The sequence below is a fragment of the Pelecanus crispus genome, chromosome 3, assembly GCF_030463565.1.
Source record: "Pelecanus crispus isolate bPelCri1 chromosome 3, bPelCri1.pri, whole genome shotgun sequence".
NCBI lineage: Eukaryota > Metazoa > Chordata > Aves > Pelecaniformes > Pelecanidae > Pelecanus > Pelecanus crispus.
The window spans coordinates 35,693,073-35,837,251 of NC_134645.1; the positions used below are offsets into that span (position 1 = coordinate 35,693,073).

Genomic DNA, 144,179 nt, shown 5'->3' on the forward strand with positions numbered 1-144,179 from the left:
GAGTGAAAAACAGTCTGGGCAGATAAAGGCAGAAGACGTTGCTTGTTCCAGCATCTTTCGATAACAGAAGTGCCATTCATCTTTGTGTCTTTGAAGAGATGCGATGGTAACTCTGGACTGTAGTTTCTGTGGAACTCATGCACACATATAAAATGCTATTAGCATTGATCATCAACAGGGTGGAGAGAAAAAAAGGTATATGGCTGATCTAAGCCAAGAGCTTCTCAAGGACTGGGATCCAAAGTCACGGCTACTTAATGTTTTCAATAACAGCTATCTCTTCTGCTGCACAGTGCGGTGTCAAGCCATTCATGTAAATGCTGTCCGTCTTTGTTAGAGCTGGCAAGATGTCCTTCTCACTGGTGAGATGGTTGACTGACAGGGTTCTCTTGCAGGGAGTCAGGTCTTGATTGTGGTTGATGGCGAGTTCTGCGGAGAGCTTCCTTTTGATAGAGGTAGCCCGCTGGAACTTGTCATAGATCTCCACGCTCAGGCGCCTTCGAGTTTCTTTGAACTCTGCGGTGACGTTGGCTGTCCACTCCGCAGCATGGGCTCTGAATTCCCCTACCTGCGGCAAAAATGAGGAAAAAAAGGAAGCATTATGGGGCCGAGGACTTCAGACACTGTTTAGGCTCAAGAGCAATGTGGTTTTGGACTGGCAAAGAGCTGCTGCTGGCCCAGGTTCCTCATACTGTGGACTCACTCTTTTATTGATAGCAACTAAACAAGAAGAAATGTTGCACTAGGTAAGAGTTAACAATGATTCTAAAAAAACACTAAAAATCTTTTCTGCTAAATTTTCTTTAATCATAGGCAGTCAACAATTGGGAAAGCTGCAGAGCCCTGACAGCTGCACAGTACCCAGCTGGTCAGGGGATGCTGAAATCCCAGCAATCCCGGCTGTGTTGTGTATTGTTACTAGGGTGCAGGGTTATTTATGAGCACTTTTACTGTCTCTGGAAAGATCCCTGGGAGACTTGGCAAAGAATTTTCTAAATTTAGACAGAAAAGCTTTTTTAAAAGAAAACGTCAGCTGCTTGTATTCTCTCTTTTTCGTGCTTGCTCAAACATAGCGCCAATACAGCAGCAGTTTCAGTCATGTCAGCAACATGTCTGCTTACCACCCTGCCTCCACCGAAGTGACATACTAAAAAGCAACATGAAGACAACAGCAGAGTGGCACTCCGGGAGCTGTTACCAATCACACCCAAAGGAAGTGCAGCCTGCCAGTTGCCGCACACAGCTACTGTACGATTACCATACAGCTGGAGGGGGGGTATTTCCCCTGCTATGCCCAGATCTCCAGTCAGGTTGGCTGCAAGGTGCTGGTTTGTACCATCACCACCATTTCACGAACGTATGTATATCCCCTGCTACCCACTCAGTTCCTGTGCTCTAACTCTATATGTCTTTATATTGACAGCCTTGGCAAAGGCTGATCCACTTCCACTAAAAATTACCAGAATTTTTACCCCTTCAAATTTCTTTCCAGCATTTCAGTGTTTCAGTACTAGGAAAGCTGGAGCATCCCATGAGCCCAAGCTCTGAGGACAGGGCTGAGGAGGGGGGAGGAAGGCAGCTGCTGGCACAGAATCCCAAGTTATCCTTATTTTTCCTCAGATATGGCACGAGGTAGACTGAGAAGCTCACCCAGATAATAGCCTGAGGTGAACTATGGGCTTGTAATTTATATGCTATTTATATTTTTGCTCTTGTATTTCAACCAAACCACTGTTACAATATTAAATAAGTTATATAGGTAATTAAAGAAGGCACTTTTGAGGAGTTATCTCACTATAACTGCAAAGGAAATAGATTGTTTCTCTTTAAATCTCTGCTTTGTAGGCAGTTTAATAGTTGGAAGGTATAGTACAGGGAAGATGGGCTGCTAATAAATATAACTCAAAAAAATTTCAGAAGAATTAACCCACTTAAATAATCTAATTGGTACTGCTCAGTCCTGAATGTCAATCACTGGCAAGCAAGCTCAGACTCGGTGAGCATAGAAATTAAAAAAAAAAAAAAAAAAAAAAAAAAAACTAACACAGAGAAATATGGGAGGTAAACCATCAGAGACAAGTGGCCACAGGCTTATTTGTGCTTTGCAGTACAGTGGAAAACAGGAATATAACAAAAGTAAAAATAATCAGCTCACCCAGGAGTGACAGGGTTTCAGGAAAACTTTCCCCCTCCAGAAACAAAACAAAAAGATCTCTTTACCCAGGGGTCATTTTATTACATTTGTCTCAGCTTCAGTGAATTACACAGATGACTAATGTGGACCCATTATGTATATTTTCTAAAACAAGGATTATTATCTGTAATACACAGAGGACTCAACCAGCTGAATGATTATTAGTATTTAAATTGTGCAATTAGGATTAGACACACTGCACTTCAGATCTGAAAATAATGAAATCTGTAATGCTGAAATATTTCAGCTGCTACAATATTTTTATTTGTAGTAAACAAGTAATAAAAATATGATAAGCAGTATCAGTACAAACCCTGGGGCAGCTTTGTCCTTCTCCAAAGTTTTCCTAGAGACAGGCTGCTCAGATTCTGGAGCATGCTTCTGTCCAAGGGAGCAAAGAGCCAGTATACAGGTTCCTATTTTACCCTACACATTTGTACCCCTCAGCAGCTGCGTAAGCATTCACCAGAACAGTTATTTTTCTCAGGCACACAACTCTGGCATCACATATGGTCACACTTAAGGGTTGTTACCAGACTGGTAGCTTTACAATTGTGTCTTGGCAACCTACTGAAAGCTACGAGCATCTTGAACTGTCTCCCCATATGCTTTTTAACCTTCCTTTTGCCAGCAGTTTCAGTTCCCACTTCTCTCATGTTTTCCCAGCAAAGTGAAAACAGCTGGCCACGCTTCTGACGAAGGCAAGACTGTGTAACCCCTAGGATAGCCTCAGAATTCCCTCAGCAGCCCACCTCACCACATGCTGGTGATAGACCTGTCTTGCACAGGGCAAGCTGCTTTATTTTAACTCTTCTGCATGTAAGTCATTCAGGAGAATCTTAAAATTGTAGTTGTTAGGATATCTAATTACTAAATTCTAATTACATTTCTTTTGGGAAGCAAGTTTACACAGCCAGCTGAAGAACATCATTAAATATGCCTTTGGAGATGGGCTAATGTTCCAATTAAGGTCATGTGGAACACAAACATGGTAGACTCAATCCTGTCTGGAGCACAGGCCTTATGAGGAGCGGCTGAGGGAACTGGGGTTGTTTAGCCTGGAAAAGAGGAGGCTGAGGGGAGACCTTATCGCTCTCTACAACTACCTGAAAGGAGGTTGTAGTGAGGTGGGTGTTGGTCTCTTCTCCCAAGTAGCTAGCGATAGGACAAGAGGAAATGGGCTTAAGCTGCGCCAGGGGAGGTTTAGACTGGAAATTAGGAAAAATTTCTTTACGGAAAGGGTGGTCAGGCATTGGAACAGGCTGCCCAGAGAGGTGGTGGAGTCCCCATCCCTGGAGGCGTTTAAAAAAACGGGTAGATGTGGCACTTCGGGATATGGTTTAGTCTGGTCTACCCTTGATTAGTCTAGAGTGGGCTTGGTAGTGTAGGTTAATGGTTGGACTGGATGATCTTAAAGGTCTTTTCCAACCTAGATGATTCTATGATTCTATGATTCTATTTTCCCATGGACCAGAGCTATGATGCTGCTTGGCACAATTTCAGTTTTATATTAAAATCATAGAAAAGAAGTGAAAAATGTAGTGCTATTGCTAAGCAGAATTGAAATACATTAGTAGTAAAACAGAGGTAATTGGCACAGCATGAGAAACTAGAAGTTCAGTGCTGTATGAACTATGCGTGCCCCAGTTTACTGCTTTCAGCTCCGGGCTTTTGTGTGAACTGAAATACACTCAAAAATGTTATCTCTTCAGAATAAAACTCTTAATTCCATAGCACTTATGGACTCAAGCACAAAAGATTATAGGAAAAGAAACATGCAGTTTTTAACTGCCAGTGCACATAAGCAACTTGTTTTTATAATTTGATCCCTCCTTTATCCATAGGGACATTTCTGTATATGTTCATGTTCTTTCTGTCCTTAGGGTATGACATTTTATCATACTGCATTACAGCTGACAGCCACAAAACATCTTGTGCAAAGTGATTGAAATGCCAGTTGCCTATGCTGCTCAAAAAAAAAAAAAAATCTTTGCATGCCTACCTACTGTAACAATTGTTTACTTTTCTCCAATTCTCTTGCTTCATTACAGCACACAGCTCTGTAGACTGCAGCTGTCATAGTTGGGGGCAATGTGACATGAGGACAAGGCCTCTTAGTCACAGAAATTATTGACAACTAAGTACTTTATATAAGGCTGAATGACACAAAATATTTCAAAAGTAATAGGAAAAACATGTCACAGTGATAGCACCTGACTCAGCCATACAATAAGCAGCACTAATCTGGTGATGCTGCTCACTCCTAACCTTCAGGGAATAGATGCCACCAGTAAGGGGGACACAGTCCCAAGCCCAGTTCCAGGATTTACTTCCTCCATATCAAAATCCAAATTAGACTACAAGGTGTTAGACATATTTCACAAGGAGTATCAACTCTAACCTATTAACATTGAACATCAACAGCTAGTAACTTTATTATTTATGAAGCAATACCCTACTGCCTTATGAGTCCACGGAAGACGGGTCTCAATGACAAATTCTCAAGAAATATGGTAATGGTAACACAACTAAATATTCCACACAGCACACTTCACTACAAAAAACTAGATACTTTTCTACCAAATAAACAGCCAATTCCTTACCCAGCACAGGCTGCCTGGCCTCCAGCTACCACCACAGATTGGCCTGGATATCCCATGCATTCTGCATCATATCTGACAGCCCCATGGGGATATCTCAAATACCATGGGTCATCTCTAGTAGCATCTCTAAATGTCTATGTTAAGGTGTCTCTATCTACCTGTGGTGGAAATGTCACGTTTACTCTACTAGGATATAATGAGGAATAGCCTCTGAACAATTTTGAAGTGTGGCTACTTATTCCTGTTAAAGTCACTTGATTTTGGGGGGGGTTTGTCTGTTTGTTTTTAACTATACATCAAAAACATACCACATGAATTTCCTGAATGACCAAACAGTTCCGAGGCTGTGCACTTACGTTATCACCAATATCATTTAAAGACAGACATACTGAATTTGACAGAACTAGGAAAAGACATGGACATTAAGCAACCATTCCTTCATCTATTCCTACCAAAACCCAGCTACATTAATAATGACCTAAAACTGGCTCTTGGCCAATATCACTGGTGAGACCAAAACTCTCTATTCATTTTCATCGCCACCATGTTTTAGTTTTCTCACTGTCTAGCTGAGGTCCGCGCTTGGATAGAGGCCAACAGCATTATCCAGAATGTAATGTAAGATGTCCAAGGGGATGCTACTGTGAAAAGAAAAAAACCCAAAACACCAAAGAAGAACAACAACAAAAGACCCCTACCAAACACTTGAAGATACTGAAGCACCTGCTTCACTCTTCAGTACATTTACTCTAATTCCTTATACTTGTCAGGAGTTTGGGGATCTTTCTGGACACTCCGCTCACAACAAATACCCAAATAATTATACAAACAAAACTGCCCACCATGCAGAAAGACCACTCATCCTATTAAGTGTGGTCTGGACAGCACAAGCCATGTAGCCATAACCTTTAAGTGAGTAATTTGTACTTTAAATTAAGCCACATCTGTGGTCTAACAGAAAAAAACCCCCACAAGCCTAATTAAGGACATCCTTAAATAGACCAAAATTAATACACACTTGTCTAACTTAACTTTACCTTAGTTTTCCTCCTCTCTCTCAAGGAGATTCTTGAAAAAACCCAACATTGCAGTATAACCAGTTAATCTACTTCTACTTACAGAGTAGAAGAAAGATATTGTGCTTGGATGGAACCGATATATGACATGAAAATTATGATATACTTGGGAGGAGCTAAACCACGAAGTACCAAATAAGAAAAAATTAACGTTATATATGCTATGCAAGAAAATGAAAGTATATCTTTCTAAATAATGTGCGTAGGTTTCTCTTTCATAGCTGTACTTTATGTTGTTTCTTTTGGCATATAGGGCTTATACATTTTACAATGGCCATGTCAGTGCAAGCCAAAAAAATGAATTAAAGAGCAAGTAGATGAGCTGGAGATATCCATCTGACTGCATTTTAGGTGAAAAAAGAAGTATCCTTCCTTACAGATATTCTTAACACTCTAGATGTTCCTCAGTATATAATTTCTACCATTTATCCCTAATGCATTACCCAAAGTTTTGCAGCTTCATTTTTCCACTCCAGTGTACTACTTCTGTTACTTAAAAATAACACATCCAATTAACCTCTCCATGATATGCTACTCACAGACAAAACTAGAAGGAGCATGTACATGTCACATTATCCAGGCAGCAGAGTAGAGTACATAACATTTTGTCTTAGCTTTCAAGAAACTCATCCAGCATTCACAGAAATTGTTCTCAAAGTCCCATTTAAAAATCAAAATTAAAAACAAATGTAGGTGCAGAGAGGGTTGATGGGTTTAACAATGCAGCTGCTGGGTGGCTTGATTCCCTGCGTGGGTAGGAGGATTTGTCTATCTGCCATCTCACTTTCCTGCAGTTCTGGGCAAGCATACACCACCTCTTCCCACCTGAGCTACGGCTGGCCGCAAATTTGTGTTCACTATGTCAGCTGTCTACAGGCTAGAGAAGACTGGAGGGCAGAAGAGAGAAAGACAAGTTTCACAGACATTTTTATTGAAGCTTGTGCATTTCCTGTACATTAAGGGAATCTCATCTATAGTCCAACTAAATAAATTCCCATCCCAATGATCTGGCTTTTAGTATTTCTGTAATTATAGCATCATTAATAAGTACCCAAACCCCATTGTGCTGTAATCTGTAGACAGGTATTTAGAGAAGACTGTGCTCTACTTGTCTTCAAAGGTAAACAGTAACAAAATGCAACATAGAAATACCACAGGCACTAATGAGATACCTGTGCTGAGCTTTCCCAGGTGTCTAACTATCTTCTATTCCTTCATTCCGTCAGAACCTCAGCTCTGTAGCAGAGAACTCTTCTACACGAGGTCTTTAAGCTACTAGACTTTAATTTCAAAGTGAATGGCACAAATGAAGCAGTGATGTCTTTTTTTGTTCCCCTAGCTAGTATACATGTCCCTCTTTTTCAGGCAAATATTAGAGGGGAAAAGATTTTATTTTGTGAAATTGCCATCTTCTGGAGTAACATTTAAATTACATAGGCAGTTGTATTTTTGTAGCCATGGTGGTCAAAAATGTTTTGGAAACAATGCTCGCCCACTGGAAACTGGATTATTCAGTCCTGTAATAAGTAATGTTTGTGAGTTCATTCTGGTGAGCAATGATTGTTTGGTTTCACCCACATAACTTCCATGAGCACATCTGATGCCTTGGATGAAATAAACCACATTCTCCAATGGGAATGCAGAGAGCCCATGAATTTAGGGCAGGTTTTTTTGGAGGAACATCTATGGTGGCAGCTGTGGGAATAAGTTTTGTGGAGATGTGACAGATGGCAGATGCAGAAATGGCCCTTTTGCTCTATCATGGTCTGATTCAACACAATAAAAGCAGGTATGCTACAAAAGAAAAAAAAAAAATCATGTCTACAAAACCAGAACCAGATATACTAGCAGCCACCACATTTGTTTTGTTTTACCGCTTTTTCCCCAGAAATATGAACACTCCTATGTTAGGTACCTCCTTAGAAATATTATTGAATATTGCCCATCAAACACCTCTTTGCATAGAGCTGCATGTGTGCCTCAATACTGTACACAAGTTATTGGCTTGATTATCTCAGTCCCTGATGTTCTGCTTTATTAGCAACTTCCAAAGATTAAAAAAAGATGCTGACATTTTCCTATCAATATCAGCTGTTCTATTTAGTTGTTTCATCTACCTCAGAGAGCCATCCAACCCCTCTTTCAACTTGATGAGAGTGAATGAAATCCACCTGTATTAACCACAAGAAACTATTTCGGTTTACATAAAGCTCTACCAGCTGAGCCTAAGGTGATTCAGGAGAACAGAATGTATTCTCTGTCTGCACTATACAGCCAATGACTTTGCTGCGTCCAGTAATAGCAAACATTTTAAGAATTATACTAGAAGCATAATGAAACCCAAGCCACAGGCAGTTGAAAGACTGTCTCAACTTTCTCTCAAAGAAGAGAGACGACTGTTTCATAAACTCATTCAAATTTTTTAGCTTACAAAATATGCTAAAGAAAACATAAAAAAAAAGACTTTTAAATTTTGACTTGGTACTGAGTAAGGAATGGCTACTGTAACTACATAGTCAAGTCCCAGTAAAAACTATTTATTTTTTAACTTTCTAATGTCAATATCTGGAGTGATACTTGTGTGAAATATTAAAGCTCCACTTCAGTTGTTCAACACTAGGTATTACAACTGCACTCATCCCTAGTAAAGTATTGCATGGTTTCTTCAGTCCTTTCTATCCATGACTGTAAAGCAGTTTCCTCACTGTCAACACAACTTCTTGAAGATGCAGGGGTATTCTGCTGAACTGGCTTTGTCTGGGGACTTGTCCACAAGACAGCTATCAAATGTATACACAGTACTACTAATAAGTTTTGGCATCTTTTCTTAACAATATCCAAGCGCTGAGATTAGCTTAGAAGAGTAAAGTTTTCAGGAATGTTAATCATGAAGATGTGGGCTGAACAGATTCCAGTTTAAATATCACTCTGTCAATAGAGTTAAATCACAGATATATTGGCCACAGTAACCTAAAGGATTGATTACATCTTGTCTCCAAAAATCAAGATTTCCTAATATAAACCATGATAATGTACATCAGGGAGTCTTCAAGGGTAATTAACTCCAAGAAATGCCAGTGCTATAACTAAGCCCTCTTTAATCAATTTCTCTTATTATGAAGTATAAGCCACTTGCTCCAGTTTTATTTTTGCAAATTCAGTAGGTCTCGCCATCACTACCTGGTTGCATGCAGCCCATGCTGGAGGCATTTCCATCTCTGCCGAACCATCCAGTCAGCACGGTGAGGCAAGGGGGAGCTTTGTGGGAGAGGAGGGCCAGGCGCATGGGCTGGCAGGCGAGGCACAGACAGTGCCCCCCTGCCCTCGGCAGGCACAGCATGCCCTGCTGCTCATGGAAGTATATTTAGGCAGCACATCTCTTGTAATTAGTACCACATCAGCATCACTTTGGGACCTGGTACTTAATATGAAATAAAAAAACCAGTCATCTCTAAAGGGCTTTAATATGCCCAGCTAAGAGGAGTGATATAAATATAAACCACACCCAAAATTATAACAGCATGGATGTTACTTTTGTGTGTGTGTGTGTGTGTTGAATCTGAGGTTAAGCAAGCATCACATGTCTAAAGTACACAAAGCTATGAGGAAAGACATCTCAAAAAAAGTGTCAAAAACCATCAGCAGATTAGTTTTCCTGGGGTTCTTAGAACAAGATGTTCTTTCATATTCATTATTGCACATAGTGCTAAGTGCACTTGTAAAAGAGTGATCAATACAAAAGCACAGTATTACATACTGTTACTAGGGCAGGACCGAGAACACCACCAGGATGACTTAGAATCTCTTGAGAAGGGAAGAGATCAAATTGCATTCAAAACCAGGTCAGTCATTTCTACCTTCTCCTTACAGCAATACCACTTTTTATACATCTCCGAGACTCAGAGATGTTATGGAGGGACTGTACTCCCATCCTTCATTTTTGGGGTGTTTTGTTTTTTTTTTTTTTTTTGTCCTGCCACTAGTCAAATTTGACCAGAGACCTACAGCTGTATTTACTGTAGAAAGACTTTATATTTTTCCCCCTCTCATAGAAATTATTAGCAACAATCACCTTTTTGAATGTGGCTATTCTTTCTCAAATACGCTCTTCTGTACATCTTGGATGGACTGGAAAAAACTCTTAATGCTAGGTAGACTTCTCTTCAGACAATTCTTTTGCCATTTCTGTAGTGCTCTACATTCTTTCTGGAGTTTAGACCACAGATCTAGGGACTGTTTTCTGGTAATATACCTTTTAATAACATCTGCAACAGTAACACCACTTTCCTACAGAAATTCAATGATCTCCTGCTTGTGCATCCTAGAATTTTGTCACCCCTATTAATCATTGCCTTGCAAAACAACTTCACATGCAATTCCTTTCACACCATGGCTGTCTCCCACAAGTATTTCTGATTCAGTGCTTTCTAGGAACAGACGTCCATCAAGTCAGTCTGACCTACCCATTGAGCACAATTCCTAAAACTACTGCAACTGGGTTTTTTTAATTTTTTTTTTTTTTTGTAAGAAAGGAAGTCCAAACAATTGTTTTCTTCAACAGAAGCTGATCTGTCTTGCTTAAAACAATGCACAATATCAGCAATTGGCTCACGCCTTTATAAAAAGCCTCTGATCACCAGGCTGAAGATTTATTCTTATCACCTTCATTTCTAAGTGAACAGATTTTGTTTCTTCAAACAGCAAGAGACAGTTTAAGACCTCACTGCCACTGCAAGAACTTCTCCTTTCTCCTCCTTTGTCACACACCATCACTGAACAGCCTCTGAGGCCTATCTGTTTGCCTGGTATGAGAGTTCAACTCACTAAAACCTTGCAAAACTGTTTCTCACTTGAGTCCACTCATTTTTTCATCTTTTCATGCATACAGCCTACATTTAGGGTCCCTCCTTGGGCAATATGAGAGATGGGTTCAAGTTCTCTTTAGGCTGGAACCCTTATGCTGGGTGAGCACCTTTAGCCTTGAAGCTAGTAAAATGAAAAGACAACAAATACTATAGGGAATGCGATAATCTCCACGGCATCGTCATGATAAGCCTAATTCTGTTTTGACAGACATGAGTGACAGCTCTGCCACTGGTGCCAAGAAGATTAAGCTGAATGATGATTCAGGTGAGTCAAAGTTGTTTAATTTGTTTATAAATACCAAAGATAACAATTGCCTCGAATTTCCACAAGAAGTGTATGTGCTATTTCTCACTGAATTTCAGGCTTCATCTTTAAAGCTCGATCCATATTGTTCAATTCAAAAGAAAGACACCCAGTATGAAAAATCACTTGTCCAAACTGAGACGATGTTTAATGTGAGCCAGTCACCTGGACTCATGATACGCAGTGAAGAGAACAGGCTCTTTCCAGGATGCAATTCATGTCATACAGTAGATGCCTTAAAAAATTCAAGCGTATCATGCTAGAAACACTCATTTCCTTCCACTGACTATAAAGGGAATGTAGATGACTAGGTCAGATGTTGATATCTACCCTGGAGATGAATCCCATCTTCATTGACTTGAATAGAGTCTGGGCTAGAGCTTAACAAAGAGAACATCATGAGGCCAAGGGACATAAACACTTAATTTTAAAAACAGACATTTGAAATCTATAGCCCAAATTACTAAGATTCTTGGTTGGGTAGGCATTTTTGCCAGAAATGCTGAAATTCAGAAGCTGCTGCATACTGAAGTAAAAGAAAAATATGACAAGGAAAAGAATCCTGCTGAAATTTTACCTTTCAAAGAGACTAAAATCAGAAGACTTTAAAAGTGCTCTGAGTAATCAGAGTATAGAGAATAATGAAGACGAGGGAGTTTAAGGCAAGCTAGTACAGCTGAAGCTGAACTTCAGAGACAGATCGCCTACTTAAGATTACAGCACACAGCATGTTCCAGTGACTTTCTGACACTTCATCTATCTTACTGTATGAACTCCTTCCAGCAGCAGATCTATCCTTCTAAAACTCCCACTTCTGTCTCTACTTGTCTTTCACTTCCCTCCCCATTTGATGCCTTCAAAACTCTCAAGAGTATTTCAGGAGGCAAAAGCCACCTGAGCAAATGACAGGCATTCTGGTTATCTGGATTTTAATATCAAAATACAGCATTATTGTGGATCAGTGCATATCTGATCAGATTTTTTTGTCTCCGTTCTACTTGTGTATGGCAAACTTTCCCGGTAGTATCCTGAAAAAAAATAGATGTTTTCACTGTTTTGTTGAAACAGTGAAATGCATTATTAATGCGAAGTCTCATGTAAACTGCTTTTAAGAACAATGCAACTGCATTAAGAAAAATGTCAACAGGACTACAGATATTAGGTGATACTCATTATCAGCATGCCCACTTCCTGGAATATGGAGGTTCCTTTCACAATATACACTCTAAATAGGCTATGATAATCTATTTTTTACTTTAGACTACAGGAAAAGACAAAAAAGGAGATTATTATGGCTGCCTATCAAAAGAGATATCAAATACCTTGACTGATATATAGTTTTAGTTGTTGAGGGGAAGTAAAGAGAGGGGCTTTTCAACACTTGCAACCCCTCTGCCTTCATCCTGGACTCTGGTACAATTCACTAAATTTGGCTGCTATCAGCCCTCGGTCTTAAATCGCTGAAACAAACACAACTAATCACTATTGAATGCTCTGCTCCCTCCTTCATCTAAAACATGGTAGGCTACTGCTATTTTTTTCATGAAAGTTATGATACAAATCCTACACAAAATTTTGTTTACTTGTAGGTGTTGATACCCATAGTGAGTAAGATTCGTGAAGGCTAGGAAATATATTAAACTGTTTCAGTTTTCCGAGTGCATTAATCATGGACCTGTAGATTTTATCATAGTCTCTGTCTCTCAGTAGATTTCAGTGTATAACGGTTTCTAATTTCAAAGTCTACCTTTAGGTATAATGAGCTATTTCCCCAAGGACTGACAGAATGTTTCCTTAAAAGACAGTTAAAAAACATACTTAGAAATAGGATTTTCCATTGCAGTCATTTCTACTATTTGAACTCTAGATAGGTTCCTCTGCTATAATCTGCATCCGTAGAAGCTGGAACAAACCATCATAAATTTAGGTTTAACTGAAAAAACAGACAATGCAAGAAATTCAGAGTCTCCTCTGGCTTCTGCTGGCATAGAGGAAACTTGATGACTACATTTCCACTAAACTCCCTCAGTTTCCTCACTCAAGTTTTCCTAGGCAGATAGTAAGGATTAGCTAAGAACAGCAGTTTTTGTCATAAAATGCTATCTTTACAGTGAATATTTGTACAACACTTCTGTTCAAACACAGCCAATCTTATAAAAAAATGTAATACATTTATGTAACTTTCTTCCCACAAAGTATCATTAGGATAGAATACAGAAATAATTTTTTTGTATTTTCTAACTAGCACACAACTTGTGCTATGCCATAATTCAATTCTCAAACTGGTCTCTCATTTTTAAAACTGTAGCTTTTTTTTAAACTGCTAAAACATTTCCTTTCTGTTACAAATTCTCAGACATGCCCGAGCAATGGGTTAAGAAGGGGGAGGGGGGAGATTTCTGAACATCAGAGATATGATTAATTGAACAAATGGTACCAATTATGTTATGTCTGTCTTTAATCAAACCTAACACACGAGACACTTGTATACAGCAAAATCCTGAATACCTGCATCGGCCAAGAGAATTTGGATATATCTGAAGAATGAGGCTTTCCTTTCTGTAGACAAAATGAATATGCTTGTTTAGGCTACAAAGGTGAGAAGGAATGGAAAGACGAAATAGGGCATACATTCCTGGTGCCTGAGAAAAGAAAGTTTGGCATAGCACTGTGCTGCATAACCTGGCAAATGGAGTTTTACTTGATAAAAATAGGAATGTATTTAATGTGTTAAAGGAATCCATGAGTTGGTTCAATTCATGTTTCTTTAAATCTTTTTCAAAGTCAGTCTATATTGAAATAGCTTCAGTATAAAATAAAAACAAGATATTATAAAATTCAAACATTCTTAGTATATAATCATCATTATAATAATATGGATAAGGAGACACTCTAAACAAGATTAAACCCTCAGTGTGCTATGTATAACTATATATTCAAGACAGCATCTTATCCAGAGATCTTACTGTCTGGATAAGAGAGAAGAGTATGAGAAAAGTGAGGTTAAAGACCTGATTAATTCTAGGAAGTAGTGTGAAGAACTAAACTATGTCACCAGTGTCTGAGGAAATGCGGCAAAACCAAGCTTGAACAAGGTATTTTTGCATAGTCCCAAATCATAGTGCCTCTGTCATATCACATTTTTTCAAGAATCCAGAAACAAGTAACCCAGGGAAATTAAATGCAGTTCAGGAAACGCCCCACGCTAAGAACAGTTAGACACTAGGAGAGTGCACAGGGGAAACACCACATGTGCTTGCCCAGCTCTTACTTCTTCCTAGTGCAGAGGGAAAAATGGGCTAGATCAACCTAATTCTGAAGTTCAAAATAATGAAGAAAAAACATGCAGGTTAATGGCATTTGAAGTGATCTATTGGTTTCCTTGCAGCCAGTGTAAATTGTGCAGGTTGGGTGTTAAAGACGCCCTCAGTGCTTTTCCAGAAAACCAAATGGTGATCCTGCAAACTGTTGAACTTGCAGATGGGAACACTTGCATGATACCTGCTGCCCCGTATCTGTGAAGGAACACTAGGAAAGCTCGTTGTGTAAGGAAAGTTATAAATATCCTTTCAGATTTACAGCACAGGGGCAGAAGGTGATACTCTGTAAATGAAACTGATCAAATAAATACTGTCCTCTGCTTCAGAGCTAAGTGTTTATGAAATGCCTGGTAGAAGTGTACTTACAACAGACCTGCCACATGCAATGCTGTCTCCAACTAAAAAGAGCTATGAGCATAGCAAGGGCAATGAAAGAGGGCTGCCCATCCCACATGCCTCACAAAGCGAGGCTTAATCTTGCCCAAGCGCCCAGCTCACATCCTCCTGCCTGCTGTCACCATCACTGCTGCCCTTTGGTCAGAAAGCAGCGGGGACCCTGAGGGTCTGTAATGAGAGAAGGTGTATAGGGGTAAGCTACCCTCTATAGCAAGGTCTTTGGGAACTCAAGGATTGCCAGAATTACATCTGGGCATTGATGCCGGGCCCTACAGCTAGGAAAACAATCTGAAACAATCTAAATAGTAGGCCACTGCACAGTAACCTACATGTTCATTCCATCAAAAAGAAATTAGAGTTTTTATATTTGAGTAACACAAATGAACTGATGCATACAGATGAACTTAAGTTAAATCAGAGGGAAATAATATGTTGCTTAAAAGAAAATTAATTTATTTCTCAAACTTCTGGTAAAACCTGAACTGTGCTAGCTGCAATCAAAGGAAATTTTATTTATCCTCTAACATTTGCAAAACCAGGACATTTTCTTATATGACAAAGTTTAAAGTAAATTGTTGTAGCATCATTGGAATGATAAATACATGTTTACAAGTAAAAATATATTTGAACTGAAAGCAAGGCACCTGACTACAAATAACTAGGCATGCCGCTGAAGATATTGTGGTAAAATAGACCCAGGCATATTTAAATAATTCATTCCAATATCTTGCATGATATAAAACATTAATGATGAATGAAACTTAATTAATGAATGATTAATGAAACTTAATGATGAAAAGTATCTTGAATACAACTATTTTGTGATTTAGTATTTTTCTTTACATACCTGCATCCCATATAGAAACAATCAAAGCAGAATGATTTTTGCCTCAAAAATTAAGGACTACATTCTGCTGTCTAGAATAATCCTTTTAGAGAATTTTTTCCTGTAAGTCAGTTGTAATTGTGCATACACAGTTAATTTAACAATGCATTTAATCAAATTTTATATGCAGCCATGTAAAAATCACTATATGTTTGACTAGACTGCTACAAAGTTTGCTGCAGTTTGAGCTGCACCACATACTTCATACATAAACAGCTTTGACCTATGCCCTAAGAGCAAAAGCAACTATAAGCTCACCTGATTTCTAATCAAAGTTTTTAAAAAAGCAGTATTTCTTCCCCTTTCAAAATGTTCTTACCTCTTCCTTTGTCTTTTTTGATATGACTCTTAGCCAGTCTCCAATCATGCTGAGGACAGCTGCAAAGTAAGCGAGCCCAACAAGGATCCAGAACCACACCACTGGCTTATAAAAATCTAGGTACTCAATATCTGATCCCCCTGAAAAACAACACAGTTAAAATTAAAGACTTAATAGTTATAGGTGCAAAACTGTTTTTAAATTAAGTCTTTTCCTAAAAAAAACCCAGTTATATGTCTTACAACTTCTTCTATTTTCTTACCCATGCAAAAATTCATAGCAAAACATTTTGTTGAATTTGAATAAACAATGATCTAAATTCATCCACTCTTGAAAACACAATTTGGAGTATGCAAACTTCAGATAATGATTGCTAATCATTCATAGTAACTAAAAAATGAACACAGATAAATAATGATATATCAGAAGCCGATTCAGTTTAAGGCAGAGGGCATTGATGACAGCTGGAATGAAAGGACTTCTCACCTGCTCCAAATAAGAACGCTGTACCAAATTTTAAGTATTGCTCTGGAATACATAATGTGCTCATATCTTGAGAAATCTGATTTTGCAAGGACTTTAAAAACACATCTCAATACTTACATGAACCCTTTAGCCTCAGAGTAAAGAAGAATAGCACCTGTATTAACAAGTGTCCCTGCTGGGTAGGCAAACATTATCATCTCCATTTTGCAGAGGAGGTAACCAGGGTGCAGGGACTTGAGCTGAACTGATAATACTCAAAAAGAGGTGGATAAAATAGATGCCACATGAAGGCAGCTTTTTTGAATCCCACTGCCATAAGCACCAGTCATTTCCTTCCTTCCAGTGTTAAAGTAAAAAAGGATAAATTTCAGAGACGTCTGTAGTGGAGCTTTCAGGTACAATACAGCCATAGAGAACAGATGCCTTATTTACACACCCACACACACACAAAAAAGTTATGTTCATCCAGAGCTCTTGACAACACAAAATAACTCACATTTCACATCTTGCAGTATAATAAAACAGAAGCCTTAAACTTGCAATTCAGCTGTGTTATGACATATAAAATCAGGCTTCTAGTTTGGGTAGCTGCAAGTAGAAGTGTGATGTGCGTATCTGCCCACAATTGAAAAGACTCTACAGTAAAACCTTTTCAGGCACATTAAAGTAGTCTGTATGGGTACATAATATGTTGCTTTATGTGTCTGCATCCTGTACTGAAACAGTCAAAGGAAAATTGGCCCCAAAATATCAAGCACCTTGTTACAGTAACAAGATTAACTCTCACAAAGAGTAATGTTTTTTTACTAGCTGTTACTATCTAATCATCACAGAGATTACATGCAAATAACAAAGAATTTTACTAATGGTTATCTTTGTATGGAAGCCCTCATAGACAGCAATTCTGTTATTCTCATGTCAATAAGCCTTTTCATTAATAAAATCCATTGAGCTATAGTGGTTTACTCAACTATCCAAGAGATGAATCCACATAGCAAAAGTGGATATACTTTGACACCAGCACAGTCACAAGTGAGGTAGAAGACAGGGCTCTGTCTAGAAGAGAAGATAGCCAACCACCAAAAGGTTGAGATTGTCACAGCCCAAGAAAAAAAAAAAAAAAATCAGAAATGAAGTGATTTGTTAACATCATCCAGGTCATGTCAATCCAGTAAAACAGGATTTTAGGGATGATTCACCCAAAATTTGTTTTCATTCAAAAAATGGTTGATTACCACCATGCCTTTGCTCTATCAGGAGCTAGTAATGAACCATACTCAGTGGTTCGCCTTCTTCTCCAGCTCTTCATACAATGCACAAGAAAGTATCACATAAAGCACCCACTCAGCTAGTTTCTAATTTTTGGTGTGTTAAGTTTATAAACTGCAACCTAACCCTGCCAGTCTGCAGGGAGCATTTCCTTCACAGTTTATACCTAATTTGTTTACAGTAATGTTAATTACCAGGGCAGGAGTTAGGACACATTCATATTCAATCAAGAGTTTTCTTTACTGTCTGGCCAGGAGATGGCTCCATCTAACCATGCCCAAAGGAGTTCAGCTTTCCCAAAGTTAGAAAGGGACAGTTAACAACCCTCTAGGAAAAGGCTTAACAGCTAAAATCTTTATTAGCTATTGAGTTTCTGAATTTCAAGGACTCTTCAGGTGAGGTCTCAAATTTAATGGAATATCAGGGAGAGAGAGACATACCTAAAGATGTTTGTCCTGAGATAACTACTGTCTCCTGTGATGCTTAAACATCAGAGTGCTATAATGCAGTTACCTGGGAATACCATTAAATAGGGTTTCACTAGTAGGAAAACATTATCAAAAGTCAACTGTACTGAATTTAAAGTAAATGGAATTCATTAACTACTGATTTACAACTCACATAAACAGGTATGAATGTATTTGGGTATGAATATGTATAGGTAAATGCATTTGTACTGAAGTGTATGAGAATTCATTTAATCATTTTACTGGTAACATTGTAGAAAAGCATATCAACATGACACACATGCATGGATTTTTCATAGCATAATTTTTACTCAATAACACTATCATCTTTCTTTTGCAAAGCAGATTATTTTATACAGCCCTTTAGGAAGCAAAATGCTGAGAAGGCAGAAGCTGAATTTTGTTGTTTGTTTGGCAAAACCAATTTTGTAGGCCAAGGGATGAAACTTTTTTCCAACTTTGTTTGACCTCTACCTGAAATAGGTGACAACTACAATGAAGAAGAAATATATCTCCCAAGTGGAGGGTGCTTACTCTTTAACTAGAAGTCTCACTGCCATAATCTTTTACCAAGAGCAGCCACAGTTTATTGCCAAGATGTTTCTTGGCAAAGATTTGATCCAAAGTCCCTTGAAATCTATGAGAAATCAAAGAGTTTTTCCATCCATCTTCATCACAGGCTATTGTACTGCTGCTGCCACCATTCTTACATCTGTCAAACAACTTCTAAATCATTTGCGATTTTCAACACTTTGGAAGGCATAGGTTGTTTTATGGCCCAAACACATATTCTTTACTCAGGTGAAAAGCTCTGTGTTTTAGTGAAGGATGGCATCAGAGATTTCAGGGGTGCATTAGGACAGATTCTGGTTCTCAGGTAAGGGATCAGGCTTTCAAGTATTTTATTTTTTATTTCTTTCTTTATGTAAAACAATTACATTAAGTAAATAATTTTCTTCATTGTTGCCACTCTTTTCCCCATTCTTTCTACAGCTGACTCAAAGTAGAAGCACAAAATTGTTTCTGTAAAGTTGTCTAGTTTTGTTTGCATTTTTGCTTCAAAAGTAGAAGCAGAGAATAGAAAGTGTTATTTGCGTTGAGTATCTTAATTCCATACCAGCACAAATTTCTGAGTTATTCAAAAGTCAGCCCTTCAAACCAGGAACTGTCTTTACTATTTTTTGTCAGCAGTACAAATTATTCTGGGTATAGAAACGCGATTAAATCCAAACACAGTTTTAATTGCAGAATAACGAGTAGCTGTCCATCATCCCCGTTGTGACAAACCTGGCCAACAGGCTTACTCTAGAAATGTCATTTGTCCCACTCCAAAGAAATACGGAGGTTCAGCCCTGCAGCTTGAAAAGAACTACCCCCGAGGACTGCAAAAAGGGACAGAGAAAGGCTAGCTTACGCAGAGATGTGGAAAAGCAGCATGTTTGGGACAAGATAACACTGTCTGCAAGACAGAATGTAAGCAGGCCATATGAGTTACCTTATGCCACTCAGTGGAAAATGGAGAGCTACTTCAGAATACAAAGCACAGCTATAAAACACTCCTTATGTGCTGTCCTATACAGAAATTGAGCAAGACACGACACGCTGTCTTAAGCTTAAAGCAGGCTGCATGGTTTACCCCAGACAGCCCCTAGTATGGATGTGAAGTCCTGAGGTGGCAAAGAGCACTTCCAAATGCCAAAAAAAGACACAAATCCAGTAGGAGAACACACAGCTCTTATGGGATGCTTGACACACACCCCATTGCTTGGCACAACAGCCATTTCCTTCGGTTGAGGTCTTTCTGCCAGGTAAGTAATATCACATAGTGAGAGCAGACCAACTGGGCTGCTATGACCACCAGGTGAAGCGTTCTAGTTCAGTGATGTTAAATGAGACTAAAATATCTCAGTACTCTACAAACTGGGTCTCAGGCCAAGCAATACAGTGCAGCCCCAGATATCTGTATTACAGTGGCAATACTCCAAATTCAATTACAGACCAAAACAGTAAAGAAGAAAGAAGCTCAAAATCAGAGCTCAAACAATGAAAAAAAAAAAAAAAAAGACAAAAGGAGTTAGAATGCATTTGCCTTTTTAAAGTGAGACTTGTAAAATTCTGTGATCTGTTGTACTGATTGCAGTGTAACCTTATATCATCATTACGCCCCACTGTGAAACAGACTACTGATGTGTTATTTATATTTCTGACCTCTACTTAATTCAGTCAAGTTTTGGACATCTCATCTAATTTAGATTTGAAACCTGTTAGATTAACTCCCTTAGAAATATTTGACTATACCTTCCAATCTGCACTGCAGTTAAAGGATTTATCTGCACATATGAACTCTATATTGTCATGTTATACAGATATATATACACACACGTACCTCAGTGATAACTTTAGTACCCAAATAATATCTTTCATTATACTAAAAAATGACATATTTGACATGAAAAGATCTTTCTTTTCTCTTTCACAGAATATTCATAATATTAGCTGGCTTCTCTTCTGTCATATTAAAGTTAATGGTTTCTCTTGAAAACAAGAAAAAAAAAAAAAGATCAGTCTTTTATATTTGCCTTAAGGCTTCTCTTGCTGGTGGAAACTGCAGCCGAAATTTCCATAGGCTCCAAATATCAACCTAGATTCTGAGTACAAAAGGGGATGTTTTGGCATTCTAGTTTCTGGGAACAGAGTACCTGGTCTCCAGTACAAATGAGAAGAAACTTGTAGAAAAGTTCTGGAGAACTCTACAAGAATTTCTAATATGACAACCTGCCCTACAGCCTTTAGCACTATTACATTCCGAAATCCCAAGTTCTTCTGTTGGCTCCCTTTTGGAACAGCTATTCAGAAACACTGTCTCCTTTAGAAGTTCTTCAGGGTTTCTCTTCAGCTCTTACCTGCAGTGGTGCCAGAAAGCAGCAAGTTCCATGTCAGTGAAAAATGACAGAAATGTTTCTTTTAACCCCAACACATGTTATCACAACCATGATATTTGTATATAGGGTTTGCAAAACTTATGGTTTTTTCCTCTGGTATGACAGTTCCCAGAAAAAAAATTACCAGAATATTTGGAAGTTTTCAGATATGTAGGAATTTTTGACTTTTGAGGGAACTTTGAGCCAAAACTGACATATAATCATGAAATAACCCATCAACTGCCAATATGCTACAAGAATTGCCAATTTTATTTTTATTGCTAAAAGACTTCACTGTAATTGCAAATTGGAGTATCACTGCCCACCTCTCTGCTTTAGGTTTGACTATCATTCTGAGTGGAAGAAGGTAATTTTCACTCTAAGTATTATTTACTAATAATGCTAAACCACGACACATGCCTTTCTGGCCAGGAAAAATGAATCAGAAAAAGGAATAAATTAATGCCAGCGTGAGTTTTTTCCAAATGCATTGCCCTTCAGGCATTAAGTGGACTGAAGCATCATTCTGCCTGCTGCATGCCTCACACCGTGACAAACCAGAACCAAGAACGCCATGCTCTAGAGCCACAATTTCAGATGCAATACCCGTAGCCTATCATGACAGCCTCCCCTACAGCCTTATACAGTATTACATGCCTTAACTCTACATGCTTGTTTTGCCTCTGTTTATGGCACTCAGTTTTTCTAAACTTCAAGGAAAGAGTGTTCTAGATGAATCTTACCACAAAAATATCAATGGCCCTTAGTGTCTGCATGGTAGTTATGACCTACCTATAAGAAAAATGAGCAAACAAAAAAAAAAATCATAAAGACAACTTACTAATTTGTTAGCGTGCAAAAGATTCCGCGTATGTCCTCAAAATTAATAAGGAAGCCTAGCACTTAAGGCAAATTTTATCAGCATTGTTGAGAACTTGAAATGACAGTTTTCTTCAAATAGCTTAGTATTTATGCACGGCAAGGACTGTAAATTTCCACAATGCAAAGCACAGTCAATGAATACCTTACCTATTTTTCAGAATTTTTATTTAACTAGACAATTATGTACTGGAATGACAACAAAACAAATGGACTTTTTTGAAAAATCCTTCAAGTCATCTGCCATAAACTATGTTAGTCCACACACAGATGATAATATTGTCAACTTCATCTCTGACAAAATACAGTCCAGTGGCAACGTTAACCTCCCAGTTATGATGGAGATAGTCATCTAACCCTGTTCTCTTGAGCAGCATCTCTGCAAGTACAAATCCAATTACCACACACTGAAACTTTAAGTCAAGAATATATTACAGTACAAATCCAAGTCTTGTGCATGTTACTCTAAAAGAAAATAGAAAACATTCATGACATTGACATCATGCATTTACAGTGGAACTTTAAAATAAAAAAAAAAAATATATTAAGTGCATCATAAAAGGCCATAAGCTGTAGAACAATATAATTCAAGGACATTCAGTAGAAAGAAAAAGTGTTTCCTGGTAAAATAAAAAAATGACATGATGTAGGAACAAATTATGATATCAAGTGGTCTACAAATAGAAAAATCCGTGGAAATTTATAATGAGAGTAATGATGAATGTACTCAGTGTTCTAGTTAGAACTAAGTGGGCCATTTCCCATAATGCTTTACAGTAAATATAACCAGGCCTTTATACACTATGATTTTTATTCCCTGACATACATGTACCCCTCAGGAATGAAAGTCTAAAACACCCAGACTCTTGGCTTGGAAACAGCATAAATTTTGTATTTGGTGCTAGTTAGAATCTGACCAGAATCACAAATTCCTGAAGACAAAAGGGAAATAAGAAAAACGATATGAGAAAGGAAAAGGGAAAAGAAATCCGTGAGACAAATTCAAAGAAATATAGAAACATCAAAAAACAAAATGTGAGCATCCAAATAAATTTAATTTGCCATTTTACAGCCCAGTTCTATAATTTATAAGAATCTTTGGCAGCTTCCCATGTGGTCTTTTGTTTTTAAACAGCTTGCATAACTTAGGATCTTCAACACTAACTAAGTTTCTCCCGATTTTACCCAGACCATTTATGAATATGCCAAACAGTTCAGACACTTCAGAGGTCTCTGTGGGACTTCACCAACCCGAAAAACTTTTGCCAGCAACAAGACCAGTCACATTCCTGCCATCAAGGCAAACTTCAGGCAGGCCAGCAAGTCACTAGGAGGAGCTACCCAACCTGAGACCCTCACCTTGGTGCACTATGACTCGTGCAACAGCCGTGACCACACATGGGACACGGGAGGAGCCCACGACACATGGATGTCTGCTAGAAACACTTCCCTTCAGCAGGGTGGCTCAGTGACAGCAGCCCAGCACTACTGTCCTTCTCCGCCACCTTTCTCAGCTACCTCTGCCTTGCACAGAGTTCAGGAGTGGGAGAGAGGCATCTCATGAAAGACGGACATGATGGTGCTGCATCAGGAAAAGCATGAGATCAGGCTGAAGGAAGCAAGTCTCGGACTCAGAGCACAAAGCTCGGAATTTCTAATCCTCACCTCAACACATCACTGACTCAGACCAACACACTTCCTCAACACAGACAAGATATAATTACTCAATCCTATTCTGAGAAGTGGTCTAACACCTTTTCAAGAAAGTAGTTGATGCAAAGAACTGGCCCAAGCTTTTTTCTAGCTCAGTTTGTCAAAGTTATTCACAACCAATTCAATCTGGGTTAACAGAACCCTAAAGGTTGGGAAGCGTTACCTATGGGTTGTGCTAAATCTTCTCCTTACATTACAAAACACACATGGACAAATGCATACATAGCAAACCAGAGAAATAAAGCACAGAAGCAGCATCCAACAGCAACAGAGGCATCTCAATGGCAGAAACAGAGCTCTGGAGCAACACTTTGAAAGTAAGAGAAGCACACAAAAACTGTCATATAACTTCACAGGGTGAGACATTTTAAGCAACTCCAGCTAAAAAAAAAAAAAAAGACAACATATTCATTAGACTAAAATACCTTATTAATTCTTGCACTTCCCTCAATCTGTAAGAACAAAAAAATCTACCTAAAAATTAAGAAAAGCATCTTTTAACAGTACAGGAGAAGAAAAAATGGAGTATGCAGGGACAGGCACCATGCATTTCACTGTCCCACCTCCTGTCTCTAGCCTGCCACATGATCCAAGATGAGGGCAGGCCCCCTCATGTGCACTGACACAAGAATGACAAAGAGTAAAACTACGAAAGAGGCACCACAGAGATGTGTCTGTCCCAAAATAATACAGAAACGCAGAACATATATCACTGTGCAAAATATTATAAGATAAAGAGTTAGGAGAAAAATCTTACCTGCAACATAGTCACCAAATCCAATGGTAGTTAAAGTGATAACCACAAAGTAAATTGCATCTAGTGTGCTCCAGCCTTCTATGTGCTTGAATATAACTGCAGGAAGAGCAACAAACAGCACGCAGCCAAACAGTATGAATATTATTGTTGAAATTATGCGAATCTTTGTCTGACTCACATTCCATTTCTGGAAAGGGAAGGGGAAAGAGAGGAAACCCATCGTTAATAAAACTGCACCACACATAAGTACCTATCACCCACAGTGAGCCCTAAGCTGCTCAAGGAGACAGTGCATTATAATTCTCAAACAGGAAAATCAAAGCAGGGTTTTATTTTGAAAGGCTTTTCAAAGCAAACATGACTACCCTAGGAAACATTTCCTAGCAGGAAATGCAAAGCAGGGCTGGACTCTTCATTGTGGCCAGGTTTGTGATCTCGGCGAGTGGCATGTGTAGCATTCATTAATATTAACAGCTGATCATGCTAGAATTTTGAGTGGGGACTGCATATCTGAGCAAGCTTCAAGTAGTGCTTGCACCTGCAATGTCTCTACTTTTGTGCATCCACAAATAACTGAATAAAAAAGGTGAATTTTAACCATACAGTTCTCTCTAATCAAGTAACTAGCTAAACAGAACCACAGAAAATAGAGCTGGAAGGGAGATGCCACCTCTTCCAAACCTGCCCCAAGACAAAAACAACCCAACTAAGGCACTGCAGATATACTACTGGCCAGGCAATATGTGATCATGCTTAACTGTTCTTGTCATCAGAAAGTTTTCTTAATGCTTAACTTGCATCTCATCTCCTTCAGTTTAAGTTTATTATTTATGGTCTTATTCAAGGCAAACAAAGAAATTGCTACTTTGCTCTCTCCAGCAAACTTTTACAGGTATTTTCTTTCAGTCATATATTCTTTAGACCAAATAAATTCATTTATTTCAGTCTTTCTTCACCCGTTGGCTCCAACCAACTAACCCACGTTTCATTAGGTGTTGTACTCAAAACTAGGTATAAAAAAATACAACAAAATGGAGTGGAAGGATCCTTTCTTATGCTTTATTGATCTATTTACACTGCTATTTATACTTCTAACTATGATGTATGCTTTTTCATAGCAGGATGACATTAACCCATGTTATCTTATGAGCCCCTGGAGTCCTCAGAATATTTCTGCACCTAGACAACTGTTTCCTGACATGTAATTGCATATTTTATTATTCCTTCAAAGAGTACTTTGAATTTGTCCTTCCTGAATTGAATCCTATATGCTGATTCTTAAAATTCCCTATCCTTTTGAATCCTATATATTCAGACTGATTCTCAAAATTTTCAAGATCATTTTGAATTCTAATTCTGTCCTCCAGCTTTTAGTTCTCCCCATCTTGAGATAATCTGTAGATTTAACGAACAAAGTCCTTTATCTGTTGTGTAAACTATTAATGAAATTTAACAGTACCAAAGCTAGAACAGACCACTGCAGAGTCGTATTTGACATGCCCTGCCAGTTTGACAATTTTCCTCTCAGTACAGTTTTCCATCCATCTGAAGAATTTGGTTCAACTTAAAATTAGCAAGGGATTGCACAAAACTGAAAACTTTCACAAAAGGAGACCAAAAATGAAGTCAGACTGTTCACAATACGTGTTTTCTTGTATTTAAGTTTAGTGCCAATGGAAACTATGTTTTACCGTCAGTACAACCAAGGTCCAGCTTTTGTAACGCAAATCTCAATAGTAGCTTTGGTTATGGCAACAAGAAATTCCCTGCTCTGGTCCGTCAGTGTCTCCCAGTTCTTCTTTTGGAGAAGTAGTAAACAGAACAAGGGAGTGTTCCAGACTACAATGTATAGATCAGTGTTTTCATTCAGAGATTGACAAAAGAGGGCAAGATGCTGTTTTTTATGCTGGGGCATTCTTGTTGTAGGGATACAACCATTACAAAAAAAGGAAAACCATTATTCCTATGAGCAACAGGCTGAGACACACACAATTTGGTCTGAAATCTTCTGTACTTTTTCAGTGATAAAACCCACAAAGTATAAAAACAAAATGTTCTTTTGGAGTGTTCTTGCCTTTTATTAGGCAAATCTCAATAGAAATCGGTGTTATTCACCAGTAACTTGTCTGGACTTGAGCTGATGTTTCAAAGTCAAAAATACCTGCCGTCTCTTAAAAATCTTTCAAGCTTGTATTTATGTAGTACAATAGGACTACTAAGCACAGCCCCAGTTTGCTTTGCTTCAAAAATAAAGCCATCACAGACCCTTCCTATAGAGAAAAGATTAGGGCTTGTTGCAGAAAAACAATCCTTCTAACACTTGCAGTGCTAATGCAAACAGCTACAAAGTCAGACTGCATACTAAGTATTCACTGGATACGACATATTCTACATATCAAAAGACAAATAGCATTTCATACATGTTTTGAACATTAGGTAATAGTTAAACCTACAACATTATTAAAGGTTAGTAAAACACCTAAATAATTTTATTAAGTTTCATTATGCTATTTATTCTATGCTTAAAAAAAAATCTCAGTAAATACATTTTTAATAACTGCATTAGTAAAATACAACCTTAATAAGCTTGTCTGTGTGTGAAACAGCGAGTAAGTTCAGTAAATTAAGTTCCTCTGCTAGAATTCAAAGCATTTGATTGTTAAGGACTGGCTATGGCTGAACTTTATCAACATCTGCACAAGCTTCTGGTCTGTTTGACAGGTGTCTTCCTCTATTGAAGCTGTACCACTTTGCATGAATAATTAAAGATCAGTAGGGAAAGAAAATGAAGGGCACGAACCTCTAGGCTGTGCTAAGCAGTTCAGCAGAAGAGGCTGAAAATACCTTAAACAGTAGAACATCCTACAGCCTAGTGAGGAGACCACAAAGAGGAAATCAATGTCAGGGAAGCACCAACAGGCTCTGTACCATTTAGGTTGTCCTGCTTTTGTGAATGCCCAAAGCTCTAGTGACCTACAGACCCATAAACCTGGAAATGTAGATGCCTACAGACTGTAAGCATTTCCTCTGGTATGATGGCATCTGAGTAGAGATTTTATTAAGGCTTGTGATTTTAGCCTCAGACACCAAAGGTCTTCCGTGAACAAAAACAAAGCAGCAGCAATAATTTCCACATATTAGCCCTATAGCTCCACTCTTCCACATCTGAGTCAGTGATTTCCTACCACAATCTATATGACAACCTTTAAAGGTAAACATCACAGCAAGCTTAGGAGTATAAGGGCAAAGCAGAAATAAAATGGTTTGGATCTTGTTCTTCTTCCCAAGCATAATTACTGTAGAAAACGTTGGGCTTCATCCAATTCTCAATTAACAATGTTCAGTAACATGTTCAGACTTTGCAAAGTTCTTCCTACCTTTTGCTAGACATCTGGTTACAATGATGAGCTATACCCTGTTTTTCAGAGTTTTCATTTCACTTGTTAACTTCAGAACAATGAGCAGCATGAAGAACAAATGAGGTAGTCAGCATACTCACAACAAAGGTATCTTCTACTTTGGCAATTCCTTTTCCAAAGATTGTCCCTAGTTGATCTCCAACACCAGCCAACAGAAAACCAAACAGTGGAATTCCCAATAAGGCATAGATGATACAGAATATCTTTCCACCTTGTGTGCGTGGGGAGATGTTTCCAAAGCCTAAATTACAAACAACTTGAGATGTTTAAGAAGTTACATATATTACATTACACATTTTAAAAGGACAGTTTGCAAACGGGTCCTGCTAGGTTAACCATATGACACAGCAAACATTGTGAAAAATCAAATGGAAGTGTAGGTCATATAATCCTCTTTGAGCTAAAATTAAACTGCTGCACAGTGGACCAATTTTTTTTTTTTTTTTTTATATTGTATATATACTGTGGAGAAGAAAAACTCTCCCATTAGAGAATTTTTTTTATTATTATTATTTAAATAAACAACAGCTTTTCTCATCTACTACATGCAGTTAATACCAACTGGTTAATATATGCCTTAGCCTCTGCTACCTGGAAATGTCTATTACTGGATTTGTAATTGGCAGGCTGCAGTGCTTGTTTACACGATACAATTTTCCTTCAGATGTGCTGTGTTTCAAAGTGAAGCAGCCTGAAAAAAAGCCACTTGGATGAGCAAAACATGGATTTCTAGAATAAATGGGACTGCTTAGAGTCTTCATTATTAAAGGCCTTGGTTCTTTCAGTGTTGCAAACAAAGCTTAGAGAAACAGTTTACAGTTCATGGCTCTGTCCATTTGAAGGTGGAAATCATTTTATCTTCAAAGGCTTGTGTAAAAGAGCACCCTGACATGCCTGTGATAGTTTGATTGCTGCCGGTCCACTTAGAATGGAGAAACTGGAATACAAAAAGCACGGGCCTCAGCATCTGCAAAACGCCCTCAGATGCATCTTCCAGGATTGGTATTTTAATGATTTGCCCAAGGTCAGCAGAACCCTACAGACAAGTTTCATGAGCATCAGTCGTCAGTTTTAATTCAAAAGTTTTTCTCCTCCAAAGGATCACTCAGTGTTTTGAGGAAGCAGTGAGGCAGTTGCAGTAACACCCCAGCATTTGTGACATTATTTCACTTTCCAGTGCACTTTGAAGAAAAAAGACTTATTTTTGGCGGCGGGGGGGGGGGGGGGGGGGGGGGGGGGGGTAAGTGTCCAGAAAAAGGCTTATTTTCCATGGAGAAATTAAAAACAGCCTTTCAAAAAAGTTACCTTTTTTTGTAGGAAAGTAACTTGTAAGTAAAAAGCAAAATATATTAGCAAGTAGTTGAGAAACTTTTTTCTCAGCGTCCTAAATATTAAAAGAGATCTTTTCCATATACACAAAAATCATTCAATGAAAATCCAATTTTCATGTGAAAAAGCTGATGGACAAATTTTATCAGCTCTATTGAGAACTTGCAATGTCAGCTTTCTTTTTTAAAATAGCTTAGTATTTATGCACAATGACTGTAAGATTCCACAGTGCAAAGCACATTTAATGAAAAGCTTACCTATTTATCAGAATTTTTATTTAACTATTTTGAGCATGTTGTTTTAACATAAATATAGATTTTCTTTGTGAAACCTATTGTCTTAATTTTTGATTCTGCTCTCATGTAGGTAAGCTACACCAAAGCTGTGTCAAAGCTACTTTTTCCTTTCAGTACACAGGAGACAAAGCTGCCCCTCACTCAACCTCATTTAAAAAAAATGTAAATCACATTGGGAATATATTTTACTCCTAGATATTTTGTCCTAATATCTGTTACCAGATAGCAACTGTGCGAACAATAAATGTAATGTTGATAAAGTTCACTTAGATAAAAAAAAGTTGAAAGTTCATATTTTCCCCAAATCATGACTAAGAAACCCCATCAAACTAAATATTAAGGAAAAAATTACAGGAAACATCATCAATTACAGGTCACGGAGTCCTCCAACTTTCTAAGTTTTCACTGCACTAATATAAGAAAAAAGTCTGTCTCAGGGAAGTGGAGTAAAGTCACAGTTCCTTTAGTCCAACCTAGCATCCTTCCCTAACCCAGAGCTAGGGCTAAAAATACTGATTATTATAATTCAGGAAATTTCAGCTCCACTGAGTTCACTCTGTCCCTTCGTGCACCAAGCGGAAAAGCCCCTTGAGTTTTAAAATAAAATTAGCTCATCACCAACCAAAAAGGGACAAACAGATCCAAGCTACTCTGTTTTCGGTAAGTGTGCCTGTTTATGCATCAACAGGAGCTTGAATAGTTGCCAGGGTGTAACCCCTGAGGGGTCTTAATGCAATTCCGAATCGGGGTCTGGATACACCAGATATATAAAACTTGTACTGAGGGCTTTGGATATCAGTCTCTCTTTTTTGGTTTAAGAACTGTATTCACTTGCTCTGCAAAAGTGGCATCTCATAATGGTGACAAAATACCAGCCCAGTGAAGCACATGCCAAGCAGGCAGTTTTACTCTGTTAGCTTCATAAAGCAAACTGGCATTTTCTGTGCATCCCACAGCTATTACAGAGACATTTGCTGCTGCGGCATACTTCTCATCTGCTGCTAATCAGCGTGAGGACAAGAAGTTCATGTTCAGCTCTATCTATTCTCCTCCCTAAATCAGAGTCACGTTTTGCTCAAGAAAAGGATGGTACCTCACTTCTGCACTCACAAATTCTTGCTTTTCATCCTGAAAAATGACAAATGCTTTTCTTCCATAAACAAAGAAGGTCTTATATTATTGATTGTACTTGAAAAAAATCTCACACATTACTGGATAAAATAATATTCTGACAGGAAGTAGTTTATCTCTGTATAGGTGCTCACTGCACATCATACAAACCATGGAGCTCTCATGATAGGACATATACTTTAGTGAACTGATCTACCAAGGGGCATCCATCACACATTAATGATATTTCCTACAGTATCATGTTTCATAACAGTCTGCTGTTGTACACCACAGCCTACTTGCAAGTTACACAAATTGTCCTTACATCCTACTCTCAGTTTCTCCAGTGAAAAGCTAATCCATCATTTATGCAATGGGAGAGAAAATGTATCTGTATTTCACATGGTTGACGTAATTCCTGAGGGTTTTGTCTCAGAAAAGTATTATTCCTTTCTTTAAAGGGGGAAAGTTAAAAAAAAAAAAAAATCAGAAGAATCCTGCTGTTAGGTAAAACCAAAGGAAAACTTCATTTCGGGCACTGTGGTTGGAGAGGAGCACACAGCCACAGGAATGCCACTACATATCCCTGCACACCACACGGCTGTTGTCCACACGCAGGGCAGGAACGCCCGGCACCACTGCAGCAGCTCCCTGGCATGGGGTTGTCGCTTCAGAGTTTCCACTTCTGCTCCAGAGGCTGGCATAAAGTCTGTTTACAACTGCCTTGCTCACTGAGAAACCTCGGGGAATCAGCCATACCACACCACGCTCTCCGCTGCCTCCTCCCTCCCCCTCCGAGCTGCTTGCCTAGAGGAGATGGGGGACAGCACATGCTGTAATCATACGGGTGGCCTCGCTACCTCGGTTACCCTTCACATCTTCAGTCCCATGCAGTTTTTCCTCTTCCTCTGGGTATACTAAATGGATAGTTCCTAGAACCAGTTGGTTCCCCCATTACAACCGATACACTTGGTTTTGAACATGGAAAATAGCTAAGCACTTGATTTAAAGTTGATAAATTTATTGGAAAGTTTCCCTCAAAGTTTTTAACCAACATTGCAATGAACAGTAGAAAGTACAAAATTTAACTTGCAGAATGGGATCAGTTTCACCCATGACAATGTCAGTACCATTTTCAGACTGTCCTTCCCCAATGCACTCCCTCACTTTACTTTCAAAACCAGGAGCACGATTTGCCTCCTAGTTTCACCAAATCCCTTTCATGTCCTGCTAAATGCTTAGCACGCCTTTAATGCCCGAAGGACTTTGTGCATTTACAATATGTTGTCTCTGACAAGCAGCTGTGGACAAGAAATGCATTTTAGAAGGAGCTTCCAGTAACCCCTGAGTAAATAAAGAATAAAAGGCTGTTGTAAATAGATTGTAACTAATTGCTCCATTCAACAAAATAGCATATTCCATGGTTTCAGCTCCAAAGCCCTTACAGCCTCCAAGATTCAAATCGGATTCAAGGGGAACCTCAGTCCCTTTGGTTGGCTATAGAGACAGAAGCAAGAGTACACTAAATGAAACAAAAAAACCCAAGCGATTTTATAGGAATTATTTTTTATTTTCATGGCCCCTTTTTTGGACATATTTCTTTGAGGATGAAAGTGTCTAACTTTTCCATCTGCAATAGATTTGCTATTAAGTAGAAATTAGTAACTTTGATAACTACAACTATATTACTGCTTTTGAACACAACAATGTTTGAAGTTTCAAGTTCTAGTTGGGTTTTTGGTTTTGGGTTTGGTTTTTTTTTTTTTTCCACACAATGACAAACAATAGGTTATATTGCAAATATGGAAAAGTTTGAAATGCTAGAAATTCTCATACAATTGACAAGACACTTTTGTGCAGATGAGACACAGAGACTGTCTTTGCATTCAAACCTTCATAAAAAGGAAGATTGGCAGCTAATTAAAAAAAAAACCAACTAATTTCTGTTTTAAGTAGAGAAAGAGATCCCTTTGCTCTCTAGTTAACCGATATCTCAGTCTTTCAGAAAGCTTTTTTAGATCCACATTTTCAAAGTGGAGTTAGAAGAATAGAGACTCCAAATGAATATATTTTCACAGAAAATTCCTAGACAAAGCAGGGCATCTACTGAAACTAGCTGGCTGCAATTAAGGATTTCTCATGTGAGAGATTATAGGTGCTTTTGAGAGTTCTAGGACTAGATTTTACTTGCAAAATTGACTGGAAAAGAGTGTCACCACTTGTGATTCATTTATATCAAATAGCTCAAGTGGGATTGAAAGGTCTGGGGAAGGTTTGAAACATTTTCTTTCCAAACAAGAACATGTAAATTCAAATACCAGTAAATGTTTTCTCACTGTTTTTGACATACCTCAGATTACACAAGACATCATTCGTCGGGTAGCAAACAAAGTGAAAATTATACTGAAATAATGTCATATATTTTGAGATATGAGAAACTACTCTCAGCTGTAGGTTTGGATATGTGGGAAATGGATGAAACAGTTCAATACTGAAAGATAAACGACGTGGTGAACACACACACACCCTTAATTACACAAAAATGGATTACAGAAACTTGATACTGAGAAGATTGCATAGACTCAGAGGAAAGGCTGAGATCCTTGCTGCTGAATCCCACGAGGCCAGAGCCAGGTGAGCCAGCTGCCGTGCCCTCACTTTCAGCCACCAGCCGCTGCGTGCAACCATCGGCGGTATTGCCGTAGGTTCACATCCACCCTGACTACGCAGCTCAATTGCAGTGATTACCTTTTTCAAAGGGCATATGTGTGTTTTGATACTGAATGTCAAATTGATTTTAAGAGATCAAAAGATGCTTTTTTCCAGGCCCTGAGGAGCTATCTGACGAAATCTTTATGAAAGGTACCTCGCTGGATCTCTAGTAGCTAAAATGCTTTTTCGCCTTTGGATTGCCATTTCGGCTCAGGAGATTAGCATTTAAATACATGCCTGCCCATCAGTACCACGGCAAAGATATGCACTGATTCATAGATAAATTAGATATCCCTTTTAGCATAAATAATGGTCTGGACATAATCATTAAACAAAAAGGCAGTATAGGTACCCATACTGGCTGTGTGGAAATCTCTGCATACGCTGCAGAAATACTAAAACTTGCATGTTCGTGTTCACTATGTGAAAACAGCTGCATTTTTACACTGATTCCCTTTCATTTCCTCTTAACTCTGTCCTACACTCCTAAGTTTTATATACTTGTGTACACTCATGTCATATACATATATATTTACAAATAAATACTTCATGGGGTTTTATGCTTTGGTTAGTAATAGTATAAGGGCATTTTCAGTCTTCCATGTGACTCTCCTCCCAACATTGTCAAGTAGGTAGAAAATTCCTATTCCCCTTCTTACAAATACATAACTGAAGCACAGAGGGAAGGAAAGTCCAAAATTGTCTATATCCTTTAGGTCCATAACTCACAACAAATCTGTGGCTGAGGACTATGCAATCACATTACATTAACCCTTAACTAGGGAAAGTTTGGTGTCTAAAGGCCTCAAAGAGCCTGAGTCAATCTTCTTCGAAGCCACACAGAAATCTGCTGTGAATACTTACAAAAAAAAAAAATCTATAGACTCCCCTTCTGTCAGGGCACACACACATGAATATGCGCATGCACATATATTCCTGAACACAGTGCAAGAAAATTTGAAGGCTGGGTAAGGACAAAGACTATTTGCAAATCCAAATACTTGGATGAATTGACTATGAATACCCTTGCAATGAAAGCACAATATTTCTGTGTTACATATACACAGGAATTCTTTCACACATGCACATACTGTATCTTATAGCCGTTGCTCACAAGCTGTTGCCTGTGGATCCCATTATGGGCATGCAATTAATGCTCCTCCTCCAAGTCAATTCTTCAATTTAAAGTCAAGTACTTCTCTGTATATGCGATTGATGAAATAGCTGCATGAATCTTGCTGAAGTGCCCTGTGCAATGACAAAGACATGAAGGTACCTCTGCTTTAAACTGCGCTCTCCTATGAAACTGAAACTCTCTGCTTTACAGAGGTTAGGCATAATTTCTCTACTAGTCACTATAGTTTCCAGAAACCAATTCTCTTTCTAGTTTTAGTCATTGATTTGGGAATGATGTTGTCAAAGTACTGCTATTTACTTAATATCATTGCTCAGCACAGCACTCCCTTTGCTACTATCTAGATTCCAACCTACAAAATTCTGATTTTTAGCACTAATCCATAATTCTGTGTCACAGAAATGTCAATTTATTATTTTGAAGGTTATAATGTCTGGCTCAAGCCTGAAAAAAAGACATTTTATTAAAAAACCTCTCAATTACCATAAGGTATAACTTCTCTTTTTCAACTATGAATAATATCAGGAAAACCTCGACTGACATTAATAAAATGTGTAATATTCAGGAATTGACAAGACAGAGGCTGATCTCCTTTCAGTGGTTTCTTTTCTTCTCTCTTCTGTGGGAGCAGTAATCAAATCAATAAAACTTTTTTTAAAAGAACAGGTTATAAATATTCATAGAAAAGAAGTTTCCTTCAAGTCAAAGTGCTGTGCTGGAGAGGTGAAGGAGCATTGTAAGAAGTCTCTGTATGGATACAGAAGCTGTTGCAGTATTCAATAACTCACATTCAGTTGCTAAGGCAATTTCTCAAGGAACTGCGTAATAATTGTTAAAAAGCTTTTAAAAGCTTAAACATCAATTCAGATAGCTCTGCCTCCCAGTACAGGTTCTTCATTTCATTCAGCTGTCACTTTGCCCACTGAAGACTATCTGCTTCTCATCAGTAGTAGGACTTCTGTCCCTTTTTCAGTTAGTTCTTTTTTTGTTATTGCTTGCATTCATTTTCCCTCTAATTCTTATTCTAGCAAAATTGAATCAGCTCCAAAACCCAAAAATTCCCACTTGCTTTTTTCCTTTAAGTGAGATTGCTCCATGGGAGCAAGATGCCTGGCTAACACAGCTAGCAAAAACATAATGTACTGTAAAATAAAAAGTTAATAGTTCACAACATAATGAAGCTTTTACTACCCACATATTCCTATCAAGTGTAAACACCTATCAGATATGACAAAGTGACACTCGTTCTGCACCAAAGTCACGAACAATATCAATGTGTAGATAAAATACATTGATACAGGTGATCCACAGAAAAACAAGAATTGTTAATTTTAGACGTACTGACGAAAACAATCTATGCACAATTTTTCTGCTACTAAGACTTTAATGGACATTTGAAATAATTTTTTTTCTAGACTTTGGGGGCTTTCTTTTAATACCTTTCCTTTTTGTTTCCTATAAGTAATTGAAGAAACAGGTTTGGGTGACTGTTTACAAATAAAGCAATTCTTGGTGCTGGGTAAAGCAAGCTCTTGCTGGCCTCTCCATTCCAACTACAAAGCAACCCGCATGCTTTCCAGGTGAGTTAAACCACACCCTGCCTGTACACTTTTCTGTCTGTCCTACAAGTAATAAAATATAGCAAAAGTGTTTGCAAATTAAGGACTATGCAACACTTACAGCAACAAATGAGACATGAACAGCTAAAATACATCAAGTCTCTAGCGCTTGCCCTTTCTCTCTAGGAGCTCTGCTATTCCCAGAGGCGAGGATATCCAGTTTCTCTTGTGAAACGTGTTCTGTGCCAGCACAGGAATTCTGTAAACATGCTCTGGTTTCAGTAAAGTCACAGATTTAAAACAAGATCTAAAAATCCCATAATCCTACAATCAGCCTCAGACCTCGGACCCTGTTAAGCCGATACAACTGGCCAAAATGAGTGCAGATACTTTGACCTATTAGGTAAGCTACAATTTTCTTTGTGGCTTTAAACTTCTCCTCATGCACCCTACTTCACCTTAAGAGACCTTTCACCAGGGCAGTGTTCAAAAATGCAAATATTTTGCCTCATCAGTTTTTTCTGCGTCCTGTATCTATTCTTGATAAGCTACATGTGCACAGCCTATATATCCAGATTATTTACCCTGAATCAAGAGATAAGCAGAGAAATTCTGGGGAAGAGAGAGCAGTCCAGGGGAGATGGGAGGCAAGGAGACTGCCCAGAAAGAAAACCTCCTTCTTTGCACGTATTTATCTAACTACACAATTGCTTAATCTTAGTAAGGCAGGTAGGAAGGAGGGCTCTGCAAGAGAATATACATACACACACACGTGTTATTTTGCACATAAAGTAAAATACTTAGCTATTTGATTACTAAAAAATGCCTCAACACATTGCCTCTAGTCCTAACATATACCAGCATATTAAGAAACACAATTTCCTCAAAAGAGTTAAGGTTAAAAAAAGAAGGAACACTACCAAGTTTCTGAAGGAAAAAGCTCTAAAGATTTTTATTCATAGTATTATCTTCTTTAAAAAGAAAACGCGAGAATGTTTTGTCAGTGAGGCTCACCATCAAGTATCTGAAAGCTTGAGGTCATTCTCCTATTTCTCATTTTTCTTTTTTTTTTCCTGGAGAAAATTTTTACAATTCAGACTGACAGGGAAACTTAAACAGAAAAAATGAACCACCATGCATAAATAACTTCTGACTTCACATTTTGATTCTAGCCACTTACGTGTTATATCCCTGATTCAGCAAAGCAAACTTTAAAGATGTTTAAATTTATCTCTATTCAGGTAACATTTAAATACCTGAAAACATACTCATTCTGTCAGTATATACACCTGCAAAGATGAACAAACATATATACTTTGTCAAATGAAATTCTTAATAGATTTGCAATTGATTTTCTACACTATCGTGGTGTGGCAGGAGTCAATCCTGGAAATCATGCTGTTGCCAGCTCTTTAATTTCCCAGATTTCACACTATATATCAAAAAATCTTTTGTTATAATGTCATTATTCAAGCAACTGAAGAAAGTGCAATTACAAGACTGCAAAAATATTTAAAATGCTTCAAAGGAGCAAGAATTAATTTCTGCTTCCACAGTTTTCAATTTTTAGTGACTTAAAACTATGCAGGTGTGTGGGTTTTTCCTCTACAGTGAGGGTGCTTGTGAAGGCAGCAGTGGAAGATGAGCTCTCTGTGGCTCACCAGCGTCCTACCAACCCTCAGTACAATTCCATGTCTTCACTCAAGCCACTTGGTGAGCTATCACACTGGAGAATCTCACTTGATGCTTTGGCAAAGAGAGCAGTCTAAAGATGGGGATCTATAGAAAAGAATAAAGATAAGTTTCTCAGAGTTTGTGAATCTAACCAAAAGTTCCTAACAGAGCAGTAAGTGAATATAGAATTGTCCCTATGCATGCTGTAAAGCCATTAAAAAGATTATTGTCAGGCAGTGCAAAATAAATTTCAAAGTTTGTTCTTTAAGTACACTGAAATATTTTGGGTTTACATGCCCAGCTTGCTTTTGAAAGAAGCCAGTGTGATTCACAGTGGATAGGAATTTCAGCAAGTAGCAAAATCAGGAGCAATCATTTCCTTCACACCTTACTTTTAAATACATAGGCTGTGATTTTTCTTTTACAAAGAGGATATTTCAGAAATCTCTAATCACCTCACCTGCACATAGGAAAATAATTCAAAATGGGACAGAACACTTCAAGACAGTTAATAAAGCTTTCAGCTAAAGGTCTTAAATTTACATAATCTTGCATTTCAGTTCGGGGGGGGGGGGGGGGAGGGGGAATTCCAAAATAAACACATATAAAAATTAACCATGTGTAAAGTTACTTCTCAAACATTATTTCACTTCTTCACCTACCCTCCAAAGCCCTGAGCTGGAATATGAATAGCTAAGTTAGTGCAGACTAAGCCATCTGACTCTACAAACACACCTCTGAGTCTTGCTTGGACTACGGGATATGTATAGTCTCTTGAAATCAGGTGAGAAATACAGTCTCGGTTAGACCAAGCACACCAACTAAGAGTAAAAAATTGTTTCTTTCTTAAAGGGAAAATCAAAAGGAAAAACTTGAGAATTTGACATCTAAAAGCTCAGATCATCAGCTTAAACATTTAGTGTTCCTTTCCATCATCGCTGTGAGGCACAAGGCATGACCTGTCTCTTCCCTGGCCTTCCCAAAAGGCCTCCAGGTATTCCCCAATCTTGGATCCTTGTGGAGACTATCAGCCTGCTGTCCCATTTAAATCTAAACTACTTGACGGCATTTCACTCCCTTTGGTTTCTCCATCCTTTGGTGTCTGACAGCCCACACCAAAGCAAACAATAACTCAGGAAAGATACCAGAAGCGAACTAAGTCCTGGGTTGCATTAGCACTGCCAAACAGCAAAATGGAGTCGGAAAAGAAAAGAGCATCACCTTTGGGGAGGGCATATTGGTGTCTTTTAATATAAATATGGGCTCAAGCTGCGCCAGGGGAGGTTTAGGCTGGAAATTAGGAAAAATTTCTTTACGGAAAGGGTGGTCAAGCATTGGAACAGGCTGCCCAGAGAGGTGGTGGAGTCACCATCCCTGGAAGTGTTCAAAAAACAGGTAGATGTGGCACTTCGGGATATGGTTTAGTCTAGTCTACCCTTGATTGGTTTAGGTGGGCTTGGTAGTGTAGGTTAATGGTTGGACTGGACGATCTTAAAGGTCTTTTCCAACCTAGACGATTCTATGATTCTATAAATAGAAGTTTTAGGTTTAATGGATTCAGATTTGATCTAGTTCCTACTTTGAACAAACATCTTCACCCATATGCCAGTTTTAAAACACAGAAGCATCAATTCACTTTTTTCTCTGTCTCTCCTTTAAGTGTCAGTACACCTTGTAAAAGCAACAGCTCTCTTTTCATCAAAAGCACAATATCTCTTTGTACTGACAAACAAGGAAAACCTTTTCCTGAATAAAGTAATATTGTTTCTCTTCCCATAAAACACAAAAGCATATAGAGATATGGACAGCACAGCAGTTATGCAAGCTAAGGACTATTCCTGGTATGAGAAGAGGACAATTACATTAATTAAAGTATACCCCATGCCCTTATTCAACCTTAAAAACTAAAAGAGCAAGATGGAGGTAAGAAGAGTAATATTCTTAATAGTATTTTAGCAGGGAGCATATATGCATATTAATTTTTCTATTTTTATTATAGCATTGCAAAAGAGAACATGTCTTAATTAACCTCACTAAAGGTCACTACTACTCCTTTACTACCAGAAATAAGCAAATAGTAGTTCAGACTCATCCTTAATTATAGGGAAAGTTTCATCAATGTTTTAGCTCCTGTGGATTCCATGTTAGTCACGCCAGTTTTGACATAGCAAATATGCATGGAATTTAAAATTCCCTAGGCTACATTTCAGGAAAAAATCCTGTCTAAAGAAATAAATCTGCACTTACTTTCTTAAAATGTATTTTGCCCTTTCAAACAGAAAATAATATTTGCCAGAAAATATTTAGACATTTTTTTTACAAATATTCTGCAGCAGTGTTCATAAACTGTCTTTGAAGATCTGAGCTGGTGTTAAGTTTAAGCATGTTTCTATTCCATTGGGCTTTTAAGACACTTATGACATTTACCTATATAGCTTTTGTTCACACAAATATTTACTAAGTTGTTGTTTGTAAGCATTTCCATCCTGAACAGATATTTGTGCTTATTTCGCATACCATCCTGATGGGACAACATGACAATCCAGACATTAAGAGTCTAGGTTACTACAAGAGTATTATTCATCATACTTTTGTCTACCCCCTCTAAAGGTTTCCATTTTTATTTAGGAATGTGATCCTGAAAAATCACATGAACATAACCAAGACCATCTATGTTGAAGGGTTTATAAGAAGCCAAATGCTGCAAATTAGTTTCTTCAAATTTTCTGGCAAATAACACCACCTAATTTTGCAGAAGCCTGCATAAAAATCACAAACAGAAAACAATGAAAAAATGCATACTTCCCCCAATCCATATTACTTTCTTTACATTCAGCTTGAACAAGGAAATTAGTTCGTTTGTGTCCAGATATGTAAACAAAATACATTGTCTTCTGTTTCATTTATATAGAATTATCACAGAAGATTGCTACTTAAAACATTTTGTAACTCCAGCTGCTTTTCCTTCCAAGACCTCATTTTCCTCAAGAAACCAGAATTGAACCTAACTGGGAAAACAGTGAATGTTTTAACAAAATCCCACTCATAAAGCCTAAATTAATTTGTTTACACTACAATTGTCCGATTCTACTGGACACTATTCATTCAAGAGAACACCATAATCCTCTGATTATAACAACTAATTTTGCAGCAAGTAATTAAGCTATCATAAACTGAAGCCTAGCGATTTTTATCTTGCTTTAACCAGGACTTCTTTTCTGGGACCAAAAATATTTGTAAGAGCAATCTGTGTCAGTTTTGCACAGCTTCATCTGTCAACAGAAAAATGGGAAACAAATTGTTTGTTGCCATTTTGTTTTTTCAGCATAGCTCTGACTCTTGGTACAAAGAGAACACTGAATGAATTCTTTATGTTTACACACAAACAGACGAAAGGTAAATCATCATATGTCTATTCATATGCCCAAAGACTCAGTGGAATTCATTACTGTAGGTCTTTTAATTCCTTTAAGTGATCATGTACAAACATTATGATCATAGAATCATAGAATTGTTTAGGTTGGAAAAGGCCTTTAAGATCATCCAGTCCAACCATTAGCCTAACATTACCAAGTCCACACTACACCAATCAAGGGTAGACTAGACTAAACCATGTCCCGAAGTGCCACATCTACCCGTTTTTTGAACACTTCCAGGGATGGTGACTCCACCACCTCTCTGGGCAGCCTGTTCCAATGCTTGACCACCCTTTCCATGAAGAAATTTTTCCTAATTTCCAACATAAACCTCCCCTAGCACAGCTTGAGCCCATTTCCTCTTGTCCTATCACTAACTACATGGGAGAAGAGACCAACACCCACCTCACTACAACCTCCTTTCAGGTAGTTGTAGAGAGCGATAAGGTCACCCCTCAGCCTCCTCTTCTCCAGACTAAAGAACCCCAGTTCCCTCAGCCGCTCCTCATAAGGCCTGTGCTCCAGACCCTTCACCAGCTTTGTTGCCCTTCTCTGGACACGCTCCAGCACCTCAATGTCTTTCTTGTACTGAGGGGCCCAAAACTGGACACAGTATTCCAGGTGCGGCCTCACCAGCACCGAGTACGGGGGAACAATCACCTCCCTGCTCCTGCTGGCCACACTATTCCTGACACAAGCCAGGATGCTGTTGGCCTTCTTGGCCACCTGGGCACACTGCTGGCTCCTGTTCAGCCACCTGTCAACCAGCACCCCCAGATCCTTTTCAGCCAGGCAGCTTTCCAGCCACTCTTCCCCAAGCCTCTAGCGTTGCATGGGGTTGTTGTGACCGAAGTGCAGGACCCGGCACTTGGCCTTGTTAAACCTCATACAGTTGGCCTCAGCCCATCGATCCAGCCTGTCCAGGTCCCTCTGCAGGGCCATCCTACCCTCGAGCAGATCAACACTCCCACCCAGCTTGGTGTCATCTGCAAACTTACTGAGGGTGCACTGAATCCCCTCATGCAGATCATTGATAAAGATATTAAACAAGGCCGGCCCCAAAATGGAGCCCTGGGGAACACCACTCATGACCAGCTGCCAACTGGACTCCATTCACCACTACTCTCTGGGCTCGGCCACCCAACCAGTTTTTTTACCCAGCGAAGACTACGCCCGTCCAAGCCATGAGCTGCCAGCTTCCCAAGGAGAATGTTATGGGAGACTGTGTCAAAGGCTTTGCCAAAGTCCAGGTAAATGATGTCCACAGCCTTTCCTTCTTCCACCAGGCGGGTCACCAGGTCATAAAAGGAGATCAGGTTGGTCAAGCAGGACCTGCCTTTCATGAACCCATGCTGGCTGGGCCTGATCCCCTGGTTGATCTGCACTTGCCTGTTGAGTTCACTCAATATGAACCGCTCCATAATCATCTTTATCATCTGGCATTTTAAATTTTTCCACACCAAAAAAAAAAAATCTTTAGGATCTCAACTGGTGACTAAGACACTAATGAAATCTTTACTGCATCCCAGGTGTTAAAGTTGAAGTCAAAAGAACTTATGCACCACATTTTTTTTTCCCCCCAAATACAGCCACAAAGTTAACTGCATGTGTTTCTGTGGTCCAATATAAACCAGCTCCAATCAAAAGGATGAAACTCTGAGACCTAAGGGTTTTCTATACTATATATAGTTCCTGAAATCAATCTAAAGTAGTACTTTAGTACTCGGAGCATAACAAAAGTGTATTGCCACCACACAAAAAAGGGGAACATCCCATACAGCAAGAATTATAAGTGAATGAATGGCAATAACACTTTTTCCAGATGGGACCGTTCACAATTTAGGTTACTTGGTAGCTAAATACTACAGCACTACATAGATTAAAATAACGAATAAGCAGACGAGAAATATTTTTTCTAAACAATTCTGTGTAAATACAATTTACACTTAGTTCTACAGTTCGAAACAGTCAAAATAGATAAAAAGTTTTGAACAGAAATAAATGCTTAATGAAATGCCTACAGATGAAACATTCTCAAAAGAAATACTGTTCCCAAATGTATTTTTCTACTAGAATAAAATGGTTATATATGCCTTCTAGAGGAAGCCACGGAAGTAGAGCTGAATGATCCAAAGCGGTCTCTAATTGGTATAGCCATTATGAAAATAAGTAGACATAGGACTTGCATGCAGCCACACTCAGGAAACACAGAGAATATACAGATCCTACATAATAGTGTCCTATTCCTTCCATGTCTTCAATTATATTCATGTAGCATACACACACAAAAAAGATTAATTGGGTGCAACAGATGTGCGTTTCCTTCTTGTTCCTCACTTCAAGAAAGTTGCTCCAGACATTAGCTCATACTAAATCAAAGTGCTCCAAAAATACAGTAACAGTTATTTTTATGAATGCATATTGGTGTGTTTATTGAAGTAAAGAAGAAATGCCCTTCCAAAAAGATATTAAGACTAAGCTTTGAACACTTCTGCCTTCAGATTCCACACATACAAGTTAGAAATACATGCAGACAATAATGAAAATAGATCAAATCATGAGTTTGCATACAAAGAGCCAGTCTCATACCTCTTGAAGTAAAAAAGAGGAATGAAGTTTTAAAAATCAGAATCCTCAACATGGATACATAGCAACCCTCAAAAAAACATGTGCCAGACACAGAGTTTTGGAAGTGAAATTTCAGGTTATCTACTCTGACGAGATGCTTGAGTACTTGGACATCATACAATGTTGATCATTAAACACATGAATGACCTTCCTTACCTTGAGAAGATTTTTACCAACTAAAAATGCAAATCAACTACAACAATAGTATAACCATTTTCCACAGATATCTCTAGAAAAATAATCTACCTTTGAGATTAAGTACATTTTCAGATGTGTATTCACAAAAAAGGAAGGTTAGAACCATTTTAACTATACATTTAATGATCTCAAAATAGGTAATTCCCCTCCCAGTTCTCCAGGCAAAGAAAATACTGTGAACTGGAAATATGTGTATTCAATACTACAGAGTAACTGGCTCTACATACCACAATTCTTTCCTTGCACATCTTAAAAAAATCTACTGCATATGACTAAGCCACTTGATACTACCTCTTCTATCCTGAACAATAGCCTCCAGATGCTCATTTTCATATATCAGTAGAACTGGAAAAAAAATTACAAATCTGATGTCTGCAGTGGAGAAATATAATCTGTGTTTAACAGAAGCTGGCATAGAGCTTTTCAGTGCAGCCCTCTTCAGCTGAAAACGACATTGTGTGCCTCAGCTGTGTCGTACAACCCTGTACTCATAAACTCTTGGTAAACACTGCAGAGTCCTAATAAACATCTAGTGCACAACCAGTCTTTCCTAAAGCACTGTTATCATAATTTTGATGAACTGAGAAACAGAAGCACCATGCAAACTGAACATTTAGTTCAACAATTTAGGCTAGGAAACACAGGATACCACATAAAAATATCCTCAAAACCAGAAGTTTTCTCCAGTCAGTATATCATCTTTGCACATGGCAACATTTAGCCAACAAAAAAATAAATTTTTTTCTTACTTGGCATCAGTATTTTAGGATGCAGGCCTGCCTGTAACAATGGTGGAAGACTAGGAGAAACTGAGCAAGTGATATGAGTGAAAAGTTCAAATCAAATTTTTAGGACTGGACAAAAACCATTGCACATTTCTGAAAGTGGCTACTGTTTCCCTTTTACTATCTCACTCATTTTAATCCCTACCACTCTCAAGCTGATTTGAGAATAAATATTTCCTTGCAAAATTGTCATACATATGACAAATTCAGAGCTCAAATCTGGATATATACCCTGGCCTTTGGACAGTCATGTAATAAAATTAATTAAGAATATAATTTATGATGTAACTTCTTTCTGTAAGAGCTCCCTGATGAGCAAAATCAGCTATTTAAAATTCCTCCATGTTGTTCATGCACAAAAAGAAAGCCAGACACACTGCTAACTCCATTCCTCTTCTTCAGGGAAGCCACATGGGTGTGCCTTTTTTTTCCCCACTGTATTTCTAAGCAGGTCACTCGCCGTCCCCTGATTTTACTATCCACATAACTGTTTCTGACTTCAGCTACCACTACCCCCATGTTGCTTGTTATCTTCTGATGAAGGAGGAAACCACAGCTTTTAGCCAAGTGACATGGGATGTCCTGGCTGAGGAGGCTCAAAACAAGGGAGAACATGAACAGCAGAAAGAAAGAAGGCAGAAGGATTTTTTCACCCACAGTTACTGAATTAGCTTTCTTTTATTTGCTCCCACACTCCTTTCATAACACTCCCTTCAGAGAAGGTTGACAAACTCTTAAGGCCCCCAGAATTTAGCTCCGTTAAAACCTCTCTGACAAAAAATGAGACCATGATCCAGAGCTCAGCCAGAGACTCTGACCACAGTACCAATCCTCTGCAAAGTTCCTAAGAGAGTATCTTATAAAAGCTGGATATATTTACTTTTTCCACCAGAGATTAGACCTGCATAAGCTAGAATCCTGCTCAGGGCTCCAGAAATTCCTGAGAAATCCCTTAGAGATGTTACATGCACTATTCTCAAAAGGACTGATAATACACATCCAAGATCGCTCCCTGCTATCGCTCAAACCAAAAGTCTCCCCAGACAGTCAAGCTTACTTGTCAGTCAAGAGCTTCACAAAGAACAAAACTGCAGAGCACAAGGTGCTGCAGACCCCCTCCCACCAGGCAGGGAAGTTTCAGGGCAAAGAGAGGCCCAAAGGTGTCACCACATCGACACTGGGTCACACAGCCTTGGTACAGCCATTTGGCTCTGAAACCACCTGTTACCCCAGTTCAGACTGGAACTGCAGACACCAGAGGTTTTAAATCAGTGTCTACTTATACACTGGTTGAGGTGATCATCTGTATATTTGCATCCCAAAGACAAATACATTCAATAGACATTATACAGCAATTAACAAGGTATATCAGCTACATGTGAAGTTAATACTCAAAACACCAACCAGAAGGAGATCTTAGGTACACAATTTATAGATGAGAGATCTGATTTCTCACAGCTGCTCAGCCTCTCTCCTCTTTGCATTAATTTGAAGAGAAATCTCTGGATGGACAGCAAATTGTTAACATGTACTTATTTGTCTGGAGGTGGGAAAAATAAGTGACTATTAAAAGGTAAAGCCATATACTGCTTGTAGAGATGCCAACATATATATATTTAAAAGACCTTGATGCAACTATGTATATGTAAACATATGTTCATACCTTTAAACGTAAATTATTTGTGCAGTTGGAGAGTGAAGAAGTTTATTGTACAAACTGTTATACCGTTCTTCCTACTGTAGCCAAATACCAGGAAATCTTCATATTCTCACATACCACAAGATATATCCTTTCACTATTCCAGTTACTTTAACCCCCATTAGCTCTGAGCAAGCTGAGGTAAGTTATGGGAACACCTGTGGCTGCCCTACAACACAGCTACCAGGAACTAAATTGCTCCACTGTTAGAACAGGTAGGAGAAAATGTCCACAACGTCCCAGTGCAGAAGTACCTTACTAGGTTGGACTTAAAACCCTTCTGCATTGTCAGCTGAGACTATATGCAGCACTCAAAGCAGCACAAAGGTCTGAACTCAGCATCTGCACACCAAGTCACCAGTTTTGAGTGGGACTTCAGTGGAAAGTGTCCAAAATACAGGAAAGCATGGGTAGCAACTGAGCCATCCGTGAAGTACACAATAGCTGACTGCTGAACTTACATGTTTGAAGGAGACTGAAAGCCAGTGAGTTGACAGAAAAACACATTCTCTATGAAAAACAGAATTTTGATATGTATATGAAAGGACAAGAATTGGCAGAGAAGATTTAGCAGTATCAAAATAAACTCAACAGAATCTAATGTGTGAAAGAAAAAACTAGAATGACATTGATTTGAAGAAATATTAAAGAATATATATCCAAGTAACCTAGAGGTAGTTTCAGTAAAACTACCTTTACACTGGACCCTGGTGGTATTCCCCAGATTGAAGGAAAATTTTTTTTAATACTATTTTTTTCCAGTGTATTTAAATTAATTTGTATTAATATTACCAAAGAGTGCCTCACAGGAAGCACAAAATGTCTTGACTACAGAAAGACTTCAGAAGCATATGCCTCTACCACAGATCGAAAACAGAAGAGTAGAAAATTCTGGGGTTAGACATCACTGAACTTGCAAATACTGAATCCAGCTGTAACACCAAGTCATGTCTTGTCTTCTCCTAGCCTCAAAATCACCCCTTTTCTGCAAGTGTTCTCCAAGCTCCTGACCCACAGAGAACCTCCTCATGCTCCTCAAGTCAGGCATGTGACAGGTGTTTGTAGGCTCAGGACCTAGCATTTTAACTATACCACGACACATATACATTATTTTTAAATGTTCACAGTTGGATACGATTCCATCTGACTCATGTATAGATTTACTAGCTGTAGGCATCAATACTGTCAAATGCTGTCAAACCTGCTTTTCTCTCTGGAATCTTCAGATTTTAATTTCCCTAGAAATTTCTTTGTGATTGAACATTTAGCTATAGTGTTAATGATAGTGCCATATGCAATATATTATGTGACAGATTTATTACTAGGGGTTCACAACTGGACTAGCCAAAAAAGCGAAGTTCTTAAAATGCTTCATGATAAAAATAAGTAGCCCCAAACAGTGACATTTGCTGTCTCAAAGCCCTTTCCTCATTCAGATGCAGGCTGCAGCCTTCCCTAATGAGGCGTTCTGTTAGTTCTGCAGTTATTTTTCCAGGTGAGTTCAGAGCAAGGACAGATGGAAAAGGAGACAAGAAAGGTGGGTGTAGATGAACCTGAGATGAAAAGAATGTTAGAAAAAGACAGGGAGAGACGGAAAGTGTGCTGGAGAAAGCAGCCAGCACAGGATGAAGAACGCCCACTTGGACTTCCAGACAATTCAGAGGAACATCCCAGCTTTGATGCTTATGGTAGGCATCTCCTTTTTACAATTTCTCCAAAGGCCATACACCAGGGAGAGGCATAACATCTCCAGAGCCAGAACACACTTTGCACTATTCTGTGTCCAGCGGTCCCTCATCAATAAAGCATTCACCATCCCAGGTGCTTTTTCAGCTTCTTCTGCTATGATTTTTTTTGTGTGTGTTAGTTAATAAGCAGATCTCTGTGGGAACATTTTCACAGAGGACTGCAGTTGAAGTTCCATCCTCTCTCTGCGTGACTACTTAGCAACACGCTGTTCCAACAAGCATCTGGTAATCTTTCACGTCTTCCAACAGCTTTCAATACTTCATTCCTCTATCCCATCATTAGAGATAGGTGCTTTAAGTAGAACACAAAAATTTATCTTTTGAAAAATCCTGAACTTTCTTTATGAGAATGGAGTAGTTCTATCTATACACCTAGCACATAAACCGTCTTACAATTGCAGGAGTGCATGGCCAGCCAGCGGCAAACTGCCATGACATATTTATTGCCCTTCTGATACACATCAACAGCACGTATCCTCAGCAAAGCCATACTGCTCACTGTTGCATGCATCCTGGCTTGCAGGGAACTCACACATGCCCAAGACTGGCAGGCTACTTTCATGATGGATAACATTATATATTCAATATATATATGCACATGCATTCACACATCTGTCAAACATACGGTTCACAAAGCACTATGGTGTAAAGCTACCCACTCAAACATGATGGGTTGGTTTCTCTCAAAGTCGAATACAAAATTTCTTGATGCTAATGAGAGCTGAATATGGGTCCCATCCTATTGTCAACCTCTTTTATTGCTAGTTTTAGGGGCAAGTCCTCATGTTTGTTTCTTTGATTCCTGCCTCTATTTCCCTGTCGTGGCTGCAGAGCACAGGACAGGACTTCTTCAGCCAGCCAGGACCTGGAGAAGGGATGTCTCTAATGTGGAAGCCAATGTATCACAAATTATTTTCTTGATTGACAAATAATTTTGACTGCTTCATTATGTTTTATGAATCATGTCTCTAAATTAATTTATTCTAAATCTGATCTCTTATTTTCGGCATATTATTGAAAGACTGATTGTTTCTAATTAGTCCCTACAAGTTACCACTCACAGAGAAATATTAGACAACCACTAAGGTTGAGGTGCTCTAACTATCAGACATAAAACATGGCGGGGGCGGCAGGGGGAGGGAGATAAATGAGTAGCACAGATGCGTCTTTACACTTCCACTGTCAGTGCTGTACTTGATATTTGTATGACGATCCAGCAGCATATCATTATGGAAATCTCATTTTAAAAATTGGGAACAATAAACATTTTAAAATGTTTTACTATAAGAGTGAAGACATCAGTCTCTCAATATCTGCAAGATGGTTCAAACATTTCATAGAGAGGCCTAATAATAGGGGTTTTTTTATAATCAGGAGATGGTAGAAGAACATAAGTGGGATAAAATGATAGAAAAGCAAAATGTCTTTGAGTATCTGACACAATTAGAAAAACAACAGTATTTTGGGTAAATGAGGCCTTCCTCAGCTATGCCCAAAAAGCTTATCTGTTCTTCCAGCTCTTTTGAGTGGCTGTAGTAAAAGACAGTTCCTTTCCCTACAAATCATACCTCTTCTTACAAAGAAGTAATCACCCATTATTGAATTCTAGTCACGTTACAGTCATTTTTCTCCACCATAAAATGCTGGAATTTAAAATGTGGTTTTACCAATATGTAGTAAGACTTGCTTTTAAAAGAAGAAATCGCTACAAAACACATTCTTCCAAACTCTTAATAGATCACAAGAAAGTGTGATCATACCCTACTACAGTCTACTCCTTCATACAGCCATTTCCAGGTTTATAAACTGCCTTCACTAGACTTATCTGAGAATTATTTTAAAGTTAATTTAAAATTTAATTTAAATTAATCTTTAAAATTTCCAATTTGTTTCCTATCTCTTTTTCCCTATTGTTGTTATCTATCACCAAGAGTGTTTAACTTTGTAAATCTCTCCAGTCTACAGGATCGAATATTTGCCATACCACATTATCATGTAGGTTCATCAAGCTCACTACCACTGGGGGCAATTGCCAGGGCTGTTACTTCAAGGGATGACAGAACATGGCATAACATAACACACCTCTCCTACTGTGCTTGGAGGAACTATACTCCTGCCTTCTCTATGCATCATTAATTCAATGAAACAAAAAAGCTGAACTTAAGTTATCAAATGATCATTTCTGTTATAAGCTCTAGTACATCAAGCTCCAAGACTAAGTACCTGCCCTCTGCAGTTCCTGCAATTCCACCCTTTAAAATGGAGCATGATCCTCGGTCTCTGCAACACACTCATGTTCCTTCATACCAAAAAATCTACTGCACAAAGTCCCAGACAAATTCATACTGTACACTTGGACATGCAATTCAGGTTTTTCACCCCACCAGTGAAGCACTCCATGCAAACATTTGTCTCTCCTGCAAATAATCAAAATAAAAAGAAAGAAGGAAATGTTGGTATCTTACCCCATACACTAAACCAAAGTCAACCAGTTTAGCAGAAGAATACAATTTTTTTTTTCCTTTTTATGCCAGACCTACCAAAACCACTCTATTGGTAATACAGCAGCTTCAGAGGCACCTATGAATCTATATATTTAACAAGACATCTAGCAATGAAATCTTTAATTCTTGCATTTCAGTATCTTCACTCTTATCAGATTAATATTCTACTGGTAGCAATTGCTCAGTTATAATGTGTATGCATTTCTGATGGCATTGACTCATTTCTTCTCTAATTATTGCTGCAGAAACACAATATTTACTGCTCCTTTCACCCAATCATAAGAAAAGCACAACTTGAAGATTGCAAGATAAAAAACCAGAGCAAAGAGTACAGAATAATGACTTCTCCAAGGCTTCACTGACCTACAGTGGACAAAAGGGATGATCAGTTTAGTTGAACAATCAAATCCATATTTCATATTTGTCTGTAGACATGAAAATTCTGAACAATTTAACAGCAATGACTAATTAGCAGTCAAAAGTTTAGACAAGACCATGCAGTGCTTTCAAGTACAGATTTAAAAGCTATTTACTAGGATGAAAAATATATTAAAAATCTGTCATAAGTCATTACAAATTTATAATGTCTCTTCTCACAGATGACCTACAAACCATCTCACAGCAAAATAAGGTATTTCAGGCAAATGGAAACCTAAATTACATTTTTATGTAGCCTAAGAAATACCACTTCAGGGTTCAGCTGAAGCTCAATAAATCCCATAAAGAGACACAGAAAAATTAAAAATTTCTCAGTCTTGATGATCTATAATGGAGCAGTGAATCAGATAATGGATTCTTGTTCTGGTAAGCACACCTTCTCTAGCCAGTTCTGAACCAGACAGTAGACAGACACATGGTCAGAGAAGTTCTCCTTTCTCAGGCTGTTGAATTACATTTTCCGATTACACTGTCCAAAATGTGGAGCAAGGTTTACAGCCCCTAATATATCTCCTTTCACATCCACCATCCTTTCTTATATCAGAGAAAGAATTGAGCAAGCCAGAGAGCAAAAGTTTCTTTGCCTTCACCAGGAGCACTGTGATGCAGTGCCCTAATACTTCCCAAATTCTAGCAAATATATTTTCCTGCACCCATTTCCCCAAGCAGCGATCATGGTTGTTTATCAAAAGCCCAAATCCTGAGGTTTTTTTGCAAATGATCTCTGCTTTTCTGATCAGAGTGAAGTTTATCAATCTGTGGTGCAATAAAAGCATGAATTGGTATCTCCAGGTCAGTTTGAAGAGGAGTAAAGGTTTAACCCAGCAACAATGCTGGCAGATTTCTAAAAGCATTTGGTGACATCAAATGTGTTTCAGCGTATTTATGTCCAAATCTAAGACTACGTTCACACTGCCAACATGACTTTGGAGTTGCTGCCAACAATATATAATAAAAGCCATTAATTTTATATTTATATAATTTATATATGATATATATATAATTTATATATAAGATATAATTTTAAGCTGTTAAAATTACCAAAGTTATTTCCTATGGAGAATGTTACCTACTTAAAAGCCAAAGTTAGAGGCTCTAATAGCCTCTGACATTATTTTATTTAACTAGAAGATTGTAGAGTAAGATTAAAAGATCCACCACTACACTGAAAAAAGTTTCAGTCTTTTTAAGTTAGTCTGTTGAGTTTGGGGTTTTTTTAACAGTATTCAAATATCACATAAAATTAGATTATGTAAATTAGAAGTAGTACAGATCCTTAATCCGAGAGAACTTTGATGCAGGAATTTTTCTTGATTGCAGAGCTAGGAAATAAAAATTGGCAATTTTAACTGTATATTCTAAGATATCTAAGAAAAAGTCACTGTTAGCTATCAACGTCATCAGTTAAACTGAACAATACAGACATTTGATCATACTGTTACTATTATGACCCAAAATACTTGCTTCAAAGAGTTTGTGATCTAAACAGTCTAAAGACTCTAAAGATCTCTAAAGAGATCAGAACAGTGGATGGCAAGCACCACACTGGTTCCACAATCATTTGTTTGCTGTGGTGCATCACACTGCAAAAAGCCTCAGAGACCTGTGAACCAAGGTCATCCATCCATGTTTTCCCCAATAACTGTTTTGTGCCACACTACCCAAAGAATGCAAGTAAACTGAGCAAGTCATTACTAACACATGATCCAATGATATAATTTCATAATGAAAGTCTGCAAAAATTACAGGTGAACAAATAATCCTCACTATGGCTAACCCTGGGGGTTGAAGAGGAAAAAAGACAACTAAAACATTCTGAATTTGGACAAGAAACAGCATCTGTAGACAAGAGGAGGGAATTTCCTTCCTATGTAGTCTCTTCAGATGGTGAAAGTTTTTACAGTTTAACAAAATGCTAACATGTAATAAAAGCCATCTGATCCTTCAAGTATTTATCTTTACCAAAAAGAAAACTTTCCTGAACTAAAAGAAGTTGTACAACTAACCCCAGTGACAGAAAAGAGTTTATTTGTTAGCCCCACAAGTACAAGAGCATTATTAATCTATTCTAGAGAAGTATTTAATTCAGATTATATGCCTGGAGAAAGAAAGCAGGATGAAAAAAATCTATACAGCAAAAGGTGATGACAGCAAGGAAGCAATTATTCAGAAGTTACAGTTGGAACCTGGCTATCCAAAACAAGAGAGGACCCAAGAGTGATGTAACCAAGTCTTTCATTTGGTTACAATTTCAGGCATCCTCATCTGTCAGATAAGAAACACCACCACCATCTTCAAATAATGGTCATCCTTAACCATATATAGTCTTAACACTGAATACAAGTTAAACATATGTTTTATAAAAAAGAATAACAAGTTCTGTGGAATGAAAAAAAAAAGTGTGTTGCATTCAAAACATTGAAAAATCACTTTTGCCTTGATGGATTTTGTAAAGTATTTGAATTCTCAAGATTGGAATTCTTTTCCCTACTCAGATTGCTTGATACTTTCCACCTATTCATCTAAATATTAAATTAATACTTCCATACCCACAGTATCTGAGCATACTAAATTACTGATTTCAGAGGGACAACTGGTTTTGAGTAAGGATCCCTGCAGGTAAGGGAGACCAACTGGGACCATGATTACTATCAAATTCCTGTCCAACAAGTCAGGCTTGCATTTACACTCCTTGCATCGTTGCTATGAAACATTCACAGTAAAGATGTCCAAATGAAATAATGTCTTTTCTTTAATTATACTTGGCTTTCTCTAGGCTCTGGTTACTACTCCAGCAAAACACATCAGAATCCCACACAAGTGTAGAAAAGGAAGAAAAGCACATCTCTAGTAAAGCCACAACAGTAAAACTATCTGCAGATTTGTCCCCACAGAATCAAAAAGCCAAAAACTTAGATGCTAATTTCTTATTAACATCAAAGGGTATTTCTAACTGCTTCTCTTAAAAAAAACCAAAACAACCCACAACCAACCAAACAAAAAACTCAAACAATCCAAGACTGTCTTAGCTAGAACAGGATGGCTTTCAGAAAGTAAATTAACTAAAAGGAAAAAGGTGCGATTTTTCCTCATGCTGCTGTACAAATCCAGACTAAATTTTCTACCCTTAGTACTCAATATAAGAACCCCTTGAGAAAGACAGCAACTCATCATATGTTTTACAGGCTAATAGTTGTCCTACCACACATTTATTTGCTTTTAGCTAGTATGTAGCAGATAATTGTCCCTCCTCCAGCTTACATCCCATTTTTTTCACACCTGGAAAAGCATCTATTCATTGGTGAAACCCAGCATGACCAGGACAGGGTAGATAATGCATACATAGGGCTTTTCTGCCCTGTCACCTAAAATTTGCATCCTGTGAGTCCTTTTTACCACCTATGTTACTATTAACTTGCAAGAAACAGGTGTCTTCTGTAAATGTCTGCTCCTCCCAAATGAAAACCTGAAGAATATAACTTTTGTACTCAACGATTACACTTGCATTAGCAGTTCAAATCAGTTTTTATCCTCTTTATCTTAAGCATTGCATATGCAGATTATATGCATGTCACTGTAGAAATAAACTTGTACTCCTGAAAAATATGGATTTCTAACCCACACTGAGATGTGAGCTAGAACTTTGCTTGCAGTCATACTTGCTGATGCAGATCTTGCAAAAAAGGATGACACCGGAGGGTGAGATTTTCCAAAGCACCTGAGGATTCAATACAGCAAACGACTCACTGAAAAAAAGCTAATGGATTTTGTTAATTTCCCCTTTGCCTGTATTTCTACCCAGATTCCCTTTTGGTTTTTCAGTTTTTTAAATGGAACCAAGCGGCTGGCAATAATGAGAAATCTATAAAATACAGAGAGCTCTCAGCATATTAAAAAAACACCCACTTTTAAAAAATGCTAATGGATATTCTCATGCACTGTAGTGATACTTTAATGCTATTTTACTCCATAATGCTGGTGGCACAGCCCATCAGATTTTATACTACTGACAGTTCACTTTTTTCAAGAAATCTTTAAGCCCTTCTAGGCTATCAGTATAGCTTCCTTTTCACATTTGGGGCAGGGGGGCGGGGGGCAGGGAATAGTTACCTTTCAACTATGATCAAAATAGAATCCATCAGTTTTTTTAATTCCAGCTGTCAGGAATAGTACAGCCCAGTTTACATACAAACATTTGAGCAAATAGGGGGCTAAGAGTCTATCCAGGCCAACCAAGCCTTTTCTTCAGCAGATCTTAGATCTCCATTTCAGTACACAACTGTAATATCCAGGCCCAGCTATTCGCCATGAGCAGTAGCCCCTGCCCTGCTCCAACGAGCCAGAGTGTCAAGGAGTATTCCTGGGACTTCTCAGCAGATATACGGCTGATGTGTACATTGAGCAAAGCCTCAATACAACACAAGCTATCTTCTTCAGATCTTAGTTTCCAGGAAGAAAAACCACTTCATCCTACATTCAGGTCAACATGATAGGCAAACAGAGTGGGACTTACATTAGGCAGGTTCTCACCGGGTATACAGCAATATGCTATTTGGCCAGATTTGTCAAACTGTTCAACAAGAGATCTTCAAGTCTTCAGAACCCAGAACTTGTGCTAAAGGCACCTAAAAAATGCCTTAGTTTCTAAAGGGGTCAGTAGGCAAAAACTCCAACAGAGACAGTCAGCTTCACTTTCAAAAGAGGTTACAGCCCAACACACCACTCCTATTGCTAGTCTCAAAAAAACCCAACCAACCAACAACAGCAACAGCAAAAACACAACAACAAGAAAAATACAACCAACAAAAAAAAAAAAAGAAAACAAACACCTGGTATTGATTATGGCTGCCATTCCCTTTTTAAAAGCTGGTTCTGTTTAGCAGCTCAACTAAACAGTAAGTGCAAACAGCTGTGAATAAAGCAGCACATAATGGTAAACAGCTTAACCTGGTCAAAGGGGAACTTATCAACAGATCATCCTGATGGGATATACACGCTACATACAGGTGCTTTTATTTTGACCTCTAAACCCTACACACTCGGTGACTCCAATTTTGTTATTGCTTGTTTAGTAGAAACAAAGCACAAAACATTCACTTTTTTCTGTATTTTCCAAAATCCTGTGCTTCTGTTTGCTCATAGGATTTGAAGTTCTCATGGTTGGTTGCACCGCTTCTGATGCAATTACAAAAACAAACAAAAAGGGAAGCAGGAGATAATTTCATTCATCCTAGCATTCTGCAAACAGTGTAACCATATTTAGCAATTCTTCCTGGCAGCCTTTATTGATAACAACAAGCTTTCGTAAGCTGGAAATTAAAATGGACATGATCGGGAGGCTTAGAAACCCTATACTGATGAGCTGGTGATGAGAAATCTGAATAAAGAAAACAAAATCCAGTTCCATTAGCACAGTAGCATTAACAGAGTAAGCTATGAAAATTTCAGTGCTCATTTCCAGTGTAAATTGGGGACTGTGTCACAATTGACAAATTGACCTTTTCGCTCCCCAGCAAGACCTCAAGCACAACTGCGTTAAGTGTAGTCTGTTGTTTAGGAAATTACAGAAGGTACAAAAGAGTGATGGAAAGCTGCATACCTGGCAATTTGTTTTAATGCAACTTTTTGCTGGTTTTGAGGAAAAGGAAGATTAAAAGGTCAGAATGTACAAGCACGTCAAAACTGCAAAAATGGTACGTCCTCCTCCTTGCTTTGCAAGATCCAGCAATAAATAGACACCACACCAAAATAAAACCATCCGTGCTGCCTAGCAGGAAGCTTATCAATGAAATTAAAAAGGCTTTTTTGACAAAACCAATTTTTAATGAAATCACATCAATGTTGAAAAACATTCCAGGTGGTCAGAAAAAATATTCCAGAATATAAAAATAGTTGGAAACTCAGTGCTACAAGTAAGTAGTTGGCAGTGCTCTGAATCAGGATTAAAAGGCCAAAAATGTGTAGAAAAAGATCAGTGCAAAAAAGATATGAAAAGTGATATGAAATGTCACCGATGCCACCACCTTCCCTAAAGAGACAGCACCCATTTATACCATCCGTTGCAAAGTTTCTTGTCCAGAATTGAGAACTTACTAGGTCAAGAAAAACTCCCTTGTACTGAGAGGCTACATCACCCTAAGCTTTTCTAATATAGCTAATAATTTAAAGTATCAATATCACCAGAAATATCAGATCCTTTCTGTTATGAGTATGGCCCACACAACATGCAGTTGCTTGCAATTTACCATATACTTGCATGTCAGATACTTGTGTATCAAAACAGGGCTGGTAGAAAAAATAGCACTTCTCTGTGCAATTAAAGCTGTGTATCATCCCATAAACTTGCACTTCTTCAATTTCAGAGCCACCTGTAGCATTGTTGAGTATTCTAGCATGTGCAGGAAAAAAGTGGTCCTCTCCTCTTAGTCTCAGTCATTTTGGTCAGTGAGGCTCAATTTCTTTTCTCTGATTTGCTCTCAATTTAATTCAATTTTTCTGATATACAAGCCCTCAATGTCTCTAACTCAGCTTTTCATCTAATATAATTTCCTTTCAGCTCTTCACCATGGTCCTTCCTCTGCCACTGTTCCAGGTTCCCTAGCTCCCAGCAGTCTTATCCTAATTATTACTTCTGAACCTTGTACAGTCCAAGTGTTATTTCCTCAGTGTCCGTGTCAGATAAGCCCTCTTTCTCGCTGCCTGAACAAATGCAGGAGAAAATTGAGGGCATAGTGGTAATACACTCTCTACTCACTGTTCCTGGGAGAAATAATTACAGAGGAAATCTTGTTTAGTCGCTGCTGTCCTGGGAGAGAGTATGCTCAGTTCAGATGAAATATTTGGAGAACTTCGTTGCCAAATTCCTAACAGGTCTCTCCAGAACACGAGTGAACCACTATTTGTCAACAGCCAATAACTGGGTCAAATTCAGGCACTTTTTCACAGGAGCAACAAAAGAAGCAAAGGACATAAATCAGAATGGAACAAATAGAGAATAAAAAGCTATTTTAGCTCTAACATCTTCTATTAAGAACAGCAGCACAGGGATGGGAAGGTAAGCACAACACTAACCTAGAGGAAAGATTGAATTCTGAAGACATCTCACGGGGATTTGTTTTAAACAAAATAGTTCTTTCTGTTGACATTTTATCAGATGAGATACACATATTTAACACTTTGAGAGTCGATATGAAATCACAGTAAGACAGCAGGAGTATTCAGTGGAGTCCTCTGCAGAGTGAGAGAGAGAAGGAGCATTTCCACCTCATTCCCCACCGACCTCTTCAGCATGTCTCTCACTACCACGTTTTCACAGACCATAAATCTTAACCACTTTTTTTCTGCATTGCTCTGCAGCTGGTCTTATCAACCGGTTATACTCAGCTTTGCCACACACATACCCCTGCTAGAAGCTATATGAAATCTGGACACATGCATCCAGGCCACTAGTGGACGATAAGATCCATGACCTTGCCTTAATGAAACTTAACCTGTTGCTTTGCAAAGGGAACCAAAGAAGATTATTTCAAGTTGAGGAGCCTTGAAAGAAACAGGTCCTCAGAAGCCATATACTCCAATGTCCACCAGGTAGTCAAGTTCATTCAAGTCATAGTCCCAAACGCAGATTTGAATACTGATATGATGGAGAAAATCACATATCAGAATATTTTTCAGGCAAATGTGTTTTATGTTTTTTTACTTTTAGGAGTTTTTCACCAACCCCCTCCTCAATCACCTCAGCATTTGCACTTCCCTCTCTTCTGCTTGCTTCTTCTCTCTTCCCTTTCAAATACACAAACAGAAATCCCAGCAGTTATATTCTGATAAGCAACTTGGAGTAATATTTTCAAATGAAATTTTCATGCTCATCCTCGATAGCTCTGTTTCTTCTTTGGTGGCACAGACAAAAAAAAAAAATAAACCGTTCTAACATAAGTATGTGATGCTTCTTACTTTTCTGAACGAAGGAAACAAATTTTTCAACATAATTTGCAATTTTTTATCTTTATGATTATCTGACATATTGACAAATCTAACATAGTTGATTATCAATAATATTTGTCTTTTTATAACATCAAACATATTTTGTATATTTTAGTTATCAACACATTATTCTGTTCCTTTGTATTTAAAAAATGCAGTGAAATGGTGCCAGAAGGGACAGATCTAGCAGCACAATTTTCTTATTGTTTCAAATCAATAAGCAATGTAATGAGACTTTTTAAAATACCCTGCCTTCACAAGAAAAGCTTGTGTCCAGGCAGTGGGAAAATGACAGAAAGAAGTATTCCTTACAATGAAATTGCATTTGAAGCTACATAACTAATTGCAACTCTAGAAGTGACAAATCAAGTTCAGATTTCTAGTCAAAAATATTAAACTTTTTTCAGCATCTTAGCTGCTTGCTATTCACAACTGTTCCCTAAAACATAAATATTTACAATTTGTTTCTTTTTCTTTAAAAAAAAAAAGATTCACATTCCTTTGCACTATTTAATAATGGTTGCTAGGCTTTTGGACCCAAAAACCAATAACCGTATTACCATAGCTAGCTGCATGAAGCTAAGTTAAAGACTTTAGTCATAAGTGAACTTCTCCAGAGGTTCAGTTTCCAGTGCATATGAGAAGTTTGAGTTCAAAAATCAAGGGCTGGTGAAAAAAAGTGGAAAAGGACAAAAAGAAATTGTGTGTTCTTCCTTTTTTGATTTGTAGACACAGTTATTAGCAACTATTGGATTTGGACATCAATATGGCTGCAAAGTATCCTTAAGTGCTAAGGTATTAATGGAGCTCTGTGAGCTCACCGCCGGGTAGACATGGCTCTGTTTGAAAGGATGCGCTGTGGCAAACCACAGCTACCAGTGAGGTTGCTGGCACTGCTGACATGCTCACAACTGCTGTTCAAAGTACTCCATCTTCCAGGAGTCTGAATAAGTGCCCTTTCCACTATATGTCTACTTGCAATGCTTGAAAAAGGCATTACAGACTGGCTAGAATAACAGCAGATCTCATACAGCTATTTTAGATGAAGACCCATAGGAGCCTAGTAGAGGTTCTCATGATATGGTTTCTGGTATTACAGTTGACGCTACTTTTTTTATGTAGTGAGACAGCAGTCATTTGGGAAAACAACTGCTAAGCTCAAAGCCTTGGCATGTCTACTGGGTTTTTTTCATTTTTCTAGAGACAGGTCTCAAATTTGCAGTAAAAGAGGTCTCCTTTCCTACCCTGCTGTCAATATAAAACTTTCTCGGGCCCTAAAATTTAAGTTGTTTGGGGGGAAGCAGGGTGTACACAGGTTGTGTCTGTATGCCCATTTCTGAGTTAAGCCACCTATTGAAGGAAATGATCTAGAGGATAAAAAATCACGCACAGCGCCAACAATGACCTCTCAGAATAAAAAGAGGTGACATAAAGATTATTTTCCCCTCTTTCTCAGCACTACCTCCAGCTTTATGATTGAGTTACCATTTTTTCTTGCTTTTCTTCTCAAGTCTCTTTTTCCTTTTCTTTGGACATGTGGTCTTAGAACAGGACTGACTGGCTAATAACATTTTCAGGTAGGAAAAAAGAGTTGTGCTTTGCAGCATGCACAGTATCCCAGGGAACAATGCAACAGTATTTTTCATAGACAATTTTTGCATTCCCATTTCTCCCTGTTACCCTTTTCCCTCTTAGGGGCTGTGTGAAACTGCTCCATACACATAGAATAATCACGTAGTTTCACATTTCTTTGTTGAGGTGTATTTGTTCTAGAAACATATCCACAAGTGAGAATACCTAACTAAGCAGGAGAAACCTATAACCAGTGAGGTCCCTCCCTGAAACAAGTTTTATGCTGTTGCACAGTAGTAAATGCAAAGCCAAAACCAACCCACTCAGACGTGGGGAAAAAAAGCTACAAAGGATCTTTTCTAAATAAAGCCTTGTGAAATTGTTTGACCCTGACCTCTCAACTAAATCCACTTCTTAGGAAAGATCTAGTAGCAGTATGACAGATTATGTTCTATTAAAACTGAGTTTATTAATTTTACAATAGTCACTGTAACATTTATTGGATAACACAAAGGATTATAAGAGAATTTAAAAAAATGTTAAACAAACATCAAGCCATGCTTTCTCTACCGTTACCTCTGCTTTTGTTAGCTGGCTTTGAAGCTCAATAGATTTACATGTCCCCATCACAGAGCATTTCAGCAGCCTACAGGAGACCCAGAAGAGTAAGAAACTACAGATGGTTCTGGACTGCTGCCAATAGCCACCAAAATACATGGTCAATATTTTTCACTTAAATGTTCATCACTACTGTGATACAATAATAACAGTAACTGTAAAACAATAACTTATTGCTTAGGGAAATGCTAAAGGTTTTATTTATTATCCCCTCTCCCCAGGAACCAAATACTTGTGGGATGCAAGTGCTACTGTCATTAAGGAAAGGTTTGGGAAACACTATCTATAAATAAACTCTTTGTTCCATTTGAATTTGTTAGATTTTGAGATATCACCAGGAGGAGTGTGGGCTAAATGATAAGGTAAAATTATAGTAATAAGAGATTTGGAAAGCTAGAGAATCTGCTGCAACACTGGAAAGCTATCATTTTCTCTAAATGGTAGTAATCCTTTTTTCTTCTATTCAAGTACTTCTTAAGGTATACAGTCTAAAGGACATAATATTTATAAATTTTATTCATATTTATAAAATCACTTTTGCAAATTATTTCTGTAAAGTTGTTTTATGAATTTATAAGGTCCTGTCTTTGTCCATAGAGAATATCTGTAGTGTTTGGCTGAAACCTATGGCAACTCTCTGGAGATGCTCATAAACCACATTTTTAGTCTCTTGAGAAATTAAAATATCAAGTTACATGATAACCATATGCCCCCTAATTGCAAGGAATGCCTTCATTTTCAAAAGGTTACTCATATATGAAAAGATACTGCTCTGAACACAAAATCACTTGATGGCATGTAATAATATAAAAAACCAAGGGAAAACATACCCAGCTTTTACGCTTGTCACCATTTTCCTGGGAAAGTCACAGTTCCAAGGGCCTTTCATGACAGCTCCACCTGCTGTCACACTGAAAGTCCCGTGAACTGTCAGGAAGATGGTTCACAGCAGTAGGACAACGCCAACCACACCACGGCTTTCATGTAAGCACACTGTCCTCAGGTCCTAAGAAACAAAGCTCAAAATTGCGACTGATGGGGAGCTTCCCATCAGAAAGGGTCTCTGATGAAAAAGATGGTTACTTCAAAGCCAAAATATTTTATGGAAGATTTTTTCCCCTGGATTTTCTGTTTTCTATCACAAAACCTGAAATAAATATTTATAGTTGCCCAGTCTGACCTGATTCTGATGACTCTGGTTTGCAGAAATGACCTGAAATACTAATTTTCAAATGTATTTCCTATTGGGTTATCTTGCCTCTTGGGGACAGTGGATCTGTGGCCTGGATGCCTTTGCAGATCCCTCTCTCTCCTCTAAGCAAGACCCATGCATGTTTCAGTTGAATCAGGTCAATAAATTAAATAAGGAAACATTTTTATTTAGGAAAGCCCTAGTTTTACTTAGAAACAAAATAGTGAAACAAAATGTTCCACTGCTTTAAAATATTTTTTGAATCATTTAATTCCTTGAACACTTTTCATACGTTAACTTTTATCCTTATTCAGACTGAAACAAATATTAAGCAGTTCCTACAGGACCATGGATACTTATGACATAAAGTTTTGTGCTGTCAGAAAAGGATAACGTAAGACTGATCATAAAGCTATCCTTTCAAGGTTCTTGCTTTTCTTGGTTATAATCTGTTAGAATTACATTTTTCAATACTTGTTTTTTTAATTACCTTGTGGACCTACTAATATAAAATCACTAAGTTTGTTAGTAACCTCAGGGAGGTAAAAGTTTCACTCTGTTTGCAGTAAACCTGTGTTTCAGTTATTCTAGATGTGGAAAAATATTACATATAGATGTTAATATTTATACATCTATATAGACATGTATATACTCAAACACATAAAAAATATGCACTTCTACATAAAGAAAGAACAAAGGTACATACAACACTTGAAAAGAACATCCCCTTCCATCACAATATGCATATAAATATTACATAGAGATAATTATAGTAACAGTGCCACAGTTCCATATACTTTACTCTCATCATGTAGGTCTTAAATTTTTCTCATTTGATTTCGTCTTCGAATTTCCAGCCACCGTTGTGGATGCCCCTTCTATGATCTGTGATCTACGCTACATCTTTGAACTGTATACCATGTGCACAATATTGTAGTCAAAGGGAAGAAACTGAAAGATCAAACGCTGCTCCTATTCACACCTGCTCAGAGGGACAGTGACTCTCAAATGCAGAAAGGATCCAGAAAATTGCCTGGGCTTGTGAGCGTGGATAAATCCCCCTACAGCTTGGGACTTCTCTAAATGCAACAGAAGCCTCAAAGTACGCCTTTGAATGTAAATCTGACTATCAATACAACACTCCTAACTGATTAAATTAAACTGAACTGAATCTTCACCATGTTCTCATCTTCTTCAGAATTTAGAGAAAACAACAATATAGAATGGGATTATACAGACTTGAAATTCCACACATCTCAGTCAAAGTTTAATGCACATGTGCTTTAAATCATGCCCTATTTAACACTTGTGATTACACAGTTGACCAAATTCCCTCTGGAAAATGTTTCCACAACCTCTTCTAGTCACCTCGCAGAAATACACAGCAACATTTTTCTTCTACAGAAGAATCACTTACTCAGCCAGGGATCCTTACAGACAGCTATAATTTCTGCCCCTGCAGCTAAAAAGTAATTCTCTACTTTGAACCAGAAGATTTGGAAGATTTACCATTAACAAATATACGTACACACTGGAAATCAAAAGAGTTTCAGCTCATTTACTATGAAAAGATAATAAGCTGTGTCCTACCTATGGTGGTAATAACAGTGCCAGCAAAGAAGAAGGAACTTCCCAAGTCCCAGTGACTGATCTGAGTAGATGTGTTTCCTAAAGGTATGATTCCTGCATTTATTGCTGCCACTACTTGCTGCAAGTTTAAAAAGATTTTTGTCAATATTCATGAAACAATTATATTAATATACATTACACAGTAAATTGATTAAATCGCTTATTTAATCCAAGCAATAAACCAGAAAAGGATCAGTGTTGCTCTGGTCAAGTTTTATCATTCAGCCAGGCTACAATTTAATCTTCAACAGACACCCCAAGCACTTCAGCACGCAGCAGAGCTGTAAACTCCAGACCATTAAGGAGAATGCAATATCCACAATATCAGTAACAGCATCACCTTAGATGGCAAACACAATTATTTTTACTGTTGCAACTACTTGGTGAAGAAAAATATGCATTAGACAAAGATTTACAGTGAGTTTCCCAAAATATTCCTCTATTGAGTTAGGCAAGCAAATGTATTACTTAAAACACAGTCATTTTAAAACTCAAAGAAAAAGTGCCCATGCATTGTTTTGGATCAAATGAACTCCAATTAATTAAAACACTTCTGTAGAACAGATAATTCAGTAATCAAAGATTAACAATTACACTTATGTTTATAAAACTTTCACTGTATTAATAAAAAATTCAGAGTCAAATATCAAGCGTGTGTCTCTAAGTTTATACAACTATATACTTCATAAATGTCATTCTTGAAAAATTCAGTTCTAGCAGCTAAAATGAACAAGCTTGCCACTAGCGACATTTTCATAATCTCAAGAAATACGAAATATTTTCCATTTCAGCAGTCACCTACTGTAAATCCTTATCACAAAAAGTATTCCTGTTTAGTTATATCTCTGTTGCAGATATTTACCAGCATTTGAGTTAAACAGTACACATCAAGAAAAAGTATTTTATAAATATTTTAAGGAAAGTAATAACTTACGTTCCTTCTGAAACTTTAAAACAGGACTTATTTCATAACCATGATCCTTATAGTAACAATCAGTGTTTAACAATTGAACAGAGGAAGCAATGCTCCAAAGCTAAAATGAACATTTTAACTAACTAATAGTTTCTGCTTGGTGAGCTGTCCAACAATGATTATGCACATAAAGATATTCAGCAATAGGGCAGACCAGAATGGTTTTCCGCGTGGGCAGTCTGTTGCAGAGGAACAGTGTTTTGCAGTAGCAAGAATTTATTCAATCCCAAAATACATTGATCATTTGCAAATGAAAACATCTTTGTTTCTAAACAGTGCCCATGGAACTCAGTTGATCTGGACAGAAATGACAAAATACCAATGCTGGATTAACCAGGCCATTGATTTTTCATGGCAGGATCTCAACTTAAATCCACCTTTTCCAGTTTGCCATTTTCAAAGCTCAGATGCACAAAGTAGCCATTTTAAAGTTCACAGCTGCATCTCTGCAGCCACAGGGACCTTGCTGCCACACCCAAGCCATTGTCAACATCCACGGCTGTCAACAGAAAGCCAGCTGGGGTATCTTTACATAGACTTTAAACTGGTTTATCTTCTATACCTTCAACTGTTTTCATTTTAACTTTTTTTTTAAAACACCAAAAAGGCAGATGTCAAACATGGAATCTTCAATCCTGCTGAGGAAGGAAATAGGAAAGGGGAAGAAGGGGAAAGGGAAAGGGAAGAGAGTTTAATTTTCCCTCGAGCTGGAAGAATAAAGCTGCTTCTACATTTGTACGTTACATACAACTTGGCAACAGTAGGCACAGCAGCACTGTCAGGTGTTTACATTACTGTAGGGACACATCAGTCTAAGCAGCATGTGAAAGCCACCCCTTGTATTGATTTTATAATTTATGCAATACAGATATTCCTTTGACTTGCAAAGCCCCGTGTGCTGCATTATAAAGCCTACTGAATACATTTTGAGTACTGTTTCATTTCAGTGGACTAAGAACTTTCATCACAAGTCCTTGTACCTGCAAATGGGAACATACTCTCCAGTGAGGACATCATATGGTAAAGCACTGGATCAATATACTTTTATGGGGCCATTCATGTGTTTATTATGATTTATCGTAGTGGATGAATGCACTACCCAGAGCAACACACCTGTTTAGGCAGTCTAGCAAGACCAAGTTTGATATAGATCCAGATGTAAGATGTTTTCAGAGCTTTGTATCATCACTTCACATTTTTGAAGCCATACTACCTCAACAGCTTTTATATGAAAGGTGTGCCAATCTAAACTGCTCGAAGACCCATTACAGCAATGCATTTCCTAACCTCACTATACTGTACCTACAGACTTCCAGGAAAAAAGATACAACTTAACCCAAAACTGCTGTGTTGGCTCAGAATTAACAAAACACAACAGATGGCTACAAAAGACAATTAGCCGCTATTATTGTGTATCTGATTTTAGCCAACTGCTAATTAGGAGAAGAATCAGGGCAAGTAGGCAAGTGATGCTTTCTCTTCATACATCCTCCTAGCTTCTGACTAAGCACAGTTTTAGGGACTTTCTGAGTGGGAGGCTGCATCTGCATCATAGTGTTCAGATTGGTTTGGGTGGATCATTTTACCATTAATTTATCCAACTACTTCTGGGGCTCACTTGTATTTTGGGAGCCAAGTCATTCTGTGGCAGTAAGCTCTGCAATTTACTTGTGGGTCATTTAAAACGCATTTCCCTTTTGAGATTTTTATGTGCTTCAAAGTAATTTTATAAGTTCTTATGAGAAACACTTGAATAGCAATTTCTTATTTGTCTCCTTCAAGAAATTAATGATCTTATAGACCCATCAGCTGCCTCTTTTTTTCTGAATTAAAGACTCTTTCTTATTAAATAATATATTTACCTATTTAAATAAATCTGTTGAATATGGTATATAAGTAATTTTTCATTGCCAGTATTTCTCATTGACTTTCTTTGTACCTTTACTGATTTACCTTACCAATTTTTTTAAACATAGTTTTAGTCATAAAGGGCCAAATGATGCCTTTTTCACCACCAAGTTATTAAGTTTCCAAACACCTACTATTATGCTTTCTCCTGCACTGTTCCCATGTTGGGGAGGAGCCAGCCTTAAATACCAACAAAGCTGCTGCATTATATTCCTTCAGAGTCTTCTGTAAGAGTCTTCCTTACTAACAAGAATGACAGTTAGGTAAGGTAGCTGGTTTACTGAGATCAATACTACTATCTCATAAAGTCTTTGAATGTTGCCTACAGATTTTTCAGGAGCTGTAACTGCATTTTCAGTTCTTTGTATCAGAGGACATCTTTTCTTCTTAGTTTGGTCAGTGCCTATGAGCAGACCCTCATCTAAGACTATTCCCGAGCGTAATTTTAAAGAAAATAATACATAACTCCTAACATACAAACAACTCAGGGCACTAATTTCAGGGTAGCATCTTCTTTCTGACTATGTCCACTGCACAAACTTACCTGGAATATTGGATATTAACACTTCCTTAGCCCAGAATAAAATCCCAGGCTCATGCAGCTGGTTTCCACTAACTTCACTAAGGGCCAGGATCTCACCCTCAGTGTTCAAATAACATGCTATTCATTGTCAGGGCTGTTAGATTCAATTTTCTCTGCCACTTTATTCTTGGTCTTCAGCCTTTTTTCTTGACTGATGCCTTACAACTAGAGTAAACACAACCACTCCATTTGTCACAAGTTTGGCATGTCATTCTTTCCTTCCTTATTAATTTATTTCTGTCACCTGAGCCCTTCAGCTTATCCTAACTCATACAGTTGTGACAGCAACTGTGCATTTTGAATCTCGAAACAGTTAGAATCATCAAAGCTCTATATAATCTCTACCTTTATCATAGGGTGCAGCCTATAAACACTTTGTGTGATCTTAACATGGGAATTTCTTGACTTTTAAAAAATTACAGTATTAAAGTTTACTGCCCGCTTCAGTGGCAATTTTTCTAGTTTTCCTTATTTTTATTCCATATACAAACTAAGTTCTGACTTAAAAAACAGTTTCAGTTCAGCACTACAAAACCAGTCGGCATTAGAATAGGGATGTGGACAGTTTCAATTCTTAAACTGTGTAGATTATTTCACTTGCCTTACCTTCTTCCAGAGCATTTGTCTACTATTTTTTTCATATGAGATGACTGAGGACTGAGCAGAGGAGGGGTCACCCAGCACATGGCACCCATTCAAGGCCTCTATGTGCAACAATTTTAAGCATAATATTATATGGTTACAGTAAAAGCAATAGGTGTTTCACCATTTAATTGTCATTATAATGGTGAAAAGGTGGGCTTTTTTTGATAGTAAAAAGAAAGATAAGATTTTCAAATATCTAAACAGTTTAGGAACTTAATTCCCATTTTTTAAGTTAGGTGGATTCTTAGGCTATCTCTGTACTGTATCTTAGGATAGGCATGAGTTGTGTCCGAGTACAAGTCCTAACTTGTACTACATCCAAACTACCTGGCTTTACACCCGTATTCAGTAGTAAGCTTTAGTAGAGCATCAGAGAAAAGAGGCAGAAATGCTTTGAGCCCAGAGTGGATAGGCCAGGCATGACCTGCCTTGCTTTCAAAAACCGGACCTGAGCTCCATAGACACATAAGCATTGCATTCAGGCTGTACTTTTTTGCTTGAAATCAGAACACTGGGGAAAGGAGAGTGACAATATAAAATCTCATTTTAATTGAATGTCAGCTTTTAATTTCCTATATAATTCAGAAACACTTTCTGGCAAATACATTGTGCAGTTTTGTACTATCACATCCCTGAGTTCATGCAGATATCTGCCCATAGAGGCCACGCTGAGATACCCTTGCAGATTAAGACACAGAATTTTGTGACTTGTTCCTGTCAAAATGAGAGATAAAACAGCCTTTCAAATAGCACAGTCATTTTGTGGAAACAGAAGACAATTCTCCTAGGTCAGGGATTTCAACCTCTGGTCCTCTGACCCTGCAAGGAGTCAATGGAGATGACTGGCAAAAGCCAGCCTGTTGGCAGTAGAGCTACGTTCAGTAAGCAGGGGTCCGCAGAACCACAGGAGCAATAGAGAGGTTATAACCTGAGAAGGCTATAGCCTCTGGCAGTCTGCCACTGTCTCATACAGGGATCGGGCAGAAGTGAGTATGCGTCAAGCCACTCGCCCTAATAGTCATCTCCTTGTTCCACACCAGGTTCTTAATACGTGCTTTTGTACCATCTTCCAGTCACTTCACTTTTATGAAATGATGTAACACAACACTTCATTACTCTCAGCTTTTCTATCCAAAGACTGAAATAGAAGCACCTTAAATTATGCCTCTGATAAAATACAGAGCGTGCAGTCTTTCGTTACCCAGCTTGTCAGGAGTTAGCTTGTGCTTCCTGGCAATCATTTAACAAGCGATGTCAAAAAGTCAGGTATGCCTCAAAGTTTCTGGAAACTCATTTCTCAGCCTGGATTTCTTCCTTCGCTGTCCTGCTGCCATTTGACAAGAGCACTCTCTCACTCTCCAGTATAACGATAAATCTTACATGGCCCAGCTACTGCATGAGTCCTGCATTTTTATTTCAGCTTTGGTTGACAAAGAATGGAAATCCTAGGTCTTTGTTGTTTTTAACACTTAGCAAACAACTCTCCAGTCTCCAAAAGCACATGCATTTGAGCCCTGCTGTTGAAAGAGATTGCAATGATGTTTGTATTATAATTCTGTGACTCCATGTTTTTCTTTTTAGTTTGTGTAACATATGACTGTAATCTGCACTGGAGACTAGTACACAACATGTTGAAGAACTGAAGAACTCTTCGCCCTATGTTCACAACCTACTTGAACCAAAAATGTGTAGAAACATATTGAAATACATTTCTATTTCTAAATACGCATTACAAACAGACTATGTGTATAAATTTTGTGTATGTGCATACACAGATATATGTATGTATACATACACGTTCAGGAAAGCGGACTTTTCTTTGCTTCTTGAGATTAAAGACTGGAAGAATTATGCAGACAGCTGCTCAGCAAAACTGACTTACTAATGAGTCATATCTGCCACCCTTTCTAAGACAAAAGCTGTCATTCAGATGCATTCAAGCTGGCTAGGTTCTAGGTACTATAAAACTGTTCATCTGAAGTAAATGTAACCTTTAAGAGCCCCAACACCAGAAGCAGCAAAAAAAGTTAGAAACCAACCTGCTTGAACAAAGAAGTGACAAGAGCAGTTAGAATTTATTTATTATTCTCCAAAAAATCTGTATTGCTTTTGTGCTCATGAAGCATAAAGACTGTGCTCAAAAAAATTCCTTTTTGTTTAACTGCCATGTAGGAAATAACTACAGAAAAGGGAGTTGTCCTGTCACTGAAGAGAATGCTCCCAGGCAACAGAAAGTTTGGCAAAAAATTCCCTCCCTCCAGGAGCTAAGTGCAGAGCCAGAAGAGGGGATCTGACTGTAAGAGGACAGCAGGAACTGGAGGAACCCTAAGCAAGGAGCACACCCAAACCAGGGGCTTCTGCAGCCCATCTGGACTCGACCACAGCCGGTGGGTGTCTGTGTGGAGGATACGTCTGGGTAAGGTTATGATCGAAGGTCTTTCACAGAGGTCTTTTATTTAATAAATATGTCTCTGATCTGGGGATACAAGTAGGATTTGGGGGGCTTTACTGTGGAAGGAGACAATAGCATCTGAATGTTTATTTCTGACAAGAGTGAAGCAGAAGGCAAATACTGGGGTGAAAACTAGACCTACAGACTCGGCGAGAGGAAACGAGAAACAGGACCTTACTGCACCAGTTAGGACTACCCGTATACTTAGTTAGAAATACCTAAGCTCAAGTGCTTTGACAGGCAGACACCTTACAGAAGGTAACAACACAAACTACAGTTCCTGTGCTTCGTGTTTTAACTACTTTAAAAGTCATTCACTTCATGTTGCTTTGAAAACACCAACAGGCAGCTCTGCTACTGGTATTTGCAATTTGTCACAAGCTTTATGTCTGACATGCAGACAGTACATTTAAAAACTGATGCAATGGTATTTTGGGTCCCCAGATAAATAAATTAAATATGCTGCAGCATCAATTTCTTTTATGCTGGTCTATCAATCTTTTCAAGGCTTTAAGGTTTACAAAGCATAAAGACCAGCTGCTTCCAGGTTAGGATCCAGACATGGGTTGGTTCCTGCCTCCTTTTGGAGAGGCTGGAAGGAATTGCAAAAGGGAGAGACTAAGAATATCTAGGCTTTAAACTGGCACATTCAAACTCCCTCAAAAAGTTCCTGCTTAGAGGTCCCATAAGCTACAGGTCACAGGACTGAGAATGTCTATAAATGTTGTGATTCAAAGAATGAATAAAATTTGATTCAAGCTTAATAGGCTTAGCTAATAAATTTTGAATTTGTCTAAATAAATTTCAGATTTGTCTGAAAACAAGATCTTTGCATGTCTGTGATTTATTATCTCCAAAAATTATACAGCAAGCTCAAATACCTTCTAATCTCTGGGAGAGAAAGAAGGATTTACACTTCTTTATTTTAACAGTTTTCTACATAATCAGGGAGATTGAGGCTCAAGGAGCTTATCTGGCTGAAATAAAACAACATATTCCTGAGGATGCAGCAAAATTAGTTTCTTGGGGCTACAATGCAAGCTGTAAAAAACCCTATGAAAAAGACACAAAATCAGCTACTGGTGGAGGTGCAGCTTAATGTAGCTAGCTACCTTGAACTATGAAAATGAAGCCACAGAAAACACATATGTTAAAGTAAAATATTTTTACAAGAAATTAATCACATAAGAAACCATGATGACATTCTGGTGATGCCAGTTTGATGAAAGAAACCCTGCTCCCATGTCATTCATAACTGTGTCAGGCTTTCCTCAAGAGACATGAAGAAAAAACCACATTTTTCCTCAAAGGAGATAAAAAGAAAACACATTTTGGTCTCATTCACAGTCTGAGAGATGAATGGAAAGAAAAATCTTACATTGCTGATGCAAATGTAAGATGAAAACAGGCATGGGACATGACTGTGGACCCCAGCATGGAGAGCTGTTCTCATGTTTACCACAAACCCAGGCAGAACCCAAGGAGATCAACTTGTGGGATCAAGGTCAATTCAGCTAATCCTGGTGGTTCATTAATTCTTTTTTTTTTTTGTTTTAAATGCAAGCACATTTTTGTGGGCATTCAGTTTTCAGAAGAATCCACATACCCTGAAAGGGGCTGGACTTAAAACTCCTACAAGAGTCCTTTATTGCTGAGACAGCTTGGTGCAGCACCCTGAAAACTTGTTCAGATTTCAAAATGAAGGCTTTATAAGACAAAAATTACCACTTAGAACACATTAAAAGATTGCGCTGTTTAGTGTGATATTATTTTTTCCACTTGTTAAGGTTTTCAGAGTAAATATATTTGAAGGGTGTTTCTGCTAAAGGAACCAGAAAGGAGGTACGTTCTCTTACTAACTGAAGTTTCAGTGTACCTTTACTTGAACACTCTTTATTAAGTTTCAGAATGAACTCACTGAGATAACTAAAATAATTCACACCAACTTGCTGGGAAACTCTAGCTATTGAAAATAATATAACTGAAATTTATTTCCAATTTTTGTATGCAAAAATAATACATTAAACAACTTCATGCTTGGGGATTAAAAGGAATTTTTTTTTCCATTTCGGTTTATAAAGGTCAACACTAAAACAAATAACTGCTGAGCAATATATAATTAGGTGATATTTACATAAAAAGCTCTTGTCTTTTTTTTTTAATCAGCTTTCTCTTTGGCAGGGGAACAAATACTTGTCTCTCATTGCCAAGACATCCCACAATGCGCAATACTGGTCACATCCTTACCTCCTAGGAACAACATGCGTTCTCGGGGGTGGAAAGCAAATTCATTTCCCCCCTATAGAGGAATGAGGTGTATGAAACCACAATAATGACAATCTTGCAAAGTTGGATATAATATTCAGTCAGGCTCACCTGTCCCCAGAGAAAATCTCTTAACCCCAAGAGATGTCGTGAAGGTATATGCATGTGTTTGATGGCTGCGCAGCATTGCAGGAGGACATGCATGCAAGCTGAACATCAGCAATGTAACCTAAGGTCTCTTTACATTTGCTACTATGCACAGGTGCATAAATACAGCAGGAGATTTTTCTCGGTACTTGGCAATACACTTTGTGCATCTGAGTTTGGAAACTGTCTCCCAACATTTTCAAACGTTTAGCGGCAAGCTTACTATAGGGAACAGTCAACACACTAAAAGAGAACTAGAACTAGATTAAGATAATTAGAGATACAAGATCTCTAATTGGAGATTTTTTTTCATTCTTTAATGCTTATTGTTATTTGAATGTGTATAGCTGGATTACTCCCAGGTTTCTATCAGCTTCTGCCCCAAAAAGCTCAGTGGAGGGAAAAAAACTGTTCCGTTGCGAGAGGTAAAAAAATCCCTAGTGTAAATGAAGATTAGGTTTATCTATTTTGTCACATACACATAAAATCCACACAGTCTGAACTACATTTACTCTTTTATTCTGTCACCAGGCAGTTACGTTGCATTGCATGGCAGGGCCAAGTTGAGAGCAGGCATGGACAGAGAAACCAAAACACTATCCATGATGAATTGTTAAGAGTTCTTCCAAAAGAAGGAATAGTAGCAAAGTGTCTGGCCACATCCCTTTCTACAGCTTTACAATGCATTAGATATTATATATAACCTTTACCAAACCAATGCTTTCTCATCTGTTAATAACTGAGATCCTTTCAAGACCTTCCAAGTGAAACTTAAAAAAATGAAGTTTAACATCAGACCGTGTGCAGCTTGCTGGTCTGTTGTATCCTGATTAGACTCACCAAGGTAGTCCTTGCATGTTCACAAGCTTCCCCCCAGGATATTTCTTTAGCCATAGATTTAGATAAACCACCTCTGATTGCTGTGCACTGCCCACCTCCGCACTGTTGTGTACAGCACGCAGTGATCCACTTAATATTTTTGTTAATACTGGCTTCACACTAAGCAAAAGGGGTTGAAAGTGCCTGGAAAAATGGCCTCCTGGGTGTACAGATATGCTCTGTGTGACTTTTGCACATTTTAAGTATGGTACTAAGTAGAAGTGCTCATGAAATATCAAAAAAATGAGGAACCTGGAAGCAGGTCTCAGGGTCATACATTGCTGTTGGTCATTGCAACTAGATTTTAGTGCAGAGAGACAACAAGTAACTGAAGTTGTTTAGACTAAAAGAGATTTGCAACATTGGACCATGAAAGTCAGAGATGGAGAAGGTCATGAAGACCACCTCTTTGTCAATACAAAAACAATGCTGCTGGACTGGGCTGAAAAGTTATGAGGAAAACCCAGGTCATTTTTCTGAGGCAGCTAAGGCTATTTGGCTGTCATCACCAGAACACTCTACTTCATTAACTCTGCACATTTTCTATGCTACACAGCAGCTCTCCATTGCCCCATGTTTCACATGTATATAAAATAGATAAAGTCTATAAAAGTATAATTCTCACTGAGTACACCTAGAGGAGCCACACAATCAACGTGAAAATACGTAATTTCAGGAATTCAAAACCCAGGGAATAAAGCCGTCTGTGCTGAAAAGTTGGCAACAGTATCGGTTGTTGTGCCAGGAAGGTTTTTGGTGATTGGTGAGATAAAATAAGGATGGAGAAGACAGGAAGGGAAAAATTCCCTGTCCTGTGCGTATTTATAGAAGCACACAACTCTGTGTTGTCATCAGCTCTGTGGCCAAGGGAAGATTTTAGCAAAGATGATGGAAACTAGATGGCCCCTGGGTGCTAGTGAACTGGACTTTCATTCCACTTGTACAATTTTTTTTAGCTGAATTTGTGCTCTCAAACTAGTCTCCCTAACCTGACTAAGCCACTGCACATTGTACTGTCAGTTAGCAGCCTTGGAATAGTCAAGCCTGCTTCAGAGTAAGGATTTTTTAAATGGCAGATCAGAAGTTGCAAAGATTGAAAAAGCCTGTCATGATAAGCACCTCGAGCAATGACGAGCACGAACCAGAGCCAAACCAGTTTCTGGAATCTCAGAACACTAAGTTCAAAAGGAAAAGTTTATAATGAATTTCATTATAGTTTGACTCAAGGTAAATACTTGATTAAAGAAGACATTACAGTCTATAAGCTCTGTAATTTTCTTCACACAGACTAATCATTCCAGCTTCCTACTACACTGGTACATATTAATTTTCAGTTTTATAACTTTCAGTGAATTCTTAAATATCATTTGCTTTTTCCTCACACGCACTATTTATTTTTATTTATACAGTCATCCAACGAAAACTGACGAAACACTGCATTATATTGTAATAGCAGTCAGACATAAACCCAGAGAGTCAAAATGTATTCCAGTAATTTAGCTTCTGTGACAAAGCGGTAAGTAGGGAAGAACTATGACCCCATGGTTTGGGTAGCAGCCTAGACTTAGAAAAATGGATTTGAGACTCTGCTTTAGCACTGATTTCCTATTTTACTTTGGGCAAGTCACTTAATTCTTGACCCTTAAACAACTTGATGTAATTTGTTATCACTTATTCTGTGTAAAGAAAGGCACCCAAATGCACTTGTAGGACCAGGCTCCCTATGCCTTGGCTCTCCTCCTATAAAAGGGGCGTAACAGCATGTTCCTACCTCCACGTCGTGGTGTTCTTCTTCGCAGAGAAGCAGAAGGGAAAAAGGAGAAATTAAGTTTTCCATTTACCCCAAAAACAAGCAGAGCAAACTCTTCCCACAACCGTCTCTCATCCACATGCTGTGGGAGGCTGTGTCACACCCGCCCCGTGCTTCACAAGCCTGTGGCTTTCTGGTCACGCCAAAATCGCTGGCGAAGATGGGAGCTAATGCTGATACGGGTATCTGTGCTCTGATAATTGTACTGAAACTGTCATTTATTTTACACAGAACATCAAATGGGCATTGAATGCTGATGAAGTGGTTTTTTATTACCAAACTATGCTTCTGGATAGGGAATCATAAATGCTAAAATATCTAAGTACCTCAGAGCAAATTTCAACTGTTTTTGCCTTAAGGACCATCTCACAGATGATGTAAGATAATATTCCTTCAAAATTTCTACTTTTATCTTCACAAGTACAGGATCTGACCTAAAAAATTCATATGGGGATTATTTATACTGCCTGCAAGAGATTGTTTTAATCAAAATGTGCACGTATATTTCTCTGAAAGATTATCTCACATTCTGCTGGTAAAACCACTGAAACGTAGTTATTACACAGCATCAAAATTCATATCGACAGCACCTCCTCAGGCATGCCTCGTCAGGACACATGGAGATAGGAACTGCCTGACAGTCATTTAAAGGGTGGCAGTTTTGGAACACATTTTAGCAACAAGGCAGGGGAGAAATCACAAAATACAAGACATTTTCCCAGTTTGCCTTTAAAATTCAGTAGTGTGCCATAAAAATATCTCGGTACAGCAGAGGTCCGCATTTACAACTGCAAAAAACCACAGGTGCCCATGCTGATGCTGAAGGCCGATTGGTCTAGAGAGGCAAAATCAACTTCTGAACTCCCAGCCAGACCTGCTGTCAAAAACCACCTCCAGAAAGCTTTGCTGCCCATGCAACTGGCACGCTCCAGAGCTCGTGCTAGCCAGGGTCTGGATGCCCGCCATCCCCTCCTGCTCTCTGGTGTCCCATCTCAGGCTCTGCAGACCTAGATGGCCCCACGGCTACCATTAATGAAGGGGTCAATCCTTGCCAACTCTTGGCTGTTCACTCCAGCCTCCCATTTCATGGTCTCATCCCCAGAACTGACATTATTTGGCAGCCCCTTGCTGTTCCCTGCAGTGCCACTGGATATTCATAAGAACATGGGAGCATGGGATTTAAGTTGGAGAGGGCCTTGTAAGGCTCTGGATACAGTTCTGTTGTAGTGCAAATAAACATTTCCTATGGTTCTGAGGCAGGTGACCTGCAAGGGTAAAGTCACGTTAGTAGCAAGACACCGATGTGCATCAGTTGTGGATGTGCCTTTAAGAAGCAGAGAGAATTGAGATTTAAGATCAAAATAGCAAGTCCATGGTGCTTTCCTCTACTTAAAACAAAATCAATGAAAAGAAACATACAGCTGGAAGGAAAGCTAGCTTGATACAATCACAGTAAATTAGAAGTCCTTTAAGGCAATGGATGGTATATTTTCTTCCTCTGAATTAGGCATTTCAAATATTGACAGACCTGGTAAGGCACAATCAATATATCAGTTCCTTTGTGAACTATTAATTATATATATTGCTGATGAGTAATCATTTAATTAGCAGAATGGGAGGCTTCAGTGAAAAGGCTCTCTACCAAGCACACTGGACCCAAAAATAGCAATAGCTTTTCAACCATGAGGCTTTGCATGAAAATGCTATTGCTCAACTTCTGAACACTTGTTACCTCGCTCGGCCGACACAGAGCTTCGCTAATAAAGTTTTTCCTCTGTCACAGCAGTGCTGCCGTATATAATTCGTTCCCCTAAGGCATGGTGACAAGGGTTAGGTATGGATTACCTGAATCAGTTCATCAAGCTCTGTTGCATTCACACAGGAATGCTGAGATACAAACGTCTGCTTCTGAATCACAATGGTGGTTCTCTGGGAGGTCTCATGAGGCTGCTCCAGGGCTTTAAATACCGTTGCTCCAATTATTAAATACACGACTACCACCAGAAAAATTGTTGAGACTGTCTTCCATTTCATAACATTAATCGCCGAATCACTTTCCTCCCGTGAAGAGAGCACGGTAGGCTTGGTGGAGAATGATAATCTTGGTTTGGAGTTCTGAGTGGCCGATTTGGGATCCAGCAAGTCAGGTGCCGCCACTGGCAAAACAGAAGAAGAAAGTTAATTTTTACAGTGCCGCTCAGATTTCGTTAACTGAACTTCTTGCCCAGACATTACAGAAATTCTGCTGCTTCCAACCGGAATTCTTAAACTGTTGAATCTTTCACGTAAACCCCATGCCACGCTACAACAAAGCTGCTGCTCCGAGTAGTATTATCCACCTTACACACATTTGCAACGTTTTCTATACGCATCTGTCCCCTTCCGATATTCGATCGTTTCATAAACGCAGATTTCCCCCGCGCTCTTGCATTTAAATTAGCATAAGGCGGTATTTTGCTGCGGAGATTCTTTACGTCCGCTGCTCTCCTAAGCCCTGCTAAGCAGCTTTCCAGCTGCGTTTTACCTCAGCATGACAGAGGTAGCAGAAAAACACAAATCCTTCTTTCTCTCACCTATTTTGTCCTGCGCGCCGACAAATGCTCTCTGAGAACGGTTGCATGACCACTTCCGAACTCCCCAGGCACAACCATAAAAACAATACCTTGCTCATCATACCGGTCTTAAAGCGTTAACTGCGTATCGATCACACCTTTCAGAAAATACCGGTAAAACACGTGTACTTACTGGAAAAGTCACCCATTTGTTAAGGCGTGTATTTTTATTTACAGCTACAAAACCCCACCGGGTTAGGAAAAGAGCAGCTGAGTGTGTTATCAAGTATCTCGGTAATGTGACTACCAGCAACTACACGGGCACTAAAAAAAAAACCCGCCACATCAAGCGCAGGTTAGGGTCTCCCGTGGGAAGATGGCCCCAGCAGCTGACCGCACAAGCGAATTTAAACTGGTTTGAATTACGTTTTGAACGGCCACGCCGCCGCTTCCAGCTGCCAGATCTGAAGCCAGAGGAAAGTCTCCCTCCGGACGGCGGAGGGGGGACGCGTCCCCAGCACGGGTGGCGACCGAGCGGGGACCCGGGGCAACCCCGCACCCCCCGGGCTGGGCGCCGCGCCCCCCACGCGCGCCGCGGTCACGCCTCCCACGCCCCCTCCCCGCCGCCCCGGCCCCCGCCCCACGCCCCGCGGGCACCGGGGGGGCGGCCGCGCTCCCCCCGCGCCCCACTCCTTGGCGGGGGGAGCCCCCTCCCCGCCGCCTTCCCCTCTCCCGTCGCAGCCCCCGCGACCCCTCCGGGCCCCCACGGAAGGTGCCGGGGGCCGCGGCGCTCCCGGCCGGGGCCGCTCCCCTCCCGGCCGGCCCCGCCGAGCTCCCCGCCCGCCCGCCCGGGGCAGAGCCGCCCCGCCGCGGCCGCCGGCGGCGAACAAAGGCGCGGGCACCGGGCACCGCCGCTCCGCCGCCGGCCCCGCCGCCCCCTCCCCGCCGCCGGTGCAATGCGCGGGGGGGTGCCCGCCTCCCCCGAGGGGCGCAGCCCCGGTGCGGCGGGCAGCGACGGGCCAGCCCCGAGCCGCCGCCGGCGAGGATGCTCCGCGTCGGGGAGCGGCGCAGGGGGGGAGGCGGCCGGCGGCGGGGCCGGGGCGCGGCGCGGAGCCGAGCGGGGCCGCGAAGGGAAGGGAAGGAAAGGAAGGGGAGGAAGGGAAGGGAAGGCAGCCAAGCGAGGTACAAAGGGTACCCGGGCCGCCGCGGCGCGGGGAGCATCGCGGGGTCCCCCCCGCGCCCGGGCGCGGGGGGAGCAGGGGCGCATGCAGCATCCGCAGGGCTGGGAGCGGGGAGGCACGCCATTGTGCTCGTACTCACTTCTTATTTACCGACCCGGTGCCCCCTCCTCGCTCCACGGGCAGGCATTTTTTCAGGGCTTCGGTAGATACAGTTAGAGCAAATTAAAAAATTTAAAAAAAAAAAAAATAAAAAAATTTAAAAAAAAAAAATTAAAGAAAGGAAGGAGCAGACCGAGAGGAAGAGGCTGATGGATGGGTCTGGAGGAGAGGGAGCGGCAGGGGCGGGCGGGCTGGCAGCGCGGATCCCGCCGGCTCCCCCCGGCCCCGGGGCGTGCGGGGTGCCTCACGTCGCGCATCGCGCATCGCACATCGCGGCGTGTGTGTGTGTGTGTGTGTGCGCGCGTGTGTGTGTGCGCGTGTGCGTGTGAGTGGCTCCGTGCGTGCCCGTGTGCGTGCGGGTGTGTGCGTGTGTGTGTGTGTGTGCGCGCCTCCGTGCCTGCTCCGCTGCGCGGGGCGTGCGGAGCAGCCTGAGCCCGCCGATGCCTTTTGTGGGGCGGCGGGCACCCGCGCCGCGGGTTGCCCCCCCTCCCCCCCGCCCCTCCGCGCCCCCTTCCGCGCCCCCCGCCGGCGGGGGGGGGGGGGGGCACGGCCACGCCGCTCCCCGCCGCTCCCGGCCCAACGGGGGATGCGCGCCCCTCCGCGCCCCTCCGCGCCCCTCCGCGCAGGCAGCCCGGCAGGGCGGCGGGCGGATGCTGCAGGGGCGCAGGGGAAAAATGGAGCGGGGAGGCGGGGGGAGGCAGCGCGGTACCTGCGGAGACCGAGGTCTCGCCTGGAAACGAGCGAGGAGAGAGGCGGGAGGGAGAAGGCACCGAGGCAGGACCTGCCGGCCGTCCCCGCTCCAGCCCCAAAGGCGACCGCCTCGCCAGAGCCTCCCCGTGAACTTTTGAACCAGCCGAAATGTCACCGCGGCAGGAGCGGGGGGACACCCGGGGAGACCTCGGCCCTGGCCGGGGAGCGGCGCGGGGCTGCGGAGCGAGGCGGCTCCGTCCTTCCCGGCTTGGCCTGATTCCTAACCCGTGTCCTTTGCAGCCCGGCGTTTTGCTGCAAGGAGTTAACTAGGTGGGATCTAGGAGTCAGGGATGGTAGCTGCTCTCCTATCGCACGCACAGCCGGCGTACTGCCTCCTTCCATTTTAGTCTGATGGATACATCAGAAATGCTGCTTCGGCTGTGGTTTCGGCCACTAAAAAGCCTGAAATTATTCTTGTTGTCTTTGCCACGGGCTAACTCCCCGATTTCCCGGTCGTCTATCACCTGTGACATTATCCGTGGGTCAGTTGTTCACACCGAGGTGATGAACATCTACACTCGCCTAAAAGACGGCAGAGGACTCACCGAGAGAATCCAAAAACTGCTCCCACAACCATTCTCTAAAAAGTCTCTGCAAACACTTTTAAAAATTACTCACCGTAACAAATGCGTATAGGTCACAAGCATTTAAAGCCAGAGGCTGTATCTGTAAAATGGCCAAAGTCAGTCATACATCGGGTGTTTAATGGGCTATAATCCCGCTCAAATCAGCAGCGCCATCAGCAAACACTTTAGAAGTCACTTATTTTAATGCTTCTCCGTATCAATGTGACATAATACGAATGAGTGTAATATTGAGCTCCTTAGGACTCCAATTTCAGCACCATCAATCATGCCAGTCTTCCCTAGTGTGTTCACACGTCCCCACAAGATGCAGCGTAGGGCAGGAAGCTGTGTCTGCTATTTCGGTTTGAGCTGTAGCTCATCGCTGCCCATCGCCGTGAACCAGCGAAGCAGTTGTCAAGTAACAAGAGCCCTTGGGCCCAATCCAACAAACCCTTTTGCAAATAGACCTTCAGTCATACGGTGGACTTAATCGACATAGTTCCCAATCCTCGAACAACAGAAGAAAAGTAAAATGCCTGCTCCTGTCTACCGATATTCCCTTGCTCAAGGGATTCGTGAAGATGAAAGATTTTCACGCCTGGATCTTTTTTATTAAAAAAAAAAAAAAATCATCATCTTTCCCCCTTTCTCCCAAAAAGATTTCTTAACCATCAGCCTATGTGAACACCGTCTGTTCCTATCTCATGGAAAAGAATCATTTCACAGGATTTCTTCCAACATCCTATGGGAAAACAGACATGAAAATTTTCCTCCGTGCTGACCTGTATGTCTATAAAATATTGTGGAAAATAGTACTACATGCCTTTCTTTAGCAATCTAAATATTTGGAATAAGATTTTGTTTTTCCTTGAGTGGAAGAATTATTATTAAAAGCTGAAAAAGGGTCAGACTTATTGCCTACAACTTTAAATCAGTGGGAAGCTTCCCAATAGCTTCAGGAGGGTTTGGATCAGGCCTTAAATTCAGGCATTCCACCCAATGGGCAGAAACCATTTTGAGATCCACTCCAGGAATGACTGCATTGGTGCCTTAACTTTACTAGCTGAAGAGCTATCTCTGTGAAAGTAATTACTGCCATTAATTACCTAGTAAATAGCTCCAATATCTACTTGCAGTTGGCTGATATTTTCCACCTATTGTGATCCCAGATGTAATCCTCAGCTGGAGCATACCGCTTACTTAAAGTGGACTTGAGCTGTGCTTTCTCCCTTCTACTACAGATATAAACACTCCACATACAGCAGGTATCTTTAATGACAGGCATCTTCAAATCCAGCAAGAAAACCCATAATTCTTATTGTGGTGTCCAACAAAAATCATTGTGTATAGCAACTCCTCTTTTCTGGAGGCCTTATATGGCACCAGCATTTATTCTGTGGAGTCGTGCCCTCCAATATTTTTATTGTAATGCACACCATACATTGTTTGAATATTGCTTGTGACCATTTCACCCTCAAACTTGGTTTGAAGCATCAGGCCTGAGCTTTACTAAAGAAACACACTCAAATGCAGCGTATCACTGACAAAACATACCACCAACCAACACGGACAAGGTTAAGTAGTAAAAGGGGCTACAACACAGAGCTCCAACCTTGCGAGCAAATGGGCTTGCTACTGAGCCAAAGAGATTTATCTGAACAAACTGAACAAAAAAAAAAAAAAATGCCTGTAAGATTAAGTATATGAAGGTTTATGCATTTCATGCTAACATGAGGAAGACTCACAAAGTACAGGAGTGTCCAATACTGTCTAAAAATGTATTGGCATGAGTTTGGGATGGCCACATTACTCACAGACGGTGGCTGCTGGAAGCTGCTCAACTCTTTGAAATGTTAAAAGTAGGCTCAGCTGAGAGAGACGGGCATGCAGCATGCAGAGGAAGTCAAAGTTGCATGATAAACATAGCAATCACATATTGGTACAAATAACAGCTGTAGATGATCTAAACATAGCTTTGGTAGGACAGGAGCACACTTGTAAGGAAATAGTTATTCCAGAAAATTATCACCCTGGAAAGACTGATTTAAAAAGCGTACGTAAAAAGTACCCTTATCGGTAGCTAACACTTTATTTTTCTCTTTCCAACCGCAGGAGCCATCCCCTCCCTGGAAGGCCATGAAGAGCACTCGCTTTGTGCCCGGAGCAAGGGGCTCCTGCTAAGCCCCCACCTCTGGGTGCAGTAAACCCTCTTCTCCTTTAACCAGCTGCGTAACAGGAGGTGCCACAGGTTCCAGCCTTCTTCACTCTCATTTAGTTGCCAAGGATTTCTACGTTCCCAAGGGACTGTTACGGCAAGGCTTCCAGTGAGGGCATTTCCCTCACTGACTTCAACAAATTATTCATATGGGCACCTATTTAACTTGCCACAGGGAGCCCGCGCCTTTGATCAAACGTTGTATTGCTATAGGCTTCAGGCCTCGCTGTGGACACAGCATCTTCCCCTCTAAAGGAAACGATACTTCCTCCTGACGTGAGACCAGGAAACCTCTGCCTCCCTTCAGAATGGGCCAAACCATACACCCAGTTAAAGTCAAGGATAAAACTCTGCTGCTGCTAAGTTTTATTACAACAGGGCTCAGGAGAAATACTACTGGACTTATTTAGTAAGTTAATTCTAAGGCTCATTTTACTTATTCAGCGGGACTTACAAATGACTTGTCTCTTGACTTCTTTGGAGACATTAAAAGATCTCTGTCAGTTCTTTATGGATGATTATGACATTAAGGCCATGCCATGTTACTGTATTCTGCCATTAAACCATTAGTCATATCCTGTGATGGGAATTTACACTAAACGAGAAACTAATGGCATACAGCCTCCTCCTTTGAGCAAATGAGAAGACAGACCATGTGCTTCACCGGCAGTAAGGACACAGGCCTGTTCCCAGTGACCGTGCTGAGACCGCACCCTCCCAGCCCACCACCAGCATTAGGAGGCCAAAGGGAAGGCAATAGGCAGGAGACACTTGCAGCTCAGTGAGACTCACCCCTCATCTGCCTCTGAAAATGCTAAAGCCTTAAAGCAGTCCCATTTCAAAATGTGATCACTCTTCATTCGCATTTTTAAATGAGTTAAGCATATGTGGTGCAACTAGAATATGTATTAATGAGTTTTATCTCACTAGCAAGCTGTTACACCTACCCTGAGTGTCTGTCTTACAGTGTGACGCATTATGTGTTCAGCAGAAAAGCCATTGTTTCTCACCTCATCAATTACTAGAAAAAATGTTTACATGTGCCCATCTATTTTCATACAGCTCAGTTGTCAGTTTTAATTAGGTTCTAATTCTTTCCATCACTAGTAATTCTTATCTATTTATCCACGTGCAGCAAGTGGGAAGTTGTTTTAGAACCCATAAAGTATTCGCTGTTGTAATTAATATTGTGAATGTGTATTTTTCCTTACTGGCTTGCAAATCTCCCAGTGGGTTTCCTCCCTGCCTGTGTCGTGTTACCAGACCTAATGGGATTTACTTGTCACATGTTCTGCCACTGTTTTTTCATATTTGCTTTCACAAATCTGTTATGCTTGGACAGCTTCAGAAGCAACAATTATAACTAACTTTTCAATGCCATTCTCATCAATGATAAATGTGAATTGCCATATGTCACCTTTATTATGGATTATTTATGCACAGGAAAAACTTACTACTACTTTGAATTACTGATCTCCTTGAGGGAAAGCTAGTGGTGCTTTGGGATGATTACAAAATGTTTTTCTGTAATCATCAAAATGTTCTACAAAATTGCTGGTTTGTAATTTGTTTTTCATTTTTGCTAGTTGTGGTCTCTTCAAAATAGGAGACTGACAATGGGAATATCTAGATTTTATATCTGGCTGTCCACACCCATTAGTACCAATCACGCAACTGTCCTCGTAGATTTTCATGGCACTACTGGATGACTTATGAGATGGAAACCTAATCTCTGTATTGTCTTTGCAGACTGGAAAAAAACACAGAGCATTTTGAAATAAAAGGAGCGTACGTATAAGACTGCACACATCAGGCCTGACAAGAGGATGGCCAAAGTTTGTGCTGACTCTAAAGGCAGTTTTCCTCGACTAAGTAAGCAGATGCTTACTTTTAAACTACGTCTTGAGGGGCTGAGGGTTTGGTTTTCATATTTGTAAAGTAATACACCCACATTTTAGGGAACTCTGGAAATAGTGACACAGACCTATGGCACAACAATCTGTAAATAAAATAAAATATAGACAGAGGACAGTGGAAATCACCTAAAATGGCATTAGTGCTTTTCTTGTAGAGCAATCCACAAATAAAATTTGGAAGAAACAAACCAAACCAGACAAAGACAAGAGAAGAGAAAATAGCCTGGGCAATAATAAATAAGTATCATGCAGGGATAATGAAAGAACTTGCTAGCAGAAATAAAGAATACAAATGAGGAGATGAAAAAGGAGAACATTAAGTATCATCTATGTTTTAAAAACATCAGACTTACTCTGCATGGCAGTAGCCATAAAAGAAAGTGCAATGAAATGTATGAATTATTTTCAAATGTGCACAAGAGACTTCATTTTCTGGCAGTCTCTGCATGTTCAGCTACATGGAGATACATCTGGAAAAGATGCTACAGATTTTTTATAGAAAGACAGCATTTGGTAGTCTTTTTTTTTTTTTTTTAATTCAATAACTTGTTCTAAGGATAGACTTCTTATTTTATCTCTTCTCAATTATTCTGTCATTTTCTCCTCCCCCCATGCCAGGCCCAGAGCTCACAAATCACACTGTGAGACTAAGCTGTGCACTAATGCAAATGTCAAAATATGGCAGTTGTAAGTAATGGTTAGTTAATTTAAAGAGGCATAGAGTTTCAGCTTTTAAAACTCCGAGCAAAGAAAGTATCTCCCAGATTCACACTTATGTGCCTAAAACAGAGGTGAAGAGGTAATTTCATATCACATTAACAGTCTGACTTTGAAAATCTGGGCATCGCAACTTCATAGCTTTATCTGCAAAGGATCACCTGCCCTTTCCAGTGACGAAATCTTTCCGCTGTGATAAAGATGCCACTAGCCCTGTGCAGGCAGAAAGCTGGGTGAACGAGAGCCCAGTTTTTGTAAGGTGCTTGGACAGCAAGAGGCATAAATTGCTGCCATTCAGATGCACGGTGCATTGGCATTGCACAGCACTTCCACCCTTGAACACTCTTCCCTCTGTTTTCTCTAAAGTGTAGACCTTGAAATCCTGGTCTTGGTGGTTTAATCTTGGGCTGGCAGCTATGGACTGTGTTGGCAGGACAACAAGCTAAAGGTTCATACTCATCCTTTCTGCTTTAAAGTATCTGCAAATCTATCTTTACATTTTTTGCTAGAAATAAGGTCTGTCAGTTGTGTCATGCCACTGGTGTCCAGCATCCAAGGAAATTGATCCACTGTTTTGTCCAGTTTCCTGTTTTATTTTCAGTTGTTAGAAGAAACATTAAAACCTGGTCTCCAGCTCTAAGCAAAATGCAGGTACAAAATATAGGGGAAGAGTGGCCCACATTTTCCTTTTTGCACAGCAAATATAAATATACCTGAGATGTAAATACCCCAGGCACCAAATAGAACCAGACACACTTAGGACTGTGACTTGTGAGAAAGTTACTTTATATGACCCCTTCACATAAACCAGCTAAAATTAATATTATGAAATTTCCATGACATTTTAGGACTCTGGACATGAAGGCTGTTCTATTTCTAAAATCCTCAACGTCTTAATATTTTTATGATCACTTGCCCAAAAAAGATCACTTGCCCTATTGCATAAATGGGCAAAGTAAGACTGTAAAAAATTCATTACGGTAATGTAAAAGGTATTCTTCAATAAAAATTATTATCTTTCTAAATTATTTATATTGGCAACAGATATAGCATAAGTCACCCCCTGTAACAATCCATGTAAACTTTCTGTGATTTTTTTTTGTTAAAAATGGGAGTATAGCAATTTAAGAAGCATGATTGCCAAGAAAAGTTAATACAAAAGCCATAAAGAAATCAATTCCTGAAATTATTGCTTTCCTAGCTTTTCATGTTCTCTCTCAAAACAACTTCAGATACTAAGGGGATCACTACTCGAAAAATTGACTTAAGGTGTTATACAGTAAGTATCTCAATGGAAGAAATACAACAAAAGCAGTGAGTAAGGAAGCCTCATTTGTACCAGATTCTTGGGGACTCATTGGCAATTTCTTTCTTTATTTTAGAGGGAAGATCTGATTATTTTTCTTACTCATAAAAATTGCCTAGAATATTTTGGAAAGTCAGCTCTGATCGCAATATTGTAACGAGTCAAGTAGACTTGTGGGAATAATATCCCTTATTCCTAACTTACAAGGTCACAGGGAGTAGGTCCTGCATCCTAGCAAATCTACAGAAATACATGTAATCCAGATGTGAAGGATTTTGGATATACCTGTACATCACAGCAGAACCCCACACAAGGAGCCATGTGGGAATTCGGAGCAAACTGCTGCATGTGTAAGATTGTGAAGGATAACTCAAAAATATTGCCAGCTCCCGAAGGTAGGGCAGGTATGGTCTCCACAGCAGCACACTCAAACTGGTAGCTCTGACCTCTCAGCATGGCACACTGGCTCAAATACAGTGCTTCCATGGCATGTTCTGGAGTTACCTCTACGTCAGCTACCTTGGGGTTTTCTATATCATTGTGCAGGGGACAGACATGGCATCTGACTGGGACAGAGGTGCCTATAAGCAAAATTGTGACCCCAAAAAACTATTTCTTTTCATTTTTGTGTGGCTCAGTTTTCAGCACTGGTGTTCTTTAGCGAGCTTTCTGCTTCTGGACACAAATACACTTCCCACCATGCTGCTCACCACTAACAGCATTATGCCCAATTGATCCAGAAAATAAGCCTTCCTCACTTATCTCCTCAGGGGAGTTTATTTAGTGGGCTTTTCTGGAAGCCTAGCGAAACAAACTCTATGTAAAATGTAGGGATGGTTACCACTTTCTTTTAAAACAGAAATAAAAGAAACGCCTCCACCAGATTTTATGCAATAGTGCAATGATTGGAAGACTCTCTCAGGATACAAGGAAAAAGGACTGCAATTATTTCTTCTGCATAAAGGAATTTAGATTCACATCTTTCACCTTCCTGGAGAGAGCCTATTACTGGGACTCCCCCAGTTCCAGCAAGCCACGCTTAGAGATCACTGATCCTAATACATTACTGGACTCAAGTGCACTGTCCTGTGATTGTATCTGGTCTCCAGGAAATATTACTGAGCTGTATTTGTTGTTCTCACTTACATATTTGTGCAAAATAAGGTTTACACTTGAGTGTTATAAATAGCAATATACTTACATGGGTGCTTAGAAAGTTTAACCTCCTTTGCCATCAGCAGAAAGAATTTTACTGAAAACAAGTAAATGACCTGTTTACCCCCAGAGCAAGTACTGAGCTTGTCATTATGTTTTGCCTTCCTACTGCATAAAGGGTTTCTTCAGAGTCAGTGAGCTTCTGACTTCCAGCTGAGCCTACGCTGCCACAGAAGGGCACTCCAAAGGCATTTTTATAGAGCAAAGACTAACCTGTGGCAGGCAAGATGCAAGAGAACTGGATCCCAGCACCAGAGGGCTGTGGCAATTATTTTGGAAATTATTTTGGCTTAAGTGCCTACTAGCTACATGGGAAAGACAAATCACCTTGAAGCCTAACTAGAATGAGATGTAGTTACAACATGTTTTATTGTTTCATTTCTCATACCTCTCTCCAGAAATAATCACTGATGTTTGGGTTTGTTTTTTTTTTTTAATCTTAACATTTTAGTATAATAAATTAATTTTATTTTTGACTGAAAGCTAGTTAGAGCAAAAACGGATTTCAGGATGGCTGACCAACCTTGAGCAGCCACCTCCTCAGTATGTGGCAAATCCTTCAGTGTATGTCAGACTATTTGTATGTCCCCAAGCACCTCAAGTGTCTCCTCTAGCTTGTAAGATTTGTATTGGGTTTGCGTGGCAAGGTTTTGGTAGTGTCTCCAAGACAGACCCGCTGCTGGCCAAGGCCAAGCCCATCAGTGACAGTGGTGGCACCTCTGGGATAACATATTTAAGAAGGGGAAAAAAAAAAACCAAACCATGGGGACACAAACTGCAGCTGGAGTGAGGAGTGAGAATATGTGCGAGGAAGGACTCTTCAGACACCAAGGTCAGTGGAGAAGGAGGGCAGGAGGTGCTCCAGGCACAGGAGCAGAGATTCCCCTGCAGCCCCTGGTGCAGCCCCTGGTGAGGCAGGCGGTGCCCCTGCAGCCCATGGAGGTCCACAGTGGAGCAGATACCCACCTGCAGCCCAGGAAGGACCCCACACCAGAGCAGGAGGATGTGCCCAAAGGAGGCTGTGACCCCATGGGAAGCCCATGCTGGAGCAGGCTCCTGGCAGGACCTGTGGACCCGTGGAGAGAGAGGAGCCCACGCTGGAGCAGGTTTGCTGGCAGGACTTGCGACCCCATGGGGGACCCACGCTGGAGCAGTCTGCTCCTGAAGGATTGCACCTCGTGGAAGGGACACACGCTGGAGCAGTTCATGAAGAACTGTAGCCTGTGGGAAGGACTCATGTGGGAGAAGTTCGTGGAGAACTGTCTCCTGTGGGAGGGACCCCACGCTGGAGCAGAGAAAGAATATGAGGAGTCCTCCCCTGAGGAGGAAGGAGCAGCAGAGACAGCGCATGATGAACTGACCACAACCCCCATTCCCTGTCCCCCTGTGCCACTCAGGGGGAGGAGGTAGAGAAAAATTGGGAGTGAAGTTGAGCCCAGGAAGAAGGGAGGGGTGAGGGGAAGGTGTTTTAAGATTTGGGTTTATTTCTTATTACCCTAGTCAGTTTTGATTGGCAATAAATTAAACTGATTTTTCCCAAATTGAGTCTGTTTTGCCTGTGACAGTAATTGCTGAGTGATCTGCCTGTCTTTATCTCGACCCACAAGCTTTTCATTATATTTTCTCTCCCCTGTCCAGTTGAGAAGGGGAGTGACAGAGCGGCTTTGGTGGGCACTTGGCATCCAGCCAGGGTCAACCCACCACAGATTCCGTCGGCTTACTGGAAAAAACAAACTCCAGGTAGGAGATTAGTCCCCCACTATCAATATTAATTAGAACCTACTCAGCAGGCGTCAGGGTAATAAGGAGATGGCATGAGATTCGGGGGACCTCCTTAGATTTATGACAATCCCGTAATCCAGCAGGCATTAAAGAACTCTAATGTAATCCCAGTTCTTCCTGTAGAATTCAGGATTCATGAGGTGGGAAAAGGACAGAGGGAGAAAGAGGAAAACATTCCTAGCTTAGCGATTATGTATTCACTTGGCAGAGGAAGACATGAGTTCCTGCTCCAAGGACTGTTTATGCATTTTAACCAATGACAGTTTCAATGAAAAATCCAAGTACAGAAACAAATTACATCTGATCACTTCTACAGATATTTATCACTGATAGTCATCATCAATCTTAGTCAGCAAGCACTACACTGACACCACCTTCCCTCAAATTCTTTACCAAGTTTACTTGTTTGACATGCAAGAAGACAAACCGTCAAGGATGCTGCAATACGCAGAAAATTCCTGCTAACTCAGTTCAAACAGAGTAATTAACAGAATCAATCAATTTCAACTGAATGAGATCAAAGAAATCTCCCATCAGTTGACTGTTTAGAATAACTCAAGGAAGATTAATTTCTATCCCAGTGTTCTCTTGATCCCAATAGGTTGTTGATGACAGAAGAGTAGAAAGACAGCTTTTTATCATCAATCACTTTCATTATTACTTGAATACCCGCTGTGTACAAGGATCCACACATTCCTCTATTTTTAGACAAGAAAGCGACCTGTCAATAACTGCTGAACTACCAGCCATTCAAAATGACCACTTAGGGGAGAACGTACGCACAACAGCTGCTGCGTAGAATATTTAACAGAAAGCTGTATATGGAAAAACACAGCTTATACTTAAAGTGTCACACCTAGCCATGTTTCTCTTAAAGTAAATAACACTAAAGCCATATATAACAATTACTGATGAACTAACAGCAACGCATCCTTCAATATACCACTTGCACATTTTAGATAGATATACATCTGTATTATCTACACATACTGCCTTTATATACTAGCCATAAGCTCTAATTATTACTGTAATACTAAAAAATTATATTAGTGTATGGCAAGCAGTTTATAATAATGAAATAAATGCCAGTAGCTTAATGAACTTGTTTATATACTCCTATAAAGCAACAAAGATAGAGCTATCACTTAGCTGAACAGACTACTGGCATTCAAATGTGTGAATTTCTGACCTACAGTATGGGGCTCCCTGTCTTACCATAAATGTTCCCTAAGGCCCCTTACTACAAACAGACTGACATACAAAATGCTGCAGTAGTAAAGTCTGTACCTTTATGTTCCTTAGACTTATAGTTATTTAATGCTACAGAATTCATAATGTCAAGCTGGAGGCTGGAGGGTCACCAGCTTGTGAAAGGAATTACATTGTCTAGATGCCTGCAATAATGGAGGACAAGGGCAGGTGACCCAGTCTTTCTTCCAGTCCAGATTCATGTCTCCTCAGTTACTGCATATTGGAGTGGTCCCACTGACTTAGGTTACATCACTGTAAATAAGTCTGCCAAGCTTTTGTCATTATCTCTTGTGATTTCACTTCGGCTCTTACGGGCTTTGGGCTTAGTCAACACAGTGATTTAAGAGTCACCATGCTTTGTGCTGGTGCATCTACCTTTAGTCACCTTTCAAACACAGCTGATGCAGATCAAAGTTAGAACCTGAGTTCCCTATATAACATATGGGGAAAGTCAGTCACCCACAAGAGGAACTCACAACAGTCTCCCAGGAACTGCTATCAACTAGCCGCTGGGCAATGTTACAAAAAAGAAGTGTACTTCGAGCTCTGGGAGGATCTGTCCACAGTTCAGATTCCAGATGTTGTTTTGGAGGGCTTTTTAAAGTACTTGACAGGGACAGAGTAAAAAGTGGGAAGGGAGGAAGGAAAGGGAGAGTACAGAGAGCTAAAAGGCACCACTCGGTGCAGCTCAGTAGCTGAAGCATCCACCCGAGAGACAGGAGAGGAGATCTGGGCTCACACCTTCTACCTCCCTGTGAATGCTTTAACCAGCAAGCCATTGGGTGGAGTATTCTTAATCCCCAGATATTTAGCTGCTTATGATTTCGGCAATAAAGCATTTACTATTGGCACCCGTGTCCTAACAGGCCAAAACTGAACACTTCTGTTTCATTTTTACGCATACCTTATTCAGGCAAATTCCCATCGACTTCAAAGGAAGCCTAAAAACTTACAGGCATTCAGTTCTCACATTATCTATGGCTGTGTCTATACTTACGTTCCCATGCATGCCTTGGCATGCCCCAGGGTCTTGCTCCACAGAGTGTTCAGACCAACGCCCGGCTACAACATGCCATGGCTCATGCTCAGGCTCTGGGCTTGAGCTTTCCTTGGCATGGGAACTGAGTCTGAGAGGTGCAGGGACAAGGGGATGGTGCATGCCTGGGTCTTGCCCCAGTACAGCAGTGGCATTCAGCCTGCATCTGCCACTGAGCCCAGGGAAATGGGAAGGACTCCCACATACCGTGACACAGAAGCAGCCTACCTGCTTAAGAAGTTTCCATGGGCATTCAGCAGAGCACAGCTCTCAGAAAATATTAGCTGCAGGAAAGCACAAAAGGCAAACACTAAAAAAAAGTGTACCTGAGAAAAAGTGTGCAGAGCTTGGTTTTGGATGAAGTGGAACTATGATAGAAACCCACTTACCCATCATATTCAAAATCAGCGTATGAACCAAGCCAAAACAGTGTCACCCATTAATTTAGAATGGAGGGCATGCCAATGATTCAAAGTGGCTTATTCCTTTAGTCCTTACTATGAATTTTCTCTCTAGTACAGACTGCTAAGCCTAGCTAGGTAAGGTGTGTGTATTGACCTCATTACCATAGCATATATATGTCAAACATTGTGAAGTGCTCTTTATTTCATTAATTCTTTGAGGTTGAAAAGTACTGTTATGTCCATTTTTATCAAAGGAACCTAGAAAATAGTGACTTGACAACATTACATAGGGAGTTCCCTGTGGACAAGACATTTCTAACGGGTTGCAGTTTAGCTCTTTGTGTACTCAGTTGTAAATGTGCGCTGAGAGAACTGGGCAATTTTTCTCCATTGTAATGGACATTCGTTTCTAAAATCTCCAAAACATATAATGGATATCATGATCACAGATAGAAAGTTTCTTTAATCATGCACGTATGTTTAACAACTTCTGATCTTTGTTCTACATTTTCCTTAGTGTTCTCTTACAATTGTAATGACTATTTGAATTTTCTTTTTTCTTTGTGAAATTTGCCTTATAATTTTTTCTTTTCTGTCTGTATCTTAATTTAGTTTTGGGGTTTTCTAATCTGCTTTTCTTTCTACCTCCAAGTGCTTCTGGCCTTCTAGTTTATACATTCTCCCTGTGAGATCATAGAATCATAGAATCATAGAATCATCTAGGTTGGAAAAGACCTTTAAGATCATCCAGTCCAACCATTAACCTACACTACCAAGCCCACTCTAGACTAATTAAGGGTAGACCAGACTAAACCATGTCCCGAAGTGCCACATCTACCCATTTTTTAAACGCCTCCAGGGATGGTGACTCCACCACCTCTCTGGGCAGCCTGTTCCAATGCCTGACCACCCTTTCCGTAAAGAAATTTTTCCTAATTTCCAGTCTAAACCTCCCCTGGCGCAGCTTAAGCCCATTTCCTCTTGTCCTATCGCTAGCTACTTGTGAGAAGAGACCAACACCCACCTCACTACAACCTCCTTTCAGGTAGTTGTAGAGAGCGATAAGGTCTCCCCTCAGCCTCCTCTTTTCCAGGCTAAACAACCCCAGTTCCCTCAGCCGCTCCTCATAAGACTTGTTCTCCAAACCCTTCACCAGCTTCGTTGCCCGCCTCTGAACACGCTCCAGCACCTCAATGTCTTTCTTGTAGTGAGGGGCCCAAAACTGGACACAGTATTCCAGGTGCGGCCTCACCAGCGCCGAGTACAGGGGGACAATCACCTCCCTGCTCCTGCTGGCCACAGCATTCCTGATACAAGCCAGGATGCTGTTGGCCTTCTTGGCCACCTGGGCACACTGCTGGCTCATGTTCAGCCGGCTATCTACTAACACCCCCAGGTCCTTTTCGGCCAGGCAGCTTTCCAGCCACTCCTCCCCAAGCCTGTAGCGTTGCATGGGGTTGTTGTGACCCAAGTGCAGGACCCGGCACTTGGCCTTGTTGAACCTCATACAGTTGGCCACGGCCCATCGATCCAGCCTGTCCAGGTCCCTCTGCAGGGCCATCCTACCCTCGAGCAGATCGACACTCCCACCCAATTTGGTGTCGTCTGCAAACTTACTGAGGGTGCACTCGATCCCCTCATCCAGATCATTGATAAAGATATTGAACAAGACTGGCCCTAAAACAGAGCCCTGGGGAACACCGCTCGTGACCGGCCGCCAACTGGACTTAACACCATTTATCACTACTCTCTGGGCTCGGCCACCCAACCAGTTCTTTACCCAGCGAAGAGTATGCCTGTCTAAGCCGTGAGCTGCCAGCTTCCCGAGGAGGATATTATGGGAGACGGTGTCAAAAGCTTTGCTAAAGTCGAGGTAGATGACATCCACAGCCTTTCCATCATCTACCAGGCGGGTCACCAGGTCATAGAAGGAGATCAGGTTGGTCAAGCAGGACCTGCCTTTTGTGAACCCATGCTGGCTGGGCCTGATCCCCTGGTTGACCTGTACTTGCCTGTGGAGTTCGCTCAAGATGAACCTCTCCATAATCTTCCCCGGCACCGAGGTCAGGCTGACAGGCCTGTAGTTCCCCGGGTCCTCCTTCCGGCCCTTCTTGTAGATGGGCGTCACATTGGCAAGCCTCCAGTCATCAGGGACCTCCCCTGTTAACCAGGACTGTTGATAGATGATGGAAAGTGGCTTGGCAAGCTCCTCCGCCAGCTCCCTCAGTACTCTTGGGTGGATCCCATCCGGCCCCATAGACTTGTGAGCGTCCAGGTGGCATAGCAGGTCATTAACTGCTTCCTCCTGGACTATGAGGGCTCCATTCTGGTCCTTGTCCCTATCCCTATCCTCTTGCTCAAGGGCCTGAGTACCCTGGGGATGACCGGTCTGGCTGTTGAACACAGAGGCAAAGAAGGCGTTAAGTACTTCAGCCTTTTCCTTGTCCTCGGTGACAATGTTCCCCCCCACATCCAGCAAAGAATGGAGATCCTCCTTGGCTCTCCTTTTATTGCTGATGTACTTATAAAAGCATTTTTTATTGTCTTTTACAGCACTGGCCAGATTGAGTTCTAGCTGGGCTTTTGCCTTTCTAATTTCCTCCCTGCAGGACCTAACAAGATCCCTGTACTCCTCCTGAGCTGCCCGCCCCTTCTGCCAAAGGCGGTAGACTCTCCTTTTTTCCCTGAGTCCCCGCAAAAGCTCCCTATTCAGCCAGGCCGGTCGATTTCCCCTCCGGTTGGTCTTACGACACACGGGGACAGCCCGCTCCTGCGCCCTTAAGACTTCCTTCTTGAAGAGGGCCCAGCCTTCCTGGACCCCTTTGCCCTTCAGGACCGCCTCCCAAGGGACTTTCCCAACCAGGGTCCTGAAGAGGGCAAAGTCTGCCCTCCGGAAGTCCATGGTAATAGTTTTGGTGCCCCTCCGCTTAGCATCACCCAAAATTGAGAACTTTATCATGTCGTGGTCGCTAAGCCCGAGACAGCCTCCGACCTCGACATTTCCCACAAGCCCTTCTCTGTTGGTAAACAGCAGGTCAAGCGGGGCACCTCCCCTGGTAGGCTCGCTTACCAGCTGCATTAGAAAGTTATCCCCCACATGCTCTAGGAACTTCCAAGACTGCTGCCTCTCTGCTGTGTGGTATTTCCAGCAGATGTCTGGCAAGTTGAAGTCCCCCATGAGAACAAGGGCTAGCGATTGCGACACTTCTGCCAGCCGCTTATAGAATGCCTCATCTACCTCTACCTCCTGGTTGGGTGGTCTATAGCAGACTCCCAACAGGACATCCGCCTTTCCAGCCTTCCCCCTCATCCTTACCCATAAGCATTCCACCTTGTCATCACCACTGTCAAGCTCTATGCAGTCGAAACACTCCCTAACATACAGAGCCACCCCACCGCCTTTCTTACCCTGCCTATCCCTTCTGAAGAGCTTATAGCCCTCCAGTGCAGCACTCCAGTCATGAGAGTCGTCCCACCACGTTTCCGTGATGGCGACTATGTCATAGCCATCCTGCTGCACAAGGGCCTCCAGCTCCTCCTGTTTGTTGCCCATGCTACGTGCATTGCTGTACATGCACTTAAGCTGGGCTGTCGATTTTGCCCCCAATGTTGCCATGCCGCCCCTGGGCTCCTTACTAGCGGGCCTGTTTATATCCCCTTCCCCCTTCAAACCTAGTTTAAAGCCCTCTCAATGAGTCCTGCCAACTCTTGGGCGAGAATCCTATTCCCCCTTGGAGACAGCCGATCTCCATCAGCCGCCAGCAGGCCCGGTGCCGTGTAGACCTCCCTGTGATCGAAGAACCCAAAATTCCAGCGATGGCACCAGCCTCTGAGCCACCTGTTAATCAGGTGAGTTTTCCCATTCCTTTCAGTGTTCCTTGCTGCCACTGACGGGATAGAGGAAAACACAACCTGCGCTCCCGATCCTGCGAGCAATCGCCCCAGTGCCCTGAAGTCCCTCTTCATTGGCCTAGGACTTCTCTCTGCAATCTCGTCACTGCCCACCTGTATAACCAGCAGTGGGTAATAATCGGAGGGCCTCACGAGGTCAGGCAGTTTCCTCGTAACGTCCCTAACCCGGGCCCCAGGGAGGCAGCAGACTTCCCTGTGAGATGAAGTACCACATGTATTTCCAGCTTTTGTCTCCCTCAATAATAAGTCAAATTCTATTTTTTAAAGAGACTGCTATGCAATTACATTTAGTTTGTATACATCTATTACGGCACTGAGTTTGTCACTTCACAACCTGGGCTTTTTGGTTAGTATTCAAATTGACTTAAGATTTCATATTGACCTGGGTATCGATAACCCATTTATAAGCAACAACAATTCCATTCATGTTCAAGGGGACATTTCAGTCATCTGAAATAGCTCTCTATCTGAGCAATTTCCACAGAACAATCTTCTTCACTGTGCAGAATACTTATACTTCATTTCCTTTTAGGTACATCTTCCCACAGATAGTTTTGTTTCTTGCCAAAATAGTAGCTCTATTGAAGGCCAGGCATTGTTTAGCTCCCCATTTTTTCCTTCAAGTGTAAATTTTCACATTACTTCTCGCAAATTCACTCCACATGAGGATTGAACTGTTGAAGGAGGGGTTTTTTTCACTTTTGTCGATCCATTTTTTTTTTTTAATAAGACTTGTTTGTCAGCCCAATATACTGTGCCATCACCTCTCTTCTTTCTAAAACTTGCATTCTCATCTAAAAGTGTTCTGCAGCCTGGCAAACTAACACAGCTACTCCTAAACATAAGTCAGAATCTCATACAATGTTTCTCTCTCAGTTTTGGTCTCTCTACTGCAACTGATCTCAAAATTAGGATCCCATAAACAGGGAAAAAAGCATGGGGTTTTTTACAAATATTAAATAAATTTCTCTTTTGGGTATTTCGCATGCAATTAATCCTCTCAGAATTTCCTTCTTTCAAAGAGTGTGACTCTCTCAACTTTCTTTTAGCACAAACTGGTAATTAGACTGCTCTTCTTTAATTTTAGGTTATTAAATAATATCCACTGCCTTTGGCCTGAGGTTACGGGAAAAAAGAGTACATAGCTTTTGCCCACCTTTCTCTTTAGAAACTTTTCTTTTTGAAGAGACAAAATTCTCATTTAATCCCTCCGCCTGATGCATTTCTTGAGAAGCCCAGATGCAATAGCTGTAGTCAGCTGCTATTCCAGGTCCTTCATCCCTCACATTTTGTTCCACTTCTCTGACACTGAATGCATGTTTCTTTTTCTGTCTCTTCTTCAGATGCCATAGAGTGCTCTTGGTGGTAATTAATGCAAGCACCCAGGTTGGATCTTGTAACTGTGATGAATCTGTCCAATTGTAACAGGTAAACTGACAAATACCTATCAGGTACATGTAACACTGGAGCTTGTGAGAGAGGGCAGCTGATGCTTCTCTTCTTCTTCCTCTTGCTGTTGATCTGTTCTGGTTCAAAGCAATACATCGCCCAGGGCGTGTTACACTTCTGCCTAAGACTATTCAGGGTCCAATTATCCTTAAACCTTTGCTTTGGCCTGAGTCTAAATAAGCTTTGTGGCCATAGGAAGGAGACTTTTATGAGCAGCAGGTGTCCCATAAGTGAATGGGGAGAATTAGCACTTTCTGAAGGGAACCCAAAGTGGGCAGCCCCTGAGCAGAAAGCCACCAAACCTCACACATTTGGGGTACTGATTCTTTCAGACCCATCTACAAACAGCGCTACCCATGTGGGCCAGTGCATTCTGGTTCCTGATCCTGCTGTTATCACTGTATGAATACAAAGAAGTACCACATAATAAGCTGGGCCCTTCTAGTCTGTTTTAACAAAATTTATTAGAAGTCCTCTCAAACCCACCATCTTGTTTATACTGATTATTTTTGCTAGTATCAACAATACATAGGAGGTGGGGTTTGGTGAGCAAGTGCTATCAGAGTGCTGCATGCCAACCCATGGACCCCAGTGAAACATCAGTGGGAAAAGTTGACTTATTTCTAGTCATCGGTGCTCCACAAAAATTAACCCAAAGAGGAGCAGAAAAGACTTCTAGATGGATTGTGTCAGAGGAAAATGGGAGAGCTCAGCTCACTTATTCTGGCAAAAGGAAGGCTGAGAAGACATCTGATTGCTGTGTGTAGATCAATCAAAAAGACTTTTTTGAGCTAATGGACCATGTTGGCACAAAACCAAAACCATTCTGTGAATAAATTTTGGCTGGAAATCACAAAAAGCGTGAGAAGAGCCAGCTTCTGGAACAAACTCTCAATAGGGAGGTTGAGAACAAAAACCTAACATCGTAAAATAGAGGCTGGTCAATTTATAAAAAAGATGTATCTGACATGCTGCCTGCAAAAACAGGAGATTGGTCTCAGAGGCTCACTAGAGAGATGGTCAATCTTCCTGACCCCATAAGCCACATTCTCCAGTCTTCACAGAACCACATGGACTTCAGAGAGCTGTGGGGAGAGTGGATAGCTCAGCAAGTCCCAGATCTTTTACTGTTCCCTTGTGGATTTGGGCTGGATGGCCTCTGTGTCCCAGACAAAGTCATGCCCATTGGCTCATGTCCCCCAGCAGCCTCCAAACCAATGCAGTCCACTGGCACATAAGTGCTGTAACCCCAGCATGGGAGTTCATTCGGCGTGCAGCTCCAAAAACCCGAGACCTTCACCCTTTCAGTCACACACACTGAGATGGAACATTCTTCCAACCTACAGATCTCAGGTACCAGGCTGTCCCTTTTCCAGACTAAGGAGAAGAAAAATCATCTGGAAGAATGTTTTTTAGAATAAGATTTTTTTTAAAGAACTTGTTCTCTGATCTCCTGTATTTTTAGCAATAGTAGCACTAAGAACCACAGTGAAAATCAAACATTTTTATGCTAAGTTATCATCATCAGGGTGAAACATTGAACTGATAACTTGAGAATATTTGAGATTTAAGAGGCAGTAATGGTGTCCTGGACTGCATGTTCTACCAAAGCCAAACACTCACAGCAAGTAAGTGTCAAAGCCAAGGATATGTGCCGTTTATTAATAGAAGATGAAGCTATTGCTGAGTTAAGAAGTAGCCTCAAGTTACTAATATAATTAAAAAATGGGATTAAATATTAAGATGAATGAAAAAAATTAAATTGTGAGCTGTCAAAGTGCCAATAATTTAAAGACATTTAAAAAGCAGTGGGAACACCCTTTTTCTGCTTTTTCTACTTCTTCATATTGCTAACCATTTTTTGCCCTTTCTAATATAGTCCTCACACTCTTCTCTGATATTTGCATAGGTTAGCAAGGTTACTTTCCCCTACAATATACTTCTGTTTATAATAACGTGTTTGGAAATTGCAGAAGAGGCTGTGCTTGTTCCCATGTGAAATAGAAAAAATGTCATAGTGAATAGGAGGACAACCTTTTCTGGGGCAGTCACAGGGAACAAAATATGTGTTTGTCGGCAGAGCTAGGAAAATGAATCAGAAGAGTGGGCATGGGCTAACTGCGGATTGTTTGGTTATCTAAGTGTTTTCTTCTCAGGATTTTTCCATCTCCATTTTTTTCTGATGTTAAGAGTTATTCTTTGTACTTTGGGTAAATAAAAACCTTACTTTGTTTCATCTAAAGGGTGTCAGAGGCTGATATGACTTATTTGCTGCTGAGGAGGACCTAAGAAGCCAGGCAATTGCTGAAGCTAAACTAAGAAGGCAGCGTGTGCACTGACTGCACAGGTAGTCAGAAGCTGTATCTTCCCACACATGTGAATGCCCTCTTCCACATACTGTGAGAATGAAAACTTTTAAAAACAATTCTTTTTTAAGGTTTTTTTTTTGTTGTTGGTGTTAAGAACTAAGTAAAAGACCCTCACACATCCCACAAAAGCAACTAGACTGTAGGTCAGGACCCTCACCTGGAATATGGAGGAGTCAAGGGACAATATTAATTTGCTTGATCCAGCACCTTAACTAGCCTGGCAGTATCAAGTAGTTGCATTATTGTGTCTATGGTGGAGCTGAAATGCAGGTTCCCATGGGAAGCTTTAGTTAGACTGGTGCTTTCCTGTGAGCAAAGTTTTTTTCTTGAAGAACTGGCTTCTGTCATCAAAGACATTTTATTACACCTCAGAAAAATTTCTCACCGTCTCCAATTCATGGTAGCAAAGACTAGCAATACAGCCTTGTCCCCACTATGCCAGATGTGCATTCCTGCTGTCTAGTTCTGTCTGCCACCAACCTGGATGAAGGCATTAGTCTTTCATGGGTGTCGTACATCCCTATTACTATATGCTAACTCCACAGTGATGCAAATAGACACCCATAGCTAGAGTACATGGTATAATTACATCCATGCACAAAAGCCGTGCATGGCTAAGGCACTATGCAGTGTTGAATAAACTCAGTAAAAGCGAAGTTCCCACCCCATCATTTTTCCCATAGATTGTGGGAAACAGAGCTCTGATGCACAGTTTAAAATGAAAAGTGCACAGTGCCCGATGGATCAGTGATTACATTTTGGAGAAACCAACACAGAAGTTCCCAGACAAATGCCTACCTAGTTGGAGAATTTTGAAAGGTCAGCTGGGAGTTCAGTAGAGAAGACTGTAGACTTCCCCCGTCCTTAACTCTGAGGACTGCCAACCTGTGCCAGGAACTGACCCTCTGCTTAAGAGCTGATGATTTTCGGTCTAAAGATCTGTCATACAGCCTGCCTTACAGCACACTCTCAAGTCATACAGCTGGAGGTATTCACAGTTCTGCCATCACTGTCCTGTTACAGTCTTGTCTCCCCATAGCTTTTAAGTATACTTGACTTTTTCCGAAGCAGCTGTTCTGCACTCACAGGCAAAACCAGGATTTCTGCTGTGTTTGTTACGGTTTACTAGAAATCCCAAATACTTTTGCAAAGCCTGTTGACAAATGTGTTTCCTGGATATAGCTGCATTTTTCTTTCCTGTCATTACATCTCTGTTGAGAGACATTTTATATCCACCAGTTTTCAATTTGATCTTTTAAGCCACCCTACTCCATAACTTTGCACTTGTGTTAAGCACGTTTGCATTGTGAAGATATTGTTCTCTTCCTTGCACAAATGCTCAGTTCTCTATGGAAGCAATAGCATCTGTAACTTATAGAAAACTTCTATACAGAATTTCATTCCTCATCTGTGTGCCTTCTTTTTACTACACAATAGCAGTCTGGGTGAGCTCTTCATGGTGGTGTCCCCTTCTGCTGGATACTTACCTCAGTTAAATAGAAACCTGAAGTACATTCTTGAATATGAGTATCCCAGACTCCTTACAGTCTGTATGAGGACAGTATTAATGGAATGAAGCATATAAATGACCAAAAATTCGTATTTGGCAAGGTCAGTAACATATGGTTTCTTCTGTCTGAGTATTTTACTTATGCTAAAACATTTTTTTCTCCTTATATTCATAAACGATAGGCTTTTCAGATGCATTTTTTATGCATATTGTATATTTGTTAAGAATACCAGAAGTATACCAAGTAGTTAGTGATAGGACGAGATGAAATGGGCTCAAGCTGCACCAGGAGAGGTTTGGACTGGATATTAGGAAAATTTCTTCATGGAAAGGGTAGTCAAGCATTGTAATAGGCTGCCCAGAGAAGTGGTGGAGTCACCATCCCTGGAAGTGTTCAAAAAATTGGTAGATGTGGCATTTTGGGACATGGTTTAGTGGGCATGGTGGTGTTGGGTTGATGGTTGGACTGATGATCTTAGAGATCCTTTCCAACCTTAATGATTCCTAGTTTTTACTTTCATTAAAAACAATCCAGCCACCAAGCCAGGAAACATGAAATTGCTACTCTACCCTTAACTGGTTTAGTGGTGGACTTGGTAGTGTTAGCTTAATGGTTAGACTGGATGATCTTAAAGGTCTTTTCCAACCTAAACGATTCTATGATTCTATGCTATACCATTGCTACCAATTCCTTGTTCATTAAATTAATCTTTTCTTACCCTTGGTAAAAAGGCACAGATTATATATCAGCTTCTTTTGGATTTTTTAATATCAGGTTGCATTTATGTAGCAAGACAACTGAGACTCTTGCAGAGACTCTAGGTAGCTAAAGAAAAGATTCCCAGAACACTCTCTATACAGGCAAATGGCAACACAGTTCACATGCAGTGCTCAGGCAACAACGAAGAAAAACTGTTAAGTATCTGCAGTGAAATGCTGATTTCACTGAGTTTTATTTCGTTATTGATTTCAACAGAGTTTTACACTTAATTTTACTTTTGTATCATACACTTTGGTAAAAGTAAGAATTCTGTCCCACCTTGAAGGGGACAAGTACTGTTACTTTCTACTTTGGTTGACAGGCTGAGAGTTGGCCATTTCTCAGTAAGTCACAGAACCACCATAAAGCCATTGCTGTCACATTAAGTGGTAATTGCCACAGCCTCAGAAAAGACTCAACTCCAAGTAGCACATACAAAGAACAAGGGAAGCTGTAGGGTGCAGCATCTCCTGAGTGTCTTGCCTCTCTATGTTTGCTGATGGTATGAAGAGAGATGATGGTGGCCCAGAAGACAGATGGTGAAGTATAGCTCATATTCTGAAATACCAACTACAGCAGGGCTGAGCTACGTCAGCAGAGCTCTTCAGTGAGGCCGTTCTCTGCCATTTTCTTGCAACTGTTCTGTTCATAGGAAATTGCATTCCAGAGGTCATCAAATCCTAGCAGCAGTGACTCATACATTAATAGGATTTTACTTTCAGTCTCCTACAGTTTATTCTTTACATAGGTTTTCCAAATTAAAGCAAAAGTATGATGATGCCTATCACTTTTCATCATGTTATTTCTGCATACACATCAGCAACAGGGGCTATACATCTTTCCACTTCAGTCCCAGACCAGATTATTTCTGCAACTGTGTTTTTTATACTCTTCTTGACCAATGGTTTTCCAAATTCCTCAAAATAATTACAATAACTTTTGAAAGTAGACAATGCCTTATCTGAAGCACCACAACATTCTAAATGAGACCTCAAGAAAACTTTAGAAACCTTTCCTACATGAATTGGTAGTGGATATCATTTCAGTATTTGATTTGGTTCTTTGCAATAGCCAAGGTTATACTGGAGGTAGGACACCTTTAAAAAAAGTATATAATACAAGTTTGTTGTGATTTTCAAAATGTTGCACTTGGCTCCAGTGTTTGATTTCTGCCTGCCTGGACTTCTTTGGAAGCAAACGCTTATTTGTGTGAGAGATCAGTCTACATACACCAGGCTTAGCCAGCAACATGTGCGCATTACAGATGGACCCTGCTGATCTGCTTTCCTTTCTACAGGAATGATGGACAGAAGCAGCAGCACTGGCACTGTAATAGTCAAATACAGTCTCTCATTGAAATGTGTAACTAGGTGTTCAAGGCTCTTCTTTCTCCATATGAGAAGAACAGTGGGGCTGAACAGATCTCTCCTGGTATATGTGTGGGTTAACATGTATGGCCAGCAGCTGCCATGGCCTCATTGACTTACACCATGAGAGTACTCCAAAAAGGGGGTGAAGATTCAACTCTCTCTGAGTTGCAGCTCCTGAGGCTGCACAACCTCAAGCCATGTGTTTATAGATGGGGATATGATCTGAGCTCCTGTCTTCCATGTGGCAAAGATCACCTGCACAACCTCTGGTATGGCCTCTGCATCCCTTCTGCCACTTCTGGTACAGTGGTAATATTCCTCGTCAACCAAGAAATGGGGGCAGAATGAGACTTTGAAGGGATCTTGCAGCAACCTCTTAAGAGTCCTTTGGAAGTAAAGTTACAAGTCTGAGAAAACAGAGCATGGTGTCGGCACTTTCTTTAGCATTCTACTAATTTTCCTGTGTGTACGTAAGTGCACAGAATACAGTAAGTTGTTTTGTGAGCAAATATAAAGCAAATGGTCAGTGGGAAAATGGAAAGATCTAATTGAGGGAATAATGGCAATATTAGCAAGATAAAATCATTATGTAGGCATGTCTCCCACTGAGGAGTTTTTTGTTTTCTACACATGTTTTTGTGATGAGTGGGAAAAAATAACAGAGTTACTAGATGCAGCAGAGAAAATCCAAACAAATGGCCTTGCTTCAACCAAACAAGAACCCAGCATGCATCTAAAGGCAAGTCAATGGGAATTTTGCCTTATTCATCAGTGCTACAGTCCCAGGCGCCCTTAATGATAACGTTCTTTATTTTATAAATTATACTACAATCCATAAGTTATCTCTGGTCATATAATGTGGTTTCTATTTAAATTTAAGTTACGTGGTTTTACCAGTTTGCAAGAGATTTGACCTTTCACTTGCCTTTCTCTATTACCTACCAATGCATTTTTAGACAGTGATACATTTCTGGTTTGGAACACGATGAAAATGAAAACAGAACAACAAAACAGTAGGCATTTCTTAGTGGCATAAAGGATAATAAAACTGGAGATTTTGTGATTACTGTGCAATTTGATGAGTTTTCAAATGAACAGTTCAGCAACCACCACCCTGTCATTCAAGTGACTGTTAAGATTTTTTCCTGGTATTAATAGACGCTCAGTTTATAATATGATACAGCATATATTACTCCATATCTTAGAGGGAGAGAATGAGTCAAAATAATTTTTTTCCTAAATAATCTATGCATAACTGTTTTATTAAAAACATGAAATGAAAATGCTGGTTTTTTTCAGCTTTGGTGCAATGTTTGGTCCATGTTAAACACAGAAATAAGCAACATATTTTGGCTTAGAACATAGGGTTGGCAGGGTTTCTTCTATTTGTCAATCAATTCTGAACGGATTGCTATGCCTGTATAGAATCCCACTGATTTTATATATGGAGACTTATACACTTATCAGATAGCAGGAAAAAGTGAGGTTATAAGCTCCTTTAAGTTGCTTTCTAGCGGATCTATCTGTGTCCAATATATTGTTCCAGTACCATAGCTCCTAAAACTTACTAATTCATTTTGTGGATAAAATGTTATTCTTCTCTTGACTTCTCTTCCCACCACATATCATCAGTAAAAAGCATTATATTATAAACTTAATCCTGATCCCAAAGCAAATAAAATAGTTTCCTAATTAAGTTTATGTATTTTGAATCACTTGATTTTGCCATCAAGCTTTTTAAATAGGTGACTATTCTAACTTGTAATGAGTCTAAGACGAAGACAAAAAAAATAATCCAGATCAAAAGAGATATTAGGATATATTTTGGGCTTTTAACTTGGTTTATATGCAGATTGAAAATTAAAAAAGAAGTGATGGCTTTTTTGTTACATGTAACCAGCAACAAGCATTCTTCATCTAACATGGGTTAATATTTAAATAACTAATATGGGGATATAGTGGTCTCCCTGAACATCCCCTGAAGTAAGACACTGTAGACAATACTAGCAGCCTTTAATTTAACCCAAAACCCAAACTTGTAGTTTTTGGTGACTAGAACTTTACTGCCATGTATTTAATTTCCAGGAATCACAATTCTTTTGCCTATTAATTCCAAGAAAAAATATCCTGTAGTAATGAAAACAACCCTTCATTCTTCATGATAGTTAATTTTTAACATATTTCAGGCACTTTCTTTCATTCAGCAAGAAAGTGGTGTTCGTGGATCTATAAATGTATTAAATCATTTGTTTAAAATCAAAACAGTATATTTAAAATATCTCCATTTTTACCCAAAACAGGCAGAGCACATGAACCAGCCTCGCATGCAGGCACCTCTCCTGTTCAGTCCTTCCTGCACTGGAGTGTTAGGAGCCCTGTGGCCTCACACTTGTACAAACCCCTACATAGACAACGCAGTTCTAGAAGGCAGCTTCTTGCCTGTTGGAAGCAGACTTTCAAGGCAGACTTTTGTCACTGTTGCTTGTATGTAAATCCATTTCATAAGCGAAAATCAAAGATGTGGCTCCAAAGTTAAAACTAGAAAGCTGCCTAAGAGTGCTACTTTGTGGCCCCTGGCCACATGCAAAGTTATCTGCTACAAAAGGACTATTCATCCAGGAAAAGAATGAAGCTCTGCAGTTTTAGATTCAGTTTAAGAAAAAAGAGGCACTCCATCTGTCTCGATGTTTACTAAGCACCCTAGGTAGGGACGAAAATGCCTTCCTTTTAACTTAGGCATTAGTTAAAGCATTTTAGGTATTATGGAGCAAAGAAACTACATTCCTTTTCTTTTTAAAAACATCCTGATTCTCTTTCTGATTTTTTTTAACTATAACTTTGCAAAATTTGATGCTTCAAGCTCACTAGTTAGAAATTTAATGTTTTTGCTGTTACATGTGGGTTCATGCATCCTGAGTTTTGTTTTTAATTTCACGTTTTTCTAAAATAAATGTAGTAGTTAAAATGGATTTCTGCTTAAAACATTATAGAGTGGCAAAGGAATTTTGCTTTTATGCCCAAGAACAGTATGTCTTTATAGATCTGAGAGTGCAGATTCTTGCAGAATGTGTGCAAAGCATGTTTTAGAGAGCAATTTTTAAATTCTTTCTCAGTGTTTCATAACATAGAGCACAGGACCCTTCTTTAAAAAATAAAATTAAAAAATTAGTTACTTAGTTAAGTGTCCCTGCAATGCAATGGATTTATTTCAAGAATTAAAAGACATAGACTTCCTTTTGGAGGGCTGATTTTACTAAAGTTTAAGAAAGAAAAAACCTTACTGTTAATGCTGCTCTGTAAATTATTGATGTTTCAGCAAAAGGATTTAAGTAACAATTCAGAACTCAATCTGTCACAATTGTCTCTTATTTTACTGAAGTGGGGTTGCTTTAGTCTAAGCACAGAAAGGACTTCAATTCTTTGAAGCATACAGGGATGGAAAGCTGCAGAGCTGTACTGAGGTCAGTTTGATTTAGTTTGATAGAGGTGAGAGTTAAAAAGCTCTCTGAAGAAAGCTCTATCACCAGGCACCCTCCTTCTGATAATGGGGTCTCTCTTGCCTGGATTAGTACTTGGTTCTTCTCTCTTCTTCCCCAGTCCGTACAGGCTGAGCACTAAACATCACAGCCTTGTCGCTGACAGCTCTCAGCCACTCACCATCCCTTGGTCCCACCACTAGAACCCCTTGCTTTGACACTGTATCCTTGCACATTTGCAGAGCAGCATTTCATCTATGACAGTTACAGTAATTAACAGAGAACATAGCATCTACTTAATCCACTAAGTGCTAGTGTCGTGGTTTAGCCCCAGCCAGCAACTAAGCACCACGCAGCCACTAACTCACTCCCCCTACCCTGATGGGATGGGGGGGAGAATCGAAGGAATAAGAGTGAGAAACACTCCTGGGTTGAGATAAGAACAGTTTAGTAATTGAAATAAAATAAAGTAAAATAATAATAATAACAATATAATAATAATAATAATAACAACAACAACAACATACAAAGCAAGTGATGCACAATGCAATTGCTCACCACCCGCTGACCGATACCCAGACAGTTCCCGAGCAGCGATCGCTGCTCCCCAGCCAACCCCCCCCAGTTTATATACTGAGCGTGACGTCATATGGTATGGAATAGCCCTTTGGTCAGTTTAGATCAACTATTCTGGCTGTGCCCCCTCCCGGTTTCTTGTGTACCTGGCAGAGCATGGGAAGCTGAAAAGTCCTTGACTGGCATAAGCAGTACTTAGCAACAACTAAAAACATCAGCGTATTATCAACATTCTTCTCCTACTAAATCCAAAACACAGCACTATGCCTGCTACTAGGAAGAAAATTAACTCCATCCCAGCGAAACCAGGACAGCTAGTCATGCTATTTCAAAGAATAAACAGTGACCACAGAAAGCCGATCTCCATCTCCTTCCAAAACACTAGGAACGGAAGCTGAACACTGAAGATAGGCTGGTGTTCTGCAACTTTTGTCAATGACTTTGATTTAAGAGAGTGCTATTGCAACAATGCTTCAGGAGGCCAAAAGTCACAGTCATGGCTATTTTTACTCAGTGGTTATTCAGAAAAACCACACTGGACTCTTGCCCAAACATTTCGGATTGTTTGTATCAACAGGAACCAGAACCTGCCCAAACATTAGGAGTTCGATTAGTCAAAGTTTGTAGACAGTACAGTTATGAAAGGAATTTTCAGATCCTGGCCTAAAGTCCTGGGGATGTGAAAGAGGAGGTAGAAAAAACCCCAGCAAACTTGTGCTAGACCACTGTGGAATCCTGGACTACAGTATATTACATTTCACTTTTAACCTGCATTTATCTTTACAGGAAACACTGCATGAATAAAATCATCCCTCTCCCAATCCACTCTGACCTCCCTTTAGAAAGATGTGCTCTCTTTGAGTAACTAAAATACTGCATGGACAATTCTGCATTTACTGTAATGTTTCATGTAGTAAGTATTGTCTCAAAACACGAAATTGCTAAAAAGTGGTCATGACTACTTTAAATCATGCATTTTTTTCCTCTCCACCAGTCAAAAATGAAGAAGGATGTAATAAATAAAACAGTGGAAGGAGGCCAAAAAGGTATTTGTCTTCATGTTATTTTGTGGTTTACCACATCATACTGAAGATCTCAGCATTATACCGTGTTGAATGTTATATGAATTTGCCTGCCAGCATAGAGTGGTTCCTTTCTCTTCCAGAAGTGGAAGTAGGAAGTAAATCCTCTCTTTTAATTACATATTAATTAAGATGGGAAGTGGTTATACATACGAGAAAATTAAACTACCATCTATTTTATCTATGTCAATCAATCACATTAAAATAAAAGTATGAAAAATGTATTTAATCTCAACATGTTGCCCCTCAACTTCTCAAACATGCTTTGTCAGTACTGCTTATCTTTTTTACTTCATACTTTAAAGGTATTAGGAATTAATTTCCATCTATTTTTTTGCTCTATCTTTTTCAAACCCTGTCTCATTATCTTCTCCCAGACAATTTTCAGATTTCCCCTGTTCCTGCACCTGCTATACTTCCAAATTTAAAATCTTGACCACAGTAGAATTCTCACCAAGGGCCAGGAGAAACACAAAGCATACATACTAAGCGTACATAAATTTAAATAATCTCTGCAAACTAAGCCCTTACAGCTGTAGTGGGCTGAAAAATGCCTGGCTATATTTATTGATGCAGCTCCTTAACTAATCTAGAAAACTAGAAAGTTTGAAGACCAATGGAATAATGGAACAGAGCTACAAGAATAAAATATCATCAGTTTGGCTGGAGCATGATCTAATATATACCAAAAGTATTTGCAAGGTGAACAATTAGTCAAACAATGAGTGTCAGTTCTGGGACAGCCTTCCGACTTTTTCTCCTCCACTTTCAAACATAATAGCTATTTCTAAAGCATTTACAAATACCAGAAATATTTTCTGTTTTCCATTCTCTTAACAGACTTTCACCTCAGCTTCTCCAGTATCCTCAGAGAAGTCAAGGTGCTGTTTGTGATGTTAGGCTGTTTATGATTTTTCCTTATTTCTGCTCTTAGTTCACCTTTCTCATTTTATATTATGGCTTTTCTGGCAACACCTGTCTTGCAAATACTGAGACAACATCAATAGCCCTAAAGACATACAGATTAAATGTCTATTAGACACAACCTTCAAAGCAAATCATGTCTGATCTTGTCAGCTGGTTTGCATTATGTTTTGTTTTTCATATGAAAAGGGCTTTGTGCTACAGCCCGTGGCTAATATTTACCTCCACCTTCCTCTTATATGTGGTGCACCAACTCTCTTGAGATGTACTCTAATGTACCCTTCAGATTTAATGCCACAGATAGATACAGAAAAGGATTGTGTCCTGCTAATCCAAGCCCCTATATGAAACTTCCATTTCAGAGAGGACAGAATTGCTACTTCCTTCCCTTTTCTTTTGAAAAGTACTTTTTGTTTTTAAATATTAAGTTGGTGTAATTTCACCCAATAGACAGCAAATAACTGAAATTATATTCACACATTCTATAAAATGCAGATTGCATAATATAGCATAATGGCTCTGTTCCATTATGCTTCATTACTAGGTTGAAAATTACTGACACTGTACATTTTTCTCTTTAGTAATCTATCATTTTAGGTTATGACTGCACTGTAGGTTACTCTATGGAGTAAATAACCTAAAAACACTTCCTGCCTGACACCCTACTAACAGCAAGCAACACCTTCCTTCCCAGGTGGTCCTGCGGCCTTACTTAAATTCTAGTTAGGTAATTACATTCTGCCTGCCTGAGGTCTCCTTTAGACTTTGCAAATGTATTCATGAGTTTGTAGTGGTGCTGCAGGCTATGGAACAGCTGCACTTGGGTGCTATAGCAGTCTTGGTACCTTAGTATAACTTACCTCAGCTGTTTTCCATACTCGTTAGAATCATGGGATAAAAATCGATAGAAAATAACTTGGTGGTGGTGATGGTGGTGTTTGTTTTCAGTATTTAAAAATAAATGCTTGAATTCATCAGCTTCCTAAAGATTCCTAAGTAGTCTTCCTAACTACTCCTTCTTCAGCTGTAATGCTAATGGTTGACAGGTTATCTAAAGACTCTGACATTGCTTCAGAAAGCAATGTTAAAATAACTCTAGAGGAAAGTATGTAATTGCTGATACTGTGAGAGAACAGAGAAGGAATGAAAGTAAAACAAGGAGAAAGCACCATAGGCTGGGCTTTTTAATCAGTAATTCCAGCCTGAACATTCACATCCATGGTACACACCTTAAAGCAGTAAAAGGAGTATAAGATAAAGGAATCAATTAATTCAAGGAAAAGTGGTCCTTCAATAAAAAGGGTTAAGTATTTTGGAAGGCATGATATCAACATAATTAAGCATTCAAAATAAAGAGAAATTCTAGTTCACTTTCAGAAATGTTGAACAGTAGACAGGGATCCAAAGGAGACACATAACTCCGCAAACAGTAGAACTGCATCAAAGAATAAAGTTCCGTTACATGGCACTAAAGGTTCCATTATGAAGGTGGTAAGTTGTTTATCCCAAATCCATCACAATTATTCAAGATTATGTTTACCCTTATGCTCAGCGAGGGCTACAGACAACGAAGCAGAAGGAGAAAATTCCTGCTCACAAACAAAAACCACTCATACATCACATCAGAAGGAAGCAGACATTTTCTAAAGTTTTTGGGAAAAAAAAGACAAAATAACAGAACAAAAAATACACAAAAGCAAAGGAAATACTGTAAACCCAGAACAGCTCCTTTTGTGGTGGCTCAAAAGACTCATCTCTAATTCAGAAACCCACAGCGCAAGTCCCTAGTCTGACAGAGATCTGCAAACAGATTTTCCTCTTTCATGCAGTCTAAGCACTACAGCATTTATTTTTTCTCTCTCAGATTTTGGCTACAATTTTCCTTAGGGCCTGAGAAAACCTTGCAGTGAAAACTTACATACCTGCTGATAATTCCCAAATAAAAACACAAGGACCTCCAATATCTGACTACGGTAGGGACTACTCACCCTAATATGTTTAAGTGAAAGCATGTTTTAAGTGTTTTTTTTTTTTAATAAAGTTCAGTCTATTCAACAGGTTCTTATTCTCCAAGCTCCAAATTAATCATCACGTTGTGATATGTGAATAAATATGGACAGTATTTAAGTGATATTTGTGATCGGATCAAAGTTAAGGATACCTCCAACTTTCCAAATAAGCATTCTAAGTAATAGCATGCAATTTGCCTAAGTTACGCCATTCATGTATAGCAAATCTTCAGTACATACACAAGTGTTGTGTCTAAACAGACCTTACTAAAAAATCCACATTTCAAAAGAAAGGCCATTAACTAAATAAGACACCTTTATCTAGAACGGATAAGTATGTCACTGAGGCATTTTCTCCAATTTAATTATTAATCAGTTAATCTAATTCTACATTCTAGTCCACGATCTCAAGTTATGGAAACTTATTAAAAACTGTAAAGTGTAACTAAATTAAATTTGTCTATAGTAGCAGTACTTACAGTAAAAATTATGTCTTGCTTGTGGGTTCCTCATTTGGTGATGTAATATTCAGAAGTCACCATGCTTTTGTTCTAAGATAAAGCATTTCCTATATCGCTGTCTTTAAGGAGTCTTCTGAACAAGTCATTTCATCATAAGATATTCTCTTCCGAAGTACACGTATGCTCTCTCTCTGTATTTCCTGTCCAAAATACTCAATGTACACATAAAAGTAAACTAGTGAGTTACTAATTATGATACATGGCATTTATATCATGTTTTACATTTTCATAGTACTTTACAAAGGGCAGCTGATTGAACAGCTTAGGAAGCGCCTAGAAACCTGAACCAGAATTACCCAGAGTCCCTTAAAAGATTGAATAATTGTATTTCAAATGTTCCAGAAGGTTTTAAAGACCACAGCTTCTTTACAATAAATGAAGAGATGAAAATCAGTGTTCCCATTAATTCTTCCTTTCTTAAGTATCATTCCCATGAAACATGCATATGCAGCATGCGGCCTAATTGCCGCTGAAAGATCCCCAGAATGTTTTAGAGAGTCGGGTGGGCCTCAAAGTATACAATTTGCTCCATTGTTTAAGGGAGGAAGACTTACATTGCTACAAATTCTTTAATTTATGAGTTTCCCAAGTAGCAGTCACAAAACAGGCTTTTAAGCATCTTTTCTCAACTGTATCAATAGTTATTGATTAGTACAAGGGAGAAGGGAATAACACAAACTTTATAGGGGTTGACTTTATTTTCTGTAAATTTTTTCAGAATTTAATTCTTCATGCCTCCCCCATCCACTCTTCCTCCCCATGGGTTGTAGTATTATGATTATCCCAATTATAAATTTTGAAAAAGGACCCTGATTTATTTAGTTCCTGTCGTGGTTTAGCCCCAACCAGCAACTAAGCACCACGTAGCCGCTCACTCACTCCCCCTACCCTGATGGGATGGGGGAGAGAATTGGAGGAGTAAGAGTGAGAAACACTCCTGGGTTGAGATAAGAACAGTTTAATAATTGAAATAAAGTAAAATAGTAATGATAATAATAACAATATAATAATGATAATAATAATAATAATATACAAAGCAAGTGATGCACAATGCAATTGCTCACCACCCGCTGACCGATAGATACCCAGACAGTTCCCGAGCAGTAATCACTGCTCCCCAGCCAACTCCCCCCAGCTTATATACTGAGCATGACGTCATATGGTATGGAATAGCCCTTTGGTCAGTTTGGATCAACTATTCTGGCTGTGCCCCCTCCCGGTTTCTTGTGTACCTGGCAGAGCATGGGAAGCTGAAAAGTCCTTGACTAGCATAAGCAGTACTTAGCAACAACTAAAAACATCAGCGTGTTATCAACATTCTTCTCCTACTAAATCCAAAACACAGCACTATGCCTGCTACTAGGAAGAAAATTAACTCTATCCCAGCCGAAACCAGGACAGTTCCCTACCTTCCATTGCACACAGATTTGCCAAATTCAGATGTTGGTGATTTGAATCATATTGCTTATGTTTTTATTGAATTCCTTGAAAAAAGTAATATGGCATAGAATATCATATCATATAGAAATCTTACACAAAAAAGCTGGTCTGTTAGTCATAATATTTGTGAAAATGTAATTGTCACAACAGTCACCTAAGAAAGTAGACAAAGAATACTATTTTAAGTGATGTGGTGATACGTCAGTCATATAACCTTATTCTTAAATTTGTGATACATCATTTTAAATATTTGAAGATATGGGGAGGGGTTAAGAGAATGAATGTAACTATCTCTCTCTCTTAAACATTCTGTAATCTACTTGTAAATATATCCATGCACAAACAAAGGAGTATTATCTTCAGTAAAAGAAAGTCTGGCTTGACCTTTGGGACTTTCACTTGTAGCCAAACAGTTGTGCATGCTTGATTTCCAATCCGCTACTTATAATCCCAATTCTTTTATGGCCAATAGATGAACTCCTCTAGAGAAAAAGAAAACAATCTGAAAAAACTGTTTCTGAAGGCAGTGTTACAAAAAACTCATTCCTACACTTATTCAATTAAAAAGGAAGTGTTTCTCGTGAATTTCACAGGTTGGTATATATATGGGCCCAAACTCTGGAAGCAGACCCATATGTGACAGCATTAAAGCAATTAGAGTGCTCATGGCCAGTCATATGATGTCATTTCTTAAGATTTTCACAGAACCTCTTAATGTGGATATGTGCCATATCTGAGTCCCTGTGATAGATACTTCAATAGTTTCACATACCTAACTTTCACAACTTTCCACTGGGAGCTCTAAAATAGTTAATATTTTCCTTAAAGCTCTGATATCTGAAGTCAGACAAATATTTTAGAACACCACTTTTTTTTTCTTTGATTTCTTGGTCTTCTGTTTGCAGTGAAGAGCTGGAAATATGACTTGTTGTTGACAAAGACCAAATAAAATAAGATCATGGTAGTATTTTTTATTAACTTGAAAACTTTATACTTACCAAGAGCCTGACAGCTATGATGAAGATGTAGATGCAAATTAAAGGAAAATCTGCCTTGCAGCAAGACTTAGCTATGTATTATTTGTTAATAAGTCACTAGTGCAAGGAGTTCTTTAAATTAGAGAATGGTTTTTAATTTTGTGCATTTTAAGTACAGGATCCCAGCTACTCTGTAAGCAACTGCTCACAGTAACAGTTCTGATAGACAATGCTCTTCTGCCCCCCTTTATTTTGAAGTGATAGAGATCTTTTGATATGGCTTTCTTTCTCTCTGTGAAAACAAACATGTAAATGCTGCCACCTAAGAAGCAACAAAAATCAATCCCACAGAAAACCAAGCCCCAGGAATTTTAGGTCAAAAACAAGTAAGAAGTTCTTAGAACTATAAGAAGCATCAAAGATGGTCAAAGCAAGCCTGACACTGTGAGCTAAAAGCATAAATTATCAAGAAGGATTTTCCACATAGCATGCGTTTCTGCTCTAATTCTGTTTTGATTGCTTGGCTTTTTTCTACAGGCAAAAACATTTTCCTGGTGTGCATGTCTACAAAAACGCTTTCAGATGATCAATTCTGTTTATTTAGGCTATTTTTGATCATTTGGTTATTACACAAGCACGCAAATTGCCTGTTTTCATTTCCCATTTTTGTAAGTTGTGTAATTAATTTCTGTGAGCAATTGCCACAACTCTCTGTAAATCTAGTGTGCCTGCACTTGGGTACTGACAATAATTAGGAATGCATGAAATGAATTCACTTAATATGAATCAGTTAATGAAGATCTTCAAGTGCAAATCCAGAGTGGGGGAAGAGTCAGAATCTATGAATCAGAGACTAATTAATAGGTTTTCTTGGAATTCCTAGAGGAATGGGAACTCTGCTAGGTGGTCCCCTGAGAATTAGGGCAGATCAAACTATCTTTTCTTTGATAAAATAATGCAAATCTTTTTGGTGGTCCAAGATTATGCAGCCATAACTCCAATATCATGTCTTTCACAATCTTCACCCTGTAGTCATTTGAATTTTCTAGAAACTGAAAAAAATATTACAGCTAGTAGATCTTACATTAATTTCAATTTTGTCCTCACTGTTTATTTCCTTCCTTTCTTTTCCCTACCTTCTTCTCTTCAACCCTGTCCCCAAAAATGTTTTTTCAGGATCTCTTTAGTCTCTGCTGTAGAATACAGTTATATCAGATGACCCAGAAGATCTTAGTGTCAGATGGGGCAATTTTAGATCAAAAAAATAGTAATAATAAGTTCCCTAAGTTTATCTGCTATGAAATCGTTTGGGCTTTTTTTTTTTACTTAATTCCATATTTTGACCATTTATTTGTAGTTTTTTTCCTGTGTCGATTGCAATTTGCCATTGTGAATATATTCCTCAAAATGCCCGAATTATTAATTTCAGGAGTTCAAGAATACTCTTAAACCCTCAAAATAGCTTTACCTTTTTCTCTTTTTCCATCAAAAACTCCATTAATCAATTCCAAGTTTCTCTTTTTGATGGAATTTTAGAACATGAAAATAGTCAATTTTGAATGGCGTGCCAAAACCATAACATCCCTCACTCACATGCAATGCATGTGCATAGTAATCTATGCTTTTGAGCATAGTAGCAATATATACCTAACCTTGGAATGGACCCCAGAAGCATTTTCCCTAATGTATCAGAAGAAGTTTTACTGTGCTATGTTAGCTGATAGAAGACAACACAAGAAAACATTCAAAGTTTCAAATGGCTTTTTGGCCTTCTACCATCAGACATAAACCCGTTCATAGTTTGTAACAAATAAAACAAATTACTCAGATTGCCCTTCCCTGGAGAAGGTCATAAAAGACTTTCCTGTTTACAAAGTTCAATAAAGTTCAGATGCTTGTCTCACACCTACAGCATGGAAAGCTACCGAAAAAGACGAGCAGGAAACATTTGCTTGTCCCTTTTCACATCACAAGACAATTAACATCAGCTAGTTACTATAAATGCTAGGCAAAAGACATCCATTGACTTCCTAATCTGGAGTAACTGGCCTCAGTTCCCAGTATCTGAGAAAATGGGCCAGCTCCAAACATGGCCCAGGCTCAAAGCCAGTGCACAGGGACAAAGGTACAGTGAGGGCAGGGGCGGTTGCCCTTGCAGGCTTCGAGCTCAGTACCCACAAGAGCATGGTGAAGTTGGTCACTCAAAGTTTCATCCCAAAGTTTCATCCCATGAGCACTCTTAATGGGGAAAAAACCCCAATAATCAATCCTCAGACATCTTCTTAAAGCCTCTCTCACTCACACCTGAAGGTACATCCTTTTCCTGCTTCAACACAAAGTCAAGCAGATGAGTTTCAGGCATTGCTGGAGTTGATTTTAACTAAACTGTCTGTGCTGAAACAGTGACGAGTGCTCACGTGCTGCCTTATAGTGAATAAGCTTTTAGTAAGCTGTTGTTTGCTATCTCTTATCTTCCAGCTATCAGTTCTCACGTCAGACACAATTCCTGAAAATAGTCCTACAGGTAGGCTGTAAACCTGCTAATCCATGGAATGTAGAGGCAGATTTAGCATTTCAGCATGCAAGCCCTAAATGAACGTGGATAAATAAACCAGTAGTGCACTCTTTGAATCTGCGGCTGTCTTTATTTAAACACTGAATATTTTCCTTATTTAGATAAAGACATCAACTCCCTTGCCCTGTGAAGCTGTAACTTTCCTAAAAGTGTAATGTTTTATATATTCATACCAGATATGCCATTTATAGGGATAAAGAAAAAGTGCACAACTGAAAAAGTGACATCATTATGTCATTAGCAAAATATTCAAAGTAAGTATTTTTCTTATAAAATCTTATCCAATTAATTCCATTCCTTTTGAAATCAATGGCAAAACAGCACTTTGGAAAATTCCCACATACAACCCTTAAGAGTTAGAAATATAAACTATTTTTCTAAATAAAAATTTGTGTCCTTTCAAAGGCATATGAAACCTATCTAACCAATTCTTTACAGGTTCCATAATGCCTCTCTATTCAATCTCATATCATTTTACTGAGGTAATATTGACTCTATTCTATTCTACAGGTACAAATACTTGGGCAAAAGAAGGTACTTTAATTGTGCCAGTACTGGAAGAATTAGGGATAAAACTACTCCTGCTCTATACTTCTGAATTACACATCAATTACAGAAAAATCATGCAATGCCTACCAAATGCTGATCTGCTGATACTGTTGGGAGGTGAAAGTTTGAACGTATCTACCTTCAACAGCATCACAGGAATAACTGTACTAGTGGCACCATTGATTTCAGGTATAATTAAAATATTTGAGCTGATGACTTTGTTTTCATCTAAGAAATGGGGGAAAAAACAGATCCACAGGAATTCAGCTGTGGATTTTAGATGAAAAATTATATTGTCAAAGGCACAGACAACTATGTATACATGTTGGCATGAAGATATAGTTACACCATAGGAACATCATACTACACTGGCACACAACTACAGCTGCAGTGAAAGTAAAAGGTGATGAACTCAAAACTGAAGAGAAAATCCTTTTCACTCAGTGTGACAAGAATTTACAAGATGAAAATCAATTTAGGTATTTACACAACTTTTTAATGTAAAAGAATATCCAGAATTATGTACTTGTTATAAAATTTACAAAAGAAATTAAATAATTTGTAGCAATTCTTAATAAAATTTTTCTTTGCTAATATTTAAGATGAAGACTCATATAAAAAGTGTGAAAAAGCCACAGGACTAAGGATGAATATGAAGAACTAGCACAAGACTACAGTAACAGAATCAGAAAGGCTAAGAAGCAAAATGAGTTTTAAAAGCAACGATTGTTTAAAAAAAAAAAAAGCAACCAAGAAAATGTTCTATTAATACTTCATGTTCTATTAAATGTTCTATTTATACTTCAGAATTAAGTGAAAAACAAAGGAAAGTACAGATGCATTACTTCACAAGGGAAAAACAAACAAGAGATGACAGAGAAGGTTGAAGCTTAAGGTAACAAGGTAGACTATGCAATTAACATAGTTGCAGTTTTAACACAGTCTTACTCACCTTGCTAAGCTGGAGTTCCCCCCAAGAATAAGACGCCCCATGTCTCCATGGAAAATCTACGTAACTGTGAGGTAACTATATTGGCAGTCACAAAGTTGGTGTTAAAATAACCTTTATGCTATGGCCATAAAAAGGAAAAATGAACTGTTACGGCCATTTTACAGGGAATAGTGTGGCACACAGATGTATTTGGGTTTTAGAGGAAAGGATGAGAGTATGACAACAACTTGTGTATCTAAGAAAAGCACTCTCATCTTGAATGATATTGCATCAGTCTTAGAAATGGCCTCTTAGCCAACAGTTAGGGGAAGGAATGAGTGTTCATGAAAACAGCTGCCAATTTGGAGGAGAGAATGGAGCATGAAAAGGGAAAAAATTTGGGACTCTAACAATCCCATTCTGTCCTGTTTTACTCTGGCGCAGCAGCTTTCAGCTATTTACTGCATTCATCTTTTCTTATAAGATCATCCTCCAAAGAACACAGAAACAGCCTTTCCTTAAGCAGCTGATCTCTTCATACATGCTTGCAAAGTGCCAACTTCAGCCCAGCCAAGGACAGATTTTAAGAGCTGGATTCTGTTCCTCCTGGATGAACAGAATCAGATGGATGCTGTCTGCAGCTAGATCTGCAGTAACTCGCTGTGCCCAACAGGTCTGTAGAGACAGGATTAATTTGAAGACTGTGAGACTCTATCACTGGAAAGAGACAGCATAACTCAATATCCCTAGCATGAAAATGGAGTTATTTACTGTCACTTTTCAGAAAATGACTAGAACTTTTTTCAATTATACAAGAGCACACTTGAGTTTTAGAAAATATGGGTGCTTTTGTATACTTGAGGCAGATGGATAGCTGCTGTGTCTTAGAAAAACACAGGGCTGCATGTTAGAAAAACAATATACCATAAGTTAATATTTAAATATTTATATATCAAATAGGGGACACCAGACATTCAAACATCTTGCACATGTTGTTCGCATTAAATTAAGCTGTTTTGCTTGATGATGGGAATGTGACATTACAAAATGATAATGAGCCTTTTTAATGAGTCTGACTGCCATCCAGGTAGCATCTCTGGAGCAAGACTGGCTTTCATACGTTGCTCACATCCTCGCCACCCACTCAGCATTTCTGCCATAAGGTTCAAATCTACATTGGTATCATAGAGAGGTGAGAAATCTTACCCAAGAAACACCAACATATAAATGGATTGAACCAAGAGCTAGTCTACTAGTTACATTTCACTTTCTGTGCTGCTGGGCAGTGCATTCCAGACGGTGTGGGTGCTGTGAACATCTCCGACTGCCTTCACCTGAAAGAAGGCAAAAGCTCCATAGCTTTTTGGAAACACCAAGACTAGTGGCTCTCTCAGTAACAGCATTTAGAAAATCCAAGCCTGCAAGTTGTTTATTATTAAATATAACTATTATATTAATGGACAGCCATTACAGATGTACCTCAGCTTTTCTAATTATTTCATAATCATGAGGAACAAAATGATTTCTATTTTGCATGGAGTACATATATCAGATTTAATGGTCTGAAAGATAAATAAAAACTGAGCTGCTAAATCCATACTAGCATTCAGTATCCATGAAAATCAGAATGTTCTCCATTGCACTTAAACAGAGGGCAGTAGATATTTTCAGATTAATCCAAAATGTAATATAATCTTTGCCCAAAAGGCAAAAGGAGCAAACAGAAATATTTCCAGTCATTTCTGTACACAATATAGAGAATCACTACTAAAAGGTGAATCTGCTTAAATCTGTACCCAAACTACTCAAAAGGACAAGGTACTTCAAAGTTGCTGTGAACTGTATTGTTCTTCCATGGACTTATAGACAACTAGGCTCTTACGGATATTTGGTTTCTATAAATAAATTGTTGAAAGCATGGATTTCTTTCTACAATGAGACAGGGAGATGCTGCTGACTGGCATGCTTGAGGAAGAAGAGAATGTATTCTTCTTCCATTCACCAGGTGAGCAAAGAGTTGTACCAAAAATAGATACTGTTCCTGCTTCCTCCTGTCATGTTAGTTCCACAGTCAAGAAAAGGTCTTATAAGGATACAGAGGTGTCCTCCTGCTTTTGTGCCACATAAACATACATTTCAAGGCCAGCAACAATCAGACTGGATGGGAAGGAACAAATACAGGCAAGGATGGATACAAGAGAGGACTCCATCTCCACTACGTGGACTGCAGCAACTTGGAAAAGCAAGCTGAAGGCAGGACAGGAAAACTGCAGAAGCTTTCCTGCCTTTTGTCTAACCCAGAGCCTTTATAAGCTAAGATGGCTGCAATTGTCCAGGCAGAGTTGGGGAATATGTTGAGAGGGCAATGTAAGTAACCAAACTCAACTCAAATTCTCTTGCCACCACCTATTATCAGGACAGGAGTAGTTAACCCAGTTCCAGCCTTAGCCTCAACCACTAACTTTTGCAATAGAAATAAATACTATTTCCCACATTGCTGGAAAGCTTTGCAGCAGCTCTGTCACAACACAAGTAGCACGAAAAAAAATGGTCTCCAACTTCTTTTAGCCTACATCTTCCCCTGATGTGGAAATTACATCTATCTGACCTTCCCTCTCACCAGTCTGTCGTTTTACATTTTGTTTCTGCATTCCATCCAAATGTTGCCAGATTACCAAAACATAAAACCAAATCATCACACATATTCCTAAATCCACTTGAAGGCACTAAATGTAACAATGTGATAAAATAGTGCTTCTTACATTACATTAAAAATCCAAGCACGTAAAAGCATGAAAATGAATAATTAAGAACATCAATCTGCTGCCCACAATATAGCCACATTAAGCCTATTTCATCATAACACCATTTACTGTCACACTTTGTGTGTTTTTAAAAAGTGTAATTTTGTTTTCTTGATGTCCATAGCTAAATGTGTTCACTGAAAAGAGTGGGATCTGGATGGAAGGTACATAGAAACAGCAAAAAAAAACCCATTACTCAGCTTTTAGAAATAGGTCATATTGAATATTGCTCCTTGGCTTTTACTGATGTCTAATGGGAAATGAAGGACATGAGACACATTAACTTGAACCCATAATGCAACAGATGTCTAACAGAACCAGAAAAAGTAAGCCCAAAATACAAAGACCATCAAATGTAGGATAGTCATTTAGTCCAGAGATCGGACTGCTATAGAACAGCTGCTCCAGCAAAGACATTCTAAACTTGCAAACAAATGACCATCCCCACTACTATATCACATCATTTTCCAAGTTTCTATTGCATCAAGGCAGTCAAGTCATATTTTTAGGAAGGTGGAATGAATCATCCGTTTTTATTTTACTCCAGGTCATCCAAAATAGAAAACTTACTCTGACCTCTTTAATGTAAGGAAGTTATATTTTGACCAGACCAACCTGAAGGTTTTGCATAAAACCGATATAAAAGAGTTTGAATAAGCATTCGTACAAATATTTACAATGCAACAACGACAGTCATCCTTGCATTCCTCTTCCTTAAAACTGACAAGAGACATTTCATAGAACTAAACCTGGAGAAGACATTGCAAAGCTGCATTCACAAGTCTGAATTTTACATTCTCATGTGCAGGAATTGGGACTTAATCTGAAACCACACTCTTTTCCAAGTCCATGGGAACTGTGCCATTCACTTCACCCTTGTTAGAATGTCACCCATGTATCCATTTAACCCAGAGACTGAAACAACCAGGCTGATTTTGCAGGTTTGCCCTTGCGCAGTCTTTTTGATTTGTTTCTGTGTAAGCAGAACCCTTTGCAGAACTGAGAGCCTGCTCATGTTATTGGAACCTTCATCCTGAAGGGAGACAAGTACAGCTTTGAAAGGATTCAGGTAGTATGTGGATAAATACATGAGGGAGCTGAAACCTGAAGATGGATTTCACAAGCTGAAAGAGAATAGATCAAATTGAATTATTCATCCAGCTCCAAACATTGGTTAAATCCATAGCTGGTGGCTGAGGGCTCAAGCCAACACAGATTTACAACTGAATAAATTTAGTACCAGAAATAGTTTCATCAGTAGTGTTTGCAGAGCAGGCTGCAATTTCCTCTTCTCTCATTTTTGAGATATACTCGGTTAATATCTCATTATCTTGCTTATGGAAGGATGGAGGAGAAGAGGACTTACATTTTTCTAACCTGCAGTTCCAAGACAATAGATGTCTCTTTGCTTTTACAAAAAGAGAATTTTCTATAAAACTGTATTTAATTTTTTTGTAATAACAGAACTATATAAATTCAGGAACTATTTAGAGCTATGTTTTTAAGACAATGTTAACTAACAATCAATGAATACAGATAGTTTGTTTAAATTCTTGAAGCTGTGATAGGAGCAGGCAGAAGTTGCAGGCAGAATTGTTGCTATTTGCAGCTGTGAAGTATTAGGTCATGGCCATTGTAAGCAGCAAGATATCTGACTTGATCAGTCAATAGTCTAATGTGATTCAGAAAGTCGTATGTCCCTTTCGCCTCTAAAAAACACAGAAATATAGATGTGACACAAGTAGACCTGATAAAATCAGGCTACTTTCATGGTCTATTTCTAATGCACAAGGCAGACTGTTACTGGTGCACCAAGCATAAACTCAATCATATCAAATGATTCTTGAAAGATACAGCTTGTTGTTTATGTTCTGCCTATCGAGAGTTTTGTTAAGAGAAGCCAGGCACTGATGAAATGTCATGGCTTTGCAGGCTCCCTTTTTTCTGGTTACTATTTCTTCTGAAGTCTAGTTTGTCAAACTGGAGGAGTAAAAGGCAGCAGAATGCCCTGAAAAGTGCTATGATTTCTGCACCAGTAGAGTGTCTGCATATCTGTAATTCATACTGAAATGACATATGGCGTGCCACACGCTTTCCTGTGTTGTTGAGGGCACAAAATAACCAACGGGAGGCATATTTGTTTTGCTTTTTTTCAAAATAGAAAATAGAAAATGTCAGACTTTACTTGTGCATAGAGCTTTCCAAAGGATAAGATTCTCTAAGACGGTTCTCCTCCTATTTACTTTTGGTTTTCTATTGGCAGAATTATATTTGCTCGAATGGAATCACTCTTGATTTACTGAAGTGTGAGAACAAAACAATCTGATTCCTCTGTCTGTTCCAAATCAGCATTATTGTGATACTCCAATTCTTTCAACACTTTTATGATTTTCAAAAAATATCCTGGTCTTACAAAAATTGGTCTTCCTTAATCTGTTTTATCTTGGTCAAGTTCCAAGCTTCGTAATTTGTGTTGCTAATATTGCCTCATTTCAAAATAAGGCTTTGTACATTTTTTTCAGCTCATAACCTTCCTTAATATAATCACTATAATTGTACTTTAGCAAGAAGACTTGAATGGTTGAGAAAAGTATCTTATTAAATCTATGATAAAGTAGGGACTAAGCAATTATATGCTGGAAGGGGAAAAAAGTCACCAGCAACTGCACATTACAAAGGTTGCAGAGTGCCTTGATGAGCTGACTGTGCCTCTGATTGATGAACAGCAGTAGATATGCATAAAAGAGTGTGGGTGCCTTGAGCATGTCTCTGCTGTCAATGAAGTCAGAGAAAAGAGAAAACAAAGTGCTTTACAGAAACCCACTCTCTTGCCTGGACTGATAAGCATACAAAATAAATAATATACATTAAACAGAAGTAAGCAGAATGCAGAGAGTATATGTCTTCTTATATGTTACGTTTCAGCATATTCATTCCAATTTAATCTCCTGTGTTATTTCTGTGGAGCCATTTAACACAGGACAAATGTGGCTCACTGTTGACCTGTATTCTGATATGAACCAAATCAGTAACAATATCTGTGTGAACACCTAGGACTGAGATCCAGTCCTGTAATGGCTCATGAAGGAATGACACAGTTTCAGGTGAAAGGGTATCCAGCCACCCTGCCAGAAGTGAGCAAGGAGATTACTACAAGTAGCAGAAAACATGTAGTCCCAATGACAGAAGACACGGACAATGGCATATGCTCCCTCTGCAGTTATACAGTCTTGGCAGAGGCAAGTACGCCACCTATTTCCTAGACTCCATGGGATAACCAGACGTTAAGCCCACACAACTTCTTCAGTTGCTGCAAATGTAGAAAAACCTTAATGGTAAGAATTTGTCAGGAAAGAAGAGCTGTGAGAATCTGCAGAGCACAAGAATTGCAGTAAAACACTCCTCTTTCTTTGTAATACCTGTACACACCAGTGCCCACACTGCAAAACACTCCCAAAGAGCAGCCCCTAGGAACGGCATTAGTATCTGCAGTTTCTAGTAGAGCACCCCAGTCTTTGCAACCGGTGTTTTTTAAGGGTTACATGGCAAATATGAATACAAACTTTGCCCAGTATAAGATGGAGATGTGAAAAACAGCAGCATAGAAGAACAAGTTTTTAAGGTTTGGGGAAATAAAATGTTACAGAATTTTGGAGGGGGGTGGGCTTCTGTTTGTTTCTTTGTTTTGAGAATGAGTAAAAACAGATGATGGAGAATTGATATTTGAACTCCTTCATATTAAACTTTCTTTAAATGTACCCACTGATTTCTTACCTACATTCTGCTGCGTTTCATAGAAATCCCATGCCAATATTATTCTTCTGTAGTGGGCTACATTTTACCTACTGCTATAGCAACAATTCCCCCAGTTCTCTCTCCTCCAATAATTCCTAGAAGGAATCATAATTTTCAGCAACACGTAGTTGTTTTCTATAGTTACAACTTATGGGTCATGACTAATTACACGCTGCATCAATGGCAAACTCCACTGACTGGAAAACAAGGTACTAATACTGAGTTCCCTAGAGAAAAATCCACATTTGTGTTGGTAAAGAAATAATCAAGTCCAGTGTCTGTAGCTAAGGCAATACTACTCCTTGCTACTATATCACACAGAAAGTCCTACTAAATCATTCCTGTAGCTTAAAACTTAAACTCTATCGTGACTCAAGGAAATGGAGGATAAAATTTTCACGCCTGTTACATGTCAGCAATGGAAGACCCATTCCTGCCAGTTTTTTGGTCAATATCTTTCCACTACTGTGTCCTTCTGAAATGATAAATAAATCCCTGTGAAAAAACACATTGTGTACTGTTTCTTTTAGATTTCACTATTTGCAAAGCTGTATATTAACTTCATTTCTTTTTAGCCCAGGTTGTTTCAGTGTTTAATTGTGATCTGACCCAGATATCCCAAAACCTAAAAGTAGCTGCTTTTATCAATGCATGATCATTAAGAAGCATTGCACCAAGATAAACAGTTAGCATACTTTCAGTTGCATCCTGCCTTAAAACTCAAAAGCCCAAGCAACCTGTAGACCAGCACAATTTAGTGGACAACTCTCATTCTCTTGCACTCTCCACTCCTTGTTTCCTTCCATATGACCTTGCAGATGTTCCCACAGAAAGTTATCCTAAAACAAGTCAGGTATCATCTGGGAACTTATATCTGGAACACAGCCCATTTGTGCATGGATACAGTTCAAGGAGGAGATCAGCACACTGTAGTGCAGCCCTGTAATCTAAGAAGCTCTTCCATTTGCAATGAGATCAAAGGTATCTTGGCTTTGGCATTTACAAACCTAGATACTGATTAAAATTCTGGAATACTCTGACAACAGCTGCTTTAAACAGAAGTTACCAGATGGTAATATTTGTGTGGGTACCACGTCATCTGGCAAGGAACAAGCTAATGATGCACAAAATGCTTTGATGCACAGCCTTCAAGCAGTAAACTTAAAGGGATATGAGGCGTCATACAAGGACTCGTCTACCTTGCTTTGCAATTATGTGTGATACAAATAATTTTTACCAATACCAGTGTACAGGTAAGAAGACACAAACTTATTTGGCACATAACTGTTGTTGGGATTAAAATGACTATCATCCCTCAAAATGACTAATATTTGTGAACTTCTGCATAAATTTGCAGAAAGCTATAAATCATATTTTATATGTATTGCAGTTAGGATGGTGGGTGATTGGAATATAAAAATCCAGCAGTCACATGGAGATTAGAGCACAGGCCATTTTGGAAATGGAACATGATTACAGCCTAAAACCCAAAATCCAGCTAAGCCTGTTGAGTTTAAGGAAAACCACTGGAAAACTCAGGAAACAGTATTCATATGGGTATATCATCAACACAAACAAGACTAGAGCTGTTACCTACAAAGAACAACTTTGTACTTCAAGGCAGCTAATTTCAAAGCTATCTGCTATATGTATATGCATAAGAGGTTCCAATTAAATGGCTTTGGTATGAAGGATATAATTGATAACAGAAAAATGACAGAAACAGTAAGAGGCTTTCTTGCACTGGTCTTGCAAGGATGTGTGAAGACTCTGAAGGCTCAACGCATCATCAATATCCTGGTTTTTTATTTACTGAAGAAATCCACAGAGCGTTGTTCACTCAGAAATAAAAGTAGCAGTTATCTATTAAAATGTGTGCTATTTCAAGAAATACATGGTTGTGGTCTGCCTTTCCGCTCTTACTCTAGAGTTCACGCACCATATTTGTAACCAACCTGGCCATGCAAAATGCAAAACTAAAAATAGACCTTCACATGCACTTTGATTTCACTTTTTCATTCGACCCTTGAGCACTTGCATTACAAAAATAGGAACCTATTTAAAGTATATACTTTTACTGATCAGGCCTCAGTTGGAATCTCCCTGAAAATCATGTTAAACAGGTACCCTGTGGATTTAAATTGCAGTGTGGAAACCTTTATCAAAGAACACAAAATAATGCTGAGTGATTAGTTCAACATCTTTGTGTGCTGGAAAGCTCACTGAATCTGTTTTTTTCATTTTACTGAAAAGTAAGTGTAGCAGGCTTGCTTTGAATTAAATACTCTATTTCTCATAAAACGCATTTTTCATAAAGTAAGAGAAGTCTGCTGACAAATAACAGATAACCAAAGCTTGACCAAGGTCAGATACATTATGTTCATGAATATGTACCTCTATAAAGCACATTAGCATTACTACCTCTCTTAGGAAAGAGTCCCTTAAGTATGCATATGCTAAACAATCAACTATTTAAAATAAACTAGAGCAAAATTCACTATAGATGGTCTAAGTCAGTTACTGGTCTGTGACTCTGGTGATCATCCTTTGTTCCTCTATCTTGCTATTTAGGACTTCTGAGAAAGAAATTAGAGTGATAATTGTTGTCCCTAGAAATTTAAGACAGAATAATCACATCAAATCATGTCAACTTATTTATGGTTTTTTTTATTTGTTCTGTTGGACCATTTCTCCAGGATAACTATTATATTCAATATCCTCAGTATATTAGCATCCTGCAGTAATGTATTTAAGTTGGGCATGTTTATTACATTTATTAACCAAAGGACAAAAATAACAGAATGAGATGTAATAGAATACATACATCTTTTGTGTAGTTAGCAAACAATATATTTAATTGTTTCTCTTTCATGTTTGTTGATTTAAATGAAAGTCAACAACAGATTCTAAATTCGATACAATTTACTTAGTACAGACCAAACTCTGTCCCAGGGGTCTGAGCAACCCTGAACTTTCAGTACTACCGTAGCCCTAGAAGTTTCTGCAGCAACAGTGAGGAATTCCCACTGGAATGCATCTGTACGTTTGCACTGGGGAAGAGGGAAGTGTCCTACACAGCCCTGTGTCCATCAGCAAGAGTATGGTCACATAATGTCCTGCCTACCTGTTGTATGTGTCACTGACACATGAAAAAACCTGGCCCATGTACTCCCTTCATTTTCCCAGCACCTGAAGTGTGAGAGAAGCTCCTGTGTAAAAGTGAAAAGCCAGAGTGCAACTATGCTATCTGGAATGAGCTGGGGGACTAAAGTAAGTGAGAGCTACAACTTGCTCAGAGTGCCAATGGCAGAAGGCCAGGGGCTCAGCATCAGCTGAGGCAACAAGTGCTTGAGGTCACCATCACTGTCCACCAGTCCTGATGTGAAGCTATCAGGTCAAGGATGTGAAAGAGTGGCATATGGCATAGCCTATTCCCATACGCAGAAGGGAAAGGGTGCAGCTCTCAAAAACTTCCACATCCACCCAAACTAAAGGTCCAACCAGCTCAGCACCTGTCTTTGAGAATGGACACAAGTATGTACATGGAACAGGGTACAGGAACAAGGTAAGCAACAATCACCTCTCCTGGCAGACCCTCACAGATCTATCACAATACAGTTACCTCATTTTAAATGGATGAGTGGTCACTGTTTTACCCTGACTTATGCCATCAACACTTCTACTTTCCCCAGAGATGGGTTTAAGCCACAAATTTCACATGCAGCTCTAAATTCCCCTGAATTTTCAGATGAAGAGATATGCCAGGAAATTTAAATTTATTTTCCCATAGCTGGGGAATTATTCTTACAAAACAATAGTTCTCTCCTGTCCAAATACAGTAAGTGAGCACACGTTTTATTCTCCTAAACTGTGTGCAATTGTACAATTAAGCTGTTCCTATGCCGTTTATTTGTCCTGATTTCACTTTGATCACATGCACATACTGAAGTATTCAGCTGACAGAACAACGGGATTTCTTTTTAAATAGCGGATGAAGAATGATGAAAGTAGAGAAAATGTGCATCTGACACAATGGCATTTAGATACATGATAAAATATCTAAAATGCTAAAGGATCTTAGGGCCTAAGGAGCTTTTTTGTCTCCTGAATTGTCATAGGACTTTTTTGAATGTTACATGGAACTGGGATTGGAGACAACATGAAAAGTTATTTGGACCAGGCATTGCAGTCTTCAAATAAAATGTAGATGAAAATTGTAGAAACTCTGGAGGTCATCCTACTGCCATCAAAACAAATTGCAAAACTGTTGCAAGACAGAGGGAGCAGGAGCCAGTTATCTGGTAAGTTATTAAATACTGAGCCCTATTTAAAAGTACTCAATTTCTTCGATACTCAATCTCCAAAGCAATTTGTCATACTCTATCTAGTTAACCTTCATAATATAAGCATTGTTTCTACATTTTGAAAATAGAATAACTAGGGGTGATTTAGCGATCCTCCAGCAAAAGTGGGGCAACTGTGCCTCAGGAGCTGCCTCATTATTTCTGGCTCTGAGTAAATGTCAGTATCAGGATTTAAAAACAGAATTTCTTGGCTTGTCTTCTCAGGACAATATCCAAAACGCTATCTCACTTTCGATGCTGCATGAAAACAGAATTAAAGTAACACCAGTATCTTCCACCTTGTACTATGTATATCCCTTCATTTTAAAAATATTTCATGCAACTCTATCCGAGCTCAAAGAAAAGCACCTACGATCTGAATCAGAAAGTACCAAGTATAGTACTCCCCAAGGTCACACCCTCACTAGCTTTATTACACCTGTGCTACACCGCCTGCTAAAATATAGGTTTACTTCTAGAGAAATTCCTGCTTTTACAGATCTATTGTTCTTAGCATGCAACAATATCAAAGTCATATAAGGCTTGCCAACCTTTTGATCATCTCTTTACACCCTGTGGGCAGACAACAAATACAATTAACGCAACTCAATCCCTTAAGTCAAAACTGCTGAGATCCAAGAATTTAATATTTTTCTAATAGCAAATCCATCTTTATCCCACAGCACTGCAACATGAATTGAATATAGAGTAAGCATAATACCTTAGCAAATATCCTAGATTAACATTTCAATTACTTTTACTACCTTAATAACAAAGAAAAATTAATAAAATAACTGCAGGATTAAGCAGTTACTGTCTAATGTTTCCAGTCTTATTATGATTTGTTCAAACCCATTACAGGTACTTACATATCCCAGTTCTCAGAGAAGGAAAATGCAACCCATTTTTGTTCAAAGATAACGTATTATAACAGGAAGCATGCACAGGTCCTAACAAAACCAGCAGCTGGATAGAAGGCAGTGTGCTCCTTAGAGACATTCAGCAAATGGGATTTTCATGTCAGTCTGGACCTGCCATTTTTAAGTGACCCCTCCTGACCCTCTGCAACAATGGGCAAATGGTGTTAGATGTTTCCTAGGTTTTTTGACACAAGTGTCTACAGGTAAACATAACCATGCCAAGCATATTTCTTTTAACAGACTAATATCAAAATATGATCCTCATTTATTTTATAAAGATGCTCATAGGGTTTTTTTCATTTTGCTTATCTCTGTTATCAAGTACAAAATCAACTTTAGCATGAAGCTACCATAACCATTTCAGATGACAACAGCCTCCTTTAAATTACTTGTTTCCCACTCTGTTTACACCAGTAAATTGCATTAAAATGTGTCTTTCTTGTTAAAAGCCTCTGACTCTAATAATTTTATCCACTTCAAGATCTCTTTATACCTTCCTGTGTAGGTAAGCAGAGTTTAGCTCAAATGAGAGCCCAACTCCAAATATAGGGAGTTGTGTTTAGCACTGTGTTTGTTACGACATTAATTTCCTGCATTCCTGTTCCAACATGAGTGTCATTTCCCAGTGCAGAGAAGCCTCAGTTGTAGACAGTTTACAGAGATGAGCCTCAGGCCACTAATACTCTGGAACAGAAATGTTATTCTTTCCTTGGAGACCCATGCCATCTCTGGAATGAAGGCTGATTTGTCAGCATACAAATGAGGATGCTATGTGTACTTCTTGGAGCAGGCATTCCTGAAATTTTCCCAGGGATGGGAAAGATTATTCTTTCTGTGGTATCAGTGCTGGAATTACATATTTTCAGAAGCAAAGGAATGACTTTGGGCAGTGATCAATTCTTTTCCTTTACTTCCCACTACCACCAAGCAGTTCCAGACCTTTCCCTTGCTCTTGGCAGGCTGATCACTCTCTTTATCTCCCTATTTAAAATTGTGAGTGAGGAAAGAATGTTTTATCGCTGCCAGGGAGGAGTGGTTGCACAGGGGGTAGGGAAGGGAACACAAAGGAAGGAAAAAGGTGTGTGAGTAGGTTTGCTTTTGGTTCCCTATCTATGCAATAGTCCACAAAGATTCATGCCACAGCAGCATCTCATAGCACATAGTGCCTCATATAGAGTTAAATCATTTTTTAATTTGGAAACTTAACAATCAGCAAGAATGCTAGCTGGCAGTACACAGCAGCTGCTCCATCCAAGGAAGGATTCACATCTCCAAGAAGGACATATTCCTTTTGCTGTCAGAGAGCCATTTTCTACTTTGTGCCAAAGAGGCTGCAGAAGGTCCGTCAGTCAAGACAAAACACATAGATTCAAAAACATGGTGTACACTTGGCCATGCCATTCCCCACAGTCAGCTACAAAACTGAGGGAAAAACATATAGCATCTGTGGAGGATATGGGAAAAAATGCAATCTCTGGTTCACCAGTGTGTGTGAACAAGTAGGAGAGATGTATCACTTCTACTATCCTGAATGCATCTCACCCCCACACCCATGTTCACACACATCCATAGAAACCAGTGCTGAAACCCACAACACAACATGCTGCATTACATCCTTTGCACATTCATTCAGGACATGCCAAGAATGACGCGTACCCATCCTCCCTGTACAGCATCACATGTGCGACTGTCCCTCTCACACTGGCATTGTTACAGTTCTGGCCTTTCCTAAGCTCTCCTGCTTTTCTCAGCCCCTCTGCAGATATCATCGTATCATTGCAATTGCCCTAGGGCAGCCATTCTTACCTTCACATCTTGCACCAGGGTCTTCACTAGCAGCAGCTGACATAGCTCATGTGACCCATGATCATAAGCCATGTATATCATATGTAGCGCTGGTTTGGTTGGGAAGAAGCTTTGCTTGGAAACAGAAGAGTGAAGAGACAAAGATGGCTGTACCATTCATCTCTCAGATATGTCTGGAGGTACATGTTGCTGCAACAGATTTACAAGTAAACCAACAATTTTTTTTTTTCAATTTGTTTTTAGTGCTCAGGGTTATTTTTGGCCAAGAATGTTATTCTTTGAGTGTCTGAGCTCCTCTGGAGGCTTCTTCTTCCTGTGAACCATGGACTGGTTCACTGAGCAGCCTCCAAGTCCTGTGTGGTAAGCTATCAGTTCCAAGAAGAATGAGTCAAGTGTTTGCCCACATGAAATTCATTCCCTGTTATTTTAGGAAGAGGCAGAGAGGCTCATAACTCATTCTCATCACTGCTGGGAAGCAATCACCAGGTCTCTTGCACAATGCAGTGAACAGGGCTTTCATAGTGATTTAGGCAACATAATGTTACAGCCAAGGTAACACATGACATGGCAATGCCATGGAATGTGCCATTGTAACACAAATTAAATACTTCAACAGATATCCCTGCACTTCACTTCAACAGGGATCATCCATCTGCGTCCAGGTTGAGATTTGTTGAAAATGTTATGAAACAGATTCTGCTAACTATTTTTAAACTAGTTAATGAAATAATTGCATTACTAACAACAACAGTAGTAATTTGAATTGCTGTCAATACCATGAATTAAATCCCACAGATGTCCATCAACATCTCTGCTCATCACTTTTCCTTTGAATGTGAAGGGCTTGGAATCCCTGGGTCATGGGTTTCATTTTCGAAAGGCGAAGCTCAATCTGCAAACCCATATTTGATCTTGCCTTTCTCTAAAAAAGATTGAACCTATGTTAATCTTTCCTTTAGCTGTGCAGATGTATCTTCTGCAATGAACACAGAAAAGCAACACTCAGCAGGGTCTCGGGTGAAGATGTTAAAACCTCCACCCCAAGCCCAACTTGACATGAGGCCTAAAGATAATCTCCTTTATCAGACTGCAAATCTGTGACTTCAGTGCCACTGCAGAGACCAAAATACTGCAGTAGTCCATATGGCTGGTGGATGGGTTTATCCAGGCTGAGGTACTTTATAAGTGTAATGCCTAATTAGCTTCATGACTTCAGGACTTGAAGAATTCACCAGCTCTGCTTAAAAAGCCCATAGCATGAGTAAAGGTACTGATGGCGTACTCCCAAACAGGGCTTAGAGAACAGACTTCTTGCACCAGCTCCCAAATCCTGCCTTCTCTTATGGGGTTGCATTCAGTCATGTAGTTTCCTATGAAGGATCAAGGGACAGTGTCTGCTCTACAGACACATGATGAAACAGTAAATAGCACAGAATACACTGCCATATAAAAAGAGAGTGGCAAGTGGTCACTGTAGCTGAGATTGAGGCTAAATTTGTTTCTAAAGCTTCTCTGTCAACAAGCTATTTAAGGCTTGCCTCTACATTTTTATCCTTCCTGCTGGTTTGAGTTTCTGGATCATTACTGCAAATTAATGATAAAGATATCAGTAAGATAGACTTCCTTCCAGTGGTTGGAAACATGTATTTTAGAAACATGTTCCTGCACCAGTTTATTGCAGCCAGAAATTAAAGTTTTCCAAGAATCAAATCAGGCTATTTATATATAAGATGAAAAACACAAAGGACAGATTTTGCTTTTAAAATTTCAGCAACAAGAGTAACTTATAACTGTGCCATGAAGATGTCCTCTGGAGATAAATGAGAAGATGTAGTACATTTGTAAGTACCCATCAGTTTAGCTTGGTTATGAATGAAAATGGAGATTTTGTACGTTACATATGAAAAAGAAGATGATGGAAATAATCTCAACAGAAGCTTAATTCTGCAGTCTTTATGGTATGCTTGAACTTGCAAGATGCACATTCTCCACTAATGTTCACAGGGTAGTATAAGCATTGGCAGTTGGTATGTTCTCTCAAGAAGTAAAACTTGTGCTTTAGAGAGCCCCTTAAGAGAATGATCTCCTTCCTAAGTGGTAGTCATATGTGGCAACCACAAACAATAATATTTTTAAACTCCTGTACTACAAATAGCCTTCACCTAGTAGTCTGAACGTCACACTGATTCAAGTGGGATCCTTCACTAATGTGATCACTTCACGATGTAAGAGGTATGTTGGTTAAACTCATGTGACTGCAGCTTCCTGGAAAAAAAAAATTAGAATAGAAAAGCCAGAGAAAACTGCAGAGAAAACTCCAAACACATTACGGTACACCCAGCTTATAACAATATCCACTGAAAGACACACAGAGAGAAAGAAAGCAGAGGACAAAAGGATAACATGAATTAGTACAAAAATTGCACAGATACATTACGATTGCCAAAGATTGGGAGTATTCAACTATTTCTGATATTTATACTTCTGAAAATTAGGCTCTAATGCCTCTAAGGAATTTTTGCAGCACAACTACATTTGAAGTCTTAGTCTTGATGTTTGTTTTTAACCCAGCATTGTCTGCCATGGTTGAACTAACCCTATACACCAAGATGGTGACTAAAAAGTCTATGTAGTAAGGCAGCTGGACAAGCCCTTTAGACCTCTTTCCATTCAGTGATTCAACAACAGGGAGACTGTCATAGATTGGTCTAGGTTTTAAAATGGAATGGCATCTCACTTTTGCCTCCCTTACCAATTCTTTTGGACGTACCATATGCAAGTAGGGAAAAATTCCCTGGTGTGGATCTGTTTGTTCTTTTAAGATAGAGGAGGGGGGGAGAGGGAAGTGGAGGAGAGGGCGGAGAGAGAGAGAGGAAGGAAAGGAGGGAGGGAAGGAGGGAGGAAAGGAGGGAGAGAGAGGAAGAAAGGGCAAGCTGGTTAATGTTTTTCTTTCGGCTTGTTTTTATGAGTCACTCTGCTAAGTATTTGCATTAGCAGGTCTCCTGCTGCTGCTAGATCATTCAACTGTTTGTTTAGTTGCTGTGCCTCTTGAAAACTCCAACAACACTGAATTTTTATGCATCTTCTTTGTATTTTACTAACTAATTAAATCTTTAAGAACCAAATAATTTCCCATCACTGTGGTCCCTATAGCAGTAGTAGTCCCCCCAAACTCAGTGCTATTCCTCACTCGAGTAAAGGCTACAGAACCAGACTGATATTTATTGTTGCTTCTTTGTATGTTGTCTCCTGACCAAGTTGTATTAGAAAAAGTGAAAACAACAACAACATAACTGTTGTTATAACATAACTGTTGCCACAATAGTCAAGTTTAAAGTTCAAAGCCTTTTATTCCCACATGTGAATTGAAATAAAATGTTGCTTAATCTTGAGCGACATTTGCAAACCCAAACTTGGTCTATATATTTACATATAGACACCCTCCCCCCCCACCCCCCCCCCCCCACCCCCCCCCCCCCCACCAAAAGTATATATATATACCCAAAGTATAACTTTGATCAAATCACTTTGAAATAGTTGTATTTCTCTCTTCAGGTAAGAGACTAATATTGCTCAGAAATACATCAAATCAGAAACTACGTATACACTGAGACTGACATTGCCTTATTCCTGCAGAAATAGGTCATCAAAAAAATCTTGCTACTGAGTTAAACAAGAGTAGGGCTGTAAGCAAAATTCTATCATGGCTAGCATGAAAAGAAGCTGCTAAGTCTAAGGAAAACAAAGGAAGAAAGAACAGCAGATAGCTTTTTCTCTCTATATGGGTAAAACCAGCAATTTTCTGTTTGACCTCCTTTATCTCTTGCTTATTTTTCAACATTCTGAATTTCTTTAACAGTTTGCTTTCAACAAACCTTTTTTTCCCCCTTTTCAAGAGTGCCAGCATAAGTTATGTTAATTAAATACAAGCTAGAAACCTGTCCATTAGATTAAAAGGCAATAAACGCATCAGAACTTACCTGTTCACAGAGAAGGATGGTTCAGAGAAGAGATCCACTCTATGTAAGAGACTGGGTCCCAAGAGGAGCATTTGTAAAGGAAGCTCTTCAAAATAGCTTTATATCTTCTGCATAAGGTGTTTGTTTTCTTTTTCCTTCTCTTCGCTTAAAACAATGACTGACAGGAGAAAAGTGGATGTTTAAAAGATGTAAAAGCCTTATCCTGGTTCTAAAAGAATCAGCACATTAAAAGCAACTTTTCTTGATTGCAGACTTATGATCTACGCAACTTTCTCTTAAGCACAGTTCAACCCCAAATAGCGACTGCGTATAAATGGTATCTTCTTACTTATTGCATCTGTTCCCTGTGTGAATTTGGAGATGCGTGTGCTGACTTCAGTAACAAAAATACTTTTTTTTTTAACTTACTTGTTATTCTTGCTGCACCAACATAACTGAGGGAGTATGAGCTATAGCTCTTGTCTATCATCAACAGAACTATGGGATAATTAAAGGACTAGTCAGTTATTTGTATGCAAATTAACTGCCTAGGTGAAATTTAAAGCATAGCTTGCCCTTCAGAACATTTGTCACCTGTATTGATGTGCTAGAAGACAGGAAGCTAGAAGATAAAAACGTTTAGTTGCCTGATTTAACCTTAAGACTTCTAGGAAAAGAAAGTCTTCCACTTGCCACCTGGGCATATTTTATTTTGAAGTTGCTGGAAACATTAAACACAATTTTCTAAAGCTGGAAGTTTAAGTTTCCTCCTGTATAACTGTTGCTTTTTTCTAGATACATTCTTGCCCTATATGCCACTAAGGCTCAGGACAGACTCTAGAGAGGGGATGTCAGTAGGATGACTCTGGAACAGCAGTGTCACTTTCTACTTGAAACTTATAGCAAGACACTGCTACAACTTGTGCTCAGCAACTTACACTATTTTCCAGAGCATGGTATTGGTGTTTAAATCTCTTTTAACTATACACAAGGAGCACAATGATCAGTATGTTCTACTCGGAGTGTCCGTCCTCATGTCTTGCTCTACAGCAGGTGAAACTAGCTAAAACAAAGATGTTCCTCTGCAGTGGCTAGAGCACAATGAATAAGAGTATAGAATAACTAGCAATTAATTAAAATATTCCTTCAGGTGAAGTGCTAAGACTCTATCTGGGCTCTGAAAAGGCTAGATTTAACCCCTGCTAATAACCCTGTGAAAGATTTGTTTCAAAATTACATAAGCCTATGCAGTTGCTTTGTCTATGGTATTTGAACCTTTTTGCCTGATACTGTGGCCTGTAATTCTTCCACTGTGGGTTCTTTGGTTCCAGTTTCTCTCTGTGACAGAACTTCTTAACAGCGTCTTTTGGAGATGCATAATCTGAAAGGCAGGAGACACAGAGGTCTGGATAAACACATTTTTAAAGAACTTCAGAAAATATCAGGGTAGTGCTCACATGAAATCTAATTTATCCTCTGGTCACTTAATGCAGATAATGGACGTTGGTGATGGAATGTGCATGCCCTGGGCTATATGCTGGTTTATTACGCACATGCAGCTCCCTATAAGTTTAATTTAACGTACCAAGGAAAGGGAAGACGTATCTTTCAGGGTGAATGCATATTCTCAAAAAAGCTAATGAACGCCTACAATAATGCCTGTTTCTAAGATAATGCTGAAGATCGGGTATTGATAATCAAGCACTTTTATGACTGACATGTATGCTTCAGTTGTTCATCTCAATCAATAGCTGGTTATTGATGGCACAGAAATACGTTTTTCTGCCAGCTCTTTCCCCATCCAACACCACTCAACATTAAATGTGTGGGGAGCATTTCTGCTTCCGAGGTCTTATTTTCTGTAACACCTTCAAAGAGACACACAGTTAGGAAGCACGGTGCCAGCAGGCCACGCTGACCGTCCATATTGCCCTTCTGGTGGCTTCAGCCTTTCCTCCACCTCAGACCCTTGGCGGAGGGGCCCGTCTGCAGCCTGCCCCAGGCAGCGGCGGGCACATGGCCGTCGTTAGCAGCCCCAAGCCCACGCTGAAGCTCGAAATATTTAATCTGATGAGCCGACACATTTTATCGCTCGCCCTTCGCTACCCGTGTTTCTGAAATGCACTGGGGGTGATGCCCTTGGCTCCCCCAGCCGCGCCCCGCATACGCTTCGCCAGCCTTTGCTGCCGAGACCCAGGCTGGGCTCTAAAAATAAGGCGGGAGAGCTGTAAATAGTTGAGCAGGCGTCCCCGGGGGGGAAGGCAGGCAGGCAGGGCGGGCGGAGGTGGCCGCGGGGCAGCGAGCCCACGGAGGGCGGCCGGCGGTGGCGGCGGGCAGGGCAGGGGGAGCTGCGGCCTGGCCCGGCCCGGCCCGGCCCGACCCGGCCTCGGGGCTCCTCCCCGGGCAGCCGCGGTTGCCAGGCGGATCCCCGCGGGCCGGCGGCTGCTGCTGTGCGGGTCTCGGCCCGCGGGACCTCGGCGGGCTCCCGTCCTCCCCCCCGCTGCCTCCGGCTGCGAGGTAACCGGGCAGCCGCGGGCTGGAGGGGCCCGGGGTGCGCGGGAGGGAGCGCCGCCCTCGCCGGGGGCCGGGAGGGGCCGGGAGGGGCCGGGAGGGGCCGGGAGGGGCCGGGAGGCCTCCCCGAGGCTGTGGGGAGGGCGGCGGGCAGCTCAGGGTGCCGGGAGCCGAGCTCTCCTCAGTGGAGCCCCGTGACAGGCCCAGAGGCCACGGGCACAAACTGCAGCAGAGGAGGGTCTCTCTGAACGTCGGGAATCGCCTTTCCCTGTGAGGGTGACGGAGGGCTGGCGCACGGGTTGCCCGGTGGAGTCTCCATCCTTGGAGACATTCAAAAGCCATCCGGACGTGGCCCTGGGCAACCAGCTCTGGGTGGCCCTGCTTGAGCGGGGCGGTTGGACCCGCTGACCCGCAGAGGTGCCTTCCCACCGCACCCGCTCTGCGATTCCGTGAAACCCTGCAGAGCCTCGCTCAGAAGTACCAGAGCTGAGGATCCTCCTTTGCTGGAGACTTCCAGGACTGTGCTTAAATTTAATAACAGCTTTATAGTCTGCTGTTGCTGCTGCGTATGGCTTTATGGTGGAGAAGGTCTCTTAGGGCAAACTTTGATTGCAGCTAGCAGGCCTCCAGTAGAGAGTTGCCTGTGCCTTAAGAGAGCGAGCAGCAGGGAATTACATTTAATACCTCCTCCTTTCAGTTCTGACGTTCTTTCAGCAAGTAACAGCAGGGCTCCCCTACTATGCTGTATGATCTCGCTCTGTTAACTAATTTCCCCTTGTAACAGGAATGCTCTTGCTTGCACAATGAAAAAAGAAATCATGTATCTGGAAAGCCTGGTAGTTTAACGGTGCTGTAGTTTTAAACAATGTTGTTTTGCCCTACTGAATGCTCTTCTTGTGTTCTGATCTAACCTATGTCTTGCATCATTTGAGAAGATAAGAAAAAGCAAATAAACAAAAACCAGAAAACTGTCCCATTTCACTATAGGTCACTTTTTTACAGAGAAGAGCTGGGTCTCCATGATGAAGACAGCCAGTGTTTTGCTGCATTAGCATAGCCAGTAGTCTACTGCAAATTTTCAGGCATCTGAAGATATTCAGTCCCGCTTCAGAGCCATTCGTTGTAATTAGGTACATTTTTTTTGTTGAACTACTAGCAGAAAATGGCTTTTTTTTCAGAAAATGGTAAGTTTAATTGCAATAGTCCAGTTTTGCTACACATTTTGGGGGGTTCATTTTATGAAGTCTTTAGCTTCCAACAAAGTCTTTTTCAGCCAAGCCCTGGTGGTATTTGAAGAAACTAGTTAAGTACATAGTTTTTGAATACAAGACAGAGGTGTGGCCTCTCCGTTGCTTTCACAAACACACACACACACCTGCCCATATTTCTTCATACCTTCTGCTTGAAAACACCCATGAGCTTCTAGAGGATCAAATTGCGGCCTTGTTGAAGTCAATGTCAACACCATTATAGACTTCAGTAGGGACTGGAGCTGGGAGCAAAATTACAATTGTGATTGAAAATCAAAAGTAAAATGTACTTGCCTATTACAGTCATTATACATTTGTTAAGTATTTTACTGGGCCCATTTTGTAAAGAATAAAAATGGAAAACAGATTTTATGGGTTTTTTTTCACACCTTTCTTTTTTTAATTAATTACAAAGAAATTAAAATATGCAAAAAGGTGTCCTGATTATTTCTTGACTAACATACTATGAAAAATATCTAGAAATTACAACAAAATAAAAAAGTTTCTATCTAAATAAATGAAATTACTACATAGCTGAGGTTATAGAAACATCCTCATTCATGTACAAAGAGCTGTCGGTTGCCCAAAAGTGTGGAGACCTAAGACCTTTTCTAAGAAATATCAAGGAATATAAAGGTGCAGGCAGGTCAATAAAGACTTAAAAGTCTGGCTGGTGCTGGCAACCTGATCCATTAAGATAATGAGAAAGTCTTAGGTCTTTTAGTTATTTACAACTGGTTGGCCCCATTCAGCATGTGAAGTGAATTCTTGCTGAAAGCTTTTATGCCTGTCACTCAGGAAAGAAGCATTATAATATCATTATTTACATCCTGCAATATCTGATCAGTCAAGCCAAAACCACACAAACATATGATGCTAACCTTACAACTTACAATTCTCCCAAAAACCTGTTGGTCTCAACCTTGGCTGAGTTTATCATTAATATCTGATAGCATATTTAGGGAAAAAATAGGTCCTTCAATACCACATTAACTTTGTGATGGTATAACTTTAGAGAATTTGGCTGTAAATCATTTAATTTGCTCTCAGCAGATTTAGATATCAGTGGCTGTCTTTAACTGTTGAATTTAAAACTTGGAAGTTGTTAAATTGGCCTCATTAGTCAGAGTGTCACAGTATACAGTTAACAGGAGGAGTATTTGGAAAATTTGCAAATGTTGAGTTAATATTACTTAGCAGCTTAGAGGAACTGAAATGCTTTTGAGGCAGCTGCTGAAGTTATTACTAATACTACAAAGTATTGATAAATACCAAGATCTTGTTTCTCATCCTTTTAATTGTGTTCAGAGATAACACAAACTGATGTATCAACTACTCCATAATGAATTCTAATGGATTTATTGAGAAGAATAATAAAACTCTTCCTTTATTCAGAAGGTAACTTCTGGGTGCTAGAAGATGTAGTATGAGGACAAGAACAGACTGGTTTTTATATACATACTTGCTGAAGGGTTTTTTCAGGTACTTGAAAGGCAGGATGCTGAAGTAGATGGACTGCAGTTCTGATACAAAAGAGCAATCATTTTATTGACATAAGTCACTAAAAAGTTACAGAAAGCTCAGCTTCTTGAACTGACAGTGTTCATATCCTCAGTGGTTTATACTGGCTCTGTAGTTATCCCCTGAACTGGGCTTCATCCATCCTCCTACGTGGGTTTTTTGGCATTTGGGAACAGACACATCACTGTTCCTGCTATCCTTATGCTAGAGGCTTTATGACTAGATGGAGCAGATCTGTTTTATTGGCTTTTGGCCACTGGAACCTTTTTGCCTACTCTGGGGAAATTTCCACTTTGCTAGCAGCCAGTGTTTCACCCTCCCTTGTCACTGCTGTGGCCACAGTTGTGGCTGATCTCGACTTTGCTTTGTGACACCTGACACTGATTATTTCTCACCAGTGCCAAAGGTGCTGTAGTAAGCTTCCTGGCAGCCCCACCAAGTGCACAGCATGCCCCTGAAGTGACATAAAGAAAAGAAAAAGTTCCCAAATTTTTTTTCCTCCTCTTCAACCATCAGTCTGTTGTTTCCATCTGCTGCAGCTGCTGCAGGAAGAGGCTGTATTACCTTTGTGAACTGTTGAAACTTGTAGCTAACTGCTGTGAGCCAGCAGGTTGCAATGCGAACTGTAGTTCCTTGTGAAGATCTTATGTTCAAGATGGTCACCCTTGACCTACCACATGGCACATCAGTGATGATTTGCAGTCCTGTGGGTTGAAAAATGGAAAATAGAAATAATAGAATATTAATAAATAGCATGACAATTTAATGGAATGAAATTAATTTCTTGTCAAAGTCCTAACAAAATAAATGATAGACTTACTCATGTAGTTCATTCATGTAATATTGTAGTTCCAACAACTGTACTGAACACTTGTCATACCTGACAATGCATTATACCTGACAAAAAGGGGGAAAATTCAGTAATTCCTCACTGTATAGAACAGAAGTCAGCTTCAAAATTTCTTGCTTTGTCAGGCAATAACGTACCAATGTCACATCATGTAGAAAAAGTCAAAGCATAGCAGAGGAAACCCAGTCGAGTAGAGGAAAAAATATCAAAACTCAAGTGAGAAGAGACAGCAATTACCAGCTGCTCTGGTTAAATATTCTTTTCTGTGCTCTTTTTTCATCTTTTTGATTTAATATCTTTTTTAAGGTACATTGTTATTTTTAAATTAATATAGTTCACACGTGTCTTGCCATTCCTTGGCATCTAAACACTGGGATAAAATTAACAGAAAATTAACAGAATGTGTTGTATGAAGGCCTGTTAATGAAGAGTGCATTTGGTCTGTCCTTTCTTCTTTTTTTTTTTTTTTTTTTCTTTTTCACTAGGCATTAGTTCCAGTTTCAGCCCTTATAGGCAAGAGGAGACCAAATAGTAAATAAAACATGCAAGACTGGTAGAGTTTGGATTTGTTCTGGGTGCATGTCAGTGGCCCTGATGCAGCCTGTGGCTTTATCTTGTTCAAAACAGTGGAGAGGAGTTATCAGCCAAGCTATACTAAAAGAAGAAACTGAGTCTGAGTAGTTTTTTCTAATTTATAACTTACATTATATATAGTAACATTTATAATTTATAAGTAAAGAAGGCTGTGAAGTGGCAAAACACTTTGCCAGTGCTGCCCTGCTTCTGACTAGAAGTTCATCTAGTCAAGTATGTCTCCAATACTGGCCATAAGTAGATGCCTGGGAAAATATAACAGGACAAGAATACAATACTTTCCCCTAACACTCTCCCTCCTTTCTTTTTCCTTTCTCAGCCCTTTGGGGAAAAATGGCCTTCAATCTTTGGCTAACCAGTGTGGTGGACACATAAACCTCAGAGTTTTCTAACAGCACCCATCTCATGTTTCAATGCTTATTTGTACTTAGATTATTTCTCGTGACTTGCTGGTTGTGCTGTGTTAGTGCTTAAATGTGACAAGTCAAGACTCATTTTATGAGGCACATGTCTGCATAGAGTGAAGGACAACTATTGCCCTGAGAAACTTTAAACCTCTGGTTTGACCAGACAGACAGATTGGAA

The 144,179-nt window shown here is 39.7% G+C and overlaps 1 protein-coding gene across 1 annotated transcript; it reads right to left on the reverse strand.

Annotated features, from left to right (window-relative positions):
* Positions 1–250: 250 nt before the first annotated feature.
* Positions 251–77,924, reverse strand: KCNK2 (potassium two pore domain channel subfamily K member 2; the record flags this gene model as incomplete). Its single annotated transcript, XM_075706972.1, has 6 exons — positions 251–568; positions 15,964–16,103; positions 24,456–24,642; positions 27,955–28,115; positions 64,061–64,178; positions 77,607–77,924. Coding segments are annotated over 6 exons (1,242 nt in total), but the record flags the coding sequence as incomplete, so codon positions are not given.
* Between the last annotated feature and the right edge of the window lie 66,255 nt (positions 77,925–144,179).